This window comes from Manihot esculenta, chromosome 15 (genome assembly GCF_001659605.2).
Source record: "Manihot esculenta cultivar AM560-2 chromosome 15, M.esculenta_v8, whole genome shotgun sequence".
Classification (NCBI taxonomy): Eukaryota; Viridiplantae; Streptophyta; class Magnoliopsida; order Malpighiales; family Euphorbiaceae; genus Manihot; species Manihot esculenta.
Window position 1 is genome coordinate 10,936,369 of NC_035175.2, and position 107,694 is coordinate 11,044,062.

The 107,694-nt window shown below is 33.1% G+C and overlaps 12 protein-coding genes across 19 annotated transcripts in view; 5 read left to right on the forward strand and 7 right to left on the reverse strand.

The window, feature by feature from the left end:
- Positions 1-4,719, forward strand: part of LOC110601007 (CRAL-TRIO domain-containing protein YKL091C) — a 10,885-nt gene extending 6,166 nt beyond the window's left edge. For 2 of the 3 annotated variants that reach the window (XM_021737978.2, XM_021737976.2), the window contains exon 6: positions 465-801. In XM_021737978.2, coding sequence (XP_021593670.1) covers positions 465-602 — 138 coding nt within the window. In that variant the 3' untranslated portion in view covers positions 603-801. Of the gene's footprint in view, positions 1-464; positions 802-4,630 lie in introns of those variants that run through there. The other variant, XM_043950972.1, reaches the window with a different exon arrangement.
- An 825-nt stretch (positions 4,720-5,544) lies between these two features.
- Positions 5,545-17,958, forward strand: LOC110602174 (sec14 cytosolic factor). Of its 3 annotated transcripts, none has more exons than XM_021739625.2 (6): positions 5,545-5,903; positions 6,030-6,285; positions 7,858-7,894; positions 9,796-9,913; positions 16,592-16,702; positions 17,590-17,958. In XM_021739625.2, the coding sequence occupies exons 2-6, from the start codon at positions 6,051-6,053 to the stop codon at positions 17,725-17,727; spliced, it is 639 nt and encodes a 212-aa protein (XP_021595317.1). In that variant the 5' UTR covers positions 5,545-5,903; positions 6,030-6,050; the 3' UTR covers positions 17,728-17,958. The 3 variants fall into 3 exon arrangements, with proteins under 3 accessions (XP_021595317.1, XP_021595318.1, XP_021595316.1); XM_021739624.2 differs by having other exon boundaries at positions 5,547-5,861; XM_021739626.2 differs by lacking the exon at positions 16,592-16,702 and having other exon boundaries at positions 5,545-5,861.
- Positions 17,959-19,961: 2,003 nt separating this feature from the next.
- LOC110600765 (aspartate-semialdehyde dehydrogenase) lies at positions 19,962-24,820 on the forward strand. Its single transcript, XM_021737628.2, has 7 exons — positions 19,962-20,662; positions 21,119-21,205; positions 21,340-21,384; positions 21,474-21,569; positions 21,699-21,800; positions 24,259-24,413; positions 24,515-24,820. The coding sequence occupies exons 1-7, from the start codon at positions 20,096-20,098 to the stop codon at positions 24,594-24,596; spliced, it is 1,134 nt and encodes a 377-aa protein (XP_021593320.1). The 5' UTR covers positions 19,962-20,095; the 3' UTR covers positions 24,597-24,820.
- A 7,352-nt stretch (positions 24,821-32,172) lies between these two features.
- On the forward strand, positions 32,173-41,196 carry LOC110601454 (RNA-dependent RNA polymerase 1). The gene is made up of 5 exons (XM_021738600.2): positions 32,173-32,345; positions 34,260-34,785; positions 36,037-37,931; positions 38,903-39,053; positions 40,044-41,196. Exons 2-5 carry the CDS (start codon positions 34,270-34,272, stop codon positions 40,878-40,880), a joined length of 3,399 nt encoding a protein of 1,132 aa, XP_021594292.1. The 5' UTR covers positions 32,173-32,345; positions 34,260-34,269; the 3' UTR covers positions 40,881-41,196.
- A 2,992-nt stretch (positions 41,197-44,188) lies between these two features.
- On the reverse strand, positions 44,189-45,953 carry LOC110601490 (loganic acid O-methyltransferase). The gene is made up of 3 exons (XM_021738640.2): positions 45,719-45,953; positions 44,910-45,575; positions 44,189-44,833 (listed from the first exon to the last, which is right to left on the reverse strand). Exons 1-3 carry the CDS (start codon positions 45,806-45,808, stop codon positions 44,495-44,497), a joined length of 1,095 nt encoding a protein of 364 aa, XP_021594332.1. The 5' UTR covers positions 45,809-45,953; the 3' UTR covers positions 44,189-44,494.
- Positions 45,954-52,199: 6,246 nt separating this feature from the next.
- LOC110601484 (loganic acid O-methyltransferase) lies at positions 52,200-54,696 on the reverse strand. The gene is made up of 3 exons (XM_021738635.2): positions 54,526-54,696; positions 52,713-53,375; positions 52,200-52,636 (listed from the first exon to the last, which is right to left on the reverse strand). Exons 1-3 carry the CDS (start codon positions 54,631-54,633, stop codon positions 52,292-52,294), a joined length of 1,116 nt encoding a protein of 371 aa, XP_021594327.1. The 5' UTR covers positions 54,634-54,696; the 3' UTR covers positions 52,200-52,291.
- Positions 54,697-63,108: 8,412 nt separating this feature from the next.
- LOC110601425 (loganic acid O-methyltransferase) lies at positions 63,109-66,649 on the reverse strand. 3 transcript variants are annotated; one of them, XM_021738547.2, is made up of 5 exons: positions 66,135-66,649; positions 65,661-65,858; positions 64,586-64,892; positions 64,233-64,498; positions 63,109-63,674 (listed from the first exon to the last, which is right to left on the reverse strand). In XM_021738547.2, exons 2-5 carry the CDS (start codon positions 65,739-65,741, stop codon positions 63,336-63,338), a joined length of 993 nt encoding a protein of 330 aa, XP_021594239.1. In that variant the 5' UTR covers positions 65,742-65,858; positions 66,135-66,649; the 3' UTR covers positions 63,109-63,335. The 3 variants fall into 3 exon arrangements, with proteins under 3 accessions (XP_021594239.1, XP_021594240.1, XP_021594238.1); XM_021738548.2 differs by having other exon boundaries at positions 64,233-64,706; XM_021738546.2 differs by having other exon boundaries at positions 64,233-64,892.
- A 150-nt stretch (positions 66,650-66,799) lies between these two features.
- On the reverse strand, positions 66,800-71,211 carry LOC110601292 (MACPF domain-containing protein At1g14780). The gene is made up of 8 exons (XM_021738375.2): positions 70,865-71,211; positions 70,546-70,787; positions 68,658-68,850; positions 68,499-68,573; positions 68,148-68,331; positions 67,874-68,043; positions 67,704-67,768; positions 66,800-67,608 (listed from the first exon to the last, which is right to left on the reverse strand). Exons 1-8 carry the CDS (start codon positions 71,099-71,101, stop codon positions 66,990-66,992), a joined length of 1,785 nt encoding a protein of 594 aa, XP_021594067.1. The 5' UTR covers positions 71,102-71,211; the 3' UTR covers positions 66,800-66,989.
- Positions 71,212-75,120: 3,909 nt separating this feature from the next.
- Positions 75,121-79,102, reverse strand: LOC110601291 (alpha,alpha-trehalose-phosphate synthase [UDP-forming] 6). The gene is made up of 3 exons (XM_021738374.2): positions 76,284-79,102; positions 75,924-76,197; positions 75,121-75,638 (listed from the first exon to the last, which is right to left on the reverse strand). The coding sequence occupies exons 1-3, from the start codon at positions 78,284-78,286 to the stop codon at positions 75,345-75,347; spliced, it is 2,571 nt and encodes an 856-aa protein (XP_021594066.1). The 5' UTR covers positions 78,287-79,102; the 3' UTR covers positions 75,121-75,344.
- A 9,709-nt stretch (positions 79,103-88,811) lies between these two features.
- LOC110602004 (protein KNATM) lies at positions 88,812-89,891 on the forward strand. Its single transcript, XM_021739434.1, has 3 exons — positions 88,812-88,955; positions 89,388-89,498; positions 89,751-89,891. Exons 1-3 carry the CDS (start codon positions 88,812-88,814, stop codon positions 89,889-89,891), a joined length of 396 nt encoding a protein of 131 aa, XP_021595126.1.
- Positions 89,892-90,466: 575 nt separating this feature from the next.
- On the reverse strand, positions 90,467-93,220 carry LOC110601387 (putative caffeoyl-CoA O-methyltransferase At1g67980). Of its 2 annotated transcripts, none has more exons than XM_021738500.2 (5): positions 93,053-93,220; positions 92,751-92,836; positions 92,516-92,660; positions 91,086-91,217; positions 90,467-90,968 (listed from the first exon to the last, which is right to left on the reverse strand). In XM_021738500.2, exons 1-5 carry the CDS (start codon positions 93,101-93,103, stop codon positions 90,678-90,680), a joined length of 705 nt encoding a protein of 234 aa, XP_021594192.1. In that variant the 5' UTR covers positions 93,104-93,220; the 3' UTR covers positions 90,467-90,677. The 2 variants fall into 2 exon arrangements, with proteins under 2 accessions (XP_021594192.1, XP_021594191.1); XM_021738499.2 differs by having other exon boundaries at positions 90,467-90,971; positions 93,053-93,212.
- Positions 93,221-95,817: 2,597 nt separating this feature from the next.
- Positions 95,818-97,253, reverse strand: LOC110600713 (putative caffeoyl-CoA O-methyltransferase At1g67980). Its single transcript, XM_021737554.1, has 4 exons — positions 97,164-97,253; positions 96,989-97,074; positions 96,512-96,881; positions 95,818-96,424 (listed from the first exon to the last, which is right to left on the reverse strand). Exons 1-4 carry the CDS (start codon positions 97,218-97,220, stop codon positions 96,128-96,130), a joined length of 810 nt encoding a protein of 269 aa, XP_021593246.1. The 5' UTR covers positions 97,221-97,253; the 3' UTR covers positions 95,818-96,127.
- Between the last annotated feature and the right edge of the window lie 10,441 nt (positions 97,254-107,694).

Below are 107,694 nucleotides of genomic sequence, written 5' to 3' on the forward strand. Positions count from 1 at the left end.
CCAATTGTGACCCACCACAAAAATTTTGCGCTTGGACTCAAATTGAATAAAAAGTGGGAATCTGTGTTGGGAACTGATGGCGAGGGCCAATAATATTACTTTTTTCTTGCCTTGTATTTTATGTGAGATTTTAGAAAATACATTAAGTTTAGAGTTTTTAGAGTTCTAAGGAATTGTATTTCTCTTTTTCTCATTATAGTGAAATTTTATCTTTGCTTTACTCGTGATGTAGACCTTAAAGTCCAATCATGTTAAATTTTTCGTACCTCTTTATCTATTGTGATTATAATATGAGTGCATACGTGTGTTGCTAATATTGTAGGTTAGTCTCACACTTCTACTCTGTCTACGCCTATAAAACTTGACAAATATACAACATATTGTGTTGTGCTTTTATAAGCTTTTGGCATGTAACTTCTGGTGGATGTGGCAATAACCCTGTGCATTTGCCATTATAAATGCAGATTGTAATTGTCAGCAAAGAAGAAGAAAGAAGAAACCTTATTAAGGAAATTGGTGAAGATACCTTACCAGAAGAGTACGGTGGTCGATCAAATCTTGTAGCTCTCCAAGATGTTATATTGCCCTTGTTGGAAGATTGATCCTAAAATAGGTAAAAAGGAGAGGCTGCTATAAATAGTGAAATTTTTTATCTACTCATTTAATAAGCTCCATAACCGTAGGTAATATTCACCCTTTTCATAACCTTTCCTAATAAGCTAAATAATAAAATACTGCTCACTGTAACCTTCGTGAAGTACTTGAACTTGAAATCTTTTAATAAACTTTTCGATTTCTGAACTGGATTTTTCATATAAAGTGCATAGTAATTTTATGTATGAATGATATAATTATTGTGAATAACAAGCTAATTCCAATTTAAATACATTTTCATCAATGCTGACTAGAGCCCTTCTCAAAGAAATTTTGGGAAAGAGAATTTGCAATTAGGTATTCTTAGTTTATGATGGTATTTTAAATACATTTGGATGAGATATTAGTGGTGCATCAAAACAGGCACTGCATTCTCCGTATGATTTTAGCATTTAGCTTTGAAATTATACCCCACTAGGCATTTGCATGGATTTTTTAAAATGCTTGTTATGGAGGAAAAAATTAAAATTAGGAGCAAAAGAAATAGGAAGCTCAAAGATGAAAAAATAAACAAAACTTTTATTGATAAGGACTAAATTGAAATTTTTTACAAGCATTTACTACTAAATTGAAATTGAAATTTTTTAGGTGTTAGATTATTCTCCGTTGACCCAAATAAATAAGAAAAAAGCTATTATTAAGTTGTCTATTTTTTTAATTAGTTAATTTTTATTTAAAAATTATTCTTAAAATTTTTAATTTTTTAAAAAAATTTCATTAACTTATTTTAAATATTTATATTACTTAGTTAATAAAATTATTTAATTGTTATATTTTTAAATATTTATACTATTTAATTTATCGAATTAAAATGAATTAAATAATAATATTTTTAATAAATAAATAAATAAAATTAATTTTATAAAATATATAAATATTTTAATAAAATAATTATAATATAAAAATAAATTAATAATTTTTTAAAAAAATTATAAATATAATAATAATTCGCACATAAATAAAATATCCCTTACCACTTCTACGCACATGTGCATCCCTATTCTTTTGCAATCCATAAAATTTATTTTTTAATCTAAAGTTTTAATTCCAACTATTTTACTTAATTTTTAAAAAATTTATTTATAAAAATTATTTAATTTATTTTTATATATCACTTTTATTATTAACAAATGATTAGTGATAGTTTTTATTTGTTAAAAAAAATTTTAAAAATAAATTCTAAATTTTAGAAACAAATTTTTTTATAGATAATCCTTAAATTATTTAGTGGGTTTTTATGGTCTATTTATATTAAAAAATTTTAAATTTAAAAAAATGAATTTAATAGATAACAGTATTAGATTTTTTTTAAAAATATAATTAAAATCAATTAGTGTTTGTATGGATGGTAGGTTACCAACTGGGAGAAAAAAAAAAAAAAAAACAAAAGGCTCATATTAAAAATTTTAGATGGCAAGTTAATTTAAATTTTAAAATTTTATTTATATGGATTTTTTTGTGGTTGTACTTAAAACTTGAAAACATTGTCACACAGTGTATACAGACAAAAACTTTTCTAAAATTAGTGAAATTAGATATATTGTGTAAATTATATCATCCGTCCAGCAAATTTTAAGATTTTATTCATTTATAAAAAATATTTTATATTAAATATTTTTTTAAAAAATAATTTATTTTTTATTATTTAATTTTAATTTAAAAATAAAATTTATTAATAAATTTATATATAAACATCTTGATAAGAATATACGGACAAAATAATTTTTCTTTCTAAGGAAAAAATTATTTTTCTTTCTAAGGAAAAAATTATTTTTCTAAAATTATTTATTTTAAATTTTTTATTAATTAAATTTTTAAATATCACAAATCTCAAAAAATATAGAAAATATTTTTAAAAAAAATATTTTCTATAAAATAAATAAAACTTACTAGTAATTTTATATTCGCCACTCAACAACATTTTGTTATCAAAATATACTTCAATTTTAATTTTATCTTAACAAAAATCCAATTTACCAATAATAGCAAATTTATAGTTTAAAAGAAATAGAATTACCTTTTCTCCTCTTTATTTTTATTTCCCTCTTATTTCATAATATTTATTTATTTATGTAATATTATAATTAAGATTATTAATGTTAATTTATTAAAATATAAATACTAATTTATTTAAAATATTAAAAATTTTAATTAAAGTATTACGTAAATAAATATGGAGAGTTTTAGTAATTTTGCAAAATAACTATAAAATAATATAAAAAGTTATAGTATTTTATTTTAATAACAAAAGTAATAATTAACGGTAATCAATTTTATCGGTCATTATAATAAAATATGATATAATATTTTATTAATTTAATTATAAAAATAAGAGATAAATAAAATAAAAAAGAGAAAAAAATTTTCAATATTTTTAATTTGAAAACCTGCTATTGTGGATAAAGAAATATTTTTAATTTTTACTAATTTCTCTCAATTTTTTCTCAAAATTATTATTTTTTATATTATAATAAAATATTAATTAATTATTATAACTATATTTAATTTTTAATTTATTTTAAAATTTTTTTTAAAAATATTTTGAATATTTAATAAAATTTAATTTTTTAAAAATATATATAATTAAAAAATTAATAAAAAATTATATTTTTTAATATATATGAAAAAGGATAAAAAATTATAAGATGAAAAGAGTACATAATTAAAAGAGAAATTTATTATTTATTCTATAAATATTACATTATTAATAAGTTAATATTTATATTTTTAAAAATTTATTAAAATATTTTTATTTTTTCTATTATTTTTTATCTCAATAGAATAGTAATTTCATTTTTTTATTTTCGTTGAAATTAAATAAAAAATAAAAAAAAATTTTAAAATATAATTTTACTTTAAATAAAATTTCTTAATTTTTAGATATTATCATTATTAATAAATTTGTTTCTATATTTTCATAAATCTATTAAAATATGTTTAAATTTATTAAAATATTTTTTTTTCATCAATAAAATAATTTTTTCTCTTTTTATTAAAATATTTTTATTTTTTTCCAAATCTATTAAAACATTATTATTTATTTTCTTTATTAATAAAATAAACTATCCTTTATTTTTCTGAAAGAAAAATAAAATCACTTTCCCTTTTTTCTTTATTGTTTTAAAATAATAATAATAAAAAAATCAAAAAAGAAAAATTAAAAAAAAGACTCTTTTACTATATTTTGATAAAAAAAAGAAGGTAGAATTATTCAGTGAGATAAAGAAAAAATAAAAATATTTTAATTAATTTTTAAAATATAATTATTAATTTATTAATAATGTCAATAATTATATCTTAAATAATTAATTTTTTTAATTAAAATTAAAAAAAAATTAATGATAAAAAAAATTAAACAATAAATAAAAAACCATATTTAAAATTCAGAGATGTATTGTATAATTTATCTCAGAAATATTGTACACATCTTAAATTTCTGCCTTCGCAACTGTATGTGCACAAACAGCACACTCACGTGCACTCTCGTGACTTTTCTTCACGTGCGCTCTCATGACTTTTCTCAACGTGCATTCATTAAAACTCACACATTAGATTATTACGGTCCACTTGGTACAAACACAACAGTTTTATTTATTATACATTGAATTAGCAATTAATGAAAATTTAAGCCAAAAGTTGAGCAAGTGAGAATGTTAGGCGAGATAGAGAAGTCTCTTCAATTAATGCCAATACCCAATCAAATGTTGACTGGATAAGAAATTAAAAATAAAAAAAGAAAAATTTTAAAAATAATTTTATTTTTTATTTAATTTTATATGGATAAGAAAATAGAAGAAAAAATATTAAAAACAAAATAAGTTTTGTAATCCATTTCTATTTTCTATTTAAATTGAAGAAAATTTTAAAATTATAAATATATCCTTTTATTTATTATATTTTAAAATAATTTATATCAAAATTAAAATTTTAATATTTAAAAAATAATTTTCCTTTTAATATTGTCCTCTAATTTCAGGGAAAACGGTCATTTTACGCCGCAGGAGGATAAAGCCGCCAAATGAGAAAATATGAATTCGCAGTCGCTAACAACCGTTAAGAATGAAAAAGATTGCACAATAATAATAATAATAATAATAATAATAATAATAATAATAATAATAATAATAATAATAATAATAATAATAATAATAATAATAATAATAATAATAATAATAATAATAATAATAATAATATTATTATTATTATTATTATTATTATACTTTTAGGATCTCTTAGCATATTTATTTTATTTTGAGAAAAATTATTGTTAGATTTCTAATTTTTATGAAAAAGTCATTGTTATTAATATGTTTTAATTTAAGTCAAAAAATAAATAAAATAAATATTTAAAATTATAATAATAAAAATATATATAATTAAAATTATAAAAATAAATAATATAAATATGTATTGATCTAAGTAGAAAGAATTTGCATGAAGTTCCTTCATTAGAAAATGAAAGAATTTGATTATAAAATATAATTTATTAATTTTTAAATAAAAATGAATTAATAAAATTTTTAAAAAATTTAGTGGCAATATAAGAGTGAATTTTTTAAAAAATTAATTTTAAAAAATCTATTAATTAATTTTCTATATTATAAAAAATTTATTAATTAATTTCTCAAATCTAAAATATATTAAAATATTTTTAATATTTTAAAAAAGTTTATTAATTAATTTTAATTATTAAGTATTTAATTAATATTTTTTTAAAAAAAAATTAAACGATTCATTATTGAATTTTTCTAAATAACAAAATATTTATTAATTAAAAATAAAAAAATAATTTAATAAATTTTTAAAATTTAAAAAATATTTAAACATATTTTTTAAAATTAAAAATTAATTAAAAATTTTTCATAAATATAAGAACTAAATGTTAAATTTACCTAATCAAAACACCAACCAATCATCCTTTTTACCTCCAGGTTCTATTGTTTCTGTACTGCACCCCCTTCTTCCTTGTTCTCTTTTGTTAATGTAAACACTCTTCTCCCTTACTGGCTTCCCTCTCCCTCTCTGTGCCAAATTGCAGGTTTTGAACTCACATAATTGACCCTTTTCAGAGAGGGTCCATACCCTTCTCTCTTTTTCATCTAATTTGAACATAAACTCAACCCCCATTGTCCCAGATGGAGAATTCCCAAGAAATTGCGGTCACCCAGATGAGGAAATCAGTTGAGAAGCTTGGTTCTTCAACTGAGGTACTTGTCATGTAATGCTCATTGTCGGAGAGTTTTGTGTGGGTAATGTGTAAATAATTCATTTCGTTCAAGTTAGCTTTTTTATTTCAGGTCTTCGTTGATTCTGTGTTTGTGGGTATTTGATTGAGTTTATCTTATTAATTGATTTTTATGGGTTTGGATTTGCAGAGTTATGGGTGTACAACACTTATGAGATTCTTGATTGCGAGGTCAATGGACCCAGAGAAGGCAGCTAAGATGTTTGTGCAGTGGCAGAAGTGGAGGGCTGCGTTTGTTCCCAATGGTTTTATATCAGACTCTGAAGTTCAAGATGAACTGGAAGCAAGAAAGATATATTTGCAGAGTTCAACAAAAGAGGGATATCCATTGTTGATTATCAAAGCAAGCAAACATTTTCCTGCAAAGGATCATCTTCAATTCAAGAGTAATTAGCTCAACTCTATTATTGCACTCCTTCTTGTTTGATTGATAAACAATGCCTTCTAGCTGTATCCGGTGTTTCAAAAAGAGTGAGCTCTTTTTTAATAGTTCAGAAGAAAGATTTGATAACTACTAAATCCTCTGCCCTGCTTAAGAAAGGTAACTGCTCTAGATTGTCACACACATGGGCCGTAACTTGAACAAGTAAAGTTTTAACATAAAAGTGGGCAGATGATTATGACTGTTTGAACTTCGTCGTTTGTTTGTGTCCTAGAACCATGTGGCTCACGATTCTTCCCTTTTCTGTTGGATGAGGGCTATTATTGAACTACCGTCTGGTATTATATTGTTGTTAAGTGCTTTAGGATCATTCTGCCTGATGGAGATAATATTTGTATGGTCACAATCATGGAAATAGGCATAAATGTTTTTTCCGAAGATGATCCTCTTTTCACAAAGGGTATAATTGAAATCTGTAAAAAATGGATCCCGTTAATTAATATAATGAAGAGGTTAGCGCAGTGAACGGAAAGCCTCCTAACATTGTTAGGAAATATCACACGGGGAACTTATAAATGATAAGCACAATATTTATGTGTTTGCTGGGCATATTGGTCTTGTTAATTTTACAACTTCACTGCCTATGTTTTTAGATGATAGAACCATAAAACTAAACCGTGTAAATCAGTTTACTTTCCTGAATTTGGACAGATATAATCGGTTGATATAAGCAGTTTATTGCTCAGTTTTGTGTGTGGATAATCAATATTCACCTCCAGGTGTTTCTTGAGTTTGTTTGTCCCTACAAGTAATTCTGTGGTCCTCTATAGTTCTTCAAGAGACTCATTTGGTTCTGCAAATCCCCTAATCATAAAAATTCTGTTCTCCTGTTTCTGCATGCTCAACAGTGTGAATAATAATCCATCATTAATCCTGATTATAATCAAATATATGTCTATAGTTACATTATGTAGGCAAATTAAACAAGGGGATGTCCTCATCTGGGAACACCTTTGGAGCTGCTTCCTAATGCATTTAATGTCCTCCCTCCCCAGAAATAAATGAGTTAATATGTTCTATAGGTGACACTGAGCTGCGTTGTGGTAAATTAGTCTAAGTTATAGTATGCAAACAATATATTGGTGTCAATGAATTTGAATGCTGTCTCAATTAGGATATGAATGTTTATATTTCAGCTTCATATGCTGTATGCACGCTTATATTTTACCCTTTCATTTTATATTTTCTCACTCTGGGGTAAGGATTACAATACTTCCCCCTCAAATGCAACCACATGGCTGTCACTTGTCAATTAATTAGTAAAAACACAATTCAGGTCAACTACACAGCCTGTATCTACCCACAATCCAAACAGCCTTTGATACCATGTTAAATACAAATAAAGTATTAGGCATGTTATACATCAAAATGACTTGCTAAATTTAATGCTGCAATCCAATCCCTTATATTTCCCCTTTAATTTTATATTTTCCTGGTGTGAGGCAAGGATTCCAATAGTCATGTTAGTACCTAGGAAGTTAACATTTAACTCATTTATTTTCACCTCTTGGTGCAGAGTTCGTGGTTCATTTACTAGACAAAACGATTGCAAGGTACCACTTCATTTAATGCTTAATGTGATTAGAAATTTTTGTTGAAGATCATTTTCTATATGGGTTGGGTTCATTTGCACTACTTCAGTCTAAGCGATGTGGTGATATGGTTGTTTAGAAGGATTTATCGGAATTGCATTAGTACTGAGTTTCCATAACTTTATGAAACAAAAACATCTTTAATTGCAATGGTTGTTCAGACTTCAGAGCATGGTTTAGAGCTGGATGGTTTAACTGTTATGAGCAAAGTTGTGATTATTTAGGGCTACGCTATCACTCTACTTTAATTGTTGATGGTCTACTTACTAACATGTATAAAGATAGTGAGATCTGCGTTATCAAAGTAGCATCTGCAACTAAAGTGGACTTGTGGCAAGTTGCACAAGTCCTTGGGGGGGTGGGGGTGGGCACAATTCAAGGAGAAGTAACTTTTATAAATGAGGGTGCACATACATGTGGTGCACTGGATCTTGATGCATTGTAGAATCTCCCAGTCTTTCGTACATCTGGATTGAAGCTAGGAACTTATAGTTTTGGATGCTGAACTTGAAAGGGGTTACCCTACAAGGATGCAAGAAGCTATATCTTCTTAAAGTAGTTCACAAAGGTTTATAAAGTTTGATTTCTGCCCAACTGATGGCTTCTTGGTATAAATTTTATGCACCAAGTAGTGTTTAGGGCAAAGCTCATAATTATACCCATTTAAATAACAGTAAGAAGAAACTGATCTGATGATGGATTTTTTTTTTTTTTAAATTTCAGAATCTTAATATTTTAAAATGTTCATGCATGTGAGAACAGCTACAAGTGGAAACTGAATAAACATTGAGCCGACATTTTCTTTTTCTTTGTAACCTAGATAAATAATCTGGTAGATAGGGTTTAATGGTGAGAGAGCATATGATAATCTCTAGTAAGTTCTTAGCCTTTGTTGAATTCTTCCCAGCTGGTTTGTGATTGCAATTCCAATTGGGGGTGCTCCTGAAATGTATATCTTATTGAGTGATTTATGTGTTCACATCTTCTTCCTGGGAACTATATTTGTCAAAAAGCCTTTTCCTTAATGGCTTATATCTTCATATACATGGTTGTTAAAACTAGATCGGACCGGCTGGTTCAAGCCATTAACCCTGCTTTTATTAGAACCGAACTGGTCGGGTTTTGATCAAACTGGCTGGTTCAAAATCAATTTTTTGAATTAAACCATTTTCATTTAATTAAAAAAATTTATACCCACTCTCACTGGGAATTGATCCCTTGACCACACATACTACATAGTCTTTCTTAATCAATTGAACCAATTGATTTCAATGTAATTTTTTTCATCTTAAGACATATATGGCAGTATACTTTATTAAATTATATTAATATAAAATGCTTATTAACTAACTAACTTGTACATGAAAAAGTAAAATTATAATTTAAATAATTAATATTATTAATAATTTAGTTTATTAATTAAGTTAAAATATTACTTTTCTTTAATTTATTATTTTTTTAGATAAAAAAGTACATAAAAATTCAATATTTCATATAACTATAATAATATTTATTTTCATTTGTTATTATAAAATTTTAATTTATTTTATCTAAAGTAAATTTTTATTGATTATTTATAGAAATATATAAAAACATTAATTGTAATAAAAATATTATTATTGATTTTTAATTATTTATTTAATAATATACAGTGATACGCTTTGCTTTTGCCGGTTCTTAGACCGGTTGATTCTTAAACCATTGACCCTTTGCTTTTGCCAGTTCTTAGACCGGTTCCGGTCTGAAAACCATGTTCATATAGCGTGCTTCCTGTGACTACTATATTATATTATTATTATTTTACAGTGATACGCTCTTGAATGCAGAAATTTGTTTCTCACGGTTTTTAACTGACCTTTCAGCTCATTCAGAGGAAGAGAAATAGGAAATGAGAAGTTGATTGGCATTCTAGATCTGCAGCAAATTACATATAGGAATGTTGATGCACGCGGTTTAATCACTGGTTTTCAATTTTTGCAGGTAACTGCTCTATTTTCAACTAGTCTTACACCTGCACATTCTGTGGGTCTTAACAAATACAAGTTAAGAAACATAATTTTCATTTATATCCTCCTGTTTAGACTTTCCTGCAAATTTTTAAAAATCTTTGACGAGTAACCTACAGTAGGAGCAATCTTGTAAGAATATGAGCAAGACATCAACGTTCACTTATAAGCGCCATTTCTATTAGCAAATAACAAATTAGTTACAGAATTATAGTTCAGTAACAGATCCAATTTCATTTTTTCCCTCAAACTGTTTAAAAACTATGAGTATGCTTCAAGAATTAGAAAGAGGGTAAAAGGAAAGTGAGTATTAAAAAAAGCAAGCATGTTCGTCCTTTTGAAGCTTAGCAGGTTCCAGAAATCCAAAAGCTAATCAAACAAAAAAAGGGCTTTGTTATGCTGCCAGCATGATCATAAATAGATAAAAGTTCATAAAAAAAGTAAACAGAAATGATAGAAATTACTTTCTATGGCTTGAGAGCAGTCCTGCAAATCCATCCCTTTGCAAGAAATGTACAATGTGGAGATTGCAAAAATATAGCAAAAAATTTAGCATTCTCCTCTATCTACTGTACAAGAATGAAGGGTTCAAACATCCATCAGGTAGATTCTTTGGATTATTGGATCTCTAAGAAGAAAATAATGCTTAAGAAACAACACCAATTAGAAGCATTTATAGCTTCCCAATAACCATAGAAGAACTACCAGAAAAAAAGAGAAATGTTCTCTATTAATTCAAGCTAACAGTCAACTGGAAAACTACAAAAGCAGTAAAACTTTAGTAGCTTAGTAGGCGGAAGAGATGAAGGTTTGCCTAGAAGAAATTTGAAGAAGGATAGAGAGGGAGAAGAGAGCGGGCAAGGGAGTCAGAGTATGTACTGTAGCAGTTTTCCAAACAGTACTGAAGAAGGAAATAAGGGAGAGAAAGAAGAAGAATTGAGTAGAGAAGGAGAAGAAATAGGTGAGAAAGAGAAATTAGAGAGGCAACGAGAATAGCATTCTGTATTAATGTGTTTGGATACCTCCCTACAAGGAGTCACACGCATATATGCTGTTTCTTCTAACAGAAAACCAGCTGTCTAACTATTTTATAATTCTATACCCAAATTACCTTTATTTCTAATTACATATTTCCTTTCTTTACATTTCTCTTCCTTCTCCTATAATACTTAACAATTCCCCCTTCATGAGAACCTTCTTGCCCCCAAGAAGTTGTAAAATCAGGGAACTGCGCTGATATAGAAGTTCGGTCCTCCCAAGTGGCATCTTCAAGAGAAAGGTTGACCCATTTGATAAGGCCTTGTTGAACTCTCTGATCATTCCTCAAGATAGTCCGGGGTTTGAGGATACTTTCTGGAGCTACCATAATAGGCAAATTTGGCATAGGTGAAATATTAGCTCCCGTTGTCTTCTTCAAAAGAAAGAAATGAAAAATTGGATAAATATGAGCAGTAGGAGGTATTTGCAACTTATAAGCAACTTGCCCAATCTTTGCAATAATTTGAAATGGCCTATAGTACTTAGCTGAAAGTTTTAAGGACTTCCTGATAGCTAAGGAGGTTTCCCTATAAGATTGCAGCTTAAGAAACACCCAGTCTCCAATCTCAAATGATCTCTTTGATCTTTGTTTATCTGCTTGCTGCTTCATTCTAACTTGAGTTTTATGCAAATGATCTTTAAGCAACTATGTCATTAACTCCGAAACAGTAGCCACTGACGTCTCAGTAGAAGGCAAAAATTTCAATGGGGTGAGGAGTAGTTGTAAAGGGCCTCAAAGGGAGACATGCCTATTGCACGGTGGTGGTTGGTGTTATACCACCATTCTGCCAAGAACAACCATTTACTCCATTTAGATGGAGCTGTAAAAGTCATGCTCCGTAAGTAAGTCTCCAAGCATTGATTCAGCCTTTCAGGTTGACCAACTCTGTGGGTGATTACTGAGAAGTGTGCAGCAATTTAAATAATTCTTTTCAAAAAATGCTGATAAAGACTTTGTCTCTGTTCGTAACTATAGAGAGAGGGACTCCATGCAACTTAATAATAGAGTCTAGGAAAATCTTAGCAATTTTAGCAATAGAGAAAGGATGAGTTAAAGAGAGGAAATGGGTATATTTGGAGAATTTGCAAATGACCTCTTTTCTCTCAGATTTAGGTAATTGCTCAATAAAATCCATAGTGATGTGCCTCTATACTTGAGAGGGCACAGACAGAGGTTGCAACAATCCAAGCGATGCACAATGCTCATGCTTGCATCGGGCATAAATATCACAACTTTTGATCCAATCTAATATAGCTTTAAACATGCCGGGCCAAATAAAATGTCGTTTTAAGTCTTGCATAGGTTGCTTGAACCCCCAAATGACCCCCAAGATAGGAGTCATGATATAAAGCAAGCAATTGATACCGAAAAGTACCTAAACAACCCACATATAGCTACTCCTTATTATACAACAACCCTTTCTTAAGACAATACCCCGCAAGGGCTTGACTATCCACAGCCAATTGAGATAAAAGAGTGTGAGCAAAAGCATCTCCTTCATAGCTGGCAATTAATGACGACATCCAGGTGGGCTACAATTGAGACACAACTTGTATAGCAAAACATTCCTCCTCCTAAGGCCTTCTTGAAAGAGCATCTGCTACCCTGTTCTCAATACCCTTCCTATAGAGAATTTTGTAATTTAGTTCCAACAACTTGAAAATGCCTTTCATTTGAAGGTTGGTGTGTAGCCTTTGCTCTAGTAAATGTTATATACTCTTATGATCAATTTTGATATAAAACAGAACCTGCTCTAAGTAGTGCCTTCATTTAGTGACAACGAGCTCTAAGTAGTGCCTCCATTTTGTGACAGCAAAAGTAATTGCTAATAGCTCTTTCTCATAAATTGATAACCCTTGTCCCTGTGCTCCCAAATGCTTTAGAAATATAAGCAATAGAATGACCTTTTTGCTGCAAAACAGGCCCCATACCAACATTACATGCATTCGTTTCTACTATGAAAGGCTGATTAAAATCCAGGAGGGCTAAGACTGATGCCTGAGTCATGGTTGTTCTCAATGTTTCAAAAGCAGCTTGTGGAATTTCACCCCATTGAAAGGCATCTTTTTTTAACAAATCAGTAAGAGGTCTACAAATAACACCATGATGATGCACAAACTTCCTATAATAACTAGTTAAGCTCAAAAAACTTCTAAGTTCTTTCACAGAGTTAGGTATAGGCCAGCTACTCATGACCTTGATCTTAGTAGGATCAGTGGCTACTCCTTCCCTAGAAATAATATGGCCTAGGTAGTCAATTTTTTATTTGCCAAAAGCACATTATTTGAAGTTGGCAAACAGTTGATACTTTGCCAAAACTTCAAAAACAGTAGCTAGAGCTGCAAGTGCTGCTGCCAATTGGAGCTATAAACTAGTATGTCATAAAAAAAAAAAATAGTACAAATTTTCTGAGATAAGGTTGAAACTGGCTGTACATGAGGGCTTGCAAGGTGGCAAGGTCATTTGTGAGCTCAAATGGCATCACTTTAAACTCAAAATGGCCATGGTGAGTTCTAAAAGCAATTTTGGGTATGTTCGGAGGGTCCATTCTGATTTGACGATAACCTGCTTTAAGATCAATTTTAGAGAAAATAGTTGACCCATGCAGCTTATCCAAAAGGTCATCTATGATGGGGATAGGAAATTTATCTTTGACAGTAAACTGTTTAATTTTTTGTAGTCTACATAAAACCTCCAGGAGTCATTTTTTTTCTTAACCAATATCACTGGCGAGGCAAATGGGCTGGTGCTAGGCTGTATTAATTTTTCAATTTCATTCTTTTGAAAATGGGGATATCTATAGGGTTCTATGCTGAAAGATTGGGCAGTAGGTATCAGAGGAATAGAATGGTCATAATTTCAAAAAGGAGGTAAGGAAGTAGGATTTTGAAAAATATTGTGGTATTTTTCTAACAAAAGTTCTAGTGCAGCACAGTTATTACCTGATTCTGCAGCTGCCAGTGGTTGATCAGCCTCCACAGAAAAGGCTTGATTCTCCTTAGTAGTTGAGACATCAATACAAAACAGAGAAGATTGAAAATCCCTTTCCTTCTTTTACATCGAAAGTTTGAAACTATTGCAAGGTAATAGCTTAGAATTAGAAGCTTAAAACCACTTCCCTCCCCTGCTGCATAATAGTTACTTTGGCATTATGGAAATCAAACAGAACAGGATCAAACACGAGCATCTAATTTACTCCCAAGATAATATCAAAGCTCCCATCTCCAAAATTCTAAGATCAAATGTGAATTTATGATGCTGAACCCACCATGTAAATATGGAACAAACATGAATACTAGTAAGCTTTCTACCATTAGCCACAGTAACAGTCATCTCAGGAACCTCTACTAGTGGCAGTTTCAGCTCAGCTGCCACTTGTGCATCCATAAAATTATAGGTTCTGCCACTGTCTACAAGAATTATCAGTTGCCTATTTTGGTATTTTTCCAACACCTTTATAGTAGTAGCTCCTTCACTGCCCTATATAGCAGGATATAATTTCTCTTAAATTCTTTTCTTTCTCTCCTTCCATCACATCATGCCACTCTTCATCTCCCTCTCCTGCATTTTCCTCTTCACCTTGCACGGCCATAAGTGTTCAGTTTGCACTGATGCTTAGGAAAATACTTTTTCCCACATTCATAGCAGGGTCTTGATGGTCTCACACCCCTGGTTTGGGACTAAGGTGATTTTGTTTGGTGTTTGGTTGCTGCTGGATTGAAATTTGGTGGCTATGGGAGGTGTTCTGGAAGGAGTTGTAGCTTCTAAATTGGGTGGTTTTGGTGAGTAAGGAAAAGTCTTGACTGTTTGGCTAAATTTGTATGGAGAAGGATTTTGGATATAGCTGTTTGGTTTGGAATAAAACTGATTGGTTTGGAATAAAACTGATGGGTTTTAAGAAAATAAGTGGTTTTTTTAGGACACCGTAAGAGTCGGTCTTGAAATCTAGCAATCTTAAAGGCATGTGTCAGATCGGTGGGCTTCAACATTCTAACCATTGACCTAATTTCATTTTTCAAGCCAATAGTCTTCCCCTAATTGGGGTATTACTCTTTCCATTCTAATTCTCACATCTTCAAACTTATCTTGGTACTCTTCTACACTCTTGCCTCTCTTCATAAATTCTTCCAATATATCTTCTATGCCTCGATCCCTAAATCTCACACACAATTCCCTCTCAAAGTCCTCCTAAGAGTGAGGGCCTCTACCCTTAATCTAATTGTGATACCAAGAATCGGCTCTATCAATCAAGTATAAGCTGGCAATTCCCACTTTCTCCTCATTTAAAACTTTGTAAACCTCAAAATATTTGATACAATTTCTCACCCACACTCTGGGATCCTTTCCCTCGAAAGCTATTAACTCAAATTTAGGGAGATATTTCTGTAGACCCTCAGGCTCCATTACTGACCCAAACACTCCCCCAACACTACCACTGCCCGATTCTGAATCCTGATTCTGGTTCACATTCTCCTTGGGTATGGGTATGGTAAAATCCCTCTACCCCTGATTCTCCCGGTGTCAACCCTAGCCACACTCTCTTCATTAACTACCTTTTTCCCTTATCGTTCATAATTCCAGTGAGGAGGGATCGAAATTCCTCCATAATGGAATTTTTTTGTTTCAACAGCATTCTGTCTCTCAGCAATTCTATATTCCTCCTAGATTCTTCTTGCATAACTCTAATTTTTTCCTCCAATCCATCCAATCTAACAGCCTCAACACCCACCACTACAGATCTAGACATATTACTAATTAGAATTGCTTACTGCCCAGTATGAAACACTGCTTTGATATCAACTGTACTGTAGCAATTGCCAAACAGTACTGAAGAAGGAAAAAAAGGAAGAGAAAGAAGTTATGAGTAGAGAAGGAGAAGAAACAGGTGAGAAAGAGAAATTAGAGAGGCAACGAGAATAGCATTGTGTATTAATGTGTTTGGATACCTCTCTACAAGGAGTCACACGCATATATACTGTTTCTTCTAACAGAAAACCCAGCTGTATAACAACCATCCAACTGTCTAACCACTTTATAATTCTATACCCAAATTACCCTTATTTCTAATTACATATTTCCCTCCTTTGCATTTCTCTTCCTTCTCCTATAATATGTAATAGAGTACTGTTTAATGGATTTTTATCTCTAAGATTTTGTCTTTAATTCATCCATGTAACCTAATTAGATTAGATTATTAGCAAGCCATGTAGATTAAATCTTTAAGTGGGTGTTATCTCTACGCCTTGGTATGATGCCACATCAGCAGTTTTATTACATTTAACAGCTTCTGGAATGGGCAAATGTCTCAGCTGTTGTTATATATATTATATCTTTCTACAATAAATATTTTCTGTGGCAATGGAGAAAAGCAGAGAATCAAAGGGTTCAAAGTGGAAGGCTATAAAAAAATCATATGTAGTGGAGGGAAAAATGAAACGTGCCAGACAACTACGGATATGGTTTTTGGAAGTTTTTGTGGGAATTTGTGCAATGGGGCAAATCACAGTTTAAGCGTGAATTTTTTAGCATGGAAACTGGTTGGGCTTAAATCTCTTTGATGTGTCATCAGTCACTTTCGTGTATCTTATATCATCCTAAATCTCATTTATGCAGGCTTATTACCCTGAACGTTTAGCAAAGCTCTTCATTTTAGATATGCCATGGTTCTTTGTCAGTGTTTGGAAGGTGGTCTCTCGCTTCCTTGAGAAAGCAACACTGCAAAAGGTATTTTATATTGTTCAGAAATCCATTTATAGAAACTCATTTATCTAGAAAATATTATAATTATACGTTTATGAAAATGCAACTTGAAAGTGGATATGGCTATAATCCTAAGGTTGGCCATGGCCGTTTCCAGTCTAGTTCTGGGTCAGAACTGATTTTCCAGTTTGTGTACCAACTAAACTAGGGCAAGATCCAGGCTGATTCCTCGTGCTTCAGTTCAGTTTTGATTTCAATTCAAGGGCTTCTAGTTAGATCTGGATTAATGCAGCCAACAATTCAAATAATTTGTTTCTTGAAATTCACTTGTTTGAAACAAACTGGAACACCAAGCTAAACAGCTGGTTTCAATCTGGTTTGTTTCCAAATTTAATGGGGGATGGACTGTGACTAGCCCCTATGCAATAACAGTCTTGTTCAGGCCTGAGAACCTTTCCCAAGTCTGATCGAGCTAGTTCTATGCCAACCCAGACCATGGCTAACCATTTGCACATTAATTTCATCTTGAAAATGTTCTATTTGTGCTTTTCAATTTTACCCATCTTTATCCATCATGTTCATGTATATATGGTCATTGATGCTTATGTAAAGATTTTACCTAAATGTATGGTTTCAGGCTATTTTCTTATTTGAAAAAAAAGGGTTTTTTTAATTGTTTTTATTATTATTATTTGTAGCAAGATAGGGGGTGGTTCGGAGGGGAAAGTATACTATAGTTTGCTAAACTTTTGTTGTTCTGTTGGTTGCTAAATTTGTAAATTAGGGTCTCTTAGGTTCTTCCTTTCTAGATTTGCAAAGAATTATTATATTAAATATGATCTGTGACGTTAATCTACCATATGGCATTAATTGGGTTTGAATATGGCTTTGCTTTGTGGTGATGAATACAGATTGTTATAGTCACCAATGAAGAAGAAAGAAAAAACTTTGTAAAGGAAATCGGCGAAGAATCATTGCCTGAAGTGTATGGTGGTGAAGCAAAGCTTGTAGCTCTCCAAGATGTTATACTACCTCAGTTGGAGGGTTGAAAGGAAAAACAGGTTAAAAAGGTGGCTGCTAGAACACAGACAACTTTAACAGTTATATATATTAGTGGATCATACTTGCTGTCAACAGGCAGTGTTGGCTAAATCCAGCAAATACATGTTAATGAATGTTGAATATTTATATGCTCTACTGCTATGTTCCTTTGTCATTGACACTAACGGAAAGGTTCTTCATAATAAGATGGCCTCAATTGGCAATCTATGTTGGCTCAACTATGTATGGTTGCAGTATGATGTTTTTACTAAATTATGATTCAGCAGGAATGGCAACAGGCCGGTGTCTTAGAAATTGATCAGATTCTAGGAGGGACAATTGTCATCCCAAGGATTCAAGACATTAGCTTTGGGATTTCTTTTCTTTTTTTTTTTTTTTGGCTAGTTTGTGCATTGACATGTTAATGTGTATGAATGATGCTGGTGATTGAGATTTTTTAATTGATAATAAATATTTAAAAAATATTATTAAAAAAATTGGATAATGTGATTCCATGGCTGTTTTTAAGTAGAAAAAAATTTATTTAAAATAAGTGCATTATCAATTCAAAAAATATATAGGGTAATTTACGATTTAGTCCCTGGGTATTGCCATTATTAACAAGTCAGTCCCTGTATTTTCAGAAACCTATTAAAACATCCTTATGTTTTCTCTCCGTCAACGAAATAGTCCTTCTGTCTATTTTTACCGTTAAAAATATAGTAAAAGACTAAATTACCCCCAATTATTTTTCTCCTTCCTTTTCTTCTTCATCAATTCTTCTTCCTTTTGCTTCTTCTTCTTCTGCTTCTTCTCCTTTTTCTTCTTCAGATTCTGTTTTTTCTCCTTCTTCTGCTTCTTCACCTTTTTCTTCTTTTGCTTCTTTTTCTTCTTTTTCTTCTTTATCTTCTTCTTCTTCATCTTCTTCTTCTTCTTCTCATTCTTCTCCTTCTTCTTCTTCTTTTTCTTCTTTTTCTTCTTTCTCTCCTTCTTCTTCTTCTTCTCCTTCTTCTTTTTCTTCTTTCTCTTCTTCTTCTTCTTCTTCTTCTTCTTCTTCTTCTTCTTCTTCTTCTTCGGAGGAGGAGGAGGAGGAGGAGGACGAGGAGGACGAGGAGGACGAGGAGGAGGAGGAGGAAGAGGAAAGAAAAGATAGGGACTATTTTGTTGATAAAAAGAAACAATAAGGATGTTTTAATAGATCTGAGAAAAGATAGGGACTATTTCGTTGACAAAAAGAAACAATAAGGACGTTTTAATATATTTCTAAAAATATAGGGAGAGACGATTTCGTTAACAGAAAGAAACGATGAGGAGGGACTATTTCGTTGACTTAAATAAACGATAAGGATGTTTTAATAGATGTGAGAAAAGATAGGGACTATTTCATTGATGGAAAAAAATAATAAGGACGTTTTAATAGATATGAAAAAAGATAAAAATATTTTAATAGATTTTTGAAAATCGTAAATTACCCAAATATATAAATATATTATTTTATAAAAAATTAAATGAGATGCACAATTAAATTTAAATAAAAATTTCTCCATTTTAAGTGTGTGAACTTGATTTCCCACTGCACTCACAAATTTAACTCGGACAATAAATACATTAAATTAAATTGAATGAGATTTGGGATTCAATTCCAATCCTCTGTTCTTTTATCCAAAAAAAAACAAAAACTTAGATTCCCGTTGTATATAAAGCGGCTAACAGGAAAAGTAGGAAACCAGAAGCGTAATCAAGCAAATGTGACCATTGGATTGCAAATTCAGCAGATTCTGACACTTTCTTTTTTAACTTTGACTTGTTTCTCATCCATCTTTTCTTGACCAGTCAAAAAGCTCATTATTATATTAATCACACTATCAAAAATAATTTCCTAATATTATTCAGTAAGTAATTAATATTTATAAAAACATTTTTTATGCATCCAGACTATATATAAAATTTAAAATTTAAGAAATTTTATTTAAAATATAGTAATATCACATATTAATTTAAAATTTTAATTCTAACAATGATTGTAAGAATTTTTTCATAATTTAAGAGTAATTTTAATTTTTTTTTGAAATAAAAATTGAGATTAAAAGACTAGAATTTAAATTTTTTTAAATTTATTTAAATATCTTTATCAATAGATTAAATGTGCGAAAATAGATAATTTTAATTTTTAATTATTTAAAAAGAAAGGGAAAGCAAGGAAGTATGAAAGGCGAACAGACCCAAATTTTAAAACAGCAATAAAGAGACTCGAGGCCTCGACACAACAGTGAACAGTCGACCTTTAAACCTCTATTTCTGCCTTGTAAAACCCCATCGTCTCTTTCAGCCGCCTCAATCAGTTTCAGCCTCTCAGCCTCTCTCTCTCGTTCTCAAATGGCGACTCTCACTCAACCGCACCACCAAACTCATCTATTCTCCAAATTCTCCCTCAAACCCAAGCCGAAGTTCACTACTTCCCCTTCCAGAATACGAATGTCCCTCCAAGAAAACGCCCCCTCAATCGCCGTCGTGGGCGTCACTGGCGCAGTGGGCCAGGAATTCCTTTCCGTCCTATCCGACCGCGACTTCCCTTATCGCTCCATCAAAATGCTTGCCTCCAAACGCTCTGCTGGGAAACAGCTCACTTTCCAGGATAGGAACTACACGATTGAGGAACTGACAGCCGAGAGCTTCGATGGAATTGACATTGCGCTATTCAGTGCTGGAGGGTCTATTAGTAAGCAGTTTGGGCCTGCTGCTGTGGAGAAGGGGGCTATTGTGGTGGATAATAGTTCGGCTTTTAGGATGCATGAGGGGATTCCGCTGGTGATTCCTGAGGTGAATCCGGAGGCTATGGAAGGGATTAAGGTTGGAAAGGGGAAGGGGGCTTTGATTGCGAACCCCAATTGTTCTACTATTATCTGTTTGATGGCTGCCACACCCTTGCATAGACATGCCAAGGTAAAGGGAACACACGAAATGAATTCCATTTCTGACATTCTAGATCAATGCTTCACATGCTGAACTTATATGCTTGCAGGGATGAAGTAGTTCAACGAATAATAGTATTTGTCTCTTTTTGGCTACTGTAATTAAATTTTTGATATTCTCTCTCTTACTATCTACTGAATTGACAAATTAAAAAAAAAAAGGTATACTTTTAGTCTTAATCATTCTTAGATTCTTTGTTGACCTGAAATAAAACATTTTTAATAATTTTCTTAAAGTTGGGGAGAATGTAGGTGCTTGGTCTATAAATTATGGTATGCTAATAAGAAGAACGTTTCATGTCTGACTGAATTATCAAGATGTAAACAGAAAACCTTAAGCAGTTTCAGTTTTGTGCTTTTTTTAAGAAAATATAATGTTTACCATGAGATTTTGTTGTTAATTCCAAGTGGTTATTGGGTGTTGAAGGTGCAACGCATGGTTGTTAGTACTTATCAGGCAGCCAGTGGTGCTGGTGCTGCCGCAATGGAAGAGCTGGAGCTGCAGACCCGTGAGGTTTATTCTTCCCATCCAATTTCATTGCATTGATCATTAGTTTGTTTCTATTTATTGTAGCTGATATTGCTTATGTTATTTGTTATTGATCTTTATAAAAGTTTATCTTTCTGTTTTTTTTTTTTGTTTATAAGGTCTTGGAAGGAAAACCACCCACATGCAATATCTTTAAGCAACAGGTTTTTCTATTTGTTGTATAATATCCCTTCAGAATTTTGTTAAAAAATGTAACCATGTTTCCAAACTAATATCTTAATTTGATATGCAGTATGCTTTTAATTTATTTTCACATAATGCACCTGTCCAATCAAATGGATACAATGAAGAGGAAATGAAATTAGTAAAAGAAACCCGGAAAATTTGGGTAAGTTCAAATTTCGGAAGGTGGAACCTTTTTTTCTCATTTCTTATCTCATTAGATGATTGATTTTGAAATTTCTTTGAAAAGATGTGTTTTCTTAAACATTATTTTTCCTTTTGCTTTATTTCTCAGAATGACATGAACATTAAGGTCACTGCTACATGTATCCGAGTTCCTGTCATGCGTGCACATGCAGAAAGTGTTAATCTTCAATTTGAGAAGCCCCTTGATGAGGTAATTTAATGATGCTGAGTTTAATGTATGTGTACTTAGCCAATAATTTATTAACAGCAAATAATTTCTCAATGCTAACTTTTGATTCTTCATTCATTTGTTTCATCTAAATGCTTCTGATGATCGTAATGATGCATGTTTGGAACTTAAAGGTGCCAAATATCGTTGCTCTTTTTTCCTGTTTTGTTTGCCGATGCAAATTGCTGAATGCAATTATTTGATTCCTTCATTTATTTTGATTTTCTAAGCCCTTTTATTTTAATATAGGATGGCTGAAGTGAAAAGAATTGCCATACTTTGCATGCTGTGGTCTTCAATGATTTTAATAATGAGAAGAAATTTCCTGGTTAATTTATACCTCTTTTCCTCAACTCTGCCATTTTGCGCATCATGCTTTTCTTCATAAGCTTCTGATGCTCATTTTTTAAAAGGTATAAGTTGGAATTGCTAAGGGCCAATGGGTAATTGAAGTCATTTTATGTATGGATATTTTTAAATAAAATATGTATGGGATGCATTTCTAGTTGAGGATGGAAAATGTCAGAGCGAGTAGATAGAGAGAGGATGCAGGTCTGTCTGATAGCTTTTATATTTTTTTCCCAGTGAGACACTATCCATTTATCCAATTTACCATTATTTTCCTGTTACCCTTGGAGAATGAATTGTTATTGGATTATCCTTAATTTATAATTCTCTGCGGTTGTTGCAGTAGTAACTTTGAGGGTCCTTTGAACCTATTGCTTGGAGTATTAGAAGTTAAGTCGTGTTAGGAGGAAGCCCTAAGCTCAAGAATTGGGGAATGCCAATTTTGTGCTGTACATAAATATTGTTATAGATTATAGGAAGTAAATATATTAATATAGGAAGTAAATATTGATAGATGGGTTAGTTGCTTAATCTTAGGGATTGTATAATCATAGACTTGATTTTCCTTCCTGTTTAGATACCGTCTTTTATATATAAATAAGTTGTAATCTTTATTATGAAATACAATATCAAATATTATATTTCTACATGGTATCAGAGCAAGGTTTGTAGAGATTTTTTTTCTCTCGTCAAGTTTTAACTTTTTGGAGACTCAGGACTCCTGTTCTTTTGTGTTATCCATCTAGGATAATATTTGTCTCTCACCGTTCACCTAAAGAGGATGTCAAAGTCGCCTTGCAGCTCCTTTGTCAGATTTGTGGTTCGTTTTCCGTTTGGGTGTTGGGTGGATGCGTCTTTTTAATACTATTCATTTGGGCTACCCATAAAAAGTAACTTTTGGAGACTTAGGATTCTGTTTATTTGGGTTACCCATAAAAGGGTAACATTTGGAGACTCAGGGCTCTGTTCATTTGGATTACTCATAAAGGGTAATATTTAAAGATTTAGGACTCTGTTCATTTGGGTTATCCATAAAGGGTAACATTTGGAGACTTAGGGCTCTGTTCATCAGGTACTGTTCACGAGTACTATTTATCGGGTACTGTTCACGAGTACTGTTCATCGGGTACTGTTCAAGAGTCACGAGTACTGTTTACGGATTCGAAATTCTATTCACAGTAAGGTGATTAGTCTTATTAATCATTCTGAATTTGTTAAAGAATTAATGCAGTATTTGAAATTTCTATATTCTGGTAAAGGGAATACTTCTCGTATTTATGATGTGTGTAAGGCGTTTTACCAAGCTAAGAAAATGTGGTCTCCCGTTCTAGTGCTGAATTTGAATGTTCAGTCATGGCAAAAACCGTTTGTGAAGTTTTGTGGGTACGTCAATCATTGGAAGAAGTTGGGTTTACAAATTCGGTGTCTGCTAAGTTGCATGGGACGAGTTGATTATATATATAGCAAGTTGAGCATGATTAACATTTATGCTCCAACTTGAGGGGGAGTGTTATAGATTATAGAAAGTAAATATATTAATATAAGAAGTAAATATTGATAGATGGGTTAGTTGCTTAATCTTAGGGATTATATAATCATAGACTTGATTTTCCTTCCTGTTTAGATACCGTCTTTTATATATAAATAAGTTGTAATCTTTATTATGAAATACAATATCAAATATTATATTTCTACAAATATATTCTTATGAGTTTTTGTTAATAGGAGAATTCTTTATATATATATATATGTATATAAATTAAGTAACGATTCTCATTTTGATAAAAGTTTGTTTGATGTGAGAACTTCTACTGTTTCTTCATTTTTCGTTAAATAGATGTTCTCATGGCTTTGTATTCATAGGTTATAATCTCTTGATTTAGTGCTGCTATATGTGGTGGTAGCCGAAGAGCTTATTGTATCCCTATATTTGCCAGAAATTTTGGCATGCGTATTTTTACAACCATAACCTAATCCCAGATGAATCCATTAGATAGGAAAACTATGCCATGTCTGCAGTTGCTTTGTTGGCATCTCTGCCCCTCACCGAAAATTAAGCAAACTCAATTCAGTAAATCTATTGTTTGTCCAGGACACAGCAAGGGATATTCTGAACAATGCCCCTGGATTGGTGGTTATCGACGATCGTGCATCCAATCACTTCCCTACGCCGTTGGAGGTATCAAACAAAGATGATGTTGCAGTTGGCAGAATCCGCAGAGATGTATCTCAAGAAGGGAATCACGGGTAAAACTCATTTACAGGCCAAATGCTATTGTGCAAATTAATTGTGTATGCTTTCTGATAAACTATGTTAATCATCTTACTAATTCTGGAATTCCAAGCAGGTTGGATATCTTTGTCTGTGGAGATCAGATACGCAAGGGGGCTGCACTGAATGCCATTCAGATAGCTGAGTTGCTGCTATAGTCCTCTTAGTTTATGTACTGGGTTTTGTATTCTGTTTAATCACTGTGGACTGTTGAGAGACTGAGGCTATTTTGTATCATTTATGATCTTATTCTTGAGATGCGGATATTTACCGTTGCAAGGTTAAGGAAATTTGGTAAGTTTTGTAGTAGAAGGCGGGTTAGCTTGCCTATTTGACGTTATTATTATGATTATTTTTAGTATAATTGGTTCTGATTATGATTTAAACTCGAGATCTCATAGCTTGTAATAATTAATAAGATCTGATGTTTCACTGATATAAGACGCGTGGCGTCAGGCTAATTTCAAGAGTGAAATAATGTATTTTGGGTGGTATTTTAGGTAGAAGACATGGAGTTAGATGGCTCTTACGTGAGTTTTGATTCTTGGTGATTTGTAATAACTGAGAGGGTTGAAGGTTTTGAGTAGGGATGGTAGGCGGGCGGGTTTTCACGGGTACCCGATCCACCCAAATTCTATTAGGACGAATTTGGGTTTTTACAAAACGGATTTGGACGGATTCGGGTTTGAAAAATTTTACCCGTCTCGGATTCGGGTAGGGTTCGGGATTAGATGATTGAATACCCGTTACCCGAATCCGATTAACTATACTAACAAAATTAACCCTAATCCCTAATTCATTTTTTTATTTTACTCTGCTTTCCTCTCTTCGTCTTCGTCTGCGTCTCTCTCCCTCGCTTCCCTTTCCATAGTTCTCCTCTCCCCCACTTCACTGACGACTGCCGGCAGCTCAGTCATCACCGGCGACGTCTCCTTTCTCTTCCCAATCGACGATAAATCTTTTCTCTCCCCATTCAGCGATATCTCCTTCTCTCTCTCCAGCGGCGACATCTCCGACTTCCCAGTTGAAGACAACTCTTATCTCTGCCCGGTCGCCATCGGCGATATCTCCTTCTCTCTCCCCAGTCGGGTGAAATCTACTCTTTTCGATTTACGCTTCTCTTCCCCGTACTTCACTGACGCTAGAGACAACCCTTCATCTCCTCAATCGGTGACATCTGCTGGAACTCTCTTTAGGTTTCAAGATCTTTTATGTGTATGTTCTTAAAGAATTTTAGAATTTATGGACTATTAATCTGATTATTTAGATATGTTAAAAAATTTAATTATTTGCTATTTGATTAATGTTAATTTTTAGAATTTATGGATAATTAATCTGATTATTTGATTATAAATCATTATTTGATGGGTTGCTGAGTTGCTGAGTTGCTTATTCTTGTCATTGAACATTTCTCCTCCTACTGGGTTGTTAGGTAGTTTATTTGGTAGTTTTTGTCATTGAATTGAATTAAAAAAATTATTTGCTAGGTTGCTGAGTTGCTGGTTGTTGTCATTGAACACTTCTCCTCCTACTTCTCCTCCTACTGTTGGTGGGTTGTGCAACTGTTAGATAATTTATTTGGTAGTTTTTGTCATTGAATTGAATTGAATTGAATTTAAAAAATGGGTAATTTACGATTTAGTCCCTGGGTATTACCATTATTAACAAGTCAATCCCTGTATTTTTAGAAACCTATTAAAACGTCCTTATGTTTTCTCTCCGTCAACGAAATAATCCTTCTGTCTATTTTTGCCGTTAAAAATATAGTAAAAGACTATATTACACTTCTTCTTCTCCTCCTTCTCCTCCTCCTCCTCCTCCTCCTCCTCCTCCTCTCTTCTTCTCCTTCTTCTTCTCCTTCTCCTTCTTCTTCTTCTTCTTCTTGCTTCTTCTTCTGCTTCTTCTTCTGCTTCTTCTTCTGCTTCTTCTCCTGCTTCTTCTCCTTCTCCTTCTGCTTCTTCTTCTTCTCCTTCTTCTTCTTCTTCTTCTCCTTCTTCTTCTTCTTCTTCTTCTTCTTCTTCTTCTTCTCCTTCTTCTCCTTCTTCTCCTTCTTCTCCTTCTTCTTCTTCTTCTTCTTCTTCTTCTTCTTCTTCTTCTTCTTCTTCTTCTCCTTCTCCTTCTCCTTCTTCTCCTTCTCCTTCTTCTCCTTCTCCTTCTTCTTCTTCTGCTTCTTCTCCTTCTCCTTCTTCTTCTCCTTCTCCTTCTCCTTCTTCTTCTTCTTCTCCTTCTTCTTCTTCTTCTTCTTCTTCTTCTTCTCCTTCTTCTCCTTCTCCTTCTTCTTCTTCTTCTTCTTCTTCTTCTTGCTTCTTCTTCTGCTTCTTCTCCTTCTTCTTCTTCTTCTTCTTGCTTCTTCTTCTGCTTCTTCTCCTTCTTCTTCTCCTTCTTCTTCTTCTTCTTCTTCTTCTCCTTCTTCTCCTTCTCCTTCTTCTCCTTCTCCTTCTCCTTCTTCTTCTCCTTCTGCTTCTTCTCCTTCTCCTTCTTCTTCTTCTTCTCCTTCTTCTGCTTCTTCTTCTTCTTCTTCTTCTTCTTCTCCTTCTTCTTCTTCTTCTCCTTCTTCTCCTTCTTCTTCTTCTTCTTCTTCTTCTTCTTTATGTCACGGGTGTCCCTCTCCCATCTCCCGAGCCCACATAGCCCAGAGCCTGAAGTCCGACACTCCCGTGATCCATCCCATTGGCCTCACAACTGCCGGGCAGGATTTGTCCCATGACCACACGAGGCCAATGGGATTTGGCCTAATATTCCCCACATAGGAATATTAGGTCGCCTCCCCACCACTCGAACCCAAGACCTCTCCACATAAGAGTCCGGCGTTACGATGGTGAGTACCAATACAGGAACTGACTTGTTAATAATGGTAATATCCAGTGACTAAATCGTAAATTACCCTTAAAAAATTGGGTTCGGATATTGTGCGAGTATTGTTAAACGAGTTTGGGATAGGTTCGGATAGTAAAATTAAAATATTAAACGGGTTTGGGACGAGTTCGAGAATTGTATATATAATCGGGTTCGAATTTGGTTACTCTCAATTTTGCGGTACCCTTCTCGTTTAGATGTTTTGAGAATTCTAAATTTCAATTATGATTGGTAGAAGATAATATTCCTTTTTCTAGTTTTCTTCTTTTATTTTTTTCTTTGGCTAATTTCGATCACATTCGCTGTAGTTACTTTTTCTTTTTTCCTTGACAAGCAGTTCTAGTTTTCTTCTCCTTTTTCTTTTTTCCTCGACAACCAGTTCTAGTTTTCTTCCTTTATTCCTTTCTTTGGCTAAGTTCTAGTTTTCTTCTTGTATTCCTTTCTTTGGCTAATTTCGATTACATTCGCCGTAGTTACTTTTTCTTTTTTCCTTGACAACCAGGGTATGTTCTTTTAGTACAGGGTATTTATGGTGGTAACTATTTAATGTTAAGTCGGTTAAAAACAAAAAGGTGATACTTTTAGACATCAATTTATTTGGATGAATAAGATTAAGCTTTTTATTTTTTAAATCAGAAATTGAAAGGTAGGGAGTAAAATTTAAAATCTCTTAAATTTATTTAAATATAATTATTATTAGACTAAATTATATAATTATATAAATTATATTTAGTTTTGTAATTATAAATTTGTATTTTCTTGAATACGAATTAATGTAAAGCCTTTTCTATGATGACTCCGATGCCATATATTTATGGTTTAAAGGATTTATCCAATAAATTTAAATGTTTATTATTTTTTATATTTATATTTTAATTTTAAAATTTTAAATAATAAATTTAATTTTTTTATATTCATTTTAATTTTAACTGTTTTTCTTAATTAATTTTAATAAAAAAATTTATAATTCATGTGTCATAAATTATTTTTTAAAAGATTTATTAGATAAAATAATTTAAATGTTTATATTAATTTATATTTATATTTTATATTTTAAATTTTATATAATAAAATTAACTTTTTTTCAATTTATCATATTTATAATTAAAATAATTAAATTGAATTTTAAAAAATTCATGACAAATTATAATATAATTTCTAAAATTTTATATTAATAAACACATAGTATTAAAGTAAATTTAATTTATATTTATCGCATATAATATTAAATAAATATTTATTATAAATAAATTTTTATTAATATTATATATTAAAATATATTATTAAAAATTTATATATATTTTTAATATATAAAAAATTATATTTTATATTAATAATATTATATATATATATATATATATATATATAAAACTATCTCTTTTATGGTTTTTATACAAAATTTAGATTTATTAACTAATAAGTTATTTGTGATATTCAATATTTTTATTTTAATTATTTATATAATAATTAAATTTATGATGTATATTAATTTATTTATTGATTTATTCATATCAATAATATAAAATAAAATAAAATATTATATATTTTATATTATAATTTTTTTATATTTTAAATTTTTATTAAATTACTGTACTTGTATAAAAAATAAAAATAAAAAACTAAATAATAAGATTAATAAAAAAATATTGTTAAAAAAATATATTTTAAAGATTATTTTATTAGTCAAATAAAATTTTAGAGATTATATTATAATTTTTAATAATTTTTAATATTTAATTTATTTTTCTTTATTATAATTGAAATAAAATTAAAAAAAATTAGTTTTATAATTTAAAATTTAAAATTTTAACTATAAATATAAATGAACAAAACATTTTAATATCTAATAATTTTTTTAAAGAATAATCTCAACATGACATGATATATAGACTAAAAATATTTTAATAAAAAATATTAAAACATATGATTAAAATTAAAATAAATATGAAAAAATTAATTTTATTGTTTAAAATTTTAAAATTATAATATAAATATAAAAAGTAATAAATATTTAAATTTTTTTATTCAACCCCTCTAATAAATTATTAAAAATAATTTAACTTAAAGAGCTTATTTGGATAGTTGAAAAAAAAAACATGTGAAAAGTAAATTAGGATACTCTTTTTTCTTTATTTGGATAAATAAAAAAAATAAGAAGAGAAAAAATAAAAATATAAAAAATAAAAGTGTATAATAAAAGATGAAAGATATATTTTTTTTCTCTATCATATTTTTTTTTCATTATTGTAATTTATAAATCTACTTATTATATACGAGTGTGAATTCTATTTTTTTTAACAGATTAAAAATTATATTATTTTTAATTTATTTGATATTTTAGTGATAACTCAAAAGTAAATGTAGATAAAAAAATAAAATTTGATAAAATATAAAATTTAATATTTTTAATTTATATCATATATTTTAGAGATGAATTTTATTTTTTAATTATTTTAAAAATTTTAATTAACCTATTTATATTAAGAGTATTTTAAATTTTTCTTAATCATTTAGATTAATAGAAAATTAATTAATAAATTTTATAAAAAATTATAAATATTTTAATATATTTTTTTAAACTAATAAAATTTTCCTAATAATTAAATAGTGTTTTTCCTGGTAATTAATAAATTGCAATTCGATTTTTCATTTTCTAATTCTAAAAAGTTTCGAAACTGAGCCGAGGAGCCGGGAGTACTGGTTGGTTTTACAGCGACAAGCAAAGCATACCGCTTTTAACTGTTGAGTGGGAGATGCTCTGAGTCACTAGCTTCATAAAGGAAAGTTCCAAGATACGTCCACGTGGTACTGGTTTTAGCTAATCAGGTGCACACTTGATAAATCCTACAACAACTTCGGGAGGAAGTTGGAGGGGGACCCATTTAATGTTGATTTATTGGGAAACGTGGTCGGAAACATACTTATGTCAGTGTCAGATTTCTTACCATTATAATAATGTCTTAAGAAATTTCCAAAACAAATTCCATACGGATTTGCTTCTTGCCATCCGCCTTCCTAGCGACCCACATGCGCTCTCATTATCGTTTTGACTTATTAATGTAATTTTTTTTTTGTAATTTTAAAAAAATAAATAAATAATGCGCTCTCTTTTTATTTATTTATTTATTTAAATCAACCTCAATTTTGAATTTCACCATATTTATTTATGGGAAATATTTGATAAATCATATTGATCCGTTATTTAAATAATTTTCAAATCTGTTTTTACTATATTATCTGCAAAATTTTTCCTGAAATAGTGTATTAAATTTTTAGCCTAGAAATTCCATTGATTCTCATTAAATATAAAATTATTTTAAATACAAATAATATTTTTAAAATTTATAAAAAATAATTTAAATAATCGACGTGTTTTAATATTGATTATATTAATATCTTTTAATTTTAAAATGAATTAAAAAAACATAAAATCTATAGTCTTAAAAATAATAAAATATTTATACAAAAAATAATATTTTATATATTTTAAAAAATTAAAAATTATTTCTCTACTCCACAAATATATTTATTTTTTATTCAACTAAAATTATTTTTTTACAATGACAATTTATTTATTATTTTTAATATACTTTTATTTAATATGCATTGAAAATAAAAAATTATTTATTTTAAGAATAAATTTAATAATAAAGTAATATAAATGGAAGGTATATTAAAAAATAATATACAAATTATTGCTTTTGATTATAGTGAATTTATACTTTTAATTCATATAAATAAATAAGTAGAATTTTCTTTTTTACGTTTGATACGTTTCCTTCGTTTATCTTAATTTATTTAACAAACTTTCTGAATCCATACAACATATTTTATTTTTTATTTTTTCTCTTTGGTCCCTCGCCGGAGCTCCCTCACCTAATCACCATCTCCCTAACATGGCGGCCGCCGGCCAGCTCTCCCATCTCACCCTCCTAGGTCACGACTGCATATACAATCAATTATAGTAAATGCACACACGTAGCAACAAATCTATATTCTCCAAAATAATTCTCATATTTTTAAATTTAATGTATTATTTACTATTTTTAAATTATTTTTTATTTAGCAATATATATTTTTATATCTATTTTCCCTTTTTGTGATTATCTTTATTAATAATATACCTTATAATCATTAATTTTGAGTTTTAATTTACAGTCACAGTTTATTTTATACTGCAATTAATATTTATTAGTAGATTTAGACTCTGTTTTTTATCAAAATAATTTTTATATATAAATATTTTATGTGAAAAATATTTTTTTATAAAAATAAGAAAATAATTTATTTTTTTAATTATAAATTTTTGTATATTTAATTATAATTAAAAAAATAAATAATATTAATAAAGTTTTATATAATAATATTAATGAATTTTTTAAAATTATATAAATGACTTTATTTTTATTTTATTTAAAAATTATGTTGTAATTGTTCTTGGATAAGAAAATATTTTTAGTCGATCAATTTTTAAAACATTGAAAATATTAAAACTGTGAAAATATTTCGTTTGTAAAATAAAAGGAGGCGTAAAATCAGTTGGCGATTGGATGGACAGAGAAATCAAGTTGGTCTCCATTATACGAGGAGGGAGTGGTCCCCACTGTACGAAGGAGCGGAGCTGAGCTTGACTCTGATGTAAAAGTAGCCAATATCGATCAATGCAATTGCCACGTCATTAACGAATAAAAGAATTTTCATTTATTGAATATTACCATGATACTCATCAACTCACAAGAGATAAAATCAAATGCGCAAATCTCTATTTTAAATCTGATTTCCCAATTGGAAACGAACCGAATCTCATAACAGCGTTACCGTAAGTCGACGTCATCATCACACATCGGCAAATAAAATGTGCTGCGATGTAGGGAATCATGGCCTTGTTTCCTTAGCACAATTAACATAGAAATTGACTTGTGGTACGAGGTGATTGACCAAAGAGCGACTACCGATTAGTTTCTTCTTCGAGTGAGGAGTGAGGAGCGACGACTGAGAAACCGAGGCTCGAGGAGGTTTGGATTTTGCTGCGAGTTTTCTTCATCTCTCTGGTGAGAACCTCTCAAATCTTCGTCTCTATGGTTTTCTACATTTTGTTTCCTTTGATCATTTTCTTTCTTAGGGGTTTTCTTTAGATTCTGTGCTGGGGATCGGGCAAAATAGTCCTCCATGATTGAACTGTTTAAGCTAGTTGAATTGAGTTTTCATATCCTAATTTTGGCTTACGTTAACTCTAACATTCGAAAGGAGAGGCATCCCTTAGCTGAGGGATGATTTTTATTCATGCTGTTTGCTTCATTTCAATAGAATTAATCATTTGATAAGAATTCAATTCAGTTAACTGATGACTAATTGAAGAATTTGATAAGAATTCAATTCAATTGATTTTTTTTCCTATCAATTATCATATTTGGAATGAAATGATTCTATTCTTTTTGACTTGAAAAAAATTCATTTAAAAAGAGGTTGAATCATGTATAATTTTGTAATAATTTGCTCCATATACCATCAACCAGGTAACCTGTCTCTCTTCCTTTCTCTCTTTCTCTCTTGTTCTTCTTCTTTCTCCTCTCTTCTCTCCCTATTGTACCTGCATAGCAGCCTGTCTTCTTTTTTTAATTTTTCTCCCCTGTTCTCTCTTTGCTGGACCAGGAATAGCAGCAAATCCTGTTTTTTTTAAATAAAAATTCTTACAAATAATATATATATTTCATTTGAGCATGTAATTTTTCCTTTAAATATGAGTGTTCATTGAAGTGTTTAAAGACCCATCGAAGTGTTATTAGACCCATGAAGTGTTTATATGTCTATATATATGTATATTTAAAATATATAATAAAATTTTGGCTGTGGCCTCGTCTCTCTCTTGCCTAAGGCGATAGGGACTCTGTCGCGCCTTAGTGTCGCCTCTTGATAACGCTGGAGTTTCGGCACCTGGTGCCAAAACCCAAGAAGCTTCCATCTTCAAAATGCCAAGCTCATTAATTCGGCTTCCAAAACCGAAAGTCACTAGATAACGAAATGACGTTAGCAAATCTCTCACCATTCAGGATTCCAACTCCTAGGTGGAGAAGGAGTCCTCAAGTTGAAAAGGGACTCCTAGTAGAACTCAAAACTCAAAAAGTTAAGACTAAAATGACTTGCAGTAGACAAAAGAATCACCACCAACCCAGAATCTATAATAGGGCACCCCAAGTACGCATTTGATTTTAATCACTTTTCAAAGTATTTATTTAAGATCCATTACTGACTTAAAAGATCGGAGAGATTGCTGACAACCAATCAGCCGCTGTTAAGTGTTAATTACCTATGGAGAAATTTGGAGCAACATCAATTAGCTAAAATTCAGTGTTAATCCTGCTCATTAGGAATTTTTCATAACTACATCGTTGATATATGAAAGATTTTTTTTTTTTTTTCGAAATAAAAATGAAAGATAATCAGTTTAACTATTATAAAACAATTTAAAAAATATAGAATTAAAATTTCAGTTCTGATTGAATTTTAAAAGAAATAGTTGTATGCTTGTTAAAAATAAAATTAATGAAAATTATCAATGCTAATAGTTGAATTTTGTGGATAATGTTGGTTTTTTCAGGCTATGATTTAGTTATAGAATTTTAAAAGAAATAATTGTACGCTTGTTAAAAATAAAATTAATGAAAATTATCAATGCTAATCCAGACTTGTTTGTAAATTCCTTTGATTCTCGCACATTTTTTCAACTTCCACATTTGGATGTTACTGATATTATTCTGCACCACTTTCAATGCACCAAGTTAATTACGTACCCATATTCTGAAGCTCGTGAGGTTAAGTTACCATGAATAACTTTCCAAATTCTTTGTTGCTTTTATGATCAACTGCATGAAAAATGCCTCAAGAAACCGTTATGCAGATGTTTTTTACTATTTTCATAGTGAAAAATGCATCCTTCCTGATTTGTTTGTCTATATTGACTACAGAGATACTTGGATGGGTAAGACAGTTCAAGTGTATGGATTCCCTTCTAGTGTGACCGCAGATGCGGTTAAGAGTTTTCTGGAATCACATACAGGTGAAGGTACGATTTACGCTATTAAGATAAGGGACACCAAGAAGGGTGGTCCAAGAAAATATGCTATTGTTCAATTCATGACGGTTGAAGATGCTGAACATATTATCTTTTTGACTACTAAACGCCTCTGGTATGGTACTTCATATCTTAAGGCTCGGCCCATGGATCTTGACATTGTACCAAAACCCAGGACCTTTTTTCACAGTATGGAACATATAACACTGCATTTTGGAAATCAGCTGTCAAAAGAAAATTTTTATGTTCTATGGAAAGGGACAGATGTTTTAGTGAATTTTGGATCAGGAATGAGAAAGTTACACTTTTATCTATCTCATCATGGAGTGGAGTACAAGCTTGACCTTTCCTATGAGAGCATTTGGCAGATAGAGCTACACCGTCCGCGTGGTCAATCTGTGAAATATCTTGTAATTCAGGTTAGTTCTGAATGTTTTATTTTGGGAATTATTGAATTATTTTCTTTTGTACTCTAGAAGCCTTTATTTTTTGTTTAAAATGCCTCTATTCAAATTGTTGAAGCTTTGAAATACCCGATATGTCCTGTTATTTATGGCACAGAGGGAGTTGGTGTGGGTGGTCCTATTGTGATATTGATATTTTTGTCTTTGTATTGAACTCTATTGGCTTTTCTAATAAACTGACAATGTCTTTTCAATATAATTTATTTTTTCTTTAGTGGCCACATTTGAGGTTAGAATTTCAATTTCCCATTTGTTCAGGCTTTGCTTTATTTGATTGTGAGTGGTTATCTCAATCCAATTCTTTCAACATACACATTTGAACTTTTCTGAAGTTCTGCGTTGATTTCAGGATTTCAGGCCAATAATTGTGATTGGGTTATATTTTTGCTGATTAGCATGGACGGTAGTGCCATTAAGTGACATGTCCTCGTGTGGAAAATATGGTTAAAGAGGGATTATGCATGTGGTGTACAGAGCACTTGGATGGAAATTGAAAATAGTCATTTCTAAATACTTGGATGATAGTGAGACTGCATTTGTTTTGCTGTTTCTTTTCTTCAGTATGCCATCATATTACACTGTTAGATTTAGTTTTACTTATTTTACTTTGCTATCTGTGTGCCACTAAATCCATTCTGTGTAATCATTTTACACTGTTAGATTTAATTTTACTTATTTTACTTTGCAATCTTTGTGCTACTTAAATCCATTCTGTGTCCATGGATTATACATATCTTTACTTATGTTACATAGGTTACATGTGAACCCAAAAAGAACAAAGATACTCTTGATGGCACAGATCTTAACTTGGTATTATTAAAAAGTTGGAAAATTTTTATTTCAGGGAATGAACAGTGTTAATCCTCGTTTATGGTTACTTGCGCATGGATCTTCCCATGCCAGAGATGAAGCTGGAATGCTTCTGTGTGGTGCTAGTTTATGGTTCAGAGATTTTGTGTACTAGTGGAAGTAGAGACCTAGGATATACTTGCCTGGGAATTGAAAGCTGTATGCTATTGTTTTATTGTGAAATTGTTTCTTTCTTCTTTTTTCATGTCCTTCATGCTTTTATTACCGTTGGCATATGTTATGAATGAAATCTTCATTTGCTTGAATGTGTTGCATATAATGATTGAACTAATTGTGCTAACACACATCTCATGCAAGATCTCAAATACAAACTGAGTCTTTTTTTTTTTTAAATAGTTATATGGTGCACCCCGGATTTTTGAGAAAGATACACGCCCATCATGGAATGTCTATGAGGATCCACTTTTCAACTTTTTTAAGGACACCTCAGATGATCAATGGATCAGAACAACTGATTTTACTCCATCATGCCTTATTGGGCATTCATCTGCATTATGTTTGGAGCTTCCTTCCAGTCTCCAAGTTCCAAAATTTCAGGATAACTTTGCTTACTATAAAGAAATTGAAGGAAAATTTCTTTTACACAGTGGTTCTGCTTTTTCTCGCAATCTGGATCTAGTTCCCATTGTTGGTCCTTCCGCAGGTTTTGATATACCATATGAAATCTTATTTCAGGTTAATTTGTTGGTTCAGAATGGGTGTCTTCCAGGGCCAGCACTTGATGCCAAATTTTACAAGTTGGTTGATCCGAGTAGAGTCAGCATTGTCTGCATAGAGCATGCTCTTGAGAAACTTCTTCACTTGAAAGAATGTTGTTATGAACCCTCTAGGTGGCTTAATGAACAGTATATAAAATATCTTACATCCAAGAACCATACAAAATCACCTTCTATATCCTTAGATTCCGGTTTGGTATATGTGCGCAGGGTTCAAATAACACCTTGTAAAGTTTATTTTTGTGGTCCAGAGGTTAATGTCTCAAACCGTGTGCTGCGCCACTACCCAGAATATATTAGTAACTTTCTTCGCGTGTCTTTTGTTGATGAAGATTTAGAGAAAATTCATTCAACAGATTTATCTCCTCGATCCTCTTCTGAAAATGAGGATAGGAGAACTCTTATTTATAAAAGGATTCTCTCTACTCTCCAAAATGGAATAGTTATTGGCAAGAAGAAGTTTGAGTTCCTTGCCTTTTCATCTAGTCAGTTGCGGGAAAATTCTTGCTGGATGTTCGCTTCAAGATATGGACTCACTGCTGCAGATATAAGAGACTGGATGGGCAACTTCCGTCAGATACGAAATGTGGCTAAATATGCTGCTAGACTAGGTCAGTCCTTCAGTTCATCCACTGAAACCCTGAGTGTTAGTAGAGATGAAATTGAAATTATTCCTGATATAGAGATTGAAAGGGGCAGAATGAAATATGTATTCTCTGATGGAATTGGGAAAATATCTGCTGAATTTGCTAAGAGGGTGGCCTTGAAATGCGGATTGAAAGGTTTTTCTCCATCTGCATTTCAGATTCGATATGGTGGGTACAAAGGAGTCGTGGCTGTTGATCCAACTTCATCAAAAAAGTTGTCTTTGAGAAAGAGCATGTGCAAGTATGAGTCTGAAAATACAAAACTGGATGTTTTGGCATATAGCAAGTATCAGCCTTGTTTTATAAATCGCCAACTGATTACCCTTCTGTCTACCCTTGGAGTTCCAGATCATATTTTTGAGAAAAAACAAAGAGAAGCTGTTGATCAACTTAATGCTATGTTAACAGATCCATTAAGGGCACACGAGGCACTGGATTTAATGTATCCTGGAGAGATTACTAACATTCTCAAGGAAATGCTGTTGTGTGGTTATGAGCCAGATGCTGAACCATTCCTTTCAATGATGCTTCAAACATTCCGGGCATCAAAATTGCTAGACTTGCGGATGAAGACTAGGATTTTTCTTCCAAATGGAAGATCTATGATGGGATGTTTAGATGAGACTAGAACTTTGGAATATGGACAGGTATTTGTGCAATTTTCTGGTGCTAGACACATGCAGCTATTTGATTCTTCTTTCATGTTTGGAGGTAATAGATCAGACCAGCGTTTTGTGATCGAGGGTAAGGTGGTTGTAGCTAAGAATCCATGCTTGCACCCTGGTGATGTTCGTGTTTTAAGGGCTGTGAATGTACCAGCTTTGGACCACATGGTGGATTGTGTTGTCTTTCCGCAGAAAGGACAAAGGTATATCATGTAGTCTCTTCTCTCAACTTCCGGCCTATTTGGTATTGTGCTCAGAGCCGCTGATAAGAAAAGTACATTCTTAAATATATTAGTTAGCTAGTATAAAAATTAAAATTGATACTCTTTTCGTCCTACAAAGATAGGTTTGCTTTCCTTTCTCATCCGCATTAAATTATAGGCCACTTTGCATTTTAAGATGATAATTTATTTATTAGCTTCTTGATATATCCCTATTTAATATGGGATTAAAAAAATTAAAATTTATTAGTTCAAAGAATAATTTAGTAATGGAGGAATATAAATTTTATTGCTTTAGCTATATTAACTATATTTTCTTAATGCACTTGGACCTATCTTTGTGAGATTTTGGCAATAAAAATATTAAAATAACAACTTTTTTTAAAAAAAATTGTTCTACATGGTGCTCATTTGACCCTGAAAGTGCCAAGTGGGGCCTCTATTGGCTAGATTATTCTTTGCATATGTTGTCAATTTAGTTTGAGTGAGTTGTCTCCGCCAAATTCTATTTGATCACACAGCAATATAAATTTGGTAGTTTACTTAGGCCAATGGTAGAACTTGATTAAATTATGCATTGTCCTTGTTAGGCTTCTTTGAATTACACTAAAAGTAGGGTTCTCGCAATACAAAACTTGATTTAAAATGTAATCCTGCTTTTCTGAACAATCCTATGGCATTTTGAATACTTTAATCTATCAGCTATGACTTCTATATCTGACAAGCCAAAATGATATAGCAGGTTACCTTTTTTTTAAATTTGTTTTTTTCCCCTTCTTTTTTTGGGTGGCTGACTTCTATATTTGGAATTCAATTTTCATTCTAAGATGGACAACTGTAGCAGTCACTGTTTTGTAAAATTCAAAAGTAATATATGTTGTACTATGATGCTGTTTTATCAAATTCTATTTAAAAATAGTCTATTGACATAAATATCTGAATTGTAACCTTAGACCTCATCCCAATGAATGTTCTGGAAGTGATTTGGATGGAGATATCTACTTTGTCTGTTGGGATCCTAATTTAATTCCAAGTCGGCTAATCCCACCAATGGACTATACACCAGAGCCAACTGTGCAACTGGATCATGATGTTACTATTGAGGTATTACATTTCTAATATTTTAGCAATTATCTATTATCAACTATAGTGTTCATTTTAACCTCCCGTTTAGTTATTTGTTGCTTCCATTTATGAATCACATGCTTTCAGTTCCATGGTAAATTCTAGTATTAGCAAACGTAATGTTTTTCAAATTCGCATGTTCCTGGTCTAAGTTTTCTTTGTGACAAATAAATTGCACCGTGACAAATGATTAAGCTTTTATACAGATTTTACTCATATTGGTGTTGCATAATAATAATTTTTTTTGTTCCCCTTTAAGACTGTAGTTAAGACTTAAATATTGTATGTATTTTTAACATCCTTTTCTTTTTAGGTTAGTCGTAGTTCCTTATTTCTGTGTGACCGTGATTGTACTACCATGTGCATGTATTGCTTATTGAAGTCAGTTATGTGGACCTTCCCCTGGTGTGTACAGACTTAAATACAAAATTTGTTACATGAGCCAAAAATTGACTTTATTTACACGAGAAACAAGAAACAGATGAAAGGGAGTTGCCAATTATTAGTTTTTCTGGATAGAGATCCATAGGGAGACTTTTGACCTGGAACTTTTAATGTTTACTATCAAGGAATGATGGCTTGTAGTTTTATTCTTTCCTAGCTATTTGGGTGATTTTAGGGTGCAGTCTAGATTATTCTTTTGTTTTCCTCTGCATAATGTTTTATTCTGGTTTATAATGGTACGCCAAAAAACACCTTCCTGTTTCTTGGTACAAAGAAGAAAAGAAAAGTGTAGCTCAATGCTAGAGAGTTCCAAAGGGAAGATGGGTACATATTTCAGTCGGGGAAGGATATGCTAGTGTAATTCTTTAAGAATCATTTGCGAATAGCGTACATATGCTAGCAACCATAGTATTTGAACGGTGCAAAAAAAGCGCATATACATATGTTTTCCCTGTAGTTTATCATGCCGTAGCTAGGATATCATATTTCCCATTCAATCAGAGATTTCACTTTTTGTTTTTACAGGAAGTTGAGGAGTATTTCACCAACTACATTGTAAATGACAGTTTGGGAATAATTGCTAATGCTCACACCGTCTTTGCTGATATGGAACCTGACAAAGCAATGAGTGCTTCATGTATAGAGCTTGCACATAAGTTTTCAATTGCAGTTGACTTCCCAAAAACTGGAGTACCTGCTGAAATACCTTCCCATCTACATGTCAAAGAATATCCTGATTTTATGGAAAAGCCTGACAAACCTATGTATGTATCAGAGAAGGTTATCGGAAAGCTTTTTCGGGAAGTGAGAGACATGGCACCACATACAAGTTCTATCAAGTCCTTTACTTTGGAAGTGGCTAGGCGGTGTTATGACCCTGATATGGAAGTTGATGGCTTTGAGGATTACGTAGATGATGCCTTTTATTTCAAAAGCAGTTATGACTTTAAGTTGGGCAATCTCATGGACTATTATGGAATCAGAACAGAGGCTGAAATTCTCAGTGGAAACATTTTGAAAATGTCAAAAAGTTTCACCAAGAGAAGGGATGCAGAAGCAATTGGAATGGCGGTGAGGTCCTTGAGGAAAGAAGCTAGGTCCTGGTTTAATGAAAAGGGAAGTGGAGTAGATTCTGAAGCTGATGATGTATACGCAAAAGCCTCAGCTTGGTACTATGTTACCTATCATCCTACTTATTGGGGTTGCTACAATGAGGGAATGCAACGAGATCATTTTCTTAGCTTTCCATGGTGTGTTTATGACAAACTGATCCAAATCAAGAGGAACAATGCAAGTGTTAGAAGGTCTCTAAATTTATCGTCTCTGGAACGCCAGTTTAGTCTTGGACTGCAGTTGAGTTGACAAGTCTTGAATGTGTATATGCGTGGCAGATGTCATTGTGCGGCCGCAGCTTGTATATATTCAGTTTGCTAGGGATTAATTGAACTCACTTTAAGAGCTATCAGCGGGGTCTTTGTAACAGGCCAATCACAGTTCAAGGGGAGCAAATGAAGGATAAAAGGTCTTTCTTGCATTTATCTTCTCTACATTGCCTGTTCAGCTATGGCCTGCTTTTGGGTTGTTGATCGAAAATTCATCTGGAAAAAGGTCATGTACTGCAAAAAAGACTATTTATGAATCTATGAACGGTGTATCTAATTTAAGTTTTTATTTTATATGAGAATGGATATATATAATAAATATATAATTATATAATTATATATGTAAATCTTAAATTATTATTGAAGTCGAGCTTGAGCTTAACTTGACTAGGCCATCTATGAATGTCCCAATTTTATTGTTAAGCTCGGGCTTAACGTAATCTGCCCATTTATAGAAGAGATGTACAAGTAAAAGCTCGTTTGATGGTTGCTTTTAAGGTGGCTTTCAATTGTAGCTTCCGCATGTTAGAATAAACAGTTATTTGAGATCCATCACATCATTCCTTCTCTGAAGAGAAATCGTTCAAACAATTAGTTAATAATCTCAGCTTCATAGTGTCTGTTGACGACTCCTTCGAGCGCAGCTCTGAGGTGCAATGTGATTGCAATCCGTGGGTTCCATTCTCTGGATGCTGTGTTCTATAAGCTGTGTTTAACTCCTTTGGCGTTGCAGAGTACATTGGAGTGTTGAAAGAGTCGAAGGAGTTTCAGATGCTAATCCCTGCACTACTAAGAGCCTCGGATAAATTAAATTGAACTTGTACAAACGTTCTAGGTAGACCAATGGGATAGTTCATATCAGGGTTACCTCTTTTGCCAAATCCACATGGCAAGATCCTATTGGTACGTGAGACCCATCTGGAATCGATGGCAGGATTAGCACACCATCATACTTCCCTCTAGAAGCTCTTCTGTTCTGGCATCCAACAACATCCACAGGTACTTGGCAATTTGGCTGCAAAAGCTTCCACTTAAAAAAATACTAGGGCACTAGCATGAATCCTCATAAAATGACAAGTATTTTTTTTTTTTTGCAATAATTTTAATTGTTGCTATATTATTGTATTATAAGATAATAATTTTATACCTGCTTAGTAGCAATATTTGATTTACTTTTTTATATGGCTATATAACTAATGACGCGACGGTTAACTATTTCATATTTTTAGAATTTTTTTTTAATTAATGAAACTTAAAATATGGACTATATTATTTTTTTAATATTTATTAATTATAAAATTTTTGTATTCAGATAAATTTATCGAATATTTAAATTTATAAAAATTTTAAAAATTAATATAAGTTAATCATCTCTTATTAAAAAAATTAATTGCTAATTGTGCCGTATTGAAATTTGATCAATAAAATTTAATATATATATATATATATATATATATAGTGAAGTAATTAGAATATAAACCATAAACTTTAGATTATAATAAATAAGTATCTAGACTATTTCTATTTTTATAGAATATGATTAATTTATATTCAATTGTTTAATTTTTATAATTTAAATATTTAATTGAATTAATCTCTGCATTTATTGTATAATTATACCATCATCATCCGCTTTACTTGTCAAAATAATTGAGCCTCAAGAATTTTCACAATCTTGATCAAATTTTGACATTGAAATGCTAGAAAATTCAAATTTTGCACTTTGTTTCTTGCATGTTTGCTGTCAAGAGAAGATTTTGATAGTCATACACGTTCGCTTTCTTTGAAAATTATTTATTTACTAGCCAGATAAGTCTAAAAAAACACAAGTAATTTCTTTCAAACTCCAAAAATTAACATCATACGGTAGTGTTTTCTTTTGGGACAAGTCTAAGAATCATATTTCATAATATACCAACTGCGTTGTAAATTTTTCTGACTATATTTTAAAAATTCTCATAAAATAACAAAAGTTATTTTTGGAGTTTGATAATAATGTATCTACTCCATCTACCCTTACTTGGACAAGTTTGATAATAATTTGATTTAGTTCATCCACGTAATGTGATCAGAAAATTCAACTTTTTCTAGAATACATTTACCCAATTATATAATCAAGCGGCTTTTCTTTTCTTTTCTTTTCTTTTCTTTTTATTTTTTAATAATTAACAAAGCAAGAAAATTTCTGTTAAAATAGAAATAGTATCAGGAAATTTTAACATGCGCATATGGATTAGGCTCAGATCAGCAGATATCTCCAATACCCCTATTCTAATATGCATCTAAATTCTCATACAGAGGCGGAGTTATATATGGTCAAGGAGGTTATGGCACCCGAAAATTTTTAAGTTATCTACAGATTTTTAGGTAATTTTCCTTTAATTTAAGAGAAAAAATTTATTATTAAATTTTAAATTTTAAAAAATTTATTAATTTATTTTTTTTAAAATTATCTAAATTAAAAGTTATTATATTTTATAAAATTAAATTCTTTAATTTTTTTATCAAATAATTTATTAATTTATTTTAAATATTTATATTATTTATTCATATAATTTAACTATACATATTATTTAATTTTTATAATTTTAGATATTCACATTATTTAATCAATTTAGTCAACGATAAAAATAAGTTAACTAATTATATTTTTAATAAATAGATTAAACAATTTAATTTTATAAAATATAAAAATATTTTAATAAAATAATTTTAATATAGAAACGAATTAATAAATTTTATAAAAACTCATAGATCTGATAATAATTTTCCTATAAACTAAACCCTAACTCATAATACTATTTTTATAATAACTATCCTCACCCATATATTCTTCTTTTATCTTCTTCTTTTATAATTCAAAGAATATACTTTTAAGATTTCAACTCCAACTATTTTATTTCAATTTTTTTAAAAAATATTTATAAAATAAATTATTCACTTATTATTTAATTTATTTTTATACATTATTTTTATTATTAAAAAGTGATATTTTTTCTACCCACTCTACTTACATTTGGATATCAACTTAAAAATTATCTTTAATATACTTTTAAATAAAAAAATTTTCTGAAATGAGTGAAATTGAAGGTATTATAATCCACTGTGGTGAGTAGATATTTAATGGTATTAGGGTTTCAAATTTAAGTGGATAATTTTGAAAGTTTAAGGATTTAAATACACCATTTTATTTTGCTAGGATTTAGATGATCATTTATCTATTTTTCAAGGGTTTAAAATGATATTTTAAATATTTTGAAAATAAATTTCAGCGGAAGAAGCACTTTACACAGGATGTATAAGAATTAAACACAGGGATTCACTGAGGCTGTGTGTTGGAATTGTCCAGGTGTGATGACAGAGGTTGTTCATAGAAACTGAGGGAATTTTGTTATTGAAACTCTGTTGAGAGACATAACTAGAGCTAGCTTTCAGACAAACTAATTTTCTTTTGAACCGAGTGAAGCTTATTTGGACCTTCTTGGAAGCAATAGTACAATGACGCAGTTACGAAAACAACTGATGTGTTGTTGAGACAGAACACAAGTATCTATAAGTAGGGACAAGAAAGAAAGCTTATAAATAGTGTGGGAATCATTTCCGCTTCAGAGCAAGAAACAGTTGATTTCCTTCATTGGAGCTAGCCTGCAGTCTGGAGGAGAACTCTTCAGCTTTCTTGGAATGCCGATAGAACAGTTCATCAATAATCTCACTTCCAAAATGGTTGCCGAGCATTCCTTCAAAACCAGCTCTAAAGTGCATGGTGCATGCCTGTCCACTCAATGTAGCTTTAACAACAGATTCTGGGTTGAACAACTCAGTCCTCTCAATTTTGAAGCACCCATTTTTTTCTATAATATGTTCCATCTCGTCAGGAGAAGTAAAATAGATAGGCAGATTGAAAGAATCCACCTGAGCTTCGCTTATCAACCCCTGTCGTTAAGTACAATGATTTCATATAAGATTCTGTTTCTGAATGAAAATTGCGTAATTAATTAAGATCACTTGCCTCTTTTGCCATGTCCAGCAAGGTAGACTCCAAGATATCGAACAACACAGAAGCTAAGGTGCGAGAAGGAGAAATCCCATTTCGGAATGATCCTATAATCAGCACCAGCATCCCACCAGCCACAAGCTCTTTTGCTCTAGCGTCCAAAAACATCTCCACGTCTTTTGCAAACTGAGCAGCGTAAGCTTTGCGCACCTCTTCTGGTGCAGTGGTGTAGAAAATTCTGCCCTTGTTCCAAGCAGCAGAGTTCTTATCTACCACTTCATTTGGCACCTGAGATAGCCAATGTAATGCGTGGGAAGCATGTATAAAATGGAGAGAGGACTTGGGGAACAACCGTGCATGGAAAGATCCTGCCACCCCAGCAGCAAAGTATGGGCTTTTGTGAGGCAGAGACCTGAGGAGCGTGTTGAAATCATTGGAGTCTTGATCATTAAAGAACACTTGAAATTCTGGGATTTGGGATGTGAGACCTTGGGATTGATACTTGTGTTTGACAGCTTCAATCACATTTTCCATAGCAATGAAGGTATTTGGCCCAACTGAACATCCTAAATCCGCTATACGAAATGAGCTTGAACTTGTAGCAGAAAGGAGACCTTTTATGTCAAGCTTATGAGCAATTTCCTCATCAATAATCTCCTTTGCAATACTTATGGTTTCTTTCTGCACATAGAACAAAGATTTCACGTACCTTCATTATCAGGCTATAAAATAAATCATTGGTATTCATGAAATAATCTCTAACTCAAAAAGATTTCGAGTTCAAATTTAGTGGGAGTCAATTAAGATAAATGGAGTATTATTACCTGAAACGTGGAGTTTTTGGTGTAGCTATACTCGTCATCTCCGCCTTTCATTGGGGGTGATTTCAGTATTGTGACTGTGCTAGGGCTCATCTTGTCTCTCTCTCTCTCTCTCTGATACTTCACAGACTCTGCAAGTAATATTGTGAAGCTATGGTGAGAAGTGAGAAACCCCGCAATTCCCCTGTATTTATCATGTCTAGTAAGAAAAGAGCAGCCTCTACATCCGACTTTTCAAATCTCCAATGTCGTAATCATGAAACTATTTTTTTTTTCTTTTTCTTCAAAGTATAAATCGCTAACACGTAGTCTCTCAAAATTATGGATTATATAATAAGTTTCTTGGGATACTAATCGATCCATGGAGTCCACATGAATCCGTCATGGCGTATCTACTCATCTATTTTTTTTTAAATAATTTATTGATAAAAAATCTAGAAGCCCATTATATAAAAAGGCTCTAGAGTAGTGGGAACGAAAAAGGCCCATGTTAAGGAGAAAGAAAGACCATACTATCTACTCAGCCTAGACCCAAGAAAGCTCAGCACACCCAAAAGAGAAATCCTAAAGGCAATAGATTGGATCAGATCCGCAAGAAAAAAACCACCCCCTTTGAAGATGATGATGCCGCTTCTAGATGAGGGGAAGATCGAGTTTTGCTCCGTAGAAGAGAAGGCCAAGGATGGGAGATACTATGCATGCCTCGAAACCATCATTGTAAAAGCACTAGAACTCGATAGAGCAAAAGGGGACTCAAGCAGTAACCAAATCAAGAACACAACCACCATGGCTAATCAATCAAGAGAGTGGAGAGGCTTGGAAGAGCTTTGGCTTTTCCAGACAGTCTTGAAGGACCAGAGAAACTAAAGAAACGAGCTAAGGGTCCTTAATGTCCTTAAAATTTTCATTAATAATATTAAATGGAAAATTTTTCATTAATTATATTTCAAATCGATACCAAAATAAAATTCTAATAAATTAATGCAAGCATGTACTGCAAAGACATTGAAATCATGGATCACACAGAATTCAGTATCTGCACTCTCTTCGCCATTCTCACAATCAACCTATTTAAATAGGTTATTATTTTTTTTTGAAAGATATTTTTTTTTTCGAAGTTTTGAAAGATTTAAATACATCACCTATCAAGTGAGATTCATTCATTCTGAATTGAGAAATGGCAAGAAATTAGTAATGGCAGCATGGTGGCAAGTGAGGTTCATTCATTCTGGATGGTCTTAGATTCCAACTATATAATTCAATTTCTTGATGTGATGCCATATTTTCATCCATTAAAAAGTCTTAAGCTTATTTTTGTACGGTGGAGTGCTTCTAGATTTTAGTCCATGAAATTTCCCAGGTGCAATGCAATATTCCATACTCTCTGAATGGTTGTCAATCCTAAACTGTACCATATCAAAATTTGATTTTGTATTCATATTTTTCCACAATTTTTTATAATATTATTATTTTTTTCATATATATGTATATTACAATTATTTATCACAATAAATATTAAAATTAATAATTTTCTCTTCTAAAATAAATGATATATATATTTTTTTAATTAAAAATATTAAATTTGAATTTAATATGAAAAAATTTAAAAACTTAAAAAAAAATATTTTACCTCTAACTGTCTATCCAATACAAATTGAGATGAATTGAATCGATAAATTTTAAATATCAAATAATTTATACTCAAATAAAAATTAACAATAAAAAAATTTTACTGTCATATTAATTATAATAGGCATATAATAATAATATAAATAATTATTATCAATAATATATAAAAATATGATAATAATAAAAATTTTATAACAGTAATATTAATTTATTATTATTAATTATTTTTTAATTATAATTATAATTTTATTACAAAATATGAATGATGTTTAATAGCGCTAAATTAGAATTATACATATTCTCTGCTTCATAATAGCACGATGTGGGATCAGGCTCTCTACAAATTATCCAAACCTTAATTCTGTAGTAATTGATCAAAGTTGAATAAGGATTTTTTGGATTCGAACTCTCACCATCCCTTTACTCCGAACTTAAAAAAAAAAAAAAAAAAAAAAATCAATTCCCTTTTTTTTTTTAACTTGGAAAAATCAATTGCATTTTTACTTTTTTAATGTTGATGAAAAATAATCCGTACGGTACACCTTCAATGTATTATTTGGGGAATTTGTTGAAAACCATGATTCAATAGTTTAACAAAAAAATCAATTGAAATTGATATTTGGGGAAAAAAAAAGTGAAATTAAGACTTCATTTATTTTAGGAAAAATATTTTTTTTAAACTTTTTGGTGTTGGGATATTTAAAAAAATTAATTAATAGAAAATATTTTTTAATTAAAAAATTAAATGATTTTAAAAAAATGGCTTTCTTTTCAAGAGAAAAAAGTCATTTTATGCGTTTTAATAATATTATTAATATTTTTATATTAAAAAAATTAAATTATTTTAAAAAAATAACTTTCTTCTAAAACAAGTTATTTTATGCATTTTAATAACTTTATTAATATCTCAATATATAATTTTGATAATATATTTTATTTTTAAATTAAAATTAAATAATAAAAAATAAATTATTATTTTAAAAATATTTTCTCAACAAACAGAGACTAATTTAGAGTATTCTAGTTTTTTTCAAATGAAGAATATCATGAGACTAGAGCTCTTTTATTTCACAAAAAATATTTTTTAAGAAAATATTTTTTTATATCTTTTAGTGATCGAGATATTAAGTAAAGTAAATGCAATATATTTTATTAGACAAAGAAAAATTTTAAATTATTTTAAAAAATAATTTTTTTAAAAAAATAATTTTATATATTTTGAAAATTTATTAACATTTTCATGTAAAAATTTGTTCATATATTTATTTTTAAAATTAAAATTAAATAATACAAATTTTTTTAAAAAAAACAGACTCTAAGCGAAAATTTGTTGAAATATTCATATGATTACTTCTTAAGGACATTGATTAGTTTATTTTGCTTTTTTTTTTCATTGATTTGGAACTATTACGGTTAATTTATTTGATTAATGGTTAAGAAAGAAAACAATACTACATTTGACTTTCATATATTTCAAAAAAATATTTTTAAAAAAATATTTTCTAAAAAATTCGAAATATTTAAAAAAATCAGTAATAGAATTTGCTATGTTTTTGTATTTGGTTGTGTGGTTTTGCTGTGCTTTCTTTATTTTGCAGGTGGAACCTCTCAGATGTGTCTTGTGTAGTCTTCTCGAGTGATGGCGATGGAAGCGAACTTGAATGCTTTCTCCTCTTTTGTCGGCCATAATAATCTTAGGGTATCCCTTCCTTAATTTGGGCAATGAAAGCTAAAGTGTGATTGTAGAAGATTCCTCTACTCCTTGAGTGGCGTCTAGCCTCATCATGCTATCTTGCTCTGGCTCTGCATTTGTGCTTGTCTTGGTGTTTGAAAGCCTTAAAGTATTTCCCTGCCATTTTTGTTCCACTGCATCAATGAGAGGCAAATCTTATTGGGCTGAAGGCCGCATTATGCAAGTGAATTGGGCTTGTCACAAACTAGGATTATTACCAGTACTTTTGTTCTTATTATAGGATTTTAACATTATTAATTATATATAAGCACGCGACCACTGCTTCGATTTGAATCGAAAAAATTGATAAAATTAAATTAATTTAAAATTTTAATTTAATTTTTTATTTATTTCGGTTCGGTTCAATTTTTAATTTCAAAAATTTTAATTATTTCGATTTGATTTAATTTTGGTCAGAAAAAAATTAAAAAAATCAAACCGAATCAATTAATTATAATAATATATTATTTTTAATAAGATAAAGAGATGAGATGATATTAAAATTAAAAACAATTTAATTAAATTTTAAAATATTAAAAATAAAGTGTAAAAATAAAAAATTATTAAAAATTCAAATCGATTAAATCGAATCGAACCGAATCAAACTGATTTAATTCGATTCGATTTCTAATCAAAATTAATTCAATTTAATTTTTATAAATATTAAAATTTTGATTTTTAATTTATTCAGTTTAATTCAATTTTAAACTAAATCAACTAAATGCTCACATATCTACATGATCAATCTTTTCAATTATGTACCACAATTTGATTGAAAAGGACATCCTATATCCTAATGACTAATTAATCAAAACCCTAATTAATTTATAACAATATTATTATTGTTTTTTATTAGCGTTTATTCTAATTAGTTAGTGACAATTTAATTATTATCAACTTTAAGGACCACAATATTGATTTTTTTTTAAAAAAAAAGATTTATTTCATTTAATATATATAACCAATATTTTTCACAATAGAAAACAAAATCACAAGCAATAATTCTTAGGAGTTTTCTTCCAAGTTGCATAATTATAAAGAAGATATTCATTTTGACATGGTTGCTTTCTTGACATGAGATATATTCTGTTGCTCTTGTCCCTATATGTCCTAAAAGAATATAAAGAGACCATTTGATTGGAATTACAATGCAATAGACAAATTCAATAACAATGAATCTCTAGAGTGTATATATCTAATAATATATGAGAAAAAAAAAAGGAAAATTTTTTTTGATGGGTCTTTAATTTATTTATTTATTTTATTTTTTAAAGCAATAACCATGTCTAGATGCCAAATGTGATGAGACAATGTTTATGATATTGGATGAAGACAGTGTTTATGTTTACTATGAAACTGACAGTTTTTCAAACATACCACAAAAATGCTCAAAAAGAGATGGAACTGAAGGAGAACAAATTTCCTAGAGCCCTGGGCTTGGACTTGCTATAGATTTTATTTTTCCCACACAATCTATATCGTAGCTGCTAGTGTGAGTAATTAACATGTGACAAAACATCATAAAAAGCAGTAATTAATCTTAATCCATGTCAAGGATAGGGATCTTTTGCCTTAAAAATTCTTAATTAAACTGTCATCTAAAGTAGCTAATCAGTTAATTAATTAGGGTGGTCCTGAATCGTGACTATTGACGAATGACGCTCGATCTAATATCCACGTAGGAAGCAGCCGAGCAGAAATTATTCTCTGCAAGTAATTATCCAACCTGCTTCAATTTATTGGTTAAAAAAGTGATCGTTGTTAATATTTCTCGTCGTATAATGCACCCATGCAAACGGGATGGCTTAAACTAGGAGCCTTAGAACCCCGGGGCAACCAAACCCCACCCTAACCCTAGCTGTATTGGGTACCCTAAACCTCACCTAATCTTTGTAGACGACAATCTCTCCTAGGTAATTGAAGTGTTTAAGCTCTTCCATGTGCTTCAACGTGAACACAACCTTCTGCAAATCTAACTTCAATAAAATTTGCTCCCCATTTCTGAATTATTGTGTCACTGTGAACCTTGCACAACCCAGCTGTTTCTCAGCAATCAACTAGCCACAGCATGCATTGGTTGCAAGACGTAGGATTTTCTTTTTATTATTATTAATATAGATCGATTATGATTTTCCCAGTAATAAATTAATACTGCATATACATCTCAATCACATGCAAACATAGCTTGATCATCAGACCTAATAAATGGTTTTTGGGTTTGTTTTAATATTCAAGATTGCTCCATTTAGGGCAATATATCCATGCTAGTCTTTACTGGAAGCATACCAAAAATAGCTATAGGCACGTAACTTGCCTTATACTTCACATGATATTATTGATGTTGCTTTCTCTTCTGCATGTGCTTTAACATCTGGAAGGAATAAAATTTCTCATCTCAACGAAATTTATGTCTTCTCATTAGCATATTGCAATTTAGTTTCAACATTCTTTTATTATTGTGGTATAGGTTTTGCTATTGAAATGTTGCTTCTTGATTTGCTACGTAGACTACAGAAATGGAAAATTAAATTCATCTCCAATAATTATTTTGTGAAAATCGTCATAGCTGACGTTTCAGTTTATATCATTAATATATGTTGTATATTTATTGTATTAATTAGTTTTTAATACAAAGTATGATCATTGAAAATCTAAATCAAGTCATTAGCTAAGATATTTTAATTTATACAGTTGGACCCTCTTTTTTTTTAATATTTTCTGATTTAATATGATGAGTGTCTAGCGCATTCATGCAGACTTTTGACTTTGCTTTATTATTATTTATTTATTTACGATATTTAATTAGTCAATTTATGGATGCCAAAAGTTCTTCTTTATATAATTTTAAAGATGATTATTCAAATCAGTTTCTGGTGCATTTAAAATTATTTTTAGATAATTTTATGGATGATTATTACAACCTTAATTATTTGTAACTAGTCGAATTATAAAATTATTTAAATATATAAAAATGTATTCGTCGAACTAATAAATTTAGTCTGATAATAATTATATTTAGGTAAACTTAAGAATTCTGAAGTTCTATTTTCTTAATTTTCAATTTCCATTTAAAGAAAATATATATATTTGTGGGTTAAACATCAAATAATAGCTAGCCTCATATCTGATCGAACCAAAATACAAAGGCATGACCGTTGGCCATCCATATTGCATGGTTCACTTTATTTAAAATGCATAAAATTTTCAATTTCATATCATTTGCGTTGCAAGACATAATGGGATTGAATTTTATCTTTGTATGCTCTTTCCATCTGCTCAAAAACCTCCGGAAGTCTAAGCATTAACTGCTCGAAAAATTCATCGACAACGTCACTTGGAAATTGTTTAATGAACATTCCTTCCCAAGCTGCCCTTATGTGCCTCAGAAATTCTCTCATGTCAACATGCACGTCGTCTGTTAACCATGGTGCTGGATTCGTTAGCCCAATTGCTTCAATGCTGAAATATCCATTCTTTTCCACCGCTGCAGCAAATTCCCCCGGAGGAGCAGCGTATATCGATAGGTTGAAGCCGTCGACTTCTTCTTCTCTTATGAGTCCCTATAATAGTAGAATCAAAGTTTAACTTCTAACTTTAATTTCTCCAGTGTAAATAAATAAGTAAATAAAAACTTGCCCTTTTGGCCATGTCGAGAAGGATTGAAGCCATTAGATTGAACAATATTCCATTTGCTAGCTCAGAATAAGGGATCCCATCTGGGATACTTGGCATCACAACTATGAGCAGCCCGCCAGGCACCATCTCTTTAGCTCTGGCATTCAAGAAATCGTTAAAGTCGTCAGCCCATTGTTTTGCATACGCTTTAAGGACTACGTCAGGGGCACTTGTGTAGTGAATCCTCCCTTTGTTCCATGCTGGAGAATTCTTGTCTTCCAGCTCTTCTGGCACCTTAGAGAGCCAGTAGAGTGAGTAATGACATTGTGCAACATGGAGAGAGGATTCTGGGAATAATCTCTTGTAAAAAGAACCAGGAACGCCGGCGGCAAAGTATTCCCTTTCCGGTGGTAGAGAAATGAAGAGGGTGTTGAAATCATTGGAGGGTTGATCATTAAAGAGAACTTGAAATTCAGGCATTGCAGAAGTAGGGCATTGAGATTGGTACTTCCTTTTTATGACATCTATGATTCTTTCCATAGAAGTAAAGGTATTTGGACCAACTGCACATCCTAAATCTGCAAGCACAATCGTATTATTTGAAGTTGATATCAAGGATTTTACGTCTAGCTTCTTGCTAATTTCGTCATCAACTATGTCCTTTACAACATCCGTAGCCAATCTCTGCCAACAAGACAAAAAATAAAGAAAATCACCATTAAAAATTACGATCCTTGTCTCAACATACATGATCATAATGGATTGTTCTATTTCTCGTTTCATGTTATTCACTTTATTTAATATAAAAATCCAAGATGACGAAAAGATTGAATTAAAGCAAATAATTTCTTTCATTTATATTGAATCCTTAGAAGATCAATCTTTTCAGGATTCATGGCAGTACCTTCCAATGATGCATCATCTAAGAATTGAATTTGAGTACAGTTTACCTTATTACTGCTCCCAATATTTGTTAATATAAAATTAGACAGCATCTTGAATTTTTTTAAAACTTGACAAAGTTGAAAGAAGGATAAGTTAAAAATGAAGTTGGCTTTATTCCAGTTGCAGCCCTTCTTTAATATAATTCGTAGAAGATATTTTAGCAGGAAAAGGGGAAAAACATAGAAGACAGTGGTAGAAGAATTTACCTTTTATCAAATGTCAAAAGATGGAGCAAAATTAATGGCAACTAAAGGAGTATCCAAAGTCAACTGTTGTCCGAATCTAACCAACTATAATTGAAAATCCAGATTTGAAAATTTATGGGAGTGGAGGAGAATCAATTCCACCAATTAGATCAACTAGTGAAGTAGAGACACGTACGATGGTTCATATTTATTAGCATTTTGCATAAATTCTATTTAGCTTTTCCCTGCTTCAACATTTTTATTTCTTGTAGAATAAGTTAGAAACTTGCATCAGGTTCCTTACATAGCCAGTAAATGACTCTTTCACGAGCTTAAGAGGTCGCTGCAGTTTTAATAATACCCTAGTTGATTTTTTTTTTTTCTAAAGAAAATCTTTCTATATTAAGTTAAGATTTTTAAAAAAATCAGACATTAGTTAGATTAATCAGCACTTTTTTTTTTTTACTTCTCTAATGATCAACCTGCGATCTTTCCTTATGAACCTAACTAAACCAAAAATTGCATGGTAAATTAAAATTCTTTAATTTTTTTTTTTGACATGTGTGCATGCATACGTGTGTCTTACTCTGTGCATAGATAATGATTTGTATGAAGGCTTAGGCAATTTAGAGAAGAAGCAAAGGCATCATGATCAAGTGCAGAACACAATTAAAAGGAAATAGATTGGTGATCTGGAATAAGACCTGATAAACGGAGTTTTTGAAGTAGCTGTTATTTCCTAATCCGCCTTTCACCTTGATCGGGCCATCGGCGTCGTTCTTCAACACTGATTCTCTCACCACTGCAGCCATTCTTGAGCTTAACTCTCTTGCTTTTGTTTATATGTAAACAACAAGATTGCTTGATGAGAGACTTCTCAAGCTTTGCAGGTCTATATATAATGCATATGGTCTGTGTTTAAATTATTATTAATTTGTTTAAGTCACAGTTCCAAAGGCTGGTTGTCAAGGAAAGAGATGGGATTCATTATCATTAATCGATTGCAAAAGGAATAATAATATTAAAAAAAAAAAAAAAAAGGGTAACTGTAGGCCTGTTATTGTAGCTTTCTTTTATTGTAGAAAAATCCAAATTATTAGTATTAGTTTTAGAATGTAGTAAAAAAAATTCACACAAGATTCCACATTTAAATCTGGTAACGTTTTATGAATAAACGACATAACCTTCAAATCTAACTACAATTATACTTGAAGCAAAATGAAAATAAAAACCATACTTGAAATCGAATTAAAGGATTCAGATTATTTTTCTCTATATATTCTCCTGATAAATATTTATATATTTAAAAAAAAGTTTCAAACTGCATAATTATATTATTATCAGAAGTAAAGATGATCAACAGCTAATCATTAGAGGTGGTGCTTATTATTATTATCACAAAGTCAAATATAAAATTTTATGAAATCTTCAAGTTGGGATAATGGGTTACCTATTGCCGTTTTGCCAACATGCATGTTACAATGATAAGCTGCAAGTCACTTGTTTCATATCTAAGACACAAGTGGGAAAATGCATACCATTATTCTTGTTTGCCCTCAGGTATCAAGACCCTTTTTTTTTAAATTTTGTTTTAGTTTTCATTTAAGATGAAGAGGTTCTTGCCACACAGTATATAGACATACAGTCAAGATTGATCCATGTCCTGTAATATCTTTGGCTGGGAATTTTGATCTTGTGATATTCTCCTCCGCTAAATGAAGAATAGGAAAAACTAAAAGAGACTACGTAATTGAAAAATAATAATATGATAAGTTATCGGAATGAATTATTATTGCTTATTATGCACGTAAGCAAAGATATATTAGGATCTAGAAATGGATCTCACTCCATTGTCTCTTTATAGTTGATGGCCTGCAAACTAAAAATCATATGAGAGAATTTCTCTGCTTTTAGGCACTTCTTATGACAAAATCGGGGGATTTCCTTTGTTTCTTATCATTTTTCATGCAATCTATATTCAGATAACCATTGCAATTGGGTCGGAAAATTTATATATATTTTTTCGTTTTCCAGTCTGAATATCCGGAAGGAAACTGAGAGGAAATAAATAAAAAAAAAAAAAAAAAAAAACTTAAAGCTTTGATTATACATGTTTATGCATATGTTCTTTTGTGCATGATGTTTGAATATGAGGACTTGTTTATGTATGTGAACATGCATGTAATAAGGACCACAATATATATATAAGTCTTAATTGAAAAAGACAATCCTACGATCTTATTAATTGGCTAATTAATTAAATTCAAATTAGCATCATCACATAATATAATTGTTCATCATGATATATTTTAGCAGTAAGAAAGAAAAATGTCTGTTTCAACTTCAAGGACCACACTACCTAGCACTATATATAAATAATTTAATTACATCTTATTAAATTCTATTATTGTACTAACCCAGAAGAAAATTCTTGCATTATTGAACTAACAGCTTGATATATATTCAAGCGCTTATTTTGCAGTGTAAAGGTTCAAAACATCGTTTCTTCTACTTCTCCTTCTCCTTTGTTACTAGAAGAGATTAAGATATTCTAATGAAACATTGGTGATTAGCTATGAAGTTAGGTTTCCAAGTTGCATATTATTAAACAGAAGGGTGTGATTAACGTTGAAACGGTAGCTTTCATGTTAGAAGATTATCTTTTATTTCCTTTGTCATCACATGGGAACTAGCTAGTAGTAGCAGCAACGGGACCACAAGGCTCTCTAAGAGAGTGGAGCTAAATTCTGAAATGTGGGAACTTGTCCTGTTTCTAGCTAGCTGAGCATTAGGCAAAGAGCTAGATGAATAAATCTTCAAAAAAAGTTGACGACAACTACTACTATGTCTATGCTCTATATTTATATTAGAATTAGCTAGACTTACATTGGAAAATAATAAGCCTAACAACCCATAGGAGAGAATCTTGACAGTCAAGGGAAAGGTCGAATGTCTAGCTTGTAATGTTAAAAAAAAAATAATGAAGTCTCTAGCCTGTATTTATATATCCATGATTGAAGAGTAATTCTTACTGTCATTCAGCTGTATACTACAAACCAATCAATGAATGAAATTTCAGCCAATCAATAATGGGTACTGTATGAACATCCTAGTATAGGTAAGAAAATGAAACTATAGTACTTCCCATAGCTTGCATGTTGCAAGCCTGCAAACCTAGAAGCTTTTCAGAAAGAAACCAGCGTACAGCTCTCTAAATCGGTTTGATTAAGTACCTTTCTGTCTTGCAAAATCAACATTAATTACCCATAAAAACCACCTTACTTATATATAGATATCATCTTGCCCATGTGATTAAGAAAAAACTCATAAAAAGGGTTGATCCATGTGCAACTTAACGTGGATGGTGCTGTCCAGAGTGAGGAACTACTCAACTAAATACCCACTTGAGCTGACCAAAACCCAGTACAAAGTGGTTGGTGAAATTCCAAAACGACAGCCCTCCATCAATAAACGACGAGAAAAAGAAACCCCTACTGTATTTCTATTAACTTGTTTATTAGCTTTGATTCTGCAGAAGACTTTTGTCCATTTCGGAGAAAATTCGCATATATTTTTCATGTATGGTGGGAATTGGGTATCTATCCCCACCCTAGGGGCTACGGTTCTTTGTATAGGGGCCACTGCCCTACACCAAGAGTATAATTGATAAAAGTTTGTGTGTGTTGCATGTGCTAGAACGTGAACAGTGTATGAGAGCTTAACAAATGAAGAACAAGGCTCTTTTGATTATGGGTCTCAAAAAAGAAATATTATCAAATAAATTTTATGCAGAGTTTTAACCCTATGTTTTTGTTTATTAATAATTTTATGCAGTCTCAGCTAGTTGCAGTAGATTAATGAGTTCAGCTGTTTCCTTAAAATCAACAAACAACAAAGCCCATCTGCACAAAAGAAGCAAGTTTTGCCAGTGAATTCCATTATTCATGTACATATGAATGAAGAATCCCGTCAGCTTTATGATACAGACTACGCATTATAGTTTTTTGAGATATATTAATGTATTAATTTTATAATATCATAAGTATATTTAAACTACAAAATTAACTTTTTTTTTTAACTATTTATTGTTGAATATGCCAAAAATTTGCAGAAAATGGTCACCATCGGTCTCCAATAGTAGGTAATTATTATTAGATAACAATACAGCTGTGATTAGTTATTGTAGATAAGTCTCTTCTGTAACTGAATAGCTTAGAGTCTTATCCTTTGTATTCTATAAATACTTGTAATTATAGACGTAATATACATCGAGACTAATATTCTATAACCATTTACATGGTATCAGAGCCCTATTAGGTATCAACTCTTTCCTTTCTTCTGTTTTTTTTTTTTCTCTCCCTGTTCTCGTTGTCTTCGTCATGTCTTCCAACACAACAGCCCCTTCTCATCCTGCCGAGTCTTCCACCCAACCTGCTGTTTCCAATTCTTCTCTCCATCCATCTTTTGGAGTTTCTAATATCAAAAATTATGTCAATGAAGCTCTCAATTTCACCAACTACCTTCTCTGGCGTTCTCTCATTATTCCTGTTTTACAGGGTTATGATGTGTATGATCACGTTGATGGTTCAGTTCCTGCACCACCATGTGTATTAACAAATTCTGCTGGTGAATCTAAACCAAATCCAGATTTCTTATTATGGAAACAAATTGACCGTCTCGTTTTATCTTGGATTCAGGCTACTCTTAGTCCTGATATCTTGCGTAGTCTCATCAAACCAAATGTTGTTCTTACTGCTCAGCAAGCCTGGGAAGCTATCGAAACTCTGTTTCATGATCAAGCTCATGCAAAACTTCTTCAACTTAAAGCAGACTTTTACAGCACTGTTAAGGATAATTCTACCATTGATGAATATCTTCAGAAATTAAAAACTGTTTATGATTCCCTCTGTTCTATTGGTCATGCTATTACTGAGGATGACTTAGTTATGCAGATACTGGATGGTTTGCCTGTTGAATATGACAATGTTGTCATCAATTTGACGGGAAAGACACCTCTTCCTTCTTTTGCGGAGACACGTACTTCTTTATATCTTCAGGAGTTGCGATTGCAAAGTCGCGCAAAGAAACAATCTCAGCCAGTTCCAAATCCGGCAAATTCGCAGACAGCGTTAGTTTCTACTGAACGCAATTCTTCTTCTAATCAACGAGGCCGTGGAGGTCGAGGTCGTGGTGGCCGTAATTCTGGTTACTATCATAACACTGGTGGTGATTCCTATGGCAGAGGGGGTCGTGGTGGTCGTTCTGGACGAGGAGGACGTGGATATTATTACAATCAATCATCTTCTATGTATCATCCTGGATCCAATTTTTCAGGTTCATACAATGGTGTGCTTGGTCCTCGACCCACTGGTTTTTCTTCACCATATGCTGGTTTTCCACCTCAATCTGCTGGTTTTTCTCAACCCACACAGTGTCAGATTTGTTTAGAATATACCCATATAGCAAGAGATTGCCCACATTTTACTCGTTCTGGACAATTCTCGGGTGATCGATCCTTTGCTGCGGTTCAATTTCCTGAACCTGTGCATTCTGCGTGGCTACCAGATACAGGTGCTACTTCCCACATGACACCTAATCCAGGTATCCTGTCTTCGTGTCTTCCAACTCCCGTTTCTAATAATGTTGTGTTTGGTAATGGACATTCTCTTCCTGTCACTCATATTGGTTCAAATTCTTTTCCATTACCTAGTCGTGATTTACTTTTAAAAGATGTTCTTGTCGTCCCTTCTTTAACTCATAATTTAATTTCTGTTAAGAAATTTGCTCGTGATAATTCCTGTTCAGTTCAGTTGGTCTGCCAAGAAACAGCCAACTGTTTCACGATCAAGCGCGGAAGCAGAATATAGAGCAGTAGCTAGTACGGTGGCTGAACTGACTTGGATTACTAGTTTATTGCGTGAGCTTGGAATACAGCTTGAAGAGCCACCTGTGGTGTTTTGTGACAACATTAGTACTACATATATGTCAGCTAATCCCATTCAACATGCACGAACTAAGCATATTGAATTGGACATTCATTTTGTACGCGAAAAAGTCATCTCTGGACACCTACAAGTTCATCATATTGCAAGTACTGATCAAACAGCTGATGTGTTTACTAAAGGACTTTCTGGGACACGTTTTCGTTTACTAAGAGACAATCTATGTGTTATGCCACACATTGATTGAGGGGGGATATTAGATAACAATACAGCTGTGATTAGTTATTGTAGATAAGTCTCTTCTGTAACTGAATAGCTTAGAGTCTTATCCTTTGTATTCTATAAATACTTGTAATTATAGACGTAATATACATCGAGACTAATATTCTATAACCATTTACAATTATTGGTGGTTTGATATACATTTATATTTTTTTACATTTTAAAAAAATAGTTTTTCTTTTTTATTGAGAAAATACTTTTGGTTATCTAATTTTTTTTAAAGCATCCTAAATTCCAGATTTTTTTTTTATAGAATAAACAACAAGAAGGTGCTCTAATAATAGATTTTTTAAAAAAAAAGAAAAAAGAAAATAGAAAAGAAGTTCGGAAAGAGGTAGACCGTGGACATAGTCGAACAATGTAGCGTCTCCCGACAGATTGAGCCCAAATCCTGTGTGGCAAAATCAGCGTACAATGTTGTGTTTCATCAGGCTGCATTTAATAAGTATGAATTTGAAATAATAAAATATTTAAAATTTAGCATCGCATTATTATTATTTTTTATTATTACTTATTTTAAATGTACATCTGTATAAACATTAGCTTATTCATCCTTCAAAATATATCTACCAAAACAAGTATGAAAAGGGAATATTATATTCTAAAAAACTACTCAAACTGATCTGATTTAAAAATGAGGTTTATTGAGAACGAGCGTTAACAGTCCGAGAAGGAGCGCATGAGTGCAACGAGGCTCCTCTATCTTTTGGCAGAGGGTGTTTTTGCTCTGTACATGGGGAATTCTTTTGGATTTTTTGGGTTACTTTTGGTATTTTTGTTTGAGGGTTCAGATTTGATTTTGATGACAGTCGGATTCTGATGTCTAGACCATAGCTAAGTTTACATTAGAAAAATTGGACCTTAGTTCTATTAGAGTCTAATGTATGGTCCTACTCTTTATATAAGCCTTAACTTATATTATGAGTCGGGCTGGACGCGGACCTGCATGTGGGGATCTAGTCTTGAATATTCATTATTTTCGTGGGACAACAAATTTCGTGATGTCTGGTATCTTGTTCAAGTGGTGCTGGATGAAATTAAATGACTGACGGTAGAAAATGACGCGTACGGCGAGCGTAACTATAACATAAAAATTCGAGCGCAGGTTATTAGAGGACAAAAGAGAAAAGAAATAAAAGAAAACAAGGGGAGAGACAAACCAAGCCTATCAAAATATAATCTAACTCATTATTGAATCTCATATATCCATTGACGCCATTATGGAATAATTAATGAATCGGTAAAGAGAAACTTAATAACGGCTAAGCCCTGAGTACTCATGTCATAACTAAATTTGTGCTAGAAAAACTAAACCTTGATTCTATTAGGGTGCAATGCACGGACCTACTCTTTGTACAATTCCTAGACTTATTCTGACGAGTCGAATTAGAGTCGGAACTGTATGTGAATGATCTAGTCTCGAATATTTATTAATCAATTTTATGGGACAATAATTTTTGTGATGCCCAAAATCATATTCAAGTGATGCCGAATGAAATTAAATGGCCGTAGTAGAAAAGGACACAGTACATCCATATGTACGGTTAACATGACTATGACAAGGTATGAGCGCAAGACGGCGATTACATATGATTAGAGGACAAAAGAGAAGAAAAAAAAAAGATAGACAAACTAAATCTACCAAAATATATTTCGAGACTAACCCCTGATTAGAACTAAGACATTAAATTTTATTGAGAAAAACCTTGTTTGTCTACAATTTATTTGGTTGATACTTTTCAGAATAGGTATGGAGCGATAATAATTAATGCTGAAACTCTATATTTAACTCCTTAGATGATCTTATAATACATAAAAATGGTATAGCTTGGTCTGTGAACACGATGGACGAGGAATATAGGTGACTCGGGGAAGTCCTTTCCGATTTTTGTAGGGTTGTATCTGTTGGGTTCTCTTCACTAGTTTTTGTTGGGTTGCTATTTCTGATTTTCTTGATTTGCTTGCTTCTGTTTTAACAGATGCTCCATGGTGGCGGTTTCACTGTGATCAGGGAGTAAGGTGGATGGATGGGATTTATTTATCGAGATTTAGCTGGACTTGGTGGGGACGGTGTGGTAAATGGCCGAAGGTGAATGGTGCCACTAGTCAGTGGGTGGATGATTCTAGAGTGGTTTCACTTTTTTGGATTGAATTAAGTGGGCTAGATGTAGCTTTATTTAGGCTGGATTTTCTAAATAGATTTTATGTTTTTATAGGTAAGGCTTATTTAAGGTTTTGATTGTAATTCGTGGTGGCCCGTTTGGGCCTTAGAAAAATACAATGATGCATCATTTAGTAAAAAAGAAACGAGGTAGACTACGCCCAGGTTGCATCTTATGCTCCCTATCATGTTTTGCTGAGTAATCAAACTTCCTAAATCCTCACATATGGAAGTCTTAAATTCTTGAACTTAAAAAAAAAATGCAATACAAAATCTCAATTAAAACTATATTAAAATACAGTAAAATACTTTTTCATCTATATAGCCCATTTGCAAATAATTAATTGATGTGACAAGCACACAAATTAATATATATATATATATATAAGGTATTTTCTCTGTTTTCTCTTCATTTCCTCTCTTTTAAACTCATTCTCTCTTTATAATCAGCATTCTGTTGTGTGTTAGAATTGAAATTTAGAAACTAGTTGGAAATCAGCAACCATATTCACTTTCACATTTACAGAATTGGAAACCGGTTGGAAATTTGGCAAGCAGCAAAAACTTCGAGTGTTAATTAACTAGATTGTTCTTCATTTTCCGTCTATTTTTCTTTTATCAGAAATTAACTTTGGAGGGATTTCCTTTGACTTTTTTGCTAAATATTAAAAATTAAAAGAAGAAATCATCAAAAAATAAAAGGTGGGTGAGGATACCATGCCCTCCATAAAAATACTCTTCACAGGCTTCAACTATCGTTGCACAGTTAAGCCGAGCCACATATACATTTCTTGTAGCCCTATTTATTTAGGTTTATTCTGAAGTGAGGCTCAGGCCTGAAAATTATCACCTAAAACCCTTGAATTGACCCTCCACAAAGCAAAATGATCTTCTATCTGAAATTCCAAATAAACAAGTTCTCACCATAAATATTTTGAGAGGATTTCCAATGAGAAGAGGGGAAACGACATCTCAGACAAGAACATGTAATTAGGAATACACGTCATAAACCAGAAGGTTATGTCACAGATGAATAATATGATAAAAAGTAGGAGGAGCAGAAGCAGAAAGACTATAGCAAGGTCTGCATAGACAAAAAGGGATAATCTTAAATTGATTTCAAACTATATCATTTACGCTTCAAAGCAACGAAAAGAAGAGTTTTATCCCTCTGTTTAGATTCCAGCTGGTGAGAATGGTCAGTTAGTTTTTTAATTAACCGATGAAATATTTCATCAACGATTTCTCTTCCAAAGTGTTTGATGAACAATGCTTGCATTGCAGCTCTTACATGAACCACCCATTCTGGTATATTAACTGGACCGTTAAGCCAAGGTGCTGGGTCTGTCAACTCCATTCTCTCGATGCTGAAACAGCCATTTCTTTCTATGAGCTCTGTCATCTCCTCTGGAGAAACCGTATAAAATGGCAAGTTGAAAGAGTCTACTTCAGCTTCACTGATTAACCCCTGTAAGAAAGATTCTGTCGTTCAGATTTACCCAATGAATGAATGACAAGGTGATTGATGTGTCTTCTGACTTCTGAGACATAGTTAATAAGTTGTCTTCTGAGAAATAGTTAATAATTACCAAGTGACTATTTATCTAGATTTATGTGATAAGCATACATGAAGCTATGCATGTGTCGAGCAGAGTTTAGAGCAAACTTCAAGCAAGTTCAAATGAGATTTTCTATCCTGGCTGCATATATAACCAGTCACTGATTTAGGTCCATTCAGCATCACAGGCAACTAACTCTTTCAAAGTACAATAGCAACCCCATTGCTGAATTCTGATGTTTTTAATTAGTGATTATGAGCAACAAGCTTACTACCTGATACTCCTATTATTTATAACCAATTTGAGATGTTCTTAATAGCAAGACTTAAATCTATAACCTTCTTCCTAGATAAACTCCTAAAGCTGTATAAAAAAATCCCCAATTTTGTTTAAAATAATAAAATGATGAAAATGTAACATATGAAAGCAAAGCTAATCTTGGAAATGCAAGCTGATCTTCACCTTACCTCTTTCACCATATCCAAAAGGCTCAATGTCAAACATTCAAATAGCACGCTGTTAGGGAGTTTAGAAAAAGGCATTCCATTGGGGATACCTTGTGTGACTATTATCATAATCCCCCCAGTCACAATTTCTTCAGATCTAGCATTCAGAAAGTTTTCCATGTCGTCGGCAAATTGAGATGCATAAGCATCCGCTACTTCGCATGGAGCACTTGTGTAGTGAACCCTTCCTTTGTTCGATGCATGAGAATTCTCATCTAACAACTCACCTGGCACCTTAGACAGCCAATGCAGTGAAAAAGAGCAATGCACAAAATGGAGAGAGGAACTGGGAAATAATCTGCCATAGAAAGAACCTGGGACTCCAGCTGCAAAGTACTGTCTTTCTTGTGGGAGAGAGGCAAAAAGGGTGTTGAAGTCGTTCATTGCTTGATCATTAAAGAAAACTTGGAATTCTAGCATTTGAGATCCAAAGCCCTGCGATTGATACTTTTTCTTGATAGATTCTAGTAAATCATGGACATGAAAAAAAGTGTTTGGTCCAACTGAACATCCCAAATCTGCAAGATGCAATGTATTTGAAGCAAGGGGAACATAGCTGAAGTCCAACTTCGTAGCAATGACTTCATTAATTCTTTCCTTTAGGACATCTATCATTTTTCTCTGTAAAAGATGGGTCAAAACAACGCATTAGATATTTAACTGCAGTTTACACCCAGAAATGGCAATTGTCTAGACTAGCTTAACTCCAACAGTCCTGAAATTCGTATTTGCCGGTTTTGATTGCCAAATTCTGAGGTCTATATTCTGGATGAGATAAAAATCCAAACAATGAAACATCTAGAAGGTCATTCTATGTAGATAATGACAAATGCTACGCGCTATAGGAACCAGGAAATCTTGAAAATTTAATAGAAAGATCAGCTATACCTATTGAGTTTTGATGTATTGTTGAAATCATTAATGCATCATGTTAATCATGCAAGAGAGAAATTCACAAGTGCCCTATTGACATATAAACTAGAACCAGGTATTCTGGATTTAATACAAAACTATGAACAGAATTTATAGGGATATAAATGATGTCAATCACCCCACCTCACTTCAAGATCTGACTTGTCTGAGCAGCGTGATTAAGCCTGCTTCTTTTAAGAATCATATTTATTCTGGTTGATGAAATTGTAGAACAAGGCTAATGAATTCCCACGAAAGGAGACGGCTAATTGACACTATCATACACAAATTTTCATACAAACATCCCCAGATCAGTCATGACTGTTGAATGAATTTTTTGAGGCCCAAACTAAATGCTAGCTTTACTCAGTATCTATCAACATCTTAGCACCAAAATGAACAGATAATTTTCTTCAACAATCAAACAGTGGCAGATTGCATAAAGCAAGAACTTGATTTAATAAGCAGAGAGAATACCTGATAGTAAGAGTTCTTGTAGTAACTGTAAGCGCCATTTCCACCAACCATTGGAGGAGAATCCGTCTCCCATTTCGGCATCTTAACCTTCGAGTGTGTTTACTCGTTTTCTCCTTAGATTGCAAAGCAAGAATTCCAAGTAATGGGCACATGAGCACGTGCATGACCGCCTGAGGGTATAACAGTTGGTCCAATACTCTGCAAGTAATCCCACACACAGATAGTAAGATAGAGAAAGAGGTTTAAACAGAACTACAATAAACAAATTGTAGCGCCAAAAGCAACCAATGAGCATTTCCCCCTCCCACGAAACAGAAAAGATCTCGCATTTAAGAATTGCTAAATTGAATATTATATTATTAGTGGAACTCTTTGGCAGCGCATTTGAAAAGATTCTCTGACTTCTCTTTTCCTAAAAACTCAAACTTCACATGACTATACATTATTTGGCTGCAAAACAAGAATATTCCTTACCGTTAGCCTGCAACTACACACATTGCGACATGTATCAGTGCTTCATTTAAACAAAACAATAAACACATTACGAGCATCCGAACTAAGTCGGAATCATTGAGGAGCGCGTACTGATAGACGGGGAAAGCACCCATCATAGAGGTTTAGACGACAATAGATCGCATTGACGAGTGAAACTCCACGGCCAGTGGCCGCCAGCCACAATAATTGGCTTCAAACTTCAACTCAGTAAATACAGCTTACATCGGGTTATGAAAAAGGCCAATAAAATTCATTAAAGCCATAGAGGGCAAGTAAAGACAAATAGCCCATTACAGTAAACTATCCAAAATCAAACCCAGTATACAGCAGAAAGGGCTCAAGGCCCAAAAGCACGGGTGGATCACCTGATAATTCAGCTATCTCTTAGGGCCACCACCGCCACCGTCACCAGTCTCTGGTAACTCAGTAAATTTTAAATATTAATTTATATAAAATTCACCATTACCTATGATTAAAATAACACTTTGCACGTATACTCTTTTCTCTTGTAGCTTGCATGAAGGAAAACGACTGCGTTTTTGGATATATTATATTTTTCAGTGGCTTGCTGCTTTTGTGATTTTTCTCCGAGAATGACCAATGGATGGTTTTTCCATCATAAGAAAATCTCAGTGATTAGGTGCCTTAACTAATAATTAATTAATTAATTGACTAAAACATTCTGGATTCTCATATACATATTGTTTATAAGAATCAAAATAATTTTCTTGCTATAATCTCAAAGCCACCAGCCCTATATGTACACAATTCTATGGGTGACATTGAGAATTATACTGCCTGTAAATGTATATATCTGAGAAAAAAAATCCTGTTTCAGGAACAGATATTTAACAAGGAGAATTTAACCTGCAAGCATATTTTCCCTCTCTCCAACTCCAGCTTAGCCCCAGTTACCAGCCAATGTCCAGGACTATCCTGAGGCCCTTTACATAGCTGTGACAAGTCCACAAATTTCAAAAGCTTCTGTGTTTGCACTGGCAATGGAGGTCCTGATGGGAACACACTTGAATCAACAACCACTGCCTGCGGTTTCTCCTTCGCAAGACTTCCTGATAGCGACGTGCTCAGGGCAGAGAGTAAGCCTGAAGATTTTTGAGAATATTCAGAGGAGACTTGAACCCACCGAGACTGCGCTACGATAGAATCTGAAACCTTGGAATACAGTAACCGAAGATGGAGGACATTCTTTGATTCGTGTTTCTTTACGTGAAGTTGAGCTCCTGTGACAATGTAAGCTTCTTCTGTTCTTGTACTCCATCTTGGGTTGTATTTTACAGGTGCTGTGCATATATGGGAGAACATTTTTCGAGAGACAGCTTCGATGAATCCATCATCATTGTTTTCTTCTGATCCTCGCCACCACTGGGCATCATCTATTTTGTTTTGAAGAATTTTTGGAGTAATCGATAGATGTTGGAGGTGTATCGCTAACCTGAATCATCATCAAGCAAATATTAAACGTTATATATATAATAATGGCAAAGCTAGCTAGTGCTAGTCAGCTCAGACTGTAGTTTTTCAACATACCTGTTGCCTTTCCTGCCTTCAAGATAGAATCTCATTCCAGTTACAGGCTTTTTTTCTACCGTAACCTGATGGGTTATAGCAATGTTTGCATTAGGATTTAGATCCAAAACCTGGGAACTGGCAGAGAACAAATTAAGTAAGAAAGTTTTGCATAGATTTGGATATCATACCTGTGCAGTATTTACATATAATTTAGGACCCATCATGTTGAAATGGAGAGCAGGTGAAGGACCTGCCATATTTGTTGTAGGACCTAGCGGAAGGTCATTGTGAATAGGAGCCCAAATCTTGTGAGATTGGAAATCAAGAAAGTAATGTAAATCAGATATAGGAGGCTTGTCTGCAATCACATAAAATTTTTTCAAAGATTACAAAAAAAAACTCAAGCTTGGAGACGATTCCAGTATATTTAATTGCTTTGAGAAGAGAAAGTGGAAAACTTACATCGAAGATAAAGGTTGATAGCATGTGATAAGAAGCCTTTGCCAGGAACACTTTTGAGTAGAGAAGTTATTGGTATAAAATTAAAATGAATGGCATCTGGCTTCGACGGAACAGTCAGAAGCCACTCGCAATGACTGTTTGCTGATAGATCTCCTCCCCTCTTTGCACATATCACTGTGATTCCCTGCGAAAACACCACTACTTAATATTCGTACGAGGAAGTCTGCCGATCGGAGTTTAGTCTATGTGTTCATGTTAAGTTTTTCCCAAAATTCTTTCCATTTTAATAATATTATTTTAGGAAAAATTTTTAATTCAAATGAAGATTTATTTACCAAGAATAGAACCTACATCTTTTCTACTCATGGATGAGAAGCTATTGAAGGTTTCAGGTTGAGGATCAAAGACATTGAATGCTTGTGGTGCCTGCAATTAATAAACAGAATTGATCAATTAATTAATTAAGACTTATAATGTAGTAATTAAATTTAAATTAAAATAAAAATTAACCTTGTTCTGCTGCTCTCTAGATTTAGGTGAAAAATTGCAAGTCCCAGTAAACAATTGATCTCCAAGGTCATACAAGTGTTTCTTGAGCTCAGATGGACCCAAGTTGGAAGATCTATCTTGCCTGACTAAGACCACGTCTTGGCCACCAATGCCCAACCCCACCACAATATGAGTTCCATATTTTTCAATGAATCTGTCCAAAAATTACAATATTGATGACATCAACTATAAATATAGTCTTAATTATAGTTCAACAAGTTTGGTCACTTCTTCAATTTTCCTCACCAAACAAAGCCTACCACTACATTCTAGTCCACCAAAATTTCCAACCAAAATACCCACATAATTCCAATATCTTTTTTTTCTTTCTTTTCTTTTTCCATAATTTTACAAATCATTGATTTATATCAATTGGTCATGTCAAAGTTCAAACGTGATATATATGGAAAAAAAAATTTTTCTGAAAATTTGTGGTCAAGTACACTTTCAAATGAAGATGCAAAAATTAGAAAAAAAAAAAAAAAGGAAAGGCATGTTCACACTTTTGCATAAAATTAACTTATCACTAATTTCTCTTTCCCTTTAATTCAGTTGATATTGTTGAATTTTAAGTTAAAATTCTTATGACTAAATAATTGGTCAAACAAAAATTGAATAAATTTTATAGAAAAATAAAATAAAATAAAAAGTCAGCAAATATTTATCATGTAGGTCATGCATGACCACCTTGACCCACATAATTTTATATGACTTAATGTGTATAGACAGTTTATTATGTTTAGCTATTTCTTTTTATTAATTTCTTTTTTTTTTCTAAGTCAAAATATCAAACTCTAGAAGCTTGTTCATCCATCTCTTTCATTGGAAAATTTAATTAAGTAGACTGTAAGAAAAATTGAAAGTCATGATTAAAAAAATGGTAGTTAATTACTTATTAGATTATTAAACTCATTAAAAGGAGAATTTTTTTTTTCATTTTTAAATTTATAAATAAATATCATGCAGAAGTCAACTAAGATTATGCAAGAGGTACTGTCATTGATATTAAAATGGATGTAAGGTAGATCAGTAGTGTCTTATCTTATAAATGAAATAAACAAAATATTTCAATTTTGAAAATTTCCACACCTATTTTATTTAATTTAATTTAATTTTTATAAAAATTTAAATTCAAAACTTTCTATTCAATTTCAGCATCACTTAATTAATGCCGTTCTGATAGAAATTAATGCAATTGAGTAATTGTAGGATTAATGCCGTTTTGTTAATTTCGATATTCTCAATGGTTATGAAATTTTGACAACTTCAAAATACTTATTGCGTAACATTTATTCCGAATTAGAAGTTTTTTAAACTTGAGATATTATAATTTTAAAGATCTAATATTGCTGGTTGTTGGTGTATTTAATTGAATTTTGTGAAATTTAGAGTTTAATACTCTAATTTTCTACTACTTTGCATAACATTTGTCATTAAATATTTATTTATTCAAATCAATAAGAATAATTAATACTCTTAATTTAAAAAAAAATTATAATTAATATTATATTAAAAACTTAAAATAACAGATAATTTGATAAAAAAAATTCCAAAAATGACAGTTATCATGGAGCGGAGGTAGTATAAAAAAATATAGCTAATTGGTCGAATTAAAGTATCTTTAGTAAAAAGAGACATCAACGTTCATAGGCGAATGGTGCGATATTTGGCAAGTCGAAGCTAGGACAGAGTCAAGTTTTGTTTTCCAATATTTTTCTTTTTTAAAAGCAAAAATGAGAAAGACTAAAAAACTTCATATCTGGCGCAGTGCCGACAAGCTTACTGAATAAATGATTGTTCTAAAAGTAATTGAAATTGTAAGAATGGGTTGTTCGAAGAAGATAAGTACCTAGCAATGGCGCAAGGATCCCAGGAGGATGGAACTGCGTTGAGGACTTCGTCGGAGAGAATTAGAGGATACCGATCAATATGAACATCAAATAGAACAATGAAGTAGCCATCAAGTCCCAAATATTTAGTGGCGGTTGCATCAGCTGCCCAACTACCTCCTTCAAATCCAAACATGGAATTAAACAACCCTGATGGGATTTTTCCAGGCACAGATGATTTCTGGTTGAAAACCTCAGACATCTGCATGCAATATTATTAATCAAACACAATACCCTTGTACAAGGATGCAATAACAAGGAAGATAATAAGATTTATACCTGTTGAAACTCAAGGATGTCGGATTGATATCGAACTCGATCACCTTTATCACACTTGATATCAATGGATACATCTTTCACAGCTCCGAAACAAGGGACCAAGAGATCTCTTGTTTCAGCTTCATTAAGCAGAACTAATCTGTCTTTGCCTTTACAGTACTTGAGACGAAAATCAGATGTTAAATCAAATCCTTTGCCTAGGCTGCTGAGAGCCATCTCTGCTATTCCATTGTTCATCTCTGGCAGCCTCGTTTCCAGATTCTTTGAAATGGAATTGGGTTGAAGATAAAAATATTGGAGAGGTCAGAGTTATATAGCTATAGCCAGTTACGGACAAGTAAAGGAGAGAAGAAAAACGAAATAAAGATAAAGTCAAGGGGGGGTACATTTTTGTGTTCCCATTTATTAAAGACCATGGAACAGAGATTTGACCACTATCCCAACATAATCATACAATGAATTTCTATTTTTTTAAAATTTAAAACGAGTGGTTTGGCAATAGTAAAGTTGAGATTTCATCTATGTAAATAAAATAAATATTCATTAGAGTATTTTATCTCTGAATATATTGATTTAATACCAAATAAAATTTAATTTCAACATAATAAAATAAAATATTTTAATTATATATAAAAAAATTTATAATTTAATTTTTAAATATTGTTATTATTAATAATTTGATTTTTTCATTTTTAAAATTTTATTAAAATATTTTTATCTTTTATCTTTATTAACAAAATAGTTTTTCATTCTCCTTTCCGTTAAAAATAAATAAAGGATGAGAGAAAAAATTTTAAAAATTTAATTTTGTCCTCAAATAAAATATTTTATTTAATTATTGGATATTGCTATTATTAATAAGTCAGTTCTTATATTTTTAAAAAGTTCTTATATTTTTAAAAATTTATTAAAACGTTTTTATTTTTTCTTATAATAATTAAAACGATCTTATTTTTTCTCATACCTATTAAAATGTCTTTATCGTTTTTTTTCATTAACGAAATAGTTTATTTTCCTCTTGTTTTTTTTTTAAAGAGGATGATGACAATGAAGGAAAAGAAGAAAAAGAAGAAAAAAGAAAAAAATAAAAAGAAAATGATGATGAAAAAGAAAAAGAAAAAGAATCATCTCATCTTTTTTAAACAAGAAAAATAAAAAAAAGAATTGAGAAAGAAAAAAAATAAAAAAAGCAGAGGAAGAAGAGGATGATGAGAAAAATAAAAGGGTAATTTAATATTTTGATATAATTTTAACGGCATAAATAAATAAAATGATTATTTTGTTGATGAATATAAAATATAAAGATATTTTAATAAATTTTTCAAAATATAAGAATTGATTTATTAATAATAATAATATTTAGAAATTAAATTATAAGTGAAAAAAAAATTAGTGGGCATTGCTTTCGGAGGAAGTGACTTGAATAAAAGGGAAATTGGGAAGGGGTGGCTTGTCCATTTTCGCACTAAAGATCAAATAATGCCCACGTCCACCGGTTTGAGTTTTTTTTTTTGTTTTTTTTCCCTCTGTATTTTCCGCGTCAACCTATGGCTTGGGTTAGCTTGTCTCCATCTTTGGTTTTGATTTATTACTACAATTTTATATAAAAAGCATTAATTTACAGTCCTCACTTTAAATCTATTTTTATAATTAGCGAATATTTTTTGAAGACATGTTTACACATAAAAAGAGTTGGATCCTCTCAGATTGAATAAGACAGTGTGAATCTCAGAAAGAAAAAGAAAAAGATGGAGCAGTCATTGATTTAAGGCCTGAGGAAGGATCAGTCCAGGAAAGAGGAGGTGTCATGGCGTCGTTTGATTTCATATCTGCCACAAGTACATAGAAATAATATTGATTGATTAGGCCCAAAACGCAATTTAATTCCAAGTATTGACAACAGAAAAAACAAGGTCATCGTCTCAATAAATCTGAGGACCATTGGAAAACCATGCACACTGTTGTACTTGGTTACGGGAAGACCCCGATTACTGATACGACCTAGCAAGCTACCAAGTCTCTGGTCCCCGGACCCTGGAACTTTGTGAACCACGCCCTCTTCCATCTTTGGTGCTTTCTGAAACTGGTTAATACTATCAAAACATCCTACGTCACACAACGCTAGTATTATGTATCTTTTAGATTTATTAAAGAGTTTTATTAAAATTGTTATAGTTTTTTATTTATATTGAGCGGTTGTATTTATAGTAACTGACATTATACTGCTATCATTTAAAATAAATTATAAATTATTATTATATAATAAATATTTAATAAATGAATAATGTGATTTCAATTAAAAAAAAATTTTAACACTTTAACACAAAATTTATTATCAAAATTCGCTTTATCTTAAATAAAATATGTTTCGACATAAATTATCGTTAATACACATAATTTAATAGACTTTTATTATCTATGTAATCATCAGATTTATGATTAATTAATTCGACGGTAATTTTTTATTAAATTAATCGGCCATATTATTATTGAATTATTAAAAATTATTATATTTAATTTCATTTTTTATTATATAAAAAAATAATTATAAAACTAAATATATACCATTTTTATAGAATTATACTTGAATTCTAAATAATTTTTTAAATTCATTTTATTTTTCGGATAATTAAAACTAGATTTCATGCCAGAAAACTTGTATTAACCAACATTTTAGATTTTTCATAACAGTTTTCTGGCAACAAAACTAAAGCAAACAAGTAAAAAAAAGGCCAAAATAAAACTAGCAACCTTACAAGCTGCTTCTTCTTATCAACTCAGGCATAACACTTTATACTCCTTTGACAACTCCTCCATTAGACGACATTTTTTAAGTTTCCATTTCTGCTTGGATGGATGATTTTAAGAGAATTTAATTTTTTTATTTGAAATGGAAATATTTTTTAATTTATAAAATTTTTATTTTTAAATAAAATAAAATTATATATATATATATATTTTCTTATCGAATAAATCATGGTAAAGGGTAAGTGTTGGGAAAGCTGAATCAGACAATAGAGTCAGGGTGAGGTAGAGCTTTCCCTTGGCTGATGCATTCATTGCGAGAGGTAGACTTGGAGGATGAATGGGTATTTTGAAAGCAAACGATGAGGAAAGGGAAGGAATCGTGACTTACGGGTCTTCGCTGTTGATTCTAAAACCTGGCAGTGGTGAGCGAGAGAGTTCACATTTGAAGAGCTTGCTGAGGTAACTGAAATAATTGGCAACTCAACGAGATAAAATCATAATCTGATAATTAAATTAACTCTTCATGTCTGCTTCATTCTTAGTTAATTACGATGACTTTTACGTGTGTCGTGAAACACGAATATACCATTAAGACATTAGCCTTTTTTTATGGTGGAAGCATTTATCCACTCCGACTCTGCCCAACGGCCCAAAAAGTCCGATGGTGGAGGGTTTTAGATTCCCACCAAGTTAAACATGGGGTGCCTTCCGATTCACATGAATTCGAATTTCTTATTCAATTTCAAATATGGGTTCGAGTTCATATTTCTCACCAATCCAAACACCTCCTATGAAACAAAGGAATTCCAAATTCAAATAATGCTGAAAGATAATATAGGGCTATTACCTTTTTTTTTTTTTTAACATTTACCACTTCATTATAATTGTAAAAATTTATAATTATTATAATTGTATGTATTTTTCATTTCATTTCAACTGGTCTCAAATCTAATTATATATCATGAGTCTGTTATAATAAAGTTTGATATATCTAGTAACGGAAAATATTCAATCTAATGTCATCCTTACTCCTACCTCGCATCATACGTGGAATTCTTTGATCAGGTCAAAAAGCCATGTTGGGGGTATAGACATTGAAGTAGATGGTGAAGTGGCAGGTGACATCATCTTTCTGTCACAATGCGTTGGCACCTAAGCGTCGAATGAGGAGGACGAGATTTGGTTTGGCGTTGGATGAAAGGTTTGAGTTTGTATGGTGGAAAGAAAATTAAAGAAAAATAAGATTTGAGTTTAATACAGATGGATTAATTGACTTTTTAAAATTTTAAAAAATTAATTAAATTTTTTTTTAAAATTATAAAAATTAAACAGTAAAATATTTAATAAGAGAAATTAATTAATAAAGTTTTTAAAATATTAATAATATTTTAATATATTTTTTAAAATAAAAAAATTAACTAATAAATTGTATCATCCAATATAGGTTAAGCTGTAATTTTCCCAATTTTATATTTACAAGGATGAACTTCTGACAGTGGACAAGAATGTAAAAATAAAATGGAGTTCAACAAGCTCAGATTCACTGCCCAAACATATATTTACAACTTCACTACAAAGAAATCAACCACAAAAGTAAGTGTTTCCGCTTCCACACTTTCTCTTTAAGTTGGCTATAATAATTTATACAAGAAACAAAACCAGGAAAAGAGAGAAACCGTGTAACTTGCATGCTTACACTTAACAGACAAAACAAGGAAAGTGCATCTTTCACTCAGCTTACGTTGTTCACTGTTTGTTCTGAAACTGAAGCCAAACCTTGCATCAATCTAACAATTTCTGCTGTATCATCAAGATAATATTTTGCCTTGCTGGGTTTTCGACCAACTGTACATGCGAACACTTCTGCCCTTGGAGCAATTGAAGGACCTGCCATGGAACTGGTGATTACCTCAAACATATCTTCGTCCGACCGGTCATCTCCGATGCACAAAACAAAATCCGGCGACATTCCCTTTTCTTGCATTGTGGAGAGTAGGCGTTTAGCCACAAGCCCTTTGCTTACACCCTAAATCAATAGACAAAACCCATTTGCAAAATCATAATTCAGATCTCAAAACTTGGTTCAATCAGGACAAATCAAGGTGGGTCAGATTTTTATGTGAAAGTCTCTCATGAGTTTGTTTCTATTATCATTATAACCATTACTAAAAGCTGTCAGATGATTGTACTTTGACATAACCCAGCTCATCCTAGTACAACTCCTACCAATACATCTATAGGTTCAATTCAAATTATCTCAATTCAACTGAAACCAACATTACAACATAAGAAAGGAAAGTTTGATGCAAACCTGAGGTTTAACCTCCACTGTATTTTGTCCACTTTTGACTGTTACAGGTTCATTGGCCAAAACACTTTCAAGATGGTCAAGAAGTTCTTTAGCTTGGCACGAACCAAAATCAGGATCTGCATCCTCATAACACCATACTACAGCAGTTTCCTTATCCTCAATGGTGGACCCATCAGTTGTTTCGGTATAAAGATGCATCACAGGTTCTGCAATCTGCTTCCAAGCAGTGTCTGTTACAGGCACACATGTTTCCCATTCTGCATCTCTTGTCAACCTGGAGTCATATGATTATCAAACATAAATCAAATCACATTACGAACCCAATAAATACTAATGAGTTTCAAATTCGGGCCAATTTACCTTCGGAAGTACCCATGCTCTGCAGCTAATCCTAGCTTCTCACATTGAGAAAACCATTCAGTGAGTGTCTTGCGGCTTCTCGCACTAACAAGGAAAACCATGTTGTTCTTATCTCTGCACAAGCTATTTAGGATGTCAATTGACTTAGGAGATGGGCTCTTATCAATTGAAGCCTGAGGCATTAGTGTACCATCATAATCTAGAAGAATTGCCCTAGTTGTGGTCCTCTTGTAAGCCGATACAATGTGCTCCATCGAAAGCTTTCTAAAGTTTGGATCTAGTGCCACAACTCTGAAGCTTAATCCGAATCCAATACCCCAGCATCTCCTCCTTGCATGATCACGACATGTCCTCTCCAAGTCCTGAAGGAAACTGCGTGCCCAATAACCAACATCATGAGTACTAACATATTTATAATGCTTGTCATGTCGAAGTTGTTTTTCTGGCTCAGCCATCTCCAGGGCATAGTCCATTGCATCAGCCACTGCATCAATATTCCAGGGATTCACTCGAATTGCTCCACTCAAAGATGGTGAACAACCGATAAACTCAGAAATAACTAACATGCTCTTCTTTGGAGTACAGGCTTCTAGCCTCAACACCTTATCCAATTGCTCATTTCCTTGGCGACTGATAATGTATTCATAAGGTATGAGATTCATTCCATCCCTTACAGCAGTGACCAAACAGCACTCAGCAACAACATAATATGCCACTTTTTCATAAAACTTCAGTGGTGCATCGATTAAGACTACAGGATCATATCCAGGCTTCCCGAACATTTCATTGATCCGCTTCACAGTGGAGTAAGTCTCTGCCTGGACTTCTTTCACATCTTTCCCTCTGCCCCTTGCAGGATTTGCTATCTGCACCAACACCACCTTGCCTCGCCACTCCGGATGCTGCACAAGCAACTGTTCCATTGCCAACAACTTCAAACTTATACCTTTGAATATGTCCATGTCATCAACCCCTAGCAACATTATCCGGCCCCGATCACCGAATTGCTTAATGAGCTTCATTACCTTTGTTTCAGTCTCTGGAAGTCTCAACACCGACTGAAGCTGACCCATATGAATACCAACAGGCAGAATTTTGATGCTCACAGTCCTACCACAATAATCAAGGCCTATGTACCCTCTCCTGGATTCATAGGTAAGACCAAGCATTCTACTACAGCAAGACAAAAAATGCCTAGCATAGTCAAAAGTATGAAACCCAATCAAATCTGAATTTAAAAGGGCTCGCAGAAGCTCTTCTCTAATAGGCAATGTCTTATAAATCTCTGATGAAGGAAAGGGACTATGGAGGAAAAACCCTAATTTCACCCTATTAAACCTCTTCCTAAGAAAAGTTGGCAGCACCATAAGATGATAATCATGCACCCATACAAAATCATCTTCTGGGTTAATCACCTCCATGATTCTATCAGCAAAAATCTTATTTGCTGAAACATATGCTTGCCAAAGTGACCGATTAAACCTACCACCAAGCTCAGGAGACAAAGGCAACATATAATGAAACAAAGGCCACAACTGTTGCTTACAGAAACCATGATAGTACCTGCTGAAAAGATCTGGGGGAAGAAATGTAGGCACGCATTTGAAGGTCTCCAAAAGAATCTGCGAGACCTCATCTTGTTCACTAGGGTGAATGTCTTCTCTCAAACAACCAACATAAATAACTTCAATATCATCATCTCCTAATCCATCTTTCAACTGGAGGAGCAGAGAATTCTCATCCCAGGTGAAAATCCAAGACTTGCTACCATCTGATTTTCGCTGTGCCCTTATTGGTAGCTGATTGGCTACAATAATTATTCTGTCTTTCTGGATTGAAGAAGATGATGGGTCAGAGCACACACTCGCCGACGGGTCATCATCTAGGTCCGAAATTATGCCAGCCACCGTCATAATCCGAGGGATTCGCCGAGTCATACGGCCAAACGATGGAGACTCCCCAGAGGCAAGCTCCAAAAGATTAGAATATGACCTCGACACCATCTGTTTTTGTCCCTTTTTGCAACAAAATCTACCTAATTTAAGCTGTTTCTTTGACGACAGTAGGCAAGAAATCTCTCATTTAAACAAAATCTTCCATGCTGGAAGACAACCCTTTACAAAATTTAAGCTCGTAAGCTTCAAAGATCTCGTAAACCCATAAATTAAGAACTACAGACACCCTTCTCAAGCTTCACTCAGACAAGGTCACTAAGTTGCTGAGTTGATCTCAAACAAGGACAAGCTATCCACTTCAATGTGAAAACAAAGAACAACTTGGTTGTTCTAGTTCATAGGAAGGAAGTGAGAAGGGAAGAGAAAGAAAGTAAATCAAATAAAAGATGAGATAGAACTAGGAAGTTTCTCAGACGATCAAAGATTAAAGAGGAGAGAGAAATAAAGGAATGGAATAGATTCAAGATTATTGAGGTAAAGAAAATATATTGTCGCAACAACCAGACATCCCACTAGATTGCTACACTATTTGATAAGAAAAGAAAAAGTGGACCAACCAAAAATCAATTTAAACAGAGACCACCCAAAATAAAAATGATAATGAAACAAGAACAGTTCAAGAAATTACCAGTTTCTTGAAAATTGATAATTCCATTTTGTTTTGTGGGTAGCAAGCAAATTTGATTTATCCAGACCAAAAGCAAATCTCAGCAGCTAAAGCTACTGTTTTTTCCACTTTCAGGGGAGGGAAAATTTTTGGGTTTTTTTAATTTTAGCTCTCTCAGTGAATCTACATCTCAAGTTCACCCTTTTACAAACACACACTGCCAAACTCAGAAGCAAGAACGTATGATAATGATGTGAAAAAAATTGGACCATTGCTTGCAAATATTTATGAGGTTCAATAACTGCCCTTTTTCATTTTGTTAGAAATTCTGAGAAGTAATATCGACCGTTGGATATGATTACGAATACATTGATCGAACAGAGATAGCGGAGAGGTAAACAAGCACAACAGAAACACCGAAAGAGAGTTTCTGGTTCTTATCCTTTGTCCTTTGGTGTGTCCGCCACAAGGCATCATGCGGGATGTGGGACCCATAAAGAGAGCTCTTTTGTCTGAGATTAGCTGTCTCGTGGTAAAGACCACGTGGCTTAATACTATTTGCTATGCAGGTTCTCTTAGGCTTACCTGTCAGAGACTTGGACCTCCATTGACAGTGCTACGCAGGGATAGCATCGAGATCCGAGTCTCGGTTGACCCGTTTTATCGGATGTTTCCTGTCTTCAACCCTCGACCGCTACTTGCCTCTGCCCGATTTTATCGACAAATCCCAACTCCGAAATCCTCTTTTGAATTTTTTTTTTTTTCCTTCTTATCAAAATATTTTAATCTGAGGTTGAATTTAAAATTTGGTGGCTTTCGAAATTAAAATATTAATCAATTTAATATAACTCAGTTCAAAATTAAATTGAATAAGATCAAATTTAAAATAATTTTATAAAAAATATTAACTCATTTATAGTCTTACTAAATTTTATATTGAATATATTTAAATTTAAACTAAAATAATTAATTAAATAAATATATTCTTAAATAAGCTAAATTTATTAAATCAATAAATTTATAATAAATTAAATATCAATAAACTTAATATACTTCTTATTAAACGAATAAAATTAAATCCAATTTTATTTGTGAATTCATTTAATAAATAAGATAAATAATATTGAATTTATTAAAATTTTAAAATTTATTTATTTATAAGTTTACTTATAAATTTATTTATTTAAAATTATTTAATTTATAAACTTATTATTTTTTAAATTAAAAATCATTAGAATTATATGAAAAGTTAAACTAATTAATGTATAATGTATATGAGAAGGCCAACGTTTTTTTTAGTATAATATGTTTAATTTATAATGTGTAAATTTGACTTATTTGATAAAATTTCTTAGGCCAAAAAAAAACAAATATATCATTTTTATCATGTTTTTTTATTTAAAAATCACTTGCCACATTCATGCTTATTTGATAAATATTTGATATAAAATTTTATAAAGGTCGAATTACTAAATTAGAAACTTTATAAAAGTACACATTTTCTTCTAAAATTTATAAAAATATAATAAAAAGTCAAATATTTATTTATATAAAAATAAATAAATATTAAATATTAATCATTAAAAAATAAGGTTGACTAATTAACTTTGTTATTTATACATAAATATTAGAGTCAAATGATTAAAAAACAAATATATCTTTTTTTTTTTTACCAATAATTAATTCCAATGTGTTTAAAAATTAGCATATCAACCGACGCAAAAAATGGTATCGGCCGGGCGAACCGTTGGACGATTGGAATTGGGGCCGATCCAGCTCTAAACAAGAAACAACGCCAGCTGTATGTCACATTCACTTATCCGCCACGTCACTATGCGGGACCATGAAAACACTGGTAAAATTTTAAAGACGACCGTAATTTTCACTCATTACTCAATTTTTAAATTTCTCGTTTATAAAAATAAAAACTAATTATTTTAACCTCTTTTAAGTTTTTAACAAATTAATTAATGATTATTTAAATATAAAATTTCTTTTAATAAATTTTAATCCATAAATTCATAATTTTATTTATATTATTGTTATTAATTTAAAACTATTGAATTAATCAATAGAAATTAATATTAAACAAAAATTTAATATACAGTTACATTTTTTTATCTATAAAAATTTAAATGTCTCAGAAAAAATAATATTTTATAAAGCAAAGAGAAATAATGATAAAAATACTAAATAATAATAATAACAACACCTGGTGGATAAGCGCAAACAAATAAATGCTCCTGTAAAACGACGCGTGTAATTGTTTTCTTTTTTGTGTTTAAGCATGCTAAAAACGACGAAACAAAACTCGAAAACGACACTACGAAGGCGGCGACAGTGAACACTTGGATAAAAAGAATAAGATTTAAAATCTGGAGTTGTCAGTCGTGGGTCGTGGCGGCAGTCCATGGGTAGCAGTAGTGAAGTCCACATAGATGCATCGTGTCCATTTGATTAAAGTATAGATTACAAATCGGAGGGATAGGGAAGCAGAGTAACACTCAGGGTCGCATTTAAAAGGACAGAAAGAGATTGGTATATGGTATATTTGGTACATATGCAGTACAAATCCTCAATTTCAAATCTAAGTATCTAAACAAAACATTAATTAATTCTGAATTATTTTAGCATAATCAAATATAATTAATTAATCAATAAGCTTAAAAATTGAATGAGGACACATTTTGATTTTTTGTTTATTAATATTGCTTATAATTTTTATTTTAAACTTTATTAAAATACACACCGTTTTAATTGGGTGATAAATATATCTAAATAAATTTAAAAAATTTTAAATTTTATTCTTAAATCTACTAATTAATCTTTTTAGCCCTTTAATGTTTTATAATTTAGTTCATATTAATTGAATAAATTTATTAATTAATTTATTAATTTTATAGAAAATATATTAATCAATTTCTTTATATTAATAATTTTTAAGATCATTACAGTGCACAATAATTAAAATACATGAAATAATTAATTAATAAATTTTTTAAATAAAATAGATAAATTACTGATTCTATAAAGATAAAAATATGAAGAAGTAATTTTCTTAAATTTTTGAATTTTTTTAAAAAATTAGAATAAAATACTAATTAAATAATATGAACATGTTAACTTTAAGTTTATGAGTTAATTTATTTCAATTAAATAAGGCCTTAATCTCCATGGTGGGAGATGAATTCTCAAAGCATAGGAGAGAAGTTGAGAGCACTACCTTACCGTGCTCCTTGGCCTTCTAAGACGGCTTCTGATTTTAAGTTTATGAGCCCCGCTGTAGATCCGCTGTTAACTGTGCATTAGCCTATTTTTGACTGGCGTAGTGGGCGGTGAAACTGGTGGAGGCTCAAATGAGTTCCTTTGTTTATTTATCTCTCGTTTAAAATAAAAAATTTAATGAGAACTTAATTTAATTTTTTTTTTTACTTTTTTGTTATAAAGAACAAAAGATTAATTTTTTAATATTTTAAAAATAAAATTATACATGATTTTCTAATTTTTTTTAAATTATTTTTTTATAAAATAAATTCATGCGAAATGGAGATTGGGGTTTTATTTGGTTAAGACTTTTAGCCTCCTTTATTGTGAGTTGTTGCAGTGAGCTTTCAAAAGCTTATCAGTTTAAACTTAATTGTATATTATGTATGGATCAAAACCTTGTAATTCCATTTCTATTAATGATAATCAAAACAAAATAATTTTATTTTTCATTTTTCTATCACTTTCTCTCCCTTGCTTGATTGTGAGCGGAATTACTTAATAATGATTGTCGGACTCTAGACGCCTGGATTTGAGGAAGCCCAACTAGAAGGATTGGACCTAAACTCTAGGAGAGCCAAAAACGTTGCTCTACGTCTTATGCAAGCTCAAGGTTTAGCTAGGCGAGCCGAGCTGGACGCAAGCTTGCTTGCAAGGCCTGACCTTGAATATTTGTTCCCCTCACGGTAAAATAGACTATATGATGTCCGGGATCGTGTTCAGGTGGCGCGAATGGAATTAAATAGCCACCTGATTAAAGAGACGAAAGGACGCCCTACGTTCGTATGTACTGCCAACGTGACTGTGGCAGGAGGGTACGGATACTGGACAGCGGTTACACACCATTAAAGGACAAAAGAAAAAGGAAGTAAGGGGACATGAAAGAAAAATGAAAACTAAGCTTATCAAAATACACCATGAGTTTAGACCCATTCTTGGATCTCAGATATCAATTGGCGCCATCTGTGGGAACAAAGAAGGTCTTATCGTCACTGGAGTTCTCATTCTCATTCACCCACTAAGATCCACATGGTCAACCATGGCGAAAACCATACATAAACCACCCTAAACAACCTGAGCTCGACTTAGGAAGGCCTGTAGTTCTCATTCTTTAGCCCAGCAACCCTAATAAATCAGCTACCCATGTTGTTTAACCCTTTACCAAGCTCAACCGGGACCATGCACCGAACCTTCCTATCTAACCAAGAACTTTAGAGCATGTCCCTCCAGTTGTAAAACGCTGTCCACTGGTTAAGTCAGATGTTACAGCAAAGAGGGCTCAGTACTCCATTAAGCAGACCACCCCTAGCTGAAGGGCTTAACCTCTATGAGCCCCAACCCACATTGAACTACCAAATCCCCCAACAAAGCAGCAGGAGGACAAAAGAAGGGGATGAGGAGGCAAGTCAGAGAAATGAGCCGGCAGCCCGAGCAAGAGGTAGGATAGCGAGGGAGCTCATTGAAAATGATGGAGTCGAGAGCTACTCTTTTGAGCCCATAGAGAGGTCAGAAAGTGAAGAGCTAGAAAGAAGTTACTGCCTAGCAAAGAGGCCTAGAAGGAAAGACACAAATATAGATCAAAAGCTGGAAAAAATGAAGGAGTAATTGCTGATGGAGTTGGGGGCTCGAGACAACAATAGTCCCCTATTGCCAACCTCCTTGCAGTTTGTAAAGCGGATTCAATAGGAGACAATACCGAAGAAGTTCATGATGCCAACCTTGACAGTCTATGACGGGATGGGGAATCCTAGAGAGCATGTGCTGAACTACAAGACTTTCATTGAGTTGCAGACTCATTCCGATACCTAGATGTATAAGGTTTTCCCAACTACCCTCCGGCTTGGACTTGGTTCAACAGTCTAGAGTCAGGAAGCGTCAAGAACTTTATGGATCTATCCAACGTATTTATCAGCAGATTTATCGCTGGAGTCCCTGTGGAGAGAAAGATGTGCTATCTGGAGACCATCAGACAAAAGAGAAATGAGTCTCTGAGAGAGTATGTCGCTAAGTTCAACTCGAAAGCTTTACAGATACCCGAGTTAGATGAGAAAAGGGCATTAGAGGCCATGCAGAAAGGCATGACCTTCCTAAAATTCTTCGAGTCACTGTGTAGGAAGCCCCCTACTATCCTGTCAGAGCTAATGAAGAGAGCTGATAAATATATAAGGCAAGATGATGCCTTAATAACTAGTCGGTTCGCTCGGGACAACAAAGAAAGAGCTAGAGAGGACATGAGGCAAGACAGGCCGGAGAGGAGACATGACTAGGGGCCATAGGCATTGAACAAACATCGATGGGAAAGAAAGAAACATATACCTTACTAGCCCCAAGTTCCTACTAAAGTCATGCCTCTGAATGTGTCCAGAGCTAAGGTGCTCGTACCAGTCTAGGATAAGGACTTCGTGCAATGGCCCAAATAAATGAAAGCTGCGATAAGTAAAAGGGACTCGGATAAATACTGCCAGTACCATAGGGCGCGTGGCCATGATACGAACGACTACTATTAACTAATAAATGAGATAGAGAGGCTGATTAAGAGAGGTCATCTCATAAATTTTGTGAAGAAGTCGAAGGGGCAAAGGCAACAATAAGAAAGAGTCAGGGAAAGGTCCAGGAGGCAGATTGGAGCACCAGTAAATGACGGCTCCAGTGGAACAATTAATATGATTATAGAAGGGACTGGAGGTCATATGAGCCGGAAGGGGAAGAAGAGAGGAAGGACCGAAAATGAGAGCAACATAGAAGTAATGCAAGTTGCCAAGCATACTCCAATGACTATCTCCTTCTCCTCGAAAGATGCACAGGGGTATAAATGCCCCATGATGACACCTTAGTCATCAAGGCAGTTATCCACAACTTCAGGGTTTGCAAAGTGCTAGTTGATGACCGCAGTAAGGTGAATCTGTTACCCTACTGAGTCTTCCAGCAGATAAAAATACATGAATAGCAGCTCGTTAGAGACCAAGTTCCAGTCAAAGGGATATGGGGCACCCCGGTAGCAGTGAAGGGCAAGGTAAAAGTAGCCCTCACTTTGGGAGAGCCTCCTTTATCCCAAACCCACTACGATGTATTCCTGATAGTGAAACTACCCTTGAGCTACAATGCTATCTTGAGAAGGCTGATGCTCTATAATTTTGAAGCAGTGACCAGCAGAAAGAGGCCAGAGCTATATGCTTAGTCACAGGAAGTAAACCTTGAAGTTCTGGAGGTTAGGGACAAGAAGAAGGAGATCAAAACTGAACATGTTGACAAGTTAGAGACCATTCCATTGTCTAAAGAAGAAAGTGACAAAGTCTTCAACATAAACGCAAGCCTAGAGAGGAATAAAAAAGAAGTTGCTATGACCTCAAATATGGGGAAATGCCTCAAATTTTGCCTGAAAACTCTCGGATATGTCGGGGATCAAGTCCAAGGTAATGACCCATAAATTTAATGTCTTTCCTAATGCAAAACCTATAAAACAAAAAAAAAGAAAAGAGGATCTTCAACAAAGAAAAACAGCAAGCCATGATGGAAGAAGTGCAAAAAATTAATTTCTATTTCCTTCCTTCAAAATTTTGAACACATTCATTATGAATTTCTTATTTTTTATCGTTGGATTAACAGTCAAATAATCAATTTCCTATATCTTACGATGTAAGAAATTCAATAATTTAGCGATTAAAGTTTATTATTTAAGGAATTATAATTTTTATATTATTTTTTTAAAAAATATTCTCAATTTAATTTACATACTATTTTAAAAAGTATTAATTACAAAAAAAATCTGTATTTTTAATTTTATTGCAATTATATCCTATATTTTTTTTCGATTAATATCTGATTTTTTAAATTTGCTCCAATTATACATAACATTATTTGTGCCATTAAAAATTAAAAAAATTATTATATCACTTGCCAGGTCCATTAGAATGTCACGTTAATAAATTTCAGAATTGACAATAATTTAAAAATTTAAAATAAAAGTACAATAAAACTAAAATTGATAATAATTTAAAAATTTGGGATAAAATTGCAACAAAATTAAAAATATAAATTTCTTTTGATAATTATTTATTTTATTATTTTTTTAAGTGATGAAAGGATAAACTGAATTTATAATTTTATATGAATTATATATACATTGAGCCGTTAACTAAATTTGAATAGACAATCAAATATTTAATTTATATATTATTAATTTTTTTAAATTCATTTTAAATATTAATATAATATAAAAAAAGTTGATGGATTAGTATTATACTTGAGAATTAAACAATAATTTTATTATTTTTAATATTTTCAAATTGAATCATATTAAATATTAATTTAAATTATTTTTTAATACTTCTTAACTAATATATTTAATAAGATTATTTTCTTAATAATTTTAAAAATAATACTAAAATGTAAGCATATTAGATAAATTTAAGAAAAATTGATTGATAATAATTTTAGTCAATATAAAATCAAGATAAATAATTTTATTTATTATTATAAAATTATTGATAAAAATTTTTAAAATAATAAATAATAATATAAATAATAATTTTTAAAATATATTTAATAATAAAAAATAATAACTCGTTAATTTTATAAGTTTTCAATTATATAAATAATAGTAGGGGTATTTAGTGAGATATTAAAAAAATAGAGTTTAATTAAAAAAAATAAAATTATAAAATAAAATTATAATAAAAGTAGAATATTTTTTAGTGATTAATTTTGAATTTTATTGACCTATGTCATGATAATATAAAATTAATTGATAAATGATATAGCAATTTTGCTAGTTTTTTAATAGTATAAATAACTTAGATATAATTAAGATAATTTTAAAATATTAAATTTTAATTAAAAAAATATAAAGTATAATTATAATAAAATTAAAAACACATATTTTTTTATTATTTTTTAAAAAATAATATTTCCAAATAATTAATAGTCCCTTGAAATTGTATTTTGTAACACAATTTTTGAAACTTTCTTAAAAGCTATTTAATTATTGCGGAATTTTTATTTGTAATATAAAATTTGAAACTTTGTAAAAAATATTTAATTATTGTGAAATTTTATATTAAAATATACTAACTTTAATTCAAATTATTTTTCATATTCGATTTAAATTAATTTTTAATAATTTCAACTAATATATTTTTTTTCCACCATATCTGAAAAAGTAATGATAAACGTACCGTCATTTAAAGACACTGATCTTTCAACTATTTAAATGAATAATTTGAAGTTTGATTTATTTAATAACGAGTATGGATGAATAAATCATAAAGATGCAATCATGGCAAAAGCACATTGGTCAGTCTCCAAAATCAAGTTGAGCTGATGTTGATTAATTGAATAATTCCCAATGGGGGACGACTCACTATCCACTCATCACATGTGTCATTTTTTAATTGGGTTTTCATTTTCCCGGATTATGATTGATAATGCTTTAATATTGATGGTCACTCATTGCCTTAATTTAATTATTTTGAAAGATTTAAAGTGAATTATTTCGACTAAATACTATTTGGATTAAATAAATATTTAAATTTTAAATATTTTAATATATTTATTAAAATTGAGAGATTAACTGCTAAAAATTAATAAAATAATTTATTAATTTTAACACATTATAATAGATTAAAAATTGAAAAGAATCATGCTACTGACATTTTCTCTTAGAAATTTTGAATTTCAAAAGATAAACTGCCCAAAATTAAAATCTATTATTAATTAATGGTTAGCAAGAAGCTTTGACGTGTCGGGCAGAAAATGTTACGATTGTAAGCAGCGAGTGAGTTGGCCCAACATCGCCAAGTAAACGAATAAATCTGGGCCACATTTCAGCTTCTAGTCCTCGGCCACGCCAACCCAAATAAGTGTTTTTATTTTATTTATTTTTCATATAATAAACTTGTAATAATAAATTTCATATATATTTCATCATGATAATTTTTATATATATATCATAATATTATTGATTTTCATTTCAAATAAGATATTTTACTTGAAATTATATTTGTCTGTTTACTTTATTTTATACTTATAGTAACAAAATTAATTTTTTATTTATATCTATTTTAAAAATATTAAATTTTATTAAATAATAGAAAATATTTTAAATATTTATTTTAAAAAATAATAATTAATAAGAGATCGCATTAAAAATAAAATAAAATTAAATATACTAATAATAATTATTTTAAAAGTGAATAATAATATTAAAATACCAGAAAAAAACAAAGAATAGATAAAAATTGTGAGAAGGAAAATTAATTTAGTCCAAAGAGGTAGGTTGTACGGTTGGCTTTATTTGTCCATTACTCTTAGAGGACATAGTACATAAAACTGTAGTAAAAGCCTGTCGCTTGCACAGGTTGAACAGTACTCAGTTAGCATTTTTCAGTAACTTGAATTGAGAAAAACAAACTCCTTCCATTAATCGAGAAGAAGCGAAAATTGTGCTTGATTAGTTTCTTTCAGCGTAAAGGTAGGAAGCAGAAGGGCTCTGGATGCTTTTCTTGATTCAGATTCTTCTCTGATATCACTGACTCATGAAGGACCACGGTTTCGCCATCATGCACAGAGGGACCTGTTTATATGTATATAAATATGTAATGAAATTTATTATTTACTTCTATAAAAGACAAGTGAGCGTACTTGTCTTCACAAGTACTACTGCTTAGCTAAACACTTGTTTTTGCGAGTTTTAAACACACAGAGATGGAGGTTAATAGTGATGAGAATGATCGTACCATAAGGGTTGCGGGCCAGAAAGAGGAAGAAGAAGAAGAGATTCTTAAAAAGAGAATCTTACTGCATCCTTTGTTTTCACTTTTGGTTGAGACACATATCGACTGTATCAAGGTAATTACATATGTACATATATATTCGTTTTCTTCCTTTGTCTCTTTATGTTGCTATATATGCTTGGTCTAACTCTGCAAATCTAGGAGGAATCATACATGATGATGAGGGACCAAGCAGCAATCCATGGGACCCTTATAAGAAATGGAGAAATCTAAGTCTATAACTTGATCGTACTCAACTTTACCACCTTTAGAATGCTATTTATTACAAAAAAGTTTAAAAACTAACACTTAAAAAGTAAAGTAAATCTGTTCGACCATCGATGACATATATAAATAGATTAAGTACACGTATTTTTATACATAATTAAATATTAGAAAAATAATAATACTAGTATGAAAATACCTTGCTCGTAAAAAAATACTTATATTAGCTCCATTATTGATGAGTGCATAAAATACAATAGTCTAAATGTCTTATTGATATCAGGTAGCTTTAGGTGAAATTCAAGATAACGATAAGGCGAATGGCAAAGAAGAAGCAAAATTAAAGCTTGAAACTCTCAATTGTGCTGATATTTCAGAGTTTGATCTCTTCATGGTAAGCTAACTCGTTCTCTACCTTATAGATATACACTAAAATAATTTTTTATTTAATTATATTATAACATAATTTATCATGTCATTAGTAATAAATAAATATATTTAATAATAACGAATGAAACTTTGCATCAGTTAAAAAATTGATAGTTTGTTTAATAACTATAATTTCTTTATTAATATATCTACTTTGACTTATTATTTTTTTAAAAAAAGTTCAAAATCACTAAAAGAATTTCGTTGCCGCATGCAGGAAGCGTACTGCATTATGTTAAACAAACTCAAAGAGGCCATGAAGGAACCGTTGCAGGAGACAGAATCTTTCATCGAGGGAATGTACAAGCAACTAAATGAGATAAATGAGAATCACCCAGAACCCAACTCCTCTGCTTAGTACCAACCTCTTCGTTCAAATCCATGGCCAATAGATTTTATATATATAATTAAAGGGGAGGATTATGCTCTTGTGAAACCAAGGCACACTACCAGAACTTGTTTAAGTTTTTGGGCAATTAAATTTGCCAATTTTGAGCTCTAAATCCCACTAATAGGTATTGAAGAAGTTGACTAGATCGACTTATCTTCTCCTAGAATTAATATATGGAGGAGAAGGTTTGATGATACCCTCTTTCAAGGATATTAATATGATCTAAATTTTATTTTTATCATTTCATTTTATATACTCCTTATATTCGTATAATTTTTATATTCATATGATCTAAAAATACATCATACATCCTATAAAAAATATAAAAAAATTATATAATTACATCTATGAATAATCAATAATTTAATGGAATGACCGTATAATTAATAATTTATTTTATAAATTATATTTTTATAATTTAATATATAAATTTCGTCATTATTTTTTATTATTCAAGCAATAATAAGTTTTTTTTAATTCTTTAACATATTCTCAACTCACATTTCATTAAAAATAAGTGATATTAAATAAACATATACTAATACACTAATAAATAAATTATTATTTCAAAATACTAGGTGATTTGTAGTTTGAGAAAGAAAAGGAAAAAGAGAGAGAGAGAGTTTTTAGAGAGGGAGGGAAAATATTAGAAAATTCTAATACAATCGTGAAGTGGAATCCCTCCTTATTTCATTGAAACTCTTTTATTTGTGAATTCGTTCAAACACAAACTCAGCGCTGCAACAAGTCTGCTCAATAGAGACGCCTGCACAAAGTAACACCATCACCGATAGAAACTTGTGAGATATCGATGCGAGGATCACAGGCCAGATATTCATTGATTTCCAGTATGGCCTTTCTTGTCTCCCTTAGATGCTCCGGCACAGCTTCTTCTTCTTGAGCAACAAACCCAAACCACAAGGTATTATCATAAGCTATTGTTCCTCCAACTTTTACTAGTTTCAGCAGTAGTTCATGGTATTGCTTATAGTTGAATTTGTCAGCATCCACAAATGCCATGTCATATTCCACTCTATCTCTATCCTGCTGTATCAATGTTAAACAAAATTCCATTAATTAATTTTAATTGAAAAAGCACACATGGGTTTGCGGAATCATTTTGCTTTTTTTTTTTCTCTAACTTTTAATGAAAACACTTACATTGTTCACCATTTCAGTCAACACTGAGATGGCATTTGATTGGATGAAGTTGATTTTGTGCTCCACGCCTGCCTGTTGAATGAATGGTAATCCAACTTCATAAGCTTCTCGATCTATGTCTATTCCAGTTACCTGTTGAAAATTGGAGGTCATTGTGAGAAGGATCGAAAATTGATTTAAAATTAGTACATGGTTAAAGTTAATTTAATTTAATATTTATTAATTGTTTTCTGTTCAGATTTTTTAATTTCTATTTCCTTATCCGTTATTGAATTAAATCATGTTTATTATAGTGGCGGTATTTTCTCATTTATATTTTCTTAATTTATTTTTAATACATATTTAAAAAATAATAAATTATTATCACAATGTACTGAAATGAATACTAGATTAGACTAGATTAGACTGTCAAATATATTATAATCTCTAAATAAAATTATTAATTCTCAAAATTTAATTTGCTAATTTCAATTAGATATATTTTTTAATTATCTGATATATTATCTAATTTTAGTATCGTTCAAATTTAAATAATTAACTTTTTTACTCTATTTTCTGCTATCATCGATCTATTTTCCCCATTAAATCCCATCCGGTAGTTATAAATTGATGGATGGAGAGGCTCAAATGCTATATAAAGCCTCTCTTGTAAATTTTCCGTAGGAGTTGTTTTTTTTCTTCGGTGCTCATAAGCAGAAATTTTCTTAGCATGGACATATTCGACTAAACTGTAGCCAGCATAACCTTTCCATATACTCGGACCTAAAATTTAGCATGCTAAATGAAAATACTTGCACGTACAACCATCCACAGCAGAGTTAGATTTTGTTAAACTCCCATATTGATTTAGGATAAGAATAATGCCGCTTGTAAAGCATTGAACATTTCTCACTCTGGAGCTAGTTTTTGAGGGCGAATTAGATTTTGTAAAGTCTTATTATGTTTTTTCAAAAAAAGAAAAAAAAAAGCATCCAGTCTTGTATTAACTTTTGAGAATGAATTAAACATATGACTGATTTTTTAAAGTTAGCATCATAATCTCTCAATCTTATGTTACGGTTTTTATAAGTATTCACACTCTAAATGTTCAATTCTCGGCATCGTGTTAACTTTCACATTAATATTAGCTCAAAGATTTAGAGAATGAATTTTCTATTTTCTTAAGATAGTAGAACAATTAATACAATTCAAACTAAACATGGACACACTATTACCAAAAATGCTGCAAAGATAAGCAAGAGAACAGCCCAAACCAGACACAAGCCCAAAGAAAGCAAAGCCAAGTCATAACCAGGTCTCAAACAAAAAAAAGAAAAAAGTCATAACGAGGTAATAAAATCTTGAGATCTAGAGACACCAGGTAGAATCTTTAACTCACGCTATACATATCTAGACAATCAATCCTGCAACAATTAATGAAAATAGCAAACCTGGCCATCATGAGGCAGTGCAAGAGCAGTGGAAAGGAGAGAATAGCCTGTAAAAACACCAATCTCCAAGGTTCTCTTGGCATTCATAATCTTTACAAGCATTGATAGAAATTGACCTTCATCAACTGGCACAGACATCTCACTCCTGTAATTCAAAATTCCATGCATTTTTATGACTATGTAATTCGGGAAAAATAAACTGTACTCTTGTATACTATGGATCCTCAGTACTTACTTATTGCCATACTTGTTTACTGTAGCTTCTCGTAAATTCTTGAGTTCCTTGTGCTCTCTAGGATATGAAGTAGTTTCATAGATGTACTGCCATAAAATGTTAAAAATGGGGCTAAATTAAATATCATTAATTTTTCTTTTTACCTTAATCTGGCAGAAGAGATAAGATTAGATGTTATACTTTAAAAAAAATTCCCATAAAATTCAATATGCAACCTTTTTATATACGAGAATAGAAAGATCAGATGGTAACTAGAGCAGGAATAGAGATTTTCAGGGGATGAGGATGGAGAAGAAGCTTACCTTCTTAAGAGCTTCGCTTTGGAGAACCCCTTTGGAAGGTAACCTAAACATGCCTAACTTCTTTTTTCACAGAACTGCGACAACTCAGAGTGGAAGCTCGTCGACTCCTCCAATTCATGAGCTTTATTCTTTGCACTTTTATATAATTTCATAAATAAATTCTGGATTTCACTTTTCACGTTTCATGAACTTTCACTTTGATATTTTTTTTAATAAAAAACACATATAATTTTTCTTATTACATGTCAGAATTATTATTTAAAAAAAAGAGCAATTCTCTTTCTTGGAAATTCCGTCTCGATAGAAACGAGAATCTTTATCCTTTATAATTTTTATTTATTATTATTGTAAGATAAACTAATCCTCGTCTTATTTCCAATTTGATAACCGTTACTAATGGCTTATACGTTCATCCAGAATTCTCGAATTTGAGACTTTTTCTCTTCAAGGCCAAGTGTCGTACATGCACATTAACTTTAATAAAGAAGGCATCACCCATGTGCATGATATATTGGAGCATTTGTCCTATCAATCAACTTTCATGTTTTGTGCAAAAAAAATCCAAAATCGAATAATCTAAATTCAGCTAAATTTAATTTAATTTGCTTCAAATTTAAGTTCCCTTCATTTAAAATCGGATCAACCTCAAACTCAAATTCTAATCGAGTTTAAATTCGGTTTGCATTTAGTTTATTAATGAGAAAATGATTGAGGATGGAGTGGTTCGATTTTCAGTGAAATCTTACTAGACCATTTCCACTAAATCGAGAACAAGATAGAGAGAGGGCTACCCTTTTGTTTGCTCTTCGAGGCAAAAGCACTTATAGAAATGGCACAAATAACTTGGACAAAGATTCTGTCTGTGACCAAGAAAGTGCATGTGTTATTGCGAAATCTTAACATGGAACTTTTCACGATATCACATGATTACAGTAAAAATTCTTGGTGCAGAGGGCTAACATCGAAGTTCTTACATGTATAATTTTTCTAATTTTGTTCGGTTAATAATAATATCACTTAATTAAAAAATATATACTTTTATGGCTTTCCCTAGAGAAGCTAAAACAAGCCTGTGATCCAGCGTCCTGAAGAGTCCCGTAGCAAGCCCCCTCCAAAGGCAAGGTGGTTCTCCTTTATAATGGCAGCATCCACGTTCGACTTCACAACACCCTCCAGAGGCCTCGTCCAAATTGTGTTGTCTGGAGGTCTTATAGAAACCACCTCAGACCAAGAATATTCGACAAATTCCTTGAACTCCTTAACATCATTTAGGGTGGCTTGCATCAACGTTTCGATGTTCAACATTTCTTTACCAAAAACACTAGGATTTCGATGGTACAACAACTTCTAACATATCATCTCAAAGATAGCAGTCCAGTTAGCCTTATGTTTGACATTTGTTGAGTTCTGCAAGTTCCAACGAATCCAGTCCTACGGAGAAACATGATTAGAGAAGAAAGCATTCCATTTTACCTTCAAAAGGACCCTTTTCTAGACATAGGAGGCCACCATGCAGTCCCTTAGAACGTGTAACGTGGACTCTGAACTCTGCGAGCAAACAGAGCAAGCTGCCTAGATACTCAGATGGCGAATTAGCCTCTCTCCATTAGTGAGAATCCTGTCATGGTAAGCTAGCCACAAGAACGTTCGGACACATTGTGGACCAGCCGACTTCCATTTTCGCTTCCAACAACCATCGTGATTAGCTAAAGACACACATAAAAGGACAAATAGAACCGACTTAATAGTAAACTTTTCAGAGTTTGAATTAAATCAAATAGGAGTGTCCGGTTCTCCGATATCTAAAAAAGAGCATAATTTACAAATAAATTGAGACCAATCATAAAAAGAGTTTTTTTTAATTTTCTCCATTACCACTAACCATTTCCATCAATAAACTGATCCACAAAATTCGACCTCATGCAGTCAGGGATGGGTATTGGATTTTAAAAGCTTTTGCTCGCCTTGGCTCATTTATACCCTAGGAAAAAATCATAATTTGTTTGTGATCCAAATTCAAATTGACACTATATATAAACTTCAATTTGTAAAATATTTAATTTGAACTAGTAATTAAACTCAATTTTTAGGTAGAAAATAAAAATAAAATTAAATAAAAATATTTCAAAATTTAAATATTTAAACTTTTAGTTTCACATAAAAATCTATACTATAATAAAAATTATATACTAACATTGAAAGGAGAAGAGTCCTGAATAGAATTGCTCATCACTTATAGTAAAAACAGATTTGTATTAATTTATTGTAAATTTTATTTGTAGTTTTTCTAAATTCTTGTAATGCTAATTATTATTTTTTAAATATTATTTCAAATAATTTTATTTTATATATTTTAGTTGATAATTTATATAAAATATATTTTATTTTAACAGTTTATATTGTTATATATTTTTTTAATTTTGTAAAATATTCAAGTTCTGTTTATCTGAAACATTTTATACAAAATTTGTAGATATCATTACAATTTAGAATTTTTAATTAAGTATTTACCTAGAGGGAATCAAATTCATTCCTCTTTTATTTTATTTGTATAAAGTTGTAAAATTCTTTATCCTTATATTAATTCCCCTAAATTAATATTTAATGGAGGAAAATCATGATGGCAATTACTATATAATATGTCAAATTCTTTGAGAATTTAAATTATAGTAATTAATAATTCTATATAAAATTAATAAAAGTAACAAATTTGACCTCACCTCTCTAATAAGTTAACTAAATTATCACATGTGATTATTCTTTTTTTTGAAAAACATTAAATATTACAACTTTCCTTTCATCTTTCTTTATTCTTACAGGAATTATTTCAGGAAAGAAGGGAAAAAAAAAAACCAGCAGCTGGATCTATGCATGGCCAGCAGACCAAGCATCATGTAAACTGCTCAGCACAATAAAGCTATCCAAACTGCTGATTAAAAAAAACCTTTACTTCCATTTGAAGGAAAGGCAACAAAGACACAAAACACTGAAAACAGGTAAAGGAAACAAAAATGGAAGTTACTGCATAGATCTCCCAGTTGGTACGCCATCTAGCTTCATGTCTGCTAGATATTTCTACACGAGACGCCTGCACAAGGTAACACCATCACCAATAGAAACATGAGATATTTCTACTCGAGGATCAGAAGCCAAAGCCTCGTTGAAATCCAGTATAGCTTTGGTGGATCCCCTTAGATCCTCGGGCACTGCATCTTCTTCTTCAACAACAAGGCCATACCATAAAGTGTTATCGTAAGCTATTACGCCTCCAACCTTAACCAGCTTCAGCAATTGTTCATGGTATTGCTTGTAGCCGTGTTTATCAGCATCCACAAATGCGAAGTCAAATTCTTCCTTAGGAACCTTATCCTGCTGTTTCAACATCAAAACAAACAAAACCCCAGTAAGGAAATCTGCTCGTCTTTTCTTTTTCAAGTTCAGTTTTGAAGAAACACTTACGTTGTTCAGGATTTGGTTCACCCCTTCAATTCCAATTGATTGGATGAAGTTGATCTTGTGCTCTACGCCTGCCTGGCGGATGAATTGTAATCCAAATTCATAAGCTTCTTGATCTATGTCAATTCCTGTTATCTGCTTCACAAAATCTTGCGTTCTTATATCATCAAAATGTGGAAAAATAATAAAGAATTTCTTATTTATCTGGCTACACATAAGGGATAAAACCTGGCCATCATCTGGCAATGCTAGTGCAGTAGAAAGAAGAGAATAGCCTGTAAAAACACCAATCTCCAATGTTTTCTTGGCGTTCATAATCTTCACTAGCATTGACAGGAATTGCCCTTCATCAACTGGCACAGCCATCCGGCTACTGCAAAATATTATCATTTTTTGAAAATAAATTTTACATGTAAACATCATATTACAAAAATTTCATTCAACCTACTGATCTACAGACCACATATCAAGAGAACTTACTCGTTTCCATATCGTTTCTCTGTGGCTTCTCGCAAATTCTTCAGTTCCTTGTGCTCTCTGGGATATGCACTAGTATCAAAGACGTACTGCCGCAAAAAAATTTTCAGAAATTTTAATTCATTGAGATGAAATCTCTTGATTATACACAATGCATGTGAATAAATCTGACACTGACCTTCATAAGAGCATTGTTCTTGAGGATGCCTTTAGGAGGTAACTGCACGTGCAACATTCTTAGTTAACTTTCAGCCTTATATGAAACGACTTGGAGACGTACGCTTTATGGTTTAGAGAAAGCTGTTTAAATAGACAAATGTATTATGATGAAGATTGATACTTGTTTTTTTCTACCTCATTATTAATTTTAAATTTAAATTCTAAATATAAAACATAAACATTTTTTATTAATTCAGACTAGTCGACACTATGATGTTTTGAATGCCATAAAAGAAATAGAAAAGCATATTTTTTTTATTATAGTTCTAATTTTTTAAATGATGTAATATTGTCAGATTTTTTTTAATATTTAATTTTTTTTTTTTTACATAATAGATATAGGTGTAAGAAACCAGTCATACCATTTGACAAATGTCATGGCATGCACATAAGATGTTAACATTAAAAAGGATTCTCATGTGAATTTTTGTACATGGGGCTCTATTTTAGCTGAAGATTTAGCTGCCAAAACAATCTGTGGGCTCCATATAAATAAATTTACAATAATACCGGGGCAATAATTCAATAAATGAAAAAAAAAAAATCAGTTATCAGGTGTTGTTCCTAGCGATTGCTTTTTTTTTTTTTTTTTCGGAATAGCTATTACATTCATACATAAATATATGAATCACAATATGTATTTTGATAAGGTTAGTTGATTTATCTCTCTCATGCTTCTTTTATTCCTTTTTCCTTTTGACTTCTAATGATGTATAACCGTCGTTTTGTGTTTATACTCTCCTACCACAATTATGCTGGCCATATGTACGGACGTATGGTGTCCTTTCCTATCGTCAAGCGGCCATCTAATTCCATCCAGCACTATGTGGATATAATTCCAAACATCATGGGGTTTGTTGTCTCAAGGAACCAAAGGGATAAATAGGGTCAAACCTCCCGTGCGTAGGCTCGAGCCTAGTCCGGCTCATCAAAGCGAGTTTCGGGCTTATACGTGAGGCAAGCATGACTATTGGGCTTAATAGAGGTGAGACTTGACCTTTTCAGTATGGATCCGACTGAGTCGGAGTGTCCAGGGCCTAATTATCATCAAGTATCCATTTAAGGATAAATCTCGAAGTCCTAATTATTACTACATGGCTCTAGGAGAGTTCTTGTCAAAATGTCCCCTCTTTACCTTTACTCATTTCAAACTTATGCCTTTGATTTCACTTGTTGTTCTGCTTCTTGTGCTGCTTCTGCTATCTTGCCATTTCTCTTCTCTGTAATTCTTGTCTTTTTGATCCGAGGTACGTCCTACTCTTTTCATAGCTTCTACTAGAATTCCCGATATAGTGGGTCTGGTGTCCTCTATCATCCCTTCCTCTCTTTCTAATTACTTCTCTAACAACTATTTTGACACCACCATCTATAGGATTAGAGGACCCCTACCTAATGAGAGGATTGTTCTACCCTACACACCGCCGACGGGTCTAATAAACCTTCAGCAAGGGTGTAATTTGGTCCTTTTTATCAAACAGCGCGATTTCGGGCTAACCTTCTCTTTTACCCCTTTCTTTATTGAGGTCCTTCGTCATTTTAGGGTGACTTCTCGGATGCTGTCTCCTAATTCCATCTTATTCATGTGTTGTTTCAAGTCTATTTGTGTAATACCCGGCTAGACTCCGGTATCGAAATTCCTACCGTTCGGTGGAATCTCGGATGTCGGAAGCCTCTCATAGGGTAAAACCATGTTTTTATAAAATGTTTTAATGTGTTTTGTGTTTTAAGCATGAAAGAAAATGAATTTTTGCATGAAAATAGCATTGGAGGAAAACTCAGGTTCGGCCGCCGAACCTCAAGTTCGGCCGCCGAACATGCATGCGTTGCGGGAGTGCTTTAGGCCCCCGAAAGCATAAGTGAGGGAAGTCCAGGTTCGGCCGCCGAACCTCAAGTTTGGCCGCCGAACATGGCATGCATGCGGAGGCACATTCGGCCCCCGAACGTGGTCTGGCCAGCCACTATAAAAGGGTCCCTTAGCCGAAAACGGGCGAGCTTTTTACCCCATTTTCGGCCAAGGTGAGTCTCCGCCGCCCCTCACCCTTTTTCGACGCCTTTCCTCTAAATCTTTCAAGGTTTTCACTTGTTTTCACTTTGTTTTGAAGATTTGAGCTTTTGAGCAAAGTTTTGGAGTTTGGAGGTTCAAGAACTCAAGCTCTCCCAACTTCGAGTTTAGGTCGTCTCTCTCTAGATCTTCAAGAGGTAAGAGCCGATCTTAAGCTCATTGCATGTTTTAAGTAAGTTTTCAGTAGATCTATGGGGTAGAATGCATGTTTAGGTTATGGTTATGCTTTCGGAGTTTATGGGTATAAATGTATATTCATGAACAATGTGGTTGCTTGATGTGTTGTAGATGGGGTTTATGTTGGTTTGAGGCCCCTAGGAACATGTATGCTTGTGTTTGTGTGTTGTATAATAGGTTTGATGCATGTTGGAAAGGTTTGGAGGCGAAATGTGCATAGGGAGCCAAGTTTCTGCCCTTTGGCAGAAACTAGGTTCGGCAGCCGAAGGACTTTCGGCCGCCGAACATGGCTGGGGAGGCAGCCTTTCGGCTGCCGAAGCTTGCCCCCGAAAGGAGACTTTCGTCTCTGTCTGGCAGTTTCGGCCGCCGAACCTGCCGCCGAAAGTGCCCTGTCCAGGCCTTCCTTGCATGTTTTCCTTTGGTTGTTTAATGATGTTTTTAGGGGTTTTTGGGGAGTAGTTTAGAGATATGTTCTAGTATGTTTGGTCCCTCATTTGAGTCCACCTGTGTAGGTTCGGACCCGAGGAACCGAGGACTCCAGCAGTGAGTTCAGCTGCTTCGGTGTTGTCAGAGTCAGCCAAAGGTGAGTAGAACTAAACTTAATCTTTTAAATTAAATGTTTTATCATGTTTCATGTATCATGATTATGCAATAGGATGATTGCATTAGTTTCACGAATATGCCGCATTGCATCGATTGTTGTTGATGTGGGTGAATGTTGGATGACCCAATTAGTCCATGACAGGAAGACCAGGACCCCATTCTACGGCCTGACACTATGTAAGGAAAGACCAGGACCCCATTCTACGGCCTGGCACGGTTATGGGACTCGAAGACCAGGAGCCCAGAGGAGGCCCTGGGGCAAATGGTAAGTAATGTATGTTATGACAGGAAGACCAGGACCCCATGCTATGGCCTGGCACAATGTTAGCTTGGACTATTTGGTGACAAGTTCACCCAACCCTTATGTGAATTGTCTGTGTTATGATGCATTTCATTGGAGCATAGTGTTAATATGTTTTATAGTCCTACTCATTGGGCTTTTAGCTCACCCCTCTCCCTTTACCCCCAGGCTTGCAGGTACGGTATAGTGCGGGAATCCGGATAGAGTAAAGAAGTCATGCTTATGTAATAGCTAGCAATGGACATGATCAAATTGTAATGTAATGTCTTAAGTACAGTATAGTTATGTAATGATGTTTATGGATGATTAGAGGTGTGCTTGACCATAGATGTTGTAATCCCTTTTAATACATGATCTTGGCTATTTTATGTCATTTATGTAAACCAACTCAGCATATGTTGTGTCACCCATTGGGGGCACTGATGAGATCCCACGGAGGGATCAATGTTATGATTATGTTAAGTATATGTATATGCACAGGTTGAGTTTGGTTGATGTATATGGAAAGAAAAGTTTTAAATTTTTATGTATGTTGTTGATCATGTATAGGATTAAGCTGGTTCACAGGATGCATGTTAGGCTTGCTACGGGTCCCGGCGGCCTTAAGTCGACCCGGATCCTAGCGCCGGTAGCGGTCCGATTTTCGGGTCGTTACAGAATGGTATCAGAGCCCTAGATTCATATGGTCGGACCTAGAGTGTCGGGCTCATAGATGTTATAGAAGGTCAAGCACAATAGGAAAGATCATGTCCACTAGGATAGGATGTGGAGTCCTGTCTTGTATGATGATGTGATATGCCATGATGATATGCTATGATATGTGATGTATGTGATGCAGGTTCATGTGTGCCCACATGAACCATATGGTACTAATGTTTGTGCTATGTGTGCTGTTTTTCAGAAAACAGGATGAGGGGAACTCGTCGATCAGCGAGATTGACTGGAGTACCACCTGAGGATGAGGGCATGAGCGCCCGTCCTCCAGCATTGCCTAGGGCAATGTCTAGTAGGTCTAGCAGAGAAAGGGCAGCAAGAGACCCTAGGAGGTCTTTGGATCTGGGTAGGAGCAAATCAGTTAGAGGAACAGTTCAGAGCGGAATGTCAGAGGAAGTGGGGGACCAGATGGATGTAGAGCAGAGGAGGGATGACAGTTTGGGAGTTAGTATGTCGGAAGAAGGTATGGGAGAGTCCCAAGGAGGCACTCAGGCCTCAGAATTTGTTCAGCCACCCCACTACCCACACTTCTCACAACATCCCGGGTATTCGATGGGAGGTACATCGGATTACCCTAGCTTCACTCCTTATCCCACACAGATGTCATACCCATCATACTACCCACCATATTCACAATACCCAAAGTATCCACCCCCACCTTCCTATCCAAATCCAGCAAACCCTACCTCAGAAAATGTTACACCACCTCCACCACCTACAGAACCAGCAGCCCCAGTTGCTCAACCTTCTAGACCTAGCTCAGCCAGTGGGAGCAAGGTCAAGATGACTGAATACATGAAGCTGGGTGCTCCCCAGTTTGAGTCAGGTGATGACCCGTTTGTGTATCTTGAGAGGGTCAAGACTATTACAGAGGAGTTAAGGGCGGATGACAGTAGAGCCATTCAGATGGCTGGGTTCACGCTTAAGTGCAAGAAGGCACAAGAGTGGTTCAAGAATTATGTGAACCCGAGAGTGGACAGCATGTCCTGGGAAGAGTTTGCAAACGAGTTTGCAGGATGGGCTTTTCCCGATAGTTCAAGGGAGTTGAAGATGATAGAGTTTGAACAGTTGAGGCAGACGGATGAAATGAGTGTAGAGGAGTACACCGACAGATTCTTGGAGCTGTTACCTTTTGCTGGGCAGAGTCTGGATACAGATTCGAAGAAGTCAAGGAGGTATGTCATGAAACTTCATTCCAGGTATTCCTCCTTGATTCAGTCCGTGGACAGGGAGAGCTTCCATGCCATAGTAGATATGGCTAGGAAGATGGAGGCCAGTGCCATCATTCAGGGGACAGTTAAGCAGACAGTGGCACAGCCTTCTGGTTCTAAAACTCCGGGTGGGGGAAGATTAGATCCTTCTACCCTGAGTGCAGCAGCTTCAGGCAGTAAGAGATGGGGTAAGCCCAAGGGTAAGAAGAATAAGTTCTGGAATAAAGTCAAGTCTAGTCTGGGTTTTGGAAGTGGCTCAAGCTCTGGTGCGGATAATGCAGTTTGTGCGAAGTGTGGTAAGCCACACAGGGGAGTATGTCGGTTTGGGACGAACGCCTGTTTCAGATGTGGTCAGGAGGGGCATATGGCTCGAGAATGTCCAAGAGCAGTCCCGATGGCTCAGTCCCAGCAGACAGCCTCAGGCAGTGTAGTGCAGCCAGCAGCTCCAGCCATGACTCAGGCCAGTGGCAGAGGCAGAGGGAGAGGGGCAGCCTCTTCTTCAGCGGGTTTCAGAGGTGAAGGTCCATCAGCTTCAGCACGGATCTTCACAATGACACAGCAGGAGGCAGATGCATCTAACACCGTGGTGGCAGGTAACTTAATCATTGGTTGTTCAGATGTGTATGCCTTGATGGACCCTGGTGCATCTCATTCTTTTATTGCTCCGAGAGCCGTGGGGAGGTTAGGATTGATGACTTCTGGGTTAGAGTGTCCTCTCTGGGTCAGTGGACCCAAGTGTGATCCATCAGTGGCAGAGTCAGTCTGCCAGTGTAGTCCTGTGTTTGTTGAGGGAAGATGCTTGTCCGCCGACCTAGTGGTTCTAGATTTGACAGATTTTGACGTCATTCTAGGGATGGACTGGTTATCTACCCATGGTGCTACCTTGGACTGCAGGGACAAGGTAGTCAGGTTCAGAGGTCAGGATGGGTCTGAGGTTGTCTTCAGAGGAGACAGGAGGGGTACACCTAGAGGTCTGATATCAGCTCTTCAGGCTCGTAGGTTGCTCAGGAGGGGATGTCAGGGGTATTTGGCTCATGTGAGAGAGCTTAGTAGTCAGGTCAGAGAGCCCGCCTCGGTGCCAGTGGTTAGAGAGTTCTTAGATGTGTTCCCAGACGAGCTGCCAGGTTTACCACCTGCTAGGGAGATAGAGTTCGAGATAGAACTGATGCCTGGAACCCCGACCGATCTCTATCCCTTCCTACAGGATGGCGCCAGCAGAATTGAAAGAGTTGAAGGAGCAGTTGCAGGAGCTGGTAGACAAGGGCTTCATCCGACCGAGTACCTCACCCTGGGGTGCTCCAGTTTTATTCGTAAGAAAGAAGGATGGATCCCTTAGACTTTGTATCGACTACAGGCAGTTGAACAAAGTCACTACCAAGAACAAGTACCCTTTGCCAAGGATCGACGATCTATTCGACCAGCTAGCAGGAGCGGGTTGTTTCTCCAAAATAGATCTGAGGTTCGGGTATCACCAGCTGAGGATCAGAGATGAGGATGTGCCAAAGACGGCTTTCAGGACCAGATATGGGCATTTTGAGTTCCTTGTAATGCCGTTCGGGTTAACCAACGCCCCTGCAGCATTCATGGATCTCATGAATAGGGTGTTTAGTCAATACCTGGATCACTTTGTTATTGTCTTCATAGATGATATCTTAGTGTATTCTAGGAATGCAGAGGAGCATGCCCATCATCTGAGGTTGGTTCTACAGACCTTGAGGGAACATGGCTTGTATGCCAAGTTCTCTAAGTGTGAGTTCTGGCTGAGGAGCATTTCGTTCTTGGGGCATGTAGTGTCAGAGAATGGGATAGAGGTGGACCCCAAGAAGACAGAAACTGTGGCTAACTGGCCTAGACCCACTTTAGTGACAGAGATCAGGAGTTTCTTGGGTTTGGCAGGTTACTACAGGAGGTTCGTTCAGGACTTCTCGAAAATAGCAGCTCCTCTGACCAGGCTAACCAGGAAGAATCAGAAGTTTCTGTGGACTGACCAGTGCGAAGAGAGTTTTGAAGAGCTTAAGAAGAGGTTGACTTCAGCACCAGTTTTAGCTCTGCCATCTAGTGATGAGGACTTTACAGTCTTTTGTGATGCGTCCCGTGTGGGACTGGGTTGTGTACTGATGCAAAATGAGAGGGTGATTGCTTATGCTTCGAGGCAGCTAAAGAAGCATGAGTTGAATTACCCCACACATGACCTTGAGATGGCAGCAGTAATCTTTGCACTCAAGATGTGGAGGCACTACCTCTATGGGGTAAAATGTGAGATCTTTACAGATCATAAGAGCCTGCAGTACATCCTGAGTCAAAGAGATTTGAACTTGAGACAGAGGAGATGGGTGGAGCTGCTGAGTGACTATGATTGCAAGATTCAGTATCATCCGGGTAAGGCGAATGTCGTGGCAGACGCCCTAAGCCGGAAGTCACTAGGCAGTCTATCCCACATCACGGCAGAGAGGAGACCAGTAGTGAAGGAGTTCTACAAGCTCATTGAGGAAGGTCTACAGTTGGAGTTGTCTGGTACAGGTGCTTTAGTTGCTCAGATGAAAGTGACACCCGTGTTTCTGGAGCAAGTGGCTCAGAAACAGCATGAGGACCCAGAGTTAGTGAAGATTGCCAGGACTGTTCAGTCAGACAAGGACAGTGAGTTCAGATTTGACAATAAGGGGATCCTCCGCTATGGGAGTCGATTGTGTGTACCAGATGACATAGGGCTAAAAGGAGACATTATGAGAGAAGCTCATAATGCAAGATACAGCATTCATCCCAGAGCCACCAAAATGTATCAGGATCTGAAGAAAGTTTATTGGTGGCCAGCTATGAAGAGAGAAGTGGCACAGTTTGTGTCAGCCTGCGAAGTTTGTCAGAAGGTGAAGCTGGAACATCAGAAGCCGACTGGAATGCTTAACCCGCTACCTATTCCAGAGTGGAAATGGGAGAATATAGCTATGGACTTCGTAGTGGGGTTACCGGCGACGTCTAACAGATTGGACTCCATATGGGTGATTGTGGACAGACTCACCAAATCTGCTCACTTCATCCTTGTCAGGAGTGGCTATTCTGTGGACAAGTTAGCGCAGGTGTACGTTGAAGAGATAGTCAGACTGCATGGGGTTCCTGTTTCTATAGTGTCAGATAGAGGACCCCAGTTCACCTCCAGGTTTTGGCGGGGTCTGCAGGATGCCATGGGTACCAGGTTGGATTTTAGCACTGCCTTCCATCCACAGACAGACGGACAGTCAGAGAGGACCATCCAGACCATAGAAGATATGCTAAGAATGTGTGTGCTGGACTTTGGCGGTTCTTGGAGGCAGCATCTACCTTTGGTGGAGTTTGCCTACAATAACAACCATTATGCTAGCATCGGGATGGCTCCATATGAAGCTTTATATGGAAGGAAGTGCAGGTCACCTGTTTGCTGGGAGGAAGTTGGAGAAAAGGCCTTGGCAGGGCCTGAGCTAGTAGAGATCACCAGCAGGGTGGTACCCTTAATCCGAGAAAGAATCAAGACTGCTGCAAGCAGACAGAAGAGTTATGCAGACATCCGCAGAAGACTAGTAGAGTTTCAGGGGGGGATCTGGTATTGCTTAAGGTGTCTCCAATGAAGGGAGTGGTTCGCTTCGGGAAGAAAGGTAAACTAGCCCCACGATACATCGGACCCTTTGAAATCTTGCAGAAGATTGGGAATGTGTCGTATAAGCTAGATTTGCCTGCTTCTATGGCAAGAATCCATCCGGTTTTCCATGTTTCCATGTTGAGAAAGTTCGTGTCAGATCCGGGCAAGGTTCTTAGTGAGCCTGATGTGGAGATCCAAGAGGATCTCACCTATGTGGAGCAACCAGTACGGATCCTAGACACCCAGATCAGAAAGCTAAGAAACAAGGAAATCCCAATGGTGAAAGTCCTATGGAACCACCACAATCTGGAAGAGTGCACTTGGGAGACACGGGAGTCTATGCTCCGGCAATATCCTCATCTCTTTTAAGGTTAGTCTCTATGTGTTTTATGTTGTATGCCTTGCATGTGCTAGTTGAGGAACATTCGGGGACGAATGTTCTTAAGGGGGGGAGAATGTAATACCCGGCTAGACTCCGGTATCGGAATTCCTACCGTCCGGTGGAATCTCGGATGTCAGAAGCCTCTCATAGGGTAAAACCATGTTTTTATAAAATGTTTTAATGTGTTTTGTGTTTTAAGCATGAAAGAAAATGAATTTTTGCATGAAAATAGCATTGGAGGAAAACTCAGGTTCGGCCGCCGAACCTCAAGTTCGGCCGCCGAACATGCACGAGTTGCGGGAGTGCTTTAGGCCCCCGAAAGCATAAGTGAGGGAAGTCCAGGTTCGGCTGCCGAACATGGCATGCATGCGGAGGCACATTCGGCCCCCGAACGTGGTCTGGCCAGCCACTATAAAAGGGTCCCTTAGCCGAAAACGGGCGAGCTTTTTCCCCCATTTTCGGCCAAGGTGAGTCTCCGCCGCCCCTCACCCTTTTTCGACGCCTTTCCTCTAAATCTTTCAAGGTTTTCACTTGTTTTCACTTTGTTTTGAAGATTTGAGCTTTTGAGCAAAGTTTTGGAGCTTGGAGGTTCAAGAACTCAAGCTCTCCCAACTTCGAGTTTAGGTCGTCTCTCTCTCGATCTTCAAGAGATAAGAGCCGATCTTAAGCTCATTGCATGTTTTAAGTAAGTTTTCAGTAGATCTATGGGGTAGAATGCATGTTTAGGTTATGGTTATGCTTTTGGAGTTTATGGGTATAAATGTATATTCATGAACAATGTGGTTGCTTGATGTGTTTTAGATGGGGTTTATGTTGGTTTGAGGCCCCTAGGAACATGTATGCTTGTGTTTGTGTGTTGTAGAATAGGTTTGATGCATGTTGGAAAGGTTTGGAGGCGAAATGTGCATAGGGAGCCAAGTTTCTGCCCTTTGGCAGAAACCAGGTTCGGCAGCCGAAGGACTTTCGGCCGCCGAACATGGCTGGGGAGGCAGCCTTTCGGCTGCCGAAGCTTGCCCCCGAAAGGAGACTTTCGTCTCTGTCTGGCAGTTTCGGCCGCCGAAAGTGCCGCCGAACATGCATGAGTTTTGTCTCTGTCTGGGAGTTTCGGCCGCCGAAGTTGCCGCCGAACCTGCCTGACTTTCGGCTCTAGAGGGACTTTCGGCCGCCGAACCTGCCGCCGAAAGTGCCCTGTCCAGGCCTTCCTTGCATGTTTTCCTTTGGTTGTTTAATGATGTTTTTAGGGGTTTTTGGGGAGTAGTTTAGAGATATGTTCTAGTATGTTTGGTCCCTCATTTGAATCCACCTGTGTAGGTTCGGACCCGAGGAACCAAGGACCCCAGCAGTGAGTTCAGCTGCTTCGGTGTTGTCAGAGTCAGCCAGAGGTGAGTGGAACTAAACTTAATCTTTTAAATTAAATGTTTTATTATGTT

Bases quoted from the DNA above. Each gene is read 5' to 3' on its own strand.
- LOC110602004 (XM_021739434.1), top strand. From the start codon at position 88,812: ATGGAGGTTAATAGTGATGAGAATGATCGTACCATAAGGGTTGCGGGC. The intron at 88,956-89,387 runs GTAATTACATAT...TATTGATATCAG, and splicing joins CACATATCGACTGTATCAAG to GTAGCTTTAGGTGAAATTCA. The intron at 89,499-89,750 runs GTAAGCTAACTC...TGCCGCATGCAG, and splicing joins CAGAGTTTGATCTCTTCATG to GAAGCGTACTGCATTATGTT.
- LOC110601387 (XM_021738499.2), bottom strand. From the start codon at position 93,103: ATGTTTAGGTTACCTTCCAAAGGGGTTCTCCAAAGCGAAGCTCTTAAG. The intron at 92,837-93,052 runs GTAAGCTTCTTC...ATTTTATGGCAG, and splicing joins AAAGCGAAGCTCTTAAGAAG to TACATCTATGAAACTACTTC. The intron at 92,661-92,750 runs GTAAGTACTGAG...TTTGAATTACAG, and splicing joins GTAAACAAGTATGGCAATAA to GAGTGAGATGTCTGTGCCAG.
- LOC110601490 (XM_021738640.2), bottom strand. From the start codon at position 45,808: ATGAGCCCTAGCACAGTCACAATACTGAAATCACCCCCAATGAAAGGC. The intron at 45,576-45,718 runs GTAATAATACTC...TTCTATGTGCAG, and splicing joins CCAAAAACTCCACGTTTCAG to AAAGAAACCATAAGTATTGC. The intron at 44,834-44,909 runs GCAAGTGATCTT...ACTTAACGACAG, and splicing joins TGCTGGACATGGCAAAAGAG to GGGTTGATAAGCGAAGCTCA.
- LOC110601291 (XM_021738374.2), bottom strand. From the start codon at position 78,286: ATGGTGTCGAGGTCATATTCTAATCTTTTGGAGCTTGCCTCTGGGGAG. The intron at 76,198-76,283 runs GTAAATTGGCCC...ATATGACTCCAG, and splicing joins GAGCATGGGTACTTCCGAAG to GTTGACAAGAGATGCAGAAT. The intron at 75,639-75,923 runs GTTTGCATCAAA...CTATTGATTTAG, and splicing joins CAGTGGAGGTTAAACCTCAG to GGTGTAAGCAAAGGGCTTGT.
- LOC110601292 (XM_021738375.2), bottom strand. From the start codon at position 71,101: ATGAACAATGGAATAGCAGAGATGGCTCTCAGCAGCCTAGGCAAAGGA. The intron at 67,769-67,873 runs GTATGATATCCA...ATAACCCATCAG, and splicing joins TATATGTAAATACTGCACAG to GTTACGGTAGAAAAAAAGCC. The intron at 67,609-67,703 runs GTATGTTGAAAA...ATGATGATTCAG, and splicing joins GAAGGCAGGAAAGGCAACAG to GTTAGCGATACACCTCCAAC.
- LOC110601454 (XM_021738600.2), top strand. From the start codon at position 34,270: ATGGGTAAGACAGTTCAAGTGTATGGATTCCCTTCTAGTGTGACCGCA. The intron at 34,786-36,036 runs GTTAGTTCTGAA...TTTTTTAAATAG, and splicing joins TGAAATATCTTGTAATTCAG to TTATATGGTGCACCCCGGAT. The intron at 39,054-40,043 runs GTATTACATTTC...TTGTTTTTACAG, and splicing joins ATCATGATGTTACTATTGAG to GAAGTTGAGGAGTATTTCAC.
- LOC110600765 (XM_021737628.2), top strand. From the start codon at position 20,096: ATGGCGACTCTCACTCAACCGCACCACCAAACTCATCTATTCTCCAAA. The intron at 20,663-21,118 runs GTAAAGGGAACA...TGGGTGTTGAAG, and splicing joins CCTTGCATAGACATGCCAAG to GTGCAACGCATGGTTGTTAG. The intron at 24,414-24,514 runs GTAAAACTCATT...AATTCCAAGCAG, and splicing joins TCTCAAGAAGGGAATCACGG to GTTGGATATCTTTGTCTGTG.
- LOC110600713 (XM_021737554.1), bottom strand. From the start codon at position 97,220: ATGTTGCACGTGCAGTTACCTCCTAAAGGCATCCTCAAGAACAATGCT. The intron at 96,882-96,988 runs GTAAGTTCTCTT...AATATTTTGCAG, and splicing joins GAGAAACGATATGGAAACGA to TAGCCGGATGGCTGTGCCAG. The intron at 96,425-96,511 runs GTAAGTGTTTCT...ATGTTGAAACAG, and splicing joins TGAACCAAATCCTGAACAAC to CAGGATAAGGTTCCTAAGGA.
- LOC110601484 (XM_021738635.2), bottom strand. From the start codon at position 54,633: ATGGCTGCAGTGGTGAGAGAATCAGTGTTGAAGAACGACGCCGATGGC. The intron at 53,376-54,525 runs GTCTTATTCCAG...TCTTGTTGGCAG, and splicing joins TCAAAAACTCCGTTTATCAG to AGATTGGCTACGGATGTTGT. The intron at 52,637-52,712 runs GCAAGTTTTTAT...CTACTATTATAG, and splicing joins TTCTCGACATGGCCAAAAGG to GGACTCATAAGAGAAGAAGA.
- LOC110601425 (XM_021738546.2), bottom strand. From the start codon at position 65,741: ATGCCGAAATGGGAGACGGATTCTCCTCCAATGGTTGGTGGAAATGGC. The intron at 64,893-65,660 runs GTATTCTCTCTG...CATCTTTTACAG, and splicing joins ACAAGAACTCTTACTATCAG to AGAAAAATGATAGATGTCCT. The intron at 63,675-64,232 runs GTAAGGTGAAGA...TCTTTCTTACAG, and splicing joins TTTTGGATATGGTGAAAGAG to GGGTTAATCAGTGAAGCTGA.
- LOC110602174 (XM_021739624.2), top strand. From the start codon at position 5,790: ATGGAGAATTCCCAAGAAATTGCGGTCACCCAGATGAGGAAATCAGTT. The intron at 7,895-9,795 runs GTACCACTTCAT...CTGACCTTTCAG, and splicing joins CTAGACAAAACGATTGCAAG to CTCATTCAGAGGAAGAGAAA. The intron at 9,914-16,591 runs GTAACTGCTCTA...TCATTTATGCAG, and splicing joins CTGGTTTTCAATTTTTGCAG to GCTTATTACCCTGAACGTTT.